This window comes from Barbus barbus (genome assembly GCF_936440315.1).
Source record: "Barbus barbus genome assembly, chromosome: 18".
Lineage (NCBI taxonomy): Eukaryota > Metazoa > Chordata > Actinopteri > Cypriniformes > Cyprinidae > Barbus > Barbus barbus.
The window spans coordinates 1,186,889-1,331,067 of NC_136746.1; the positions used below are offsets into that span (position 1 = coordinate 1,186,889).

At 42.6% G+C, this 144,179-nt stretch overlaps 3 protein-coding genes across 5 annotated transcripts; 1 reads left to right on the forward strand and 2 right to left on the reverse strand.

Moving 5' to 3' along the window:
- The first annotated feature begins 346 nt into the window (after positions 1-346).
- efemp1 (EGF containing fibulin extracellular matrix protein 1) lies at positions 347-62,208 on the forward strand. 3 transcript variants are annotated; one of them, XM_079439569.1, is made up of 12 exons: positions 347-480; positions 792-819; positions 943-1,030; positions 1,167-1,215; positions 1,329-1,616; positions 25,871-25,993; positions 28,759-28,878; positions 34,388-34,507; positions 39,218-39,337; positions 39,905-40,028; positions 40,162-40,354; positions 60,191-62,208. In XM_079439569.1, the coding sequence occupies exons 3-12, from the start codon at positions 950-952 to the stop codon at positions 60,350-60,352; spliced, it is 1,380 nt and encodes a 459-aa protein (XP_079295695.1). In that variant the 5' UTR covers positions 347-480; positions 792-819; positions 943-949; the 3' UTR covers positions 60,353-62,208. The 3 variants fall into 3 exon arrangements, with proteins under 3 accessions (XP_079295695.1, XP_079295697.1, XP_079295696.1); XM_079439571.1 differs by having other exon boundaries at positions 361-480; positions 1,170-1,215; XM_079439570.1 differs by having other exon boundaries at positions 385-480; positions 795-819.
- A 3,315-nt stretch (positions 62,209-65,523) lies between these two features.
- Positions 65,524-71,279, reverse strand: lgi1a (leucine-rich, glioma inactivated 1a). Its single transcript, XM_079439379.1, has 8 exons — positions 70,740-71,279; positions 70,574-70,645; positions 68,604-68,675; positions 68,383-68,454; positions 68,056-68,127; positions 67,775-67,944; positions 67,530-67,694; positions 65,524-66,447 (listed from the first exon to the last, which is right to left on the reverse strand). Exons 1-8 carry the CDS (start codon positions 70,913-70,915, stop codon positions 65,630-65,632), a joined length of 1,617 nt encoding a protein of 538 aa, XP_079295505.1. The 5' UTR covers positions 70,916-71,279; the 3' UTR covers positions 65,524-65,629.
- A 10,098-nt stretch (positions 71,280-81,377) lies between these two features.
- LOC306883825 (trace amine-associated receptor 6-like) lies at positions 81,378-82,379 on the reverse strand (the record flags this gene model as incomplete). Its single annotated transcript, XM_079439316.1, has 1 exon — positions 81,378-82,379. The coding sequence occupies one exon, from the start codon at positions 82,377-82,379 to the stop codon at positions 81,378-81,380; it is 1,002 nt and encodes a 333-aa protein (XP_079295442.1).
- Positions 82,380-144,179: the final 61,800 nt, after the last annotated feature.

Genomic DNA, 144,179 nt, shown 5'->3' on the forward strand with positions numbered 1-144,179 from the left:
ACATTCAATCACTTTGTCCAATAATAATAATAATAATAATATCAATATAGTTAAAGCACCTTTCCCACAGCTCAAAGTACAGATACAGAAAATGAGGAAATGCTACGAAGGGAGTGTTCCAGAATTTTGCTAAAGTATACTGCTCAGATAGAGGATGTTTATGACTAATGCATAAAAAATGTAAAACAATATGAAATTGACATTGACAATCTGGCCTATTATATTATAAGCACAATGCCTGGCATCAATGACTTTATTAAACAGCCTGTGGAGGGAGCCACATCCTGCCCTTCCTCGAACCCACAAAACAAACACATCAAACTCCTGCAGCGGGGAACAACCTGTTCACCGCTCCCACATTCCTGCAGCGATGATGGCGTCATGAAGAGTTCCTCAAACATCTCTGACATTCTGATACAGACATCAAACCCTCATCATCCACAGGACTGAGCTCCAAACTCCCGAAGTTTCTTACAGCAGGTGAGAGGAGTTTTATAGCATGCTGTCTAGTATATCATACTCTACAGTACAAGAATATTAGCTATTTGATACTGTAGGCTGTTATAAAATTTTGTTTGTTCATTTTATTTTGCACAAACATTGTGATTTATAAGAACATCATATTTATAAAAATGAGTGTTAAACCATGAAATCATGTTGCAAACAGATCACACATTATATTTCAGTGCTTGTTACTGTGTATTAACCTGAAGTATGTGGGCTGCTGGTTTGAACTAAACGCATTGTTTGATGGCTGCTTGTAATTGCATTTTAAATGTTTATATTTTCAGTAGCACTTTAAAAGACACTTCTAGAGAGGTATGTGAACTGCATGAGCTCTGACTGGATCTGAGCCAGTGAAAGCAGAATGAAATGTTCTCACATGTTCAGTAGTGATGTAACTACAGGTGTTATGTTGTTTTGATTTGTTAACCCATGTAGAACCATCATGATGTTGGAAATCTACCTGGTAATGACAATTGCTGCCAGTGCTGTTTCTCAAGAGGCAGAAGAGCCTGTATCATATACAGCAAGTGTATTTACATAAAACTATAAATAAGGCATATTATTGAGCAGGCTATGTAGTTTTGTTGTTGCAGGTCATATATATTTTAAATTGACAGGCAAAATGTTCTTATACAGTGTTTTTTTTTTTTTTCTCACAGCAGTGCACAGAAGGCTATGAATATGATCCCATTAAAGAGGTATGCAAAGGTAATAAAATAACATCTCTCTCTGACCAACAGTTGTCCCTTTGCCTATTTTCATGTCTCTGAGAAAGTGATTCTAAAGCATAATGCCAGTTTTCTCTCCATGTTCATGAACAGATATTGATGAGTGTGCCCTTGTCTCTGATGCCTGCAAAGGAGGCATGAAGTGCATAAACCACTATGGTGGCTACCTCTGCCTCCCTCAGAATGCCCAGATATTTGTCACTAAAGGAGACGAATCATCCCAGCCCACAGACCCTAATCCCCAAACCCCCCTTAACCCTCTGAGCCCCACCAACCCACAGACCCCACAAACACGCACCCAGTCAAACCACCGAGGTGTAGCAGCTGGAGCCTCACAGTGCTTGCCGGGTTTTACACTGGATGAGCAAAACTACTGCCAAGGTAAGGTCTTGGTCTTAACACAACAGTATTTGTGGCAGCGTTAGTCTCATTTATGGGCTTTGTAAGAGAACTCTTTTTTTTTTTTCTTCCATCATTGAGTTTCAGCAAACAGTGCAGTTGGTGCTAAATTTTCAGATTTTATTTTTCAGTTTCTGAACTGAAAAGTTATTTTGAATCAGTAAACAGGAAACACACATTTCAGAAAAATGTATTTTCACAGCATTAAAAATAAAAAAAACATATTATCATTTCAGTAAAGACAAAATATATTTTTTTTCTATATGCAAACTGATATTTAGGACCTTGCACTGACATTTTGGGTGGCATGTACTCAACTGAAAAAAGGGTACCCCTTTTATTTATAAAAATTTAGTAGGTCTGTCCCCTAATAGTTGACTAACCATCAAAATTTTATTAGTCGTTTGATTGTGGAATAAAAATCCACAGGAAGTGGTGAAGTCACGAAGTCTGTGACGGACAGATCATTAACAGCTGGTCTTTGTGGTAATTACAGTACATCGGTCAGGACATCCAAGTGTTCATTTCGATCATCGACCTCAAATGTGGCTTATCATCTGAAACATGGAAGTAGTAGCAACATTACATGGCTACTCGCTTTAACGTTAACCTAGAAAATGTGCGCTATTGAAGTGTTTGTGCGGAGTGTGGAAGCTGAACAGTAGCGCACTAACTACATGACAGTTAACTTGGAGGCACCGGTGCGATCATTTGCATTTAACTTAAAATACAACATTTTTGCTCATACAGATAAAAGTATCTAATCTTTCAAATCTGTTGTGACGAGTCGGCTGCCTCCCCCCTGTCCATCATCACCACCCCGTCCTGTATTCGCCGCCCTTCACCAGGCTCCCGACAGGAGTGGGTGTGTGAGAGAGGAGGGGCGCTGAAACAGCCAGGGCTGGCGGCGTGTGATGAGGCGCACCTGACGTGAATAGAGCCTCATCACCGCCGCCGTTTAAACGCCGAGCGCGCCTCTCCTCGAGAGACCGGTCTCTCCCCCGTGCATGCACACTGGTGTCCTCGTGGGTCCAGGAAGGGAGCGTCGAGGAGGACTGCCGCACCCGTTAGGCGGCTGACGGGCCAGGATGCCGGGCCGCCGAATCCCCCAGAAGCGCCGGGATTTCCGCAGATGGACGAAGCCGCGCCAGAGACGCCGCCGCCACTCGCTCCCGGCCCCGAGAGGGGAGCGCGTGCGGCCACCGGACTCCGCCCCTTCCCTGGACCCTTCCCTCCTGAACACTGCCCTCCTACACAGCCCCGCAGCACGACGAGGTCACCAGATCCCTGTTTATTTTGGACACTTTTCCCCCTTTGGACACTTTATTTTAATATATTGTTTAATAAAAACCTCTCCGAGGCTTGACGCCACGCCCACTGTGTCTGTCGTTGGCTCCTCCCGCCACACTGTGAATCGGTCTACTTTTGTGTGCACTCAATAACAACAAAACATTGTGCCATATACGTTTCTGTGAACTTCAGCACGTAAAAAAAATAAAAATTTAACCAAAACTCCATGTTTGCTAGTTTCAAGTTTGTTTTATTTATATAGCACATTTAAAAACAGCAAGCATGGCTGACCAAAGTGCTGAACAAACAAAGACATAGAAACACAGGGCAACCCATATAATCATACCATAAACTCACAATGAATTAAAAGCCAAAGAAAAGAAATAGGTTTTTAGGCACTCCACAGGAAAGTTTAGCAGGCAATGAAGAAAAATTACCCAATCTGACGGAGAAAATTCTATTTGTTAAATATGATTGAAGCAGTCAAGTCAAGTCACCTTTATTTGTATAGCGCTTTTAACGATACAGATTGTGTCAAAGCACTTAACAGAATCAAATTGGAGGATAGCGTGTCAGTAATGTACAGTATAATAATAAGATTAATCACTAAATTTTCAGTTAAAGGCATTTCATTATTGAATTCAGTGATGTCATTGTCTAGCTCAGTTTAGTTTAAATAGTATCTGTGAAATCAAATTGATGATAATCGCATAAATCAAGTGTCCCCAACTAAGCAAGCCAGAGGCGACAGCAGCAAGGAACCAAAACTCCCTCTGTGACAGAATGGAGAAAAAAAACCTTGGGAGAAACCAGGCTCAGTCGGGGGGCAGTTCTCCTCTGGCCAGGATATTATTGTTTATTTATTGTTTAATTATTGATTTAATAAAAATTTTAAATGTATAGATGTATTATATTTCTATGTTTATATTGTTGCAATTTCTAACAATAATAGTATTATGTAGTTATGCATTTTATTATATTTTTAGTTATTTAGTTTTATTGTATTTTTAGTCGAGGCCTTCACTGGGGATATGTCCCTGGGGCTAATCCAGGTGTCCGGCCTCCGCCGACGATCAAGGCCGCAGACATCATCTCCCGGTGCCGATCCACCATCTGATCCGGACACAGTGTAACGGGGTTGACCAAATGTGAGACGTGCGGATCCATTTGCAAAGCTTTATTATAAAACGTGGTCAAGACAGGCAGGGTCAATAAACAGCAGACAGGTATGGCAGAGGCAAGACACAGAGCAATCCGAAGGGCAGCGTGGGTCGACGATCAGCAAACAGTATCCAGAGGGCTAGGAAAAGAGAATAATCCAGGAGAACGAGCAATAATCCAAATGAGCAGTACACAGTCCAAACAGGGCAAGGCAGAGAGAATAATAATCCAGGAGAATGGGCAGGAATCAGAACACAGGAAATCAACATGGAAAACAAGGAACTTGGTAAGATAGCTGGGCTAATCAATACTCGGCGATGAGCCAGAAGTCCCAAGCTTAAATAGTGTGTGTGTGTGTGAGATTGTGAGGTGGTACTCAGGTGTGGGCGTGATCAGTGTGAACAGCTGTGAGTGATTAAGTGAAGTGAAGTGACATTCAGCCAAGTATGGTGACCCATACTCGGAATTCGTGCTCTGCATTTAACCCATCCAACGTGCACACACACAGCAGTGAACACACACACACTATGAACACACACCCGGAGCAGTGGGCAGCCATTTTATGCTGCAGCACCCGGGGAGCAGTTGGGGGTTCGCTGCCTTGCTCAAGGGCACCTCAGTCGTGGTATTGAGGGTGGAGAGAGCGCTGGACATTCACTCCCCCCACCTACAATTCCTGCCGGCCGGAGACTCGAACCCGCAACCTTCGGATTACAAGTCCGACTCTCTAACCATTAGGCCACGACTTCCCCGCAGTGAATGAAGTCAATGAGTGCAATGGATGGTGGGAAATGGAGTCCAATGTGCTGTGTAGTGTGAAAGTCCATGTGGTGAGCGGGTGACCTCTGGTGGTGAATAAACGGAAGTGCATGGCCAGGATTCGTAACATAGCCCCCCCCCAAGGAGCGGCTTCTAGACGCTCCTATACAATCAAGGAAGGCGGTGGAGCGGAGGCGGAACAGGGGAAGGGATGGAGGGCCAGATCCCTGCGGAAGTGGAGTGGCCGGGGATCGAGGCAGAGCCGGCGGGGCAGGAAACCAGGGTGGAGCCAGATGGCACGGGAGACCACCAGGGCGGAGCGGATGGAACAGGGGCCCACCAGGGCGGAGCAGACGGAACAGGGGCCCACCAGGGCGGAGCAGGCGAGACCAGAGCCCACCAGGGCGGAGCAGGCAAGACCAGAGCCCTCCAGGGCGGAGCCCTCCGGACTTGAGCAGCAGACCACCACAGGGAAGCAGCAGACCACCAGACCGAAGCGGAAGAACACCGCAGGGAGGCAGAAAGGGGAGGAAACCATGACAGAGTCTGGGATCTGGGGAGAACAAGGACAGACACCACAGGGAGAGCAGAGACCGACAGCACAGGGAGAGCAGAGATCGACAACACAGGGAGAGCAGAGACCGACAACACAGGGAGAGCATCCATGGTCTCAAGAGACTTGGCAGGGCAGAGCCCACCTGGGCGGAACAGGAGACCCCCAGAGCCAGACAGCTGACCACCACGGCGGAGCAGACAGAGCCGGAGTCCACCAGTGTGGAGTAGACAGTGCAGAGGATCTCCACGGTAGAGCAGACTGGTCAGGAAACCATGGCAGAATCAGGGATCTGGGGAGAACAGAGACGGACAACACAGGGAGAGCAGAGACAGACAACACTGGGAGAGCCCTCATGGTCTCAGGAGCCGTGGCAGGGCAGGTCGAGGGTTCATAGGTGGCCTCCATAGCCATGACAGGGCAGGACAAGGATTCACAGACGCCCTCCATAGCCGTGACTGGGCAGGACGTGGATTCACTGACGGCCTCCATAGTCGTGACTGGGCAGGACGTGGATTCACTGACGGCCTCCATAGTCGTGACTGGGCAGGTCGAGGATTGACGGGAGGACACCACTGACACCCACCTCCGGAGGTTCTGCAGCAAACGCCGCCACCTCTGGAGGTTCTACAGTGGTAACCTCAGGTTGTTGGTGGAGTTCAGTGACGGTCTCTCTGACCGCAACATGACAGGCTGAGAGTACATTGCTGGGCGCCACCACCTTGCAAAGGGCTGAAGCGTGCACCACCGCTTGGGGAGGTTCTGCAGCATTTGCCGCCACCTCTGGAGGAGCTGCAGCGGGTGCCATCGCCTGGGGCAGTTCAGAAGTGGTGTATGCGGCCCAAACGCAACACAAAGCGATCCCTAACATGGGAAGCGCTTCAGACAGGGAAATAAATTCAGTGACAGATGGGTTAACATGGGTGGACTTGGGGATACCAGCTGTACGTGCAGACGCCATCGGTGCATCCCTCAGGCTGGAGATCAGACAGGGAACTCGAAGGACTGACCTTAAATCTCTGGGTGTGGCACTGAGACGTGGCGTGGCTCTGGCTGGGGCGCTGAGACGTGGCGTGGCTCTGGCTGGGGCGCTGAGACGTGGCGTGGCTCTGGCTGGGGCGCTGAGACGTGGCGTGGCTCTGGCTGGGGCGCTGAGACGTAGCGTGACTCGTGACGATCAACTGTGGCTTGGCTTGACTCGTGACGATCAACTGTGGCTTGGCTTGACTCGTGACGATCAACTGTGGCTTGGCTTGACTCGTGACGATCAACTGTGGCTTGGCTTGACTCGTGACGATCAACTGTGGCTTGGCTTGACTCGTGACGATCAACTGTGGCGTGGCTTGACTTTTTAACATTGGCTGTGACTTGACTTGGCTCTTGTCTAGCGGCAATGACGCTACAGGGTGGTGTTGTGGCCACCATTTTGTGAGCGTGCTCTAGTGCGGTTGATAGAACACTATTGGGTGTGGTATCTCGTTCCTCCGCGACCCCCACAGTGAACGTTGAGCCAACAATCAATAAAGCATATTCCATGAACTGACTAAGAGATGAACGGGGACCCTCGCGGATTAACTGTGACTTGAGCGACTGATTAATGCCCTCACAAAAAAAATCTATGAGTGCATAGTCCGGCAGATCAGAAAAATAGGCGAGGTCTAAGTACTCCTGTACATAAACCTCGAGCGGTCGCGAGCCCTGCTCGAGGGTTAACAGCATCCATGCAATGTCCATACCTGGCCAATATCCACAAGAAAAGCCGCTGGATCCTTTGTGGGCCGAGTATTCTGTTACGGGGTTGACGAGACGTGAGACGTGCGGATCCATTTGCAAAGCTTTATTATAAAACGTGGTCAAGACAGGCAGGGTCAATAAACAGCAGACAGGTATGGCAGAGGCAAGACACAGAGCAATCCGAAGGGCAGCGTGGGTCGATGATCAACAAACAGTATCCAGAGGACAGTATCCAGAGGGCTAGGCAAAGAGAATAATCCAAGAGAACGAGCAGTAATCCAAACGAGCAGTAAACAGTCCAAACAGGGCAAGGCAGAGAGAATAATCCAGGAGAACGGGCAGGAATCAGAGCACAGGAAATCAACATGGAAAACAAGGAACGCTTGGTAAGATAGCTGGGCTAATCAATACTCGGCGATGAGCCAGAGGAAGTCCCAAGCTTAAATAGTGTGTGTGTGTGATTGTGAGATGGTACTCAGGTGTGGGCGTGATCAGTGTGAACAGCTGTGAGTGATTAGTGAGTGCAATGGATGGTGGGAAATGTGTCCAATGTGCTGTGTAGTGTGAAAGTCCATGTGGTGAGCGGGTGACCACTGGTGGTGAATAAACGGAAGTGCATGGCCAGGATTCGTAACATACAGACTGAGAAACAGAATAAGAAAGAAACAGACAAATATTAGCGTAGATGCCATTTGGTCCCTTGCTCAACGGAGAACCAAACTCCAAACATATCTCAGGTGCATCCTTCTGACATAGCATCAAATATACATGTTGAATTTAGTAAGTAAAGTAAAGAGTATTAATAAAATTATTATGGGATGAATAAAAATGTTGAGAAGATGTCATGCTTGTGGGGACCAACCTTCAAAAATGGACCACCAACTATCATGAGTTGTATTCTCAATTAATTTGCCTAAATAAGCAATTTGATCAGATGTGATTACAGTGTTAATCACCAACTTAGTCACATTATGAAGATGTTGCTTTGCCATGTCCTCTAATTTAGTTGAGGCCCTCAACAATTTTGGTTGTTTCTACAAAGAGATGCCTAAATTAGAATGCAGAATTTCCCATTGAACTTGAGTCAAACCGTGTGTGCTAGTCTGATTGGTTAACCAATACATCCTATTCTGCCAGGTCCAAATATATACATTATGGAGGCATCCAGAAAATGGAAAGTAAGGTAATTTAGGATGTGGATTCATGGTGGTAACACACAAAGTATGTGGTCCTACTTCAAACAAGATATCAGTTGGTATAGAATGGTCCCACTGGCAGACACCAACTCCCTCTGTCAAACATGGATTGGAATACCGAATGCAGAGAACAGATTATTCCTTGATCAGTGTTTTCACAATCAGAAACATCATAAGTTTGATTACTATAAGGATTCAACCAATCACCCTGCAAACGCATAGTCCAATAAGATCCCTTGATTATAACAGGTAATACATGATATTTACATAGTGTGTGCATTTCAGTTATGTTAAATTGTTCCCACTTCCCATAACACACAGTATCGTTACAAACGGTACTGTGGGCACTTAACTTAAGCCAATTTCCCCTATCAATTTTCCATAATTCCCTCCAAGCATTATAATTGGGGGACATTACAGTTTGTTGTACATTACGAAGTTGCATCTTCGCTGAAAGCATATTGAGGTTGCATTCTGTCCAATTCAACCATTCTGACACATTATTCCAGTGGAAATCATTAATAGAATGTTTCACTATATGCGCAGAAACTACATCCCAATAAGCTTGATATTTCTGAGAATATATACTATATGGCATCCATCGCCCTATCTTTTGTAAGGCATCATGTGAATATCTCCCTACATTCGACAGTTTGTTAGCAATCACTTGTTTGTCAATAGTGTTAAGCACTCCTAAACCTGTACCTGTCATTCCCAGTAATGTATCATACCATGCTCGTTTGTTTCTACATTTGGGTAAAGGAGGGAAAAGAATGGTCCAAAATACAGTTATGTGTTCAACAGCATTAGCAACGGGTGTGCAAGTGTGTGGTACCAGTACAACATGTTGATCTAAGTGCTGTGGTTTACGAACCCATGGTATTACCGTCCCATATGTAGACCTGTTATGGATTCTAGTAGAATTAAACAGTGTCAATGGTCTTGGATTGTTGGTAACCACACTTTGTAACCCAGTAATGTTTTGACCATCACATTTCCGTGTAGTATAGTTCCCTATACACAATGATACACTGGTGTGTATTTCTACTGATAGATTTGTTGGACAATCTAATATCGGAAGATTACAATGACCCCGAAAACAGAGATTAGTCTTATATATCACACAACCTCCGGATGGCCTTATTATGCCTACCGAACATGCACCCCCGTATCGATCAAGGCCCTGACATTTTGAACATTTTTAGTTTTCCAATGAATTTCCAGCGGTACATAGGGTCTAATATCCTCGTGCGACCAAGAAGCTGCACGAATTTCGGGGCTCGACCTGATTCCTAGTAGTGATATTGTTGGGCCATTTCATCCAATTGTTTACGCGGGTAAAGACTACCCTTCTTATGTTTCCCCTTCTTACCTGATTTGGTTTCAGAGGCCTTTGCCTTTTCTTCTGGTTCTTCCTCTGACTCATCCTCTGAGGAAGATGACTCCGAGAAAGAAGAAGATACAGCTTTCTTTTTGTTCTTTGACCTGTGCACAGAGTGATTACATTTGCAAGTTGATTCATTGAATGTCATACGCTCACAACACTGCACCATGTTTATCTGTTTCACTAGCTGCGGTGGATCGCCCTTCACGACTCCTTTTTTCCTAGCCAGTTTGATTAACTCACTAGTAGGTTTCCCATCCATATCTTCTCTCTTCACCCCTGCCTGTCGCAACAGAGCACATAACTGCTTTCTGGAAACCCCCTCCTGATTGGTATTATCATTGCTCGGAGTGAATCGTGGTTTCTCAATTTTGTCCCATTCCCCCAAATCACCTAACTCCCACAATTTGGTAACTGTACCCCCAATCGTCCAATCCTCTGCCCCCAAAAGGACAACCATCATGGGTCCTTAGTACTGAGAGGGGGCATTTTTAATAATGGCATTTCTCATGGATAAAGTTAGTGGGGTGTCATCTAACTCTCCTGTATGCCCTGTGACTGCAGCTACCCTCATAGCTAATTCTCTTAAACGTGAGACAGCCTCATTCAAAGTGTGCCATTGCCCCTCTTTAGAGGGCCAACTACCCTCTTCTGGAAAGCGTTGATACACTGCATTAGCAATAAGGGTTAACAGGCTACTTTCATTTCCATCAAGAGCTTCTACTTCATTTTTCATTCCGGCTCGAACAACCAGATCATTACACAGATCTAAAAAGTGCATAATATCAACAGCATCCACTCTGATCTGACTCGCTCCCTGATCATAAAGATGCACTAACCAACGATCAAGAGGCTCTCCAGATTTTTGTTTCATTCGCTCTCTGATGTCTGAAATTTCATGATGAGTATAATCTTCCATTACATCTTGTCTGTTATTACCCAATGCTCCCTGCACTAATCTCCTTCTCTGAATTGGTTTTACCTGAACAGAAGGAGGATCTATTTCAGATCCCTCGTCTGGACCGACATCATCGTCCAGTCCAGTATTATAATCATCAGAATCCCAAATATTCCCATCCCAAGCGGATGGATCCCACCCGTCGGCATTTGCGGTATCTACAAACACCCGTACCTTACGTACATTTGGTTTTCCCTTCCTTTTAGCATTAATTTTGGCTACCTGGAGAGCAGCTTTTGCTGCCACACCAGTCATCTGATTAAGACACTGGCGCAACATTTCAGCTTGACCTTGCGCTAATGAAGCGCGCCACAAGCGACTCTGTAAGCCCTTCAATGGATGCTTTTCCGAGACAACAACCTTTTTCAAGCATGATTCTACTTGATGCGGCTCTGCGTCCCTCAGTGCACCAGACCAGAACTGAGGTAACCCTCCGCCCTTTCTGAGTTGTCTTGCAACTGACTCATACAAAGTGTCTACCCACTCTGGAAGCACATCAGGCTCAGGCTCCTTCCCTTTCTTATGAAACACTGCATCAATATACCTTCAAAACACCCTTGAGACCTTCTCTGCCTCGCACCAAAATCACTTTAAATGTCTCACGAATCCTGTTTGTGATGCCAATAATGTTTTAGTATGGTTTCTGTTTTGGTTTACAAAACTGATGTGAGACCAGTGAGGTGCTAATTCGGTGAGAGAAGGTGTCAATAAAAGGTCCGTACACCATACTAATCAAGCAATTACAACTGTTTATTGTTGATACACACAGCTGATATCAATAATACTGATATTGATCATAAGTAAATGCATAAAATGATGATAATCAAATCATAAACACATTCAAGAAAGATAATCATAAACCAGTGCATAATACAAGAATGATCATGAGTAAATGGATAAATGATAATATTCGTAAATGAATAATACACTAACTCGAGCATACACTAAAACTAAAATCCCAAGCAAAGTATTATAACCAATATACAACCTCAGAACTGTGCCATCATCTTCACTCTTCAAAAGACTGGGGAGCCCGTTTCAGTCACAGTGGAAGACCAACACCTGTCCGAGAAATGCCGGGCGACGTGTACTTATCCCACTTAGTCCTTTTTTTTATACTTCAAAATTAGGTGCGAGTTAAAAAAAACCCTCCAAGTGAGAGAGAAAGCAAGTTGCCCAGACTCGCTTCCCCTCCCAGTTGGGTGCACTTGTTTTAGTTACCAAAAGATGAAATCCTTACTCAGCAACATCTCTGAGGTTTCGCAATAAGTGTATTGTGCCAGAATTCTGCACCTAGATGATCAAATGACAACAGTTTCCAACCTTATCTTGAAGGTCAATGTAACCCCTCTCTTGTACTTTCCCAGGAGATTTTGATGTTGTTTTGCACCAGTTGCAACCTTGCCCATAGCATTTCAGTCTCTAAATGTTCATCCGTTGAGCGTATCACAAAAAACAACCCATCTCTTACACCATTCTTCTTACGATGTAACGAGTACATTGTGTGTTATGAGGAGTGTTCCCGGTTCCGGTTGATCTAATTAATGCAGCCTAAAAATCCTTTAACAGATTTGAATAATAGAAGTGTAGTAGTGTGTTATGTGTAAGCCAGGTTAAAGAAATGTCTCTTTAATCTAGATTTAAACTGACAGAGTGTGTCTACCTCCCGAACAGTGTTAGGTAGATTGTTCCAGAGTTTGGGTGATAAATAGGAAAAGGATCTGCCGCCCACAGTCAATTTTGATATTCTAGGTATTATGAAACGCCCAGAGTTTTGAGAACGCAGCGGACGTGGAGGACTATAATGTGATAAGAGCTCGCTCAAGTACTGAGGAGCTAAGCCATTCAGGGCTTTATAAGTAATTAACAAGATTTTAAAAAGAACAGTTCCCTGGATGCCCACAAAATATTCTAGTCAAGATAAAATAATTTTGTGATCAACTGTATCAAAAACCGAGGTTAAGTCTAACAGAATTAGGATAACAGAGTCACCAGAGTCGGTTGCCAACAAAGTATCATTAAGGACCCGTAATAAAGCAGACCCTGTGCTATGCAGAGGCTTAAAACCAGACTGGAATGTTTCAAAAATATGATTTGCACTAAGGAAAGACTGAAGCTGAATAAACTGTTTTCTCCAGTGCTTTAGTAATAAACGGAAGATTCCAGATGGGTCGAAAAGTATAAAAATTACAAGAGAAGGTTTATTAAGAAGAGGTGTCACAGTAGCTTCTTTGAGGCTATCAGGTATAGTCCCTGAAACTAGACATTTATTCAGAAAAGACACCAAACTAGGTCCAAACGAGTCAAAAATTTGTTTTAAAATACGTGGAAAGAGAACATTATGAGAGCAGAAAGAAGGTTTCAAATTGTCGATAATTTCTTTGAGAGACTGGAGAGAAACTGGATCAAAAGAACTCAATATGGCTGAAGAGCAGCAAAATTCAGGTGAAACATTAGCAAGTGGTTGCAACTGAGATCTTAGAGTTGTAATCCTATCACAGAAAAACCTTGAGAAACAATAACATAATGACACTGAGGGATTTGAAATCACATTTACAGGAGGATTTAAAACAGAATTTATAACAGAAAATACGGCTTTAGAACTATGATGATTCTTTGCAATTAAATTAGAAAAATACTTAGACTTTGCGGATATGCAACATATAATTGCGGACCTTAATTATATGTTGTCTGCACTATGTTTGTACTTTCTGTACTGGTAGCTCATAACACCAAGACAAATTCCTTGTGTGTGCAAACACACTTGGCAATAAAGCTCTTTCTGATTCTGATTCTGATTCTGATATCACTGCTTTCTGAAAAGTGTCACGGTCTTGCTGGTGTGCCCTGGTTGGCCACCAGATGTCACTGTGTGTTTGTTTGAGCACATGGCTTGTTGTTTGTGGTTTGTGCCATGTGCTCTCCTGTCTATTGTCTGACCCTGCCCTCCTTGTTATCTCATTATTGTTTCAGTGACTTCATCTGTGTCCTCCTCGTTTGTCTCCCCATTTATTCTCCTGGTGTCTGCAGTCCTGTGCTGTTTCGTTGTTTAAATGTCAGATGTTTTACGTTGTGTGTGTAGATCATGTCTGCCTGTACTACAGTTATCTGCCTGCCTACCTGTTTTTGTTCATTTTTGTTAAAAGAAAGACCATTCGGCCAGCATTTTAGTCTTCGTCTCTCCCCACCAGAGGTGGGTAGAGAACCCAAAAACTGTACTAAAGTAAAAGTACTTCTAGAAATATTTACTCAAGTAAAAGTAAAAGTAATAGTCTGAATAGTTACTTGAGTAAGAGTAAAAAAGTATCGGATAAAAAAACTACTCAAGTAGTTAGTTACTAGTTACTTTGGATCATGTACTGAATATAGTCTATTTTTATTTAGATATATAGATTATGTGTCTGTGTATACACACACACACACACACACTGCCGTTCAAAAAAAATAAAAAATAAATATATATATATATATATATATATATATACGGTATATATATATTTTAATGTAATTTATTTCAGTGATGCAAATCAGAATTTTCATCAGCCTTTACCGCAGTCTTCAGAGTCACATAATCCTTCAGAAATCATGTTGATTTATTATCAGTGCTGCTCTTTTTAGCTTTCTATTCATCAAAGAATACTGAACAAAATGTCACAGGTTCCAAAAAATATTAAGCAGCAAAACTGTTTCCAACACTGGTAATAAATCGATATATTATAATGATTTCTGAAGGATCATATGACTCCGAAAATTGGAGAAAATTCTGATTTGCATCACTGAATTAAATTATATTTTAAAGTAAATTAATTATGTATTATCCTATAACCTCTGACACTGAAACCTCTGAAAACGCCTCACATGACTGCTCTGAACATAACGAAACAAATGCATATTGACGGATCTTCTGTTCTGCAAAATGTAAACAAATGTAGCCTATATTTTTGCAAGCGTAAATATTGTAAAAATATGAATATTAATTGTGTCTAGAACAGGCCGCGCGCCGCTGCGCAGAGCTAACGCGGGTTCCGCGGGTGTTCATTTCATACTCTGTGACAGCTTATTTAATGTATAAATTATACATTGTATTTAATGTAAGGTACATGTACAACACACTGGTAATGTCATAGTGGTATCGTGGCCTGTACCTGTGGAACAGTAGACAGCACACGCGGTGTTCATCTAATAAAAGATCTTCATATAGCTCTAGAAAACAAGCCTTTGCATATTTGCTTTCAACTGACTGTAGATCCAAAGCCACGTCTTCTTCGCTCTTGATGTTCTTAAACTCTCTGTTATCTGAGAGAGAACCGCTTCAGAGACTCAGCGCGTGCGGCAGGGAACTGAACAAATCATTCAAACTGATTCGCTAACCGATTCACTGGTTTGCCAACTGGTTTGATAAAGCCTTTAAACAGAATCGACTCAAAAGAATGAATCATTTGCGAATGGGCTTCGTTCATTGCCCAGAGAAAAGTAGACGGCGCGTTTGGAATAAACCAAATGATTTTTAACTTGTATTGCATTAAGATACAGTAACGAGAAGAGAGTCGCCCACAGTAATGAACTAAAAGTACCATTTTTTCTCTAAAAATATACTTGAGTAAGAGTAAAAGTACCCATTTTAAAATATACTCTAAAAGTATTAGTTACCCAAAAAATTTACTCAAGTAAATGTAACGAAGTAAATGTAACTCGTTACTACCCACCTCTGCTCCCCACCCGTGACAAACAGTCTTTAAGCATTTCATATGAAACTTGCAATTTGTCCTTTTTCCATTTTCGTTGAGCTCTTCTACAAGTTTGCCTCAGAGAGCAGATGTTATCATTGAGCCATGATTCAGTTCTAGGTTTTGACTTCTTAGCTTTGAGAGGAGCCATGGTATTCAAAACCTCTGAGCAGGCAGTATTAAACAGACTAAGATGCTGTTCAGCATTCAAGTCAGGTAAAGATGACTCCAAGGACAGCGACAAGCACACCTCGTTAAATGTGTTTGTGAAGTCATCACAAAAGTGGGAAGAAAAGGTACGAGTCAATTGTATAGTAGGAGTAATGCTTGAATTTAGCTGAGAAAAAGGCAACGTAAATAATACAGGCATATGATCTGAGAGCAAAGTATCAAAAACCTAAACATCAGTAATAGAGAGAGAACCAAGTCTAGTGTATGTCCGTAAGTATGTGTAGGATCTTTCACCCACTGAACCATATTGAATGAATCAATGAGACTGAGAAACTCCATTTCCAGAAGTGTAGACTGACAGCACACATGTATATTAAAATCACCTAGCAGAATAATATTGTTATGCTTTGTTATACAATCACCCATAAAAGCAGTAAATTCAGTTATAAAGTCCTAGGTGAGGGGGCCGATACACCAGCGCTAATAAAACAGGATCATTCCAATCCAGTCGCAACAACTGTACTTCAAAGGTACTGTAAACAGAAGACAGAACAGGACGACAGTGGATACTGAAACTGTTTTTTAAAATTACTGCTAGACCGCCCCCAAGTCAGAGAAAGGACTCACATCACCAACCATCCTCCAAGTTTCTGAGATGAACATAAAATCCAAGGCATGAGTAGTGAAAAAGTAATTTAATAAAAACGTCTTATTGACTAGCGACCGAGCATTAATCAGAGCCATCCTGGAAGGTGGTGGACAGGAGTAGAGGTATCTATAGAAAATGTTTACTTTTAAACGAACCAGTTCAAATGGAAAACAAATATTTTCAGATTATGTCATCTTTATGAAACATGCACGTCAACCAAAAGACGATGAGTCAGTGTCATCAACTTCATCACTGAAGCCGAAAATACAAAAAACATCAAAGAATTATTATAATGTTAAGGCAGTCTTCTTGCTGTTTTTTGTTTTCATAATCATTACTTCTGTCTTTGCAATGTTGCAAGCTTTATGCGTACTCTTGAGTGCTTATGAGCGCTTAAAGGCTCATTATTAAGTATATGGTTTTAATATAAACATGCAATTAGTCAACTAATCGATTAAAATGAACGACTTACTGGTTGACCAGAAAAATCTTCCGTCGAGGGCAGCCCTAAAAATTAGTTAAATACTTGTCACGGTGTCACCTGACTCCACTGTCACTCCCTCACAATCACCCAAATACTGATCACTTGCACCTCATCAGCTCCTGTATAAAAGTACACACGTCTTCCCAGTTCATTGTCTGGTCTACTCATTGGTACAACACCGAATTCCAGAAATGTTGGGACGTTTTTTAAATTTGAATAAAATGAAAACTAAAAGAATTTCAAATCACATTTTATTCACAATAGAACATAGATAACATAACAAATGTTTAAACAGAGAAATTGTACAATTTTATGCACAAAATGTGCTCATTTCAAATTTGATGCCTGCTACAGGTTTCTAAATAGTTGGGACGGGGGCATGTTTATTATGGTGTAGCATCTCCTCTTCTTTTCAAAACAGTTTGAAGACATCTGGGCATCGAGGTTATGAGTTTCTGGAGTTTTGGTACTGGAATTTGGTCCAATTCTTGCCTGACTTAGGTTTCCAGCTGCGTGGTTGTCTTTGATGTATTTTTCATTTAATGATGTGTCAAATGTTCTCTATAGCTGAAAGATCTGGACTGCAGGCAGGCCAATTCAGCACCCGGACTCTTCTACTACAAAGCAATGCTGTTGTAATAGCTGCAGTATGTGGTTTAACATTGTCCTGCTGAAATACACAAGGCCTTCCCTGAAACAGACGTCGTCTGGAGGGGAGCATAAAACCTGTGTTGCTCTAAAACCTTTTATACTGTACATTTCAGCATTCATAGTGCCTTCCAAAACATGCAAGCTGCCCATACCATATGCACTTATGCACCCCCATACTATCAGAGAGGCTGGCTTTTGAATTGAACGCTGATAACACACGGGAAGGTCTCCCTCCTTTTTAGCCCGGAGGACACGGCGTCTGTGATTTCCAACAATAATGCCAAATTTGGACTCCTCTGACCATAGAACAATTTTTTCACTTTGAAACTGTCCATTTGAAATGAGCCTTGGCCCAGAGGACACGATGGCGCTTCTCGACCATGTTCACACATGCCTTCCTTTTTGCATGATAGAGCTTTAGTTGGCATCTGCTGATGGCACGGCGGATTGTTTTTACCGACAGTGGAAGTATTTTCTGGAAGGTTTCTGGAAGTATTCCTGGGCCCATTTCATTCATCATGCTGATGAATGAATGATGCAGTGTCATCTGAGAGTCCAAAGACCACAGGCATCCAACTAAGGTCTCCGGCGCTTGTCCCTTACGCACAGAGATTTCTCCAGTTTCTCTGAATCTTTTGATGATGTTATGCACTGTAGATGATGAGGTTTGCAAAGCTTTTTGGAGCGTCTCTGCCCATCTTTACTTCTGAGAGACTCTGTCTCTCTATGACATCCCTTTTATAGCAATTCATGTTACAGACCTGATGTCAATTAACTTAATTAGTTGCTAGATGTTCTCCCAGCTGAATCTTTTCAAAATTTCTTGCTTTTTCAGCCCTTTGTTTCCCCCGTGCCAACTTATTTGAGACCTGTAGCAGGCATCAAATTTGAAATGAGCACATTTAGTGGATAAAAGTGTATAATTTCTCAGTTTAAACATTTGTTATGTTATCTATATTTGTTTAACATTAGTTTTAATTTTATTAAAATTTAAAAAACTTCCCAACATTTCCGGAATTCGGGTTGTATATGGACCATGTAAGGGACCAAGCAGCCCAAGGCAAGAAACGCGGGATTTCCACAAAAATTTTTTTTTTATTAAATACAAACAAAGTCACAAATTAAATCACTTAAAAACTAAATAGAAATCAAGAAAATAAAGACAAGTCTGGATCCATAAAAATGGCCAACTGAACAAAATCAAACTTAATGATCAAAAGATAACCAAACAAACAGACAAAGAAAAACGTGACCTCTCAAGCGACAGACGGAGGGAACTTTTATACACACAGGACTAGTCCATTACACACACACATACCTACACAAAGGATATTACCAACATCACTAAACCCCATCAAATAGTTAACTTAAACTAGATCATAAACAGCAAAATTAACATACACAAATTATAGTAAACGAAAATGGGTAAATAAACAAATAGTCCTACACCCCCCAGCTAGTTTACAGGATGGATTGATCCAGCGGAACAAAATGACGGCAACTGCCGCCAGCCGGTCCTTTATGAGCACGGACCACCACCAGAAGACAGCGCAGCGCCCAATCTCCGCACGTAGGTAACTTAAACTCAAAGAAAATAAATGTTAACACAATATACCATCGATAACTAGAAAGTGTGCACCCAAACTAGTCACCTCTGGTCAGAAATGAATACAAATTGAAAATAAACCCGTAAAGATGAACCAAATCGGTGTCTGTCGTCATTATGAAATGTAAATTAGGTGATCTGTAACCAAAGTTAAATCCCATACTAATAAGCAAGTTAAATTAACAAGTACACAACCAAAAAGAGAACAAGTGTTATACATATATACATGTGCATGGATGCGTGTCAAATACCAGTTTACTGTGTGGCTGCTCCATCGGCCATCACACTCCCCCCCTCTTCAGGAACCTCGCTGACACAGCGGGAAAGGAAGTCGGCAGTAGCATTGGCCTTCCCTGGAACATACCGGACCACAAATCGAAAGGGCTGCATAGCCAAGTACCATCGAGTGATTCGGCTATTGGTGTCCTTCATCCTCTCCAACCATTGTAGGGCCTTATGGTCCGTTTCCACAATGAACTCTCTCCCCAATAAATAATACTTTAGGGAGTCTAGAGCCCACTTCACAGCCAAGCATTCCTTTTCGATTGTGGAGTAGCGGACCTCTCTAGGGAAGAGTTTTCGGCTGATGCATGCCACAAGTCGTTGTTCACGGGGTGACCCCTGCAACAACACTGCTCCAATCCCTCGTTCAGAAGCATCTGTTTGCACAATAAACGGCCGATTAAAGTCAGGATTATGCAAAATTGGGTCCTTACTCAGGGCATTCTGGATGTCATGGAAAGCAGACTTTGCTTGCTCGGTCCACTGAAGTTGATTAGGAGATCTTGAACCCACCATGTCCGTTAAGGCTGCTGCTCTGCCTGAGAAATTGGGAATGAATCGGTTATAAAAACCTGCCATTCCAAGAAATGACCTTAATTCTTTACGTGTTTGAGGTGGAGGACACTGTTGAATAACTTGGACCTTCTTCATCTGGGGTCTAACCACCCCTTTACCAATGATATAGCCCAGATATTCAATTTCAGTTCGAGCCACAGCACACTTAAGCGGGTTGATGGTGAGACCAGCTTGTTGGAGTCGCTGCAGTACTTCTTGTAGATGTTGCAGGTGCTGTTGCCAAGTATCACTGTAGATAACAATGTCATCCAAATAAGCAGCCGCGAAAGACAAACCATGCAAGATCTGGTCTATGAGCCTCTGAAATGTAGCTGGAGCCCTGTGCAGGCCAAAAGGAAGGACCCTAAAATGAAATAGCCCCCACGGAGTCCTAAAGGCAGTCAACTCTCTTGACTGAAGAGTGAGAGGAATTTGCCAGTAGCCTTTGGCTAGGTCGATGGTGGTCAGATATTTACTTTGACCCACGCGGTCAATCAGGTCACTAATACGGGGAGTCGGGTAAGAATCAAACTTCGAAACAGAATTAAGGTAACGAAAGTCAATGCAAAACCTTAAGGTTCCATCTGTTTTAGGAACTAAAACCACGGGATGGCACCACTCACTCTTAGATGGTTCAATGATTTTCAATGTCAGCATCAGATCAATCTCTTTCCTCAAGGAGGCCTGTAAACGCTCAGGTATTCGATAACTCATCCTTTTAACAACAGCATCACTTTTCAACACAATCTCATGTTCAACCAGTGTAGTAGCTCCTGGGTACTCTGAAAAAATATCAGGATGGCATAGTGCTCTCACCTGTGCCTGACGATCCTTTGGCAAATGATTCAAATCCACACATGCAGAAATGGGCTGAGGCAAATATTGTTCCTCCAGTTCCTCTTCCTCTGCCACCTGTTGAATCATCAGGGCTTGTTTAATTTAAGCAAATTAATATGCAATACTTTACTACGCCGCTCTAGGCCTGGCATTGCAATTTCATAAGTGGTGGGTCCAAGATTCCGCTTGATCTCATATGGACCATGCCATTTCGCCAACAGTTTGCTTTCTTGGCTTTGTAACATCACCAACACTTTCTGGCCCGGGCTAAAGCTCCTTTCACCAGCCGACCGATCGTACCATGACTTCTGGTATCTCTGTGCTTCAGCCATGTGAGTTTGAGCAAGGGTTGTCATTGCCTCCAACCGCTCCCTCATCTGCAAAACATAAGAGATTACATTTACAGAGTCCTCACTCCCAGAGTTTCCATCCCAAAGTTCTCGAAGCAGGGTCAAAGGACCTCTCACATCACGTCCATATAATAACTCAAAAGGAGAGAACCCCGTCGAGGCCTGCGGGACCTCCCTGTAAGCAAACAGGAGATAAGGCAACCACTGATCCCAATCCTTGCCCGACCCACTGATAAACTTGCGAAGCATTTGCTTAAATGTTTGATTAAACCGCTCTGTGAGACCATCAGTTTGTGGGTGATATGGAGTTGTCCGCAAGCTCTCAATACCAGAAGCTTATACACCTGCTTTAAAAGAGTGGACATAAAATTAGTGCCTTGGTCTGTAAGAATCTGGCAGGGGAACCCAACTCTAGAAAAGAGCTGTATAAGACATGTTGCTACGTACTTGGCTTTAATGGACTTCATTGGAAACACTTCGGGATATCTAGTTGCATAATCAGTTATGACCAGCATAAATCGATTTCCAGCTCGACTCCTTTCCACAGGTCCAATAACATCCATGCCCAATCTCACAAATGGTGTACCAATGACAGGTAGAGGTTGTAGTGGTGCTTTGGCAGGGCTTTTCAGGGAGACTTTCTGACACTCAGGGCAACTCTTGCAGTATTGAGTCACATCTTTCTTTAATCCAGGCCAATAAAAGTGTCTTTTTATTCGAGCTATGGTCTTACATCTCCCTAGGTGGCCAGCCCAGGGGATCGAGTGGCTCAACTCACTTTCCTTCCTACTTACCACCTGCAATTCTCTCCTTCAATTACCTCCAGCTTTCCCCTGTGTCTCTAACATCCTCTATCATGTGTCTACTCATCCAGCGAATCCACAATCTCCCTCTCTATCTGCAAAGACAGTAAACCTCTTCATTCTCCAGTATTGCATTGCTCAATTACTGCTTACCCATTGCTACTCTCTGTTAATAAAATCACTGTGTGTATTGCCTGCTAATCCTGTCTCTGAGTATGGTATTTCCATAACAGTAGACCAGTACAAACACCACCACATTATTTCCACAAACCCGTTTCAGGAGATTGTTGATTCACTGCGGCGGGCCTTCGCATCCATAACATCGATCACCACATCAGTCACTCCTTCAGCACCTGTTTGTGTGGTTAGTCCCATGGCCAACCTGGCGCCCTACTCTAGCTAGGAGGAGGGTTGCAATAGATTTTTCTCTACAGTGCTCACTGGCCTCAAGATGCAGTTGCACCAATTTCCCATGGAGAAATCCAAGATCTCCTTCGTAATGACTCTGTTTTCAAGGTGAGCACTGCAGCGCGTGGAAACCATTTGGAACCAGGATGGCCCAGGCATTCAGTAGCTTTGTAGCTCATTTTTGAGAAGTGTTTGGAAGACCACTTGGTGATTCATCTGTGGGTGATCAATTGTATCACTTAAATGAGCTAAAATGTCAATAACAGATTATACGTTTTGTTTTTTCGCACTCTGGACGCCACTAGTATGTGGAATGAGTGCTTGCTCCTCACCTCCCTACTGAGAGGGTTTGGAACCCAAGTTGCAGCTGTATCTCACTGCCTACAATGATTCCATCTGTCTGGAATACTTCATTCAACTCTCCATCCATGTTTCTCACAATATGCAGACCTGTATGGAGGACCAATAGGGCCAACGGTCTTCTTCCTACCATCAACAGCCAAAGTATGCCAGCTCTCCAAAACCAGGTACGGAGCCCATGGTTGTGCACAATTCTCACTGCCCAGGGACTTTGTACTGCAGAGTACAAGGGCATATAATCTCTTTATGCCCTGCCCATCCTCCTCGACCTGTGGTGAGTTGCATTCATACTCCTAGTTCTCATGCATCTCCACTCACTACTTAAGTCACCCTTATTGCTTGTGATGTCTCACTTTCAGTACTTGCCTTCCTCATTCTGCCATCAACTCCAGATCAAAAGAAGACCCATCGAAGTCAAGTCCAGTCAGCAACAGGAAGACCACTCAGCTGGACCCATCTAGCTTGGCCAACTCTATCAAGAATCTCTGGATTTTCTGGTTCTGGAGGAATCCACCACTGGTATCATCCTGGGGCATTCATAGTTAAATAAACACAACCCAGCGCTATCCTGGAAAATAGTAGAAGTCTTGAAGTGGGGCGAAGGCTGTTACCCTGAATGTTTCCCTCTCCTTCCACATATTCATAAGTGATCTATGAAAGTTCTCCAGGTTACTCTGTGTCCATCAAGAGTCCGGTAAATCAACAATCAGTGGATATACCTCCCTACTACGCCCCCTTCAGTGACATATTATCTAAGAGAGCTTCCCAACTGCCTGCCCACAGGCCATGGGGCAGTGCCATAGACCTATTTCTGGGTGAACCAGTGCTTCGTAGCAAGATCTATCCATTATCCATCCCAACCCAGATAAGCCCTTCTTTGTTGAAGGGCAGAAAGTGTGGCTCTCGACGAGTGACATCAGGCTGTGTTTATGTCTCCCGACGCTGTGGTGGCCTCTTGAAATATCTAGTGAACTAGGAAGGATATGGTCCTGAAGAAAGATCCTAGGTCCCCAGATATGATATCCTTGATCCTGATCTCCTTACTACTTCCATGTGTCCCACCCTGACTGTCCTGAACCCAGGAACAGAGGTCGGCCACAACAACATTGGAGTCCTTGGCCCTCAGGAACGGGCCATGGAGGGGGGTGCTGTCACGGTGTCACCAGGCTCCACCGTCACTCCCTCACCCAGTTCACAGTTACCTGAATACTGGTCACCAGCATCTCATCAGCACCCTCATCAGCTCCTGTATAAAAGCACACAGTTCTCCCAAGCTCATTGATTGGTCTACCAGTTGCTGTACGGACCACTTACCTGCAGACTTACCTTGTGTGATTCTCTCCTGCAATTACTTACAGTATTCTCCCTGTGTCTCCAATGTCCTCCATCGTATATCTATTCATCCAAGTCTTCATCCTGGATGACTGTGTACACTCCAGCAAATCCACAATCTCCCTCTCTATCTGCAAAAACGGTAAACCTCTTCATTCGCCAATATTGCATTGCTTCATTTATACTTAACATTTCTACTCACCCATTTTCTCAGTTAATAAAATCAGAGGTTGCAGAGAAGCTGCATCTTAAGTGCCATTTATTGTTGATGCATTTAAACAAACTGTTTAATGCAGCTCAGAGGTGGCATGAATGTATTTACATTGCAGTTACAATTGAATACATGTTATAAGATGTTTAATGTTTTAAATATGTATTTCTGAATACATAGATTTTGACCTTGCACGACTTTTATGCCAACACCAGACCAGCTTCTTGCTGTTAAGCTATAGCTAATTAGGCTGGTTGCATTCAGATTCAGATTTGGATTACTCACAAAATAGATCAGATAATGTACATTAAGTTCAGTTTGCTGTCATATCAGTGGTAAGTTATGTACAAACACATAAGTACAAATAGCATGAAAATGACCCAAACAAGATTAAATGGATGGAAATTTCAGGTGATTTTCCCTTCAGATTCACAGTTGTCCTGACCGAGTTGATTGGGTGGGTGGCGTTCCAAGAGTGTTGATGTCACGTATAACAGCATTGAGATTAGGGATGTCAATAATTGATTGTTGATCAATAGATTGCTTTTAATCATTTAATAATTATCAATGTCATCTGTTCCTCTTTGTAATTGCCAAATTGTTCTCACCTGTTTCTTGAAAATATAAAAATACTGTAATTACTCACCCTCAAGGTGTTCCAACCCTTTATGAATTTCTTTCTTCTGTTGGACACAAAAGAACATTTTTAAAAAATTTCCATAACCAAACAGTTGATGGTCCCCATTGATTGCTATAGTATTTTTTCCCAAACTATAGAAGTCATTGGGGACCAGTACCTGTTTGGTTACCCACATTCTTCAAAATATCTTTAACACAAGAGTGTGAGAGAACGTTTCAGTTTACAGACTTAACCATGGTTCCCTGAGAGGGGAACGAGACTTTATGGGGAATGCTTTTACATGATTGTGTCTGAAGCATGTGTGTGTGAGAGAGAGGGAATGAGAGAGAGAGAGAAACAGGATCACAGTGGAGTCAGCTGTCTTAATCGCGGTTGTTACCCTTTCGGGCTTGAACTGATGGTAAAACTAAGGTTCGGCCAATCACAACGCACTGTGCCAGTTGGCCAATCAGAGCAGACTGCGCTTGTTGGAAGGAGGGACTTTGTAGAAAACGACGCGTTTGAGAGAGGTGGGCCATAGAGGACCTACAATAATGTACAGTAATTTAAAAATAATGTGTTTTTTAAACATTAAAGCATGTCAACATATTCTGTTACACCAAATACACAAAATAATGATCTTTAAAAAAGCATCACATGACCCCTTTAAGGGCCCTGACAGGGCACAGTAAGTTAAGCCTCTCTTGGTCTGCAAACACACCAGGAGAAGGATGGAAGGCCTGCAGAATCGTAGACCATGCTGTATTCAATGGTACCTTAGGCATGTATCCAAGTCCAAGCTATAGAGTTTATGATGGTCTCTGCCACCTCAGCCTAGAGACCAGAGTTCAGGAGCTGATCCCCCTTAGAGGCCAGACCTACAGTTTCCACATCTCTGGCAGGGGGTCATATATTGTGCCCACGGCTTGGAATAGAAGCTCTCTCTGGATGGGGATCTCTCACAAAGGACTATTCAGATTTAACCAGATTCAGTAAATCTGGTTAAATCGAGCAGTCTGTAACTACACTTTGGGCTACGGGTTCCATGTGTAGGGATTACCAATTGATTGTTCCTCTTTTTGTGTTAATTAACTTCATGATGCTTATCAATGGTCCATGCATTGATCAGTCTGTGTGATTGTGTATGTTTTGGCAGATGTAGATGAATGCTCTCAAGGCCTACACACCTGCAATGCAGACCAGATCTGCTACAACACAAGAGGTTCCTACACCTGTCAGTGTCATCCTGGATACCAGAAACATGGAGAACAGTGTGTGGGTAAGTTCACACTGAACTCTAGTCATCAAAGCAGCCTGCTGAATAATTATAATCCTATAATAAGTATATATAATCATGCTGGTAAGTGCTGCTTAGCACTATTTTCAGAATGGGAATCAGCTTTATTCGCCAAGTGTGCGCAAACACACAAGGAATTTGTTGTGCTTTTTAAGAAGCTCTTGGTACATACATGCATACATACATACATACATATCTGACATGAGAACAGAAACATTTAAGTAAGACTTAACAATAATAATAATAATAATAATAATGTATAAGAATCTGGAACAGAAGATTTATGTACAGATTTGTGCCTCATACAGATGTTTAGAAAAATATGCATATATATTTACAAAATACTAGGGAGAGAGCCAATAATTAGAGATGGGGAATTAATTACAGGCATGAATTACAGGACACAGGTAATAATTCCTGTGTTAGTTGTTTAGGCTGGAGATGGCATGGGGGAAAAAACAGTTTTTATGCCTAGATGTTCTAGTGCACAGAGATCTGTAAGGCTGGGCAGGTGGACACCAATGATCCTTTCTGCTGACCTAACAGTCCGCTGGAGTCTTCTTATATCTGATTTGTTGGCTGACCCAAACCATACAGTTATAGAAGAGCACAGGAACAACTCTATAACAGCAGAGTAGAACTGTGTCATGTGCGCCTGTGGCAGGTTGAACGTTTTCAGTTGATGAAGAAAGTACAATCTCTGCTGAGCCTTTTTCACGATGGAGTCGATGTGAGTATCCCACTTCAGGTCCTGGGAGATGGTGGCACCCAGGAACCTGAATGACTCCACTGCAGTCACAGTGCTGTTCATGATGGTGAGTGGGTGGGAGAGCGGGGGGGGGGGGGGTTCCTGAAGTTCACTATCATCTCTACACTTTTTGAGCGTGTTGAGCTCCAGGTTGTTGTGACTGCACCAGACAGCTAGCTGATCAACCTCCTGTCTGTAAGCAGACTCGTCACCGCCCTGAATGAGGCCGATGACTGTAGTGTCATCTGAAAACTTCAGAAGTTTGACAGAGGGGTCTTTAGAGGTGCAGTCGTTCCTGTAGAGGGAGAAGAGCAGTGGGGAGAGAACGCAGCCTTGAGGAGCACCAGTGCTGATGGTGCAGGTGTTGGATGTGAGTTTTCCCAGCCTCACTAGCTGCTGCCTGTCTGTCAGGAAGCTGGTGATCCACTGACAGATGGAGGTGGGGACAGAGAGCTTTGTCAGTTTATTCTGAAGGGTGTCCGGGATGATGGTGTTGAAGGCGGAGCTGAAGTCCACAAACAGGATCCTTGCATAAGTCCCTGGTTTGTCCAGATGTTGGAGGATGAAGTGCAGTCCCATGTTGACTGCATCATCCACAGACCTGTTTGCTCGGTAAGCAAACTGCAGGGGGTCCAGCAAGGGACCAGTAAAGTCCTTCAGGTGAGCCAACACAGCCTCTCAAATGACTTCATCACCACAGACATTAAAGCAACAGGACTGTAGTTATTAAGTCCTGTGATTTTTGGGTTGTTCTAGAAAACAAAACTTATCTGGTGAAACACTGGTCAGCCTGTGTGATCTGTCGAGTCATTGTGTGTGGTTGCTGATTAAGCTAGAGGGTCAACAGGTTTCAGTTGAACTGGTCTAGAGGGAACTCTAGGTGGGAGGGGCCTTCTCTAGGTCTATTATGTCATTAGCAAAAAATATAAATACTTTTTTTTCTTATAAAAAAAACACATATTGTTTGTAAATAATATGCTTATAATAGTGAAATAAATAAAGATGATAATTGGCTTTAAATCTAAATAATCTCAGTGAGGCATGGAAATTAAAATTATTGGTCAAAACTGAAAAGCTGAATTTTTCTTAAATAATAAACACATTTACTAGATATTTTTCTTACCCGTAATTAATACAGTAAGTGTTGGGTAACAAAAGTTCTCAGCATTTCTGTCATGCTTGCCCAGCATATGACGAAGCCCTCATTGCATTCAAAATAAACGTTCTCATTTGCATTTGTGACCCTGGACCACAAAACCAGTCATAAGTAGCACAGGTATATTTGTAGCAAAAGCCAAAAATACATTGTATGGTTCAAAATTATCAATTTTTCTTTTATGCCAAAATTAATTTGAATATTAAGTAAAGATCATGTTCCATGAAGATATTTTGTAACTTTCCTACCATAATATATCAAAACTTAATTTTTGATTATTAATATGCATTGCTAGATTTTCTCAATATTTAGGTTTTTCTGCACCCTCAGATTCCATATTTTCAAATAGTTGCGTCTCAGACAAATATTGTCTTATCCTAACAAACCATACACCAATCTTATTTATTCAGCTTTCAGATGATGTATAAATCTCATAAAGAAAGACCCTAATGACTGGTTTTGTGGTCCATGGTCACATTTATGCATTTAGCAGACACTTTTATCCAAAGCAACTTACAAAAGCAATGTCAGGTTTATTAGACAGCTTTTCTGTGTATCGCTTAGACTCTAAATTAAGTAAGGGAGTAGGTAAGTAAGAAAGTCAACTTAATTAGGTTCTCGGTCTGAGGTCTCCCCGCCCCCCTTCAATTCCCTGAACTCCCTACAATGATTTTATTTAATAAAATCTGAAACACATTAATACGTGTCTCCACTACATTAGACTTGGTCAATTAAGGGAATAATCTTAATCTGTGAAAAAAAAGGTTTTTCTATTACTGTGTAAATGTGTTAAGAATACTATATTAAATTATTCAGGCATTGTATGTGTGAACCTCTTTGCAGATAAAAATGAGTGTATGCTATCACACTACTGCATGCACAGATGTGTGAACACTGCTGGCTCTTATTACTGTGAGTGTAAAGATGGTTACCAGCTCGCCAGCAACAACCACAGCTGTGTAGGTGAGTCAAAGACCTAACCTTCCTTTCTATCTGCATAGCTTTGCTCAAGAATGTGTGTGTTCAATGGAATTCAAAATATCCTTCAGTATCTCTCTAAACATCTGTTTTGCATTTGCTCTCACCCTCTGGTGGTCTAGGCCTGTACATAGCAACATATACTGCATTTTTAATTTACATCTCTCTCTTTGTAAACAGAATATCACATTGAGACAATTAATAAAAAAAATTGCAAGGTGTTGAAGGGGATTGTTTGAGTTAACAACCACAAAAATTTTTTGAAACATATCATAGGGTGGACAGGAGTAAGAGGAGCTTCAAATTAAAGGTGAATCTGTTAGCAAAACATATTTCAAAAGGAGAGAGACCAGTTGGAATTGATCCCAGGGTTTAGCAAAACCGGCAAATGCAGTGCCAACCCTCTATGTTGATGTAAGGGGTCTTTCAAATGTGTAGTTTGCAACTCCACATTGTTCAGCTGTTTTGAGGATAGTAAGGGATGTGAAACTTTAGCCTAATACCTAACTTCTGAATCAAAGCTTGAAGATCTTTGCCAATAAAATATTATCAACAACATGATAAGGAATTCCTCAGCGAGGAAAGGTTTCCTGCAAAAGTACACATGCACTCATTGGAAATTGAGGAACATACTGATAAGAATGGCTCTTCGGACCAGTACAAGCACACCAAATATGTTTCCAAGTTTCTGTAGGTCTGTCTGCAGGGAAGGATTTTAGTAAGCCTCATGATGAACAGAAGAATGTTTCTTTTACTGGCAGCTCAACTGATGCATGTGAGTTGTGATGCAACTATAACTAAAAGATGGAAATTAGAAGTACGCTCAAGAATGACTGCATATTTACAGCATATGTGGATATCCACTTCTATTTAAAAATACAATCATTTCAGTAATTCAAATTTCAACCATTTCAATTTCTCTTCTTTCATCTTCTTTCATCCGTTTGTAGTAGTGTCCCTTTATTTTCCAAAATGACAGTGCTTTTGAGCTCAAAGCAGGGTCCATACAGAAATAGTTTAGTGAGTTGGATTAACTTTACTAGCCTGCACACCCATACCCAGCATTAGTGCCTGGCCTCATGCTAATACTGCTTTGATTTAGAAACACTGGCTTCAGTGCTACGGTTTGAGTATCATACCTCAGCTTGTGATGTTCCTAATCTGTAAACTGCTTTGCATAAACTATAGAAGAGATCAAATCTTTAAACTGAGAAATTTAAAAATTTTATGCACAAAATGAGCTCATTTCAAATTTGTTGCCTGCTACAGGTCTCAAAAAGTTGGCACGGGGGCAACAAAGGGCTGAAAAAGCAAGAAATTTTGAAAAGATTCAGCTGGGAGAATATCTAGCAACTAATAAAGTTAATTGACATCAGGTCTGTAACATGATTATCTACAAAAGGGATGTCTTAGCGAGGCAGAGTCTTTCAGAAATAAAGATGGGCAGAGGCTCTCCAATCTGTGGAGTGCCTGCTACAGGTCTCAAAATAGTTGGGACGGGGGCATGTTTACCATGGTGTAGCATCTCCTCTTCTTTTCAAAACAATTTGAAGACGTCTGGGCATCGAGGTTATGAGTTTTTTGAGTTTTGGTGTTGGAATTTGGTCCCATTCTTGCCTGATACAGGTTTCTAGCTGCTGAAGAGTTCGTGGTATTCTTTGACGTATTTTTCGTTTAACGATGTGCCAAATGTTCTCTATGGGTGAAAGATCTGGACTGAAGGCAGGCCAATTCAGCACCCGGACTCTTCTACTACGAAGCCATGCTGTTGTAATAGCTGCAGTATGTGGTTTTACATTGTCCTGCTGAAATACACAAGGCCTTTTCTGAAACAGACGTCGTCTGGAGGGGAGCATATGTTGCCCTAAAACCTTTATATACCTTTCAGCATTCATAGTGCCTTCCAAAACATGCAAGCTGCCCATACCGTATGCACTTATGCACCCCATACCATCAGAGATGCTGGCTTTTGAACTGAACGCTGATAACACACTGGAAGGTCTCCCTCCTTTTCAGGCCAGGGAGGACACGGCGTCCGTGATCTCCAACAAGATTGTCAAATTTGGACTCGTCTGGCCGTAGAATACTTTTCCACTTTGAAACAGTCCATTTTAAATGAGCCTTGTCCCACAGGACACGACGGGGCTTCTGGACCATGTTCACATATGGCTTCCTTTGTGCATGATAGAGCTTTAGTTGGCATCTTCTGATGACACGGCGGATTGTGTTTACCGACAGTGGTTTTTGGAAGTATTCCTGGGCCCATTTAGTAATGTCAATGACAGAAGCATGCTGATGAATGATGCAGTGTCATCTGAGGGCCCGAAGACCACAGGCGTCCAACAAATTCTTCTCAATTCTTCTTCAAAAGATTTCTCCAGTTTCTCTGAATCTTTTGAAGATGTTATGCACTGTAGTTGATGAGACTTGCAATTTGAGGAATGTTGTTTTTAAAGTATTCCACAATCTTTTTACACACTCTTTCACAGATTGGAGAGCCTCTGCCCATCTTTACTTCTGAGAGACTCTGCCTCTCTAAGACATCCCTTTTATAGCTAATCATGTTACAGACCTGATGTCTATTAACTTAATTAGTTGCTAGATGTTCTCCCAGCTGAATCTTTTCAAAATTTCTTGCTTTTTCAGCCCTTTGTTTCAACTTTTTTGAGACCTATAGCAGGCATCAAATTTTAAATGAGCTCATTTAGTGGATAAAAGTGTAAAACTTCTCTGTTTAAACATTGGTTATATTCTCTGTGCGACTTTCCTGCCCTATCTTTAACATAGCAAAACAAGAACTTGCACAGGACAACAAGTTTCATTGATTAATTCCATGTACCTGTGTTTCCCTGATTGTCCTGTGTTTATAAGCCCCAGTCCGTTCAGTTAGTGTTTGTTGGGTCTACTTGTTTCTACAGGTGTTTGTTCAAGCTCCTGTTGTGATTATTCCCAGTGTTTCCTTGATTAAAGACTGTTAAACGTTTCCTCGTGCCTTCAACGTGTTCCGTGAACAGTGTAACGTGACAGAAGACCCGACCGAATACAGTTACCTCCGTGTGTCTACCCTCCGTTTTTGTTTCCCGTTTTCTCTCAGTGTTTATGTTTCTGTTGTGTGTTCCTGTATGGATGCACTTCTTCGGCTCGAATTCCTCCTCCTCTCGAGGACGACACTAGACTATTTCTGCTCCTAACTAACACCACCAGCTACCCGGACAATGTGCTCTGTGCATTCTACGACACCAGTTTAAACATTGCATGCAGAGCGCCGTTGTCCGAAGATGATCCTCGCAAGGACTTCGTCACCTTTGTGAAGTGGAAACTGATGAGACACGGATCCCCATTCACCATCAGTTCTTAGGGGGATCTAACCAGTGCCACTCCGGACCCAGTGCCCAGCCCACCATCTCCCCACAAGCCATCACCGCACGGAATGACAGAGCCATGGATTGCCGCGGAGCCGGAGCTGCTAGTGACCTCAGTCCAGGTGTGTGAGCTGGCAACAACGCCCGCCTCGAGGGAGAATTCCGCGGACAGGGAGAGTGCGGAGAGGAGCTCCGCCCACTGCTCCACGGCTGAGGGTGAGCTGAGTATGGCACGGCGACTGTGCCACACTGAAGAGGAGAGGGCTCCTGTTCCAGAGTTAAGCCCAGAGAGGGCTCCAGTTCCAGAGTTAAGCCCAGTGAGGGCTCCCGTGCCAGAGTTAAGCCCAGAGAGGGCTCTCATTCCAGAGTTAAGCCCTGAGAGGGCTTTCGTTCCTGAGTTCAGGCCTGAAAGCCCAGAGGCTCACAAATACCCGCCCTCCCACCTGTTCCTGCCTCCTCCTCCACTGTCGTCTGGCAGCCCCTCTGCTCGCCCTCAGCCCACCATTTATTCGGTGTGAGCTTCCGTGGACTGCCATCCTCCAGCGTCGCCGTGGTCGGAGTATCCCTTGACTCCGCCTCCAGCCTCTAAGCTCCGGACTCCGCCTCGGCTCATTGACCCGTCGGCTCCACCATGGCTCCTAGCTCCCTCCTCTCTGCCGTGGCCCATCTGTCCACTGGCTCCGCCGGGCTCCCTCGTTCCTCCGGCTCCACCTTGGTCTGTCATTGGCTATCCTGCGCCTCTGGACTCTACTCCTCCAGCTGTGCCTTGTCCTTCTGGCTCCGTCAGGCTCCTCCATCCCTTCGGCTCCTCCTCACTTCTCTGTTGCTCCGGCTCCACCGTGGCCATCTGGATCCCAGTCTCCACCTCGGTCGCCGGCACCATCTGCTCCGCCTTGGTCCCCCAGATCCTTCCCATCGCCCTGGCTCATCGGCTCTCTGTCTCCACCTCGGGCTCCTCCTCCACCTGCCCTGCCGCTGTTGGTCGGCCCCCTGGAGGGGGGCGCGAGGACTGGAATTGAGAACCGCTGAGTTAGTCTTTGACAGGTCTACTTGTATCTACGTGTGTTTGCTCAAGCTCCTGTTGTGATTATTCCCAGTATTTCCTTCATTAAAGACTGTTAAACATTTCCTAATGCCTCCGGCGTGTTCCGTGAACAGCGTAATGTGACAACTAGACACAGATTAACAAAGTCAGCGGCTATGGAAACAACACAAGATGGATCAAACACAAGTAAACTGTGCAACCCAACACGAACTGTGAAAATTCAGGAACAGTTCAATATACAATAGAATAAAATACAAGCTAATAGTTCTTGGACTATCACTCAGTATTAACTTTTTGTTTATTAAACTGTTTTATAAAATGTCACATTTGCAATCAGTAATCTGTCACGGTGCACACACGAGGATGAACACGAGACGAGGATGAAACTCAAAATAACAGTCTTTAATGAAGACATCAAGGCAGGGCAAGACAAGGCAAGGCTGACACAGACAGGAACACCGGGAGTAACGTGTAGACTAGACAAAATCTAACAGAACAGACAGGACTTAAATACAAGGGATAATAATAGATAATGAGACAAACACAGCTGGACAAGAATAAACTAATAATCACATTAAACAAGGACAGGAAACAAACCAAATATGGACACAAGAGGCGGGAACACATGACACACTACAGAGGACTGACATAATCAGGAAAAACTCTTGCTTGGATGATATTTCTTAACTATATTTTATGATATAAATATACTTTTGTTTGCCCCCATATATTGATTTTTGTTTGCATTTTGAAATGCACGTCATAGTGAAAGCATGCACTATAAAGGCATGTTTTTGTTTGGGTTTTGTAACGTGAATGACATCTTCCATAATCAGCTCACACATTAAAATAACAATTTTTGGAATTGTAGACAGTTGATATTGCACACCCCTACTTGATGCTTTGACTTGTTTTGGACCGTTTTTTGATGTTAGAGAAGAAGTATATGAACTGTCCATATAAATATTGTTACTATTAACTAACGTATGAAAACATTGTAAAAAGCAATATTATACGTGGAATTGTGCTGAACATAACTGATTAGATATATAATTGTATTCAGTAACTGTGTATGGATTTGTTTCAGATGTGGATGAGTGTGATCTGACTCAGCCATGCCAACATCAGTGTTTCAACCTCCTGGGCTCATATATCTGTCAGTGTGATCAGGGTTATAAACTCACGCCGGATTCAGTCTCTTGTGTTGGTAAGTGCTAATGCTGGATGTTCCTGTGCTTGTTTCGAGTGCACTTTCTACTTGGAAAGTGTATTAGTTTGTGCAGGTTCAGTGCTTAACATGTAATAATGACAGCTGTCAAAAGGGGTTCAAAACCCATTTGATTTTAAAATATTTTTTAATTTAATATTACAAAAATCTGAATGACATTCAGATTTTAAAGAAGTTGTTTCAGTAAAAAAAAAGATAAGTGAACACCAAGAGGGCACAACGACTAAATACAAACATGTAAAAATGGTCCTTGTGAAAAAAGTATTGTTTATTATTACCTTTATTTATATAGTGCTTTTAACAATACAGATTGTGTCAAAGCACTTAACAGTATCAAATTGGAGGATAGCGTGTCAGTAATGTATAATAATAAGATTAAACACTCAATTTTCAGTTAAAGACATTTCATTATTGAATTCAGTGATGTCATTGTCTAAGCTCAGTTTAGTTTATAGTACCTGTGAAATCAAATTGACGATAATCGCTAGAAATCAAGTGTCCCCAACTGAGCAAGCCAGAGGCGACAGTGGCAAGGAACCAAAACTCCCTCTGTGACAGAATGGAGAAAAAAACCTTGGGAGAAACCAGGCTCAGTCGGGGGGCCAGTTCTCCTCTGGCCAGGATATTATTATTTATTTATTGTTTAATTATTGATTGAATTAAAATTTTAAATGTATAAATGTATTATATTTCTATTTTTATATTGTTGCAATTTCTAACAATAATAGTATTATGTAGTTAGATATTTTATTATATTTTTAGTTATTTAGTTTTATTTTTAGTTTTATTGTATTTTTAGTCGTGGTCTTCACTGGGGATATGTCCCCAGGGCTAATCCAGGTGTCCGGCCTCCGCCGACGATCAAGGCCGCAGACATCATCTCCCGGCGCTGATCCACCATCTGATCCGGACATGGACTGAGAAACAGAATAAGAAAGAAACAGACAAATATTAGCGTAGATGCCATTCTTCTTACAATGTAAAGAGTACATCGTGTGTTATGAGGAGTGTTCCCAGTTCATCTAATTAATGCTGCCTAACAATCCTTTAACGGATTTGAATAATAGAAGCGTATTAGTGTGTTATGTGTAAAACCAGGTTAAACAAATGTGCCTTTAATCTAGATTTAAACTGACATTTAAATAACAGTGCGTCTGCCTCCCGAACAGTATTAGGTAGATTGTTCCAGAGTTTGGGTGCTAAATAGGGATCTGTTTGGATCTGCCGCCCGCAGTCGATTTTGATATTCTAGATATTATCAAACGGCCAGAGTTTTGAGAACGCAGCGGACGTGGAGGACTATAATGTGATAAGAGCTCGCTCAAGTACTGAGGAGCTAAGCCATTCAGGGCTTTATAAGTAATTAACAATTTTTTTTTTAATTAGCATTTCTGCATTTGACGTTGAGAGCATAGGTCGCAATTTAGATATATTTTTGAGGTGGAAAAATGCAGTTTTACAGATGCTAGAAACGTGGCTTTCAAATGAAAGATTGCTATCAAACAGCACACCTAGGTTCCTAACTGATGAAGAAGAATTGACAGAGCAGCCGTCGAGTGTTAGATAGTGTTCTAGGTTATTATATGTGGGGTTTTTAGGTCCGATAATTAACACCTCTGTTTTTTCAGAATTTAGCAGTAAGAAGTTACTCGTCATCCAGTTTTTTATATCGACTATGTATTCCATTTAGTTTCTCAATTTTGTGTTTCACCAGGCCGTGAAGAAATATAGAGCTGTGTATCATCAGCATAACAGTGAAAGCTAACACCATGTCTCCTGATAATATCTCCCAAGGGTAAAATGTAAAGCGTGAAAAGTAACGGCCCTAGTACTGAGCCTTGAGGTACTCCGTACTGCACTTGTGATCGATATGATACCTCTTCATTCACTGCTACGAACTGATGGCGGTCAGATAAGTATGATTTGAACCATGCTAAGGCACTTCCACTAATGCCAACAAAGTGTTCTAGTCTATTTAAAAGAACGTTGTGGTCGATAGTGTTGAACGCAGTGCTAAGATCCAGTAGAACTAATAAAGAGATACAACCATGATCAGATGATAGAAGCAGGTCATTTGTAACTCTAATGAGAGCAGTCTCAGTATTATGATACGGTCTAAATTCTGACTGGAATTCCTCACAGAAACCATTTTTCTCCAAGAACAAATATAATTATGAGGATACTACCTTTTCTAGTATCTTTGACAGAAAACGGAGATGTGAAGTGACATTCAGCCAAGTATGGTGACCCATACTCGGAATTCGTGCTCTGCATTTAACCCATCCAACGTGCACACACACAGCAGTGAACACACACACACCGTGAACATACACCCGGAGCAATGGGCAGCCATTTTATGCTGCAGCGCCCGGGGGTTCGGTGCCTTGCTCAAGGGCACCTCAGTCGTGGTATTGAGGGTGGAGAGAGCGCTGTACATTCACTCCCCCCACCTACAATTCCTGCCGGCCTGTAGACTCGAACCCGCAACCTTTGGATTACAAGTCCGACTCTCTAACCATTAGGCCACGACTTCCCCTAAGAGTTTCCTACAGGCAGACACACTGTTATTTAAATGTCAGTTTAAATCTAGATTAAAGGCACATTTGTTTAACCTGGTTTACACATAACACACTAATACGCTTCTATTAGGGGAAGATTTGAGATCGGTCTGTTATTAACTAGATCCTTGGGGTCATGTTGTGTTTTTTTAATGAGATGCTTAATAACAGCCAATTTGAAGGTTTTGGGGACATATCCTAATGACAGTGATGAATTAATAATAGACAAAAGAGGATCTATGACTTCTGGAAGTAGCTCTTTTAGTAGTTTAGATGGAACAGGGTCTTAACACACGTTGTTGGTTTAGATGATTTAACAAGTTTATACAATTCTTCCTCTCCTGTAGTAGAGAATGAGTGAAATTGTTCCTCAGGGGATCTATAGTGCACTATCTGATGCGATACTGTAGCTGACGGCTGCATGGTTACAATTGTATCTCTGATAGTATAGATCTTGGAAGTAAAGTAGTTCATAAAGTCATTACTGCTGTGCTCTTGGGAAATGCCAACACCTGTTGATGCTTTATGTTTTGTTAATTTAGTGACTGTATTGAATAAATACCGGGTTTTATGTTTGTTTTCTTCTAGAAGAGACGGAAAGTAATCAGATCTAGCAGTTTTTAATGCTTTTCTGTAGGATAGGGTATTTTTCCGCCAAGCTATACAAAATACCTATAGTTTTGTTTTCCTCCATCTGCGCTCCATTTTCCAGGCTGCTCTCTTTAGGGAGCGAGTGTGCTCATTATACCACGGAGTCAGACTGTTTTCTTTGAACTTCCTTAAGCGTAAAGGAGCAACTGTATCTAAAGTGCTAGAAAAGAGAGAGTCCATAGGTTCTGTTACATCATCAAGTTTTTCTGCGCTGTTGGATATGCTGAGGAATTGAGATAAATCAGGAAGATTACTTACAAAGCAGTCTTTTGTGGTAGAAGTGATGGTTCTACCATACTTGTAACAAGGAGTAGAATTTACAGTTTTAGCTATATGGAGTTTACAGAAGACTAGATAATGATCTGAGATATCATCACTTTGCTGAAGAATTTCAACACCACTAACATCAATTCCATGTGACAGTATTAAATCTAGAGTATGATTTCGACAATGAGTAGGTCCTGAAATGTGTTGTCTAACCCCAATAGAGTTCAGAATGTCTATGAATGCTGATTCATTATCGACATGGATATTAAAATCGCCAACAATTAAGACTTTATCTGCAGCCAGGTACTAACTCAGATAGAAAATCAACAAATTCTTTAGTAAAGTCTGCATGGTGCCCTGGTGGCCTGTATACAGTAGCCAGTACAAACATCACAGGGGATTTATCAATAACAAGTGTTTCTCTAGAAAATGTTATACGCAGCACCATAACTATTGTAATAAAGTGTTTGTGAATTCTTTGTTAGTTGTTTAATATCCCATGTTTCATTGCGCTCTTACGGAAAGAGCACATTCATTACTTGACTTGTGATTCATTTTTTAGATATATGTGATGTGTTTGGGTGTGTTATTTCACCTGCTACTAAACACTTAACATTACTGGTGCTCATTCACAAACATTCCAAATGTCACAAATCTGGTCTATGAACTTCCGTTCACTCACCACCAGAGGTCATCCGCTCACCACATGGACTCTTGCACTATATTACTGTTGCACTTCACCATCGGACTACAATTCCTATCATCCATTGCACTGATGCCACACAGCTGTCAGCAATCTCACATTGCTCTGATTACACAGCTGATCACACACTCTTTATAAGCCTTGGACTTCCTCTCTGTCATCGCCGAGTATTGTATAGCGTATATCACTCTCCTAGCTATAGCTAGTTTGACCCTGCCTGTGATTTGACTATGTTTATTAATAAAAGCTTGCACTTAGATCTGCTTGCCTCACGGCTCATTCGCCCTGTTACACCAAACATGAAACAAATTGAAATGCAGTTATTACATTTTGTGCATTTTCTTCTAAAATTCAATTGTTTGAGTTAAAAATTTGGATTGCCCTAAAAGTAATTCTTTATCACTAGCTAGATTATTTTCAGCCTAGTTTTAGACAAAGATGATGGATGTGTCTCAGTGTGGTTTAATTGTCACTGTTTGTTGAGTTTGTGTTGTTCTGCTTTGTGTTTAGACATCGATGAGTGCGCATTCTCCAGCTACATGTGCCAGTATGTGTGTATTAACAACCCGGGTGGATATTCCTGCATCTGCCCAGAGGGATATCAGCTGCAGAGAACAAGAATGTGTCAAGGTATCAGCCTCCTCCTTCATAAAATATAACACTCGTCATTGCCTGGCCTCCTTTCTATCCATCCACACCCAGATATTTCACAACAGAGCAAGATGGGCCAGGAATTCCCAACCACTTGCTAACGGAAACAATGCAAAGCTCAAATAGGTTACACGTTATTTTAAGGTGTCCTGGTTACAACGTAATTATACATTTAAGCACTGAGTAAAATTAATTAAGAGCATTAATTATGGATAATTTATTGTTATTACTAAAGCACATGTAACAAGAATACTTTAAAAATACTGTTACCTTCCTACTTGAAACAAAAAGGCTGTTTATCTGTTGTGAACACAGGGAAAGATGTTAGAGGAAGTTGTGTATCTTGCCAATTGAATTTCCAGTAGCAATATTACTTCTGTAATTTGACATACTTCCAACTGAAATGGGATATTCAACATGAAAAACTTTGTGTGCTTTTTGCCTGGAGCGTGGATCAAGTTGTTTGGCCTATTGGAAGGCCTGCATGTTCCCTTATATGATAGCTATAACTTATTGCTAATCACAGTCTTTTCTCTGGTGTCATAGACATCAATGAGTGTGACACAGGCCACGAGTGTAGGGAAGATGAGATGTGCTGGAACTATTACGGAGGTCATCGCTGTTACCCTCAGAACCCATGTCAGGAGCCATACGCGCTGACGTCGGAAAAGTAAGTCGGTCTGTGTTTATATCCTACTTCTAGAGCTAGAAATAAAGATCACAGAAATCACCAGAGATACAAGTTTTGATTTAACACTTAAGCATTGAATAAAGGGGAGTAATATTCTTGCTTTTATTCCTAGCCGGTGTTCGTGCCAGTCTATGGGTGTGTGTCGAGGCCTGCCACAGTCTATCGTTTACAAATACATGAGCATTCATTCAGAGCGCACCGTACCAGCAGATATCTTCCAGATTCAAGCCACAAATATCTTGTCTGGTGCACACTACACCTTCAGGATTAAAGCTGGCAGTGATGGAGGAGAGTTCTTCCTTAGGGTGAGTAACCAAACCTTGTGTTTTTGAATTTAACAGTTACATGAAACTAAACTGTTAAAGCCATTTGATTTTTCTTTGACAGTTTATATTTTTGGCAATGGTCAACATGTTTAAATGATGGCTTATTTTTTTTTAGTGGTTTTGAAGTACAAAGAAAACATCAGACTACTGTGGTTTGACCACTGAGTGGTGCTGTAAGCCAACTGCATTAGTAGATTTAGGGCGTAGTGACTATGGTAGATGTAAAGTCATTTGGTGACAAATTAGATATTACTGGTCACACTGTGCATTCATTCTTTATCTCTTCTCATATTCAGTTTTAACACCGTTTCTTGTTAGGCAAGGTAAGGCCTGATTTGTGAGGCCTCAATGCACACATGCAGGTATTTAAGTTTTGCTTTCCCTGGTATCCTATAATAAAATATAAATGTCTTGATCTTGCTGAATGTAAACATTTGTCTCTGTATCGGTATCAGGAAAAAGTAGGAAAACATTAGTCAAGAGATGTGCTCCACCCTGATTGTTTCCCCAAGTTCTCTACAAAGCACAGAGCGGGATATTTGACAGCACTTTTATCATTGTGGGGAAATATAATTATTTTCTTTCTTTTTGTTTACTGCATTTTTTATCCTTTTTTGCCATTGCTGTGATTTAAATAAACTTAAAAACTGTGTCACTGTCACCTTTTATATAATTTCTGGCAGAGGATGGGGAACCAGTGGGAGGAGGATGGGAGAAAGTGTGTTTGGATAGTGTTTAATTGCAAAGGCTTCATCTTTATATATTGAAATTAAAAGCATAATACTTCTAGGGAAATAAAATAACTCATATTGTGTTGTACGGTTTTGGTCATATCACTCACCCCTAGCCTGTAGCTTATCCAAAATGTTGCAGTGAGGCTTTTAACAAATAACAAATAGACCACATCTCACGTTCACCTGCATCATTACACTGGTTGCTGATTAAGTTTTGAATCCAGTATAAGCTGCTTTCATACTTTATGCTGACTTGTCAGTTGCAAAGTTCTTAGCTGTGTTATTTGCCAATAACTACTGTCATCAATAGCAATACTTAATAACATAATGTTCATGGATATCATGGATTTGTTTTCTCTGGTTTCATACACACACAGATGCTGCAATCTTGCATCTTTGTTATAGGATTGAAAATAAATGGAAAGACTTCAGTATTAATGTTGACTTCTGTACTGTCCTTACGATGCGTTACTCTGCAAGGCTAGACAGTCAGCTAACACAATGGCTGAAAGTTCAGTAATGACTCAAGATGTAACTTTTCCTGGGTTTAATTGAACGTTTCTCTTCCCTTTTTTATACTGTAAAACTGAAAATACAGAACAAAATAGACATCAGTATACAAATATACTAATAAAAACCTATACACAAAGTATAAACTACTGGCAGGTAAATGATACATTACTGAAAGCAACAATGACACTTTCTTTATGTGAAACAATATCTTTCAGTCACTTACAGACAAATAGTGTCCCAAGAACAGCGTAAAGAGAGAACTTAGATGCACCATCTATCAAGCCGTGTGCTCTAGCTGCTTCTTGCTTCTTAACTAGCAAAATGGCAGAACAGCCACTAGATGGCAGTTTTACTCAAACAATAATTTCAAAATAAAAGTCTTGATAGTCAAAGAAGGCAGCACAACTTCAGTAATGACTTCTTTTTCATGACTTCAGTTTTAATTAATTGTGGGGCAGTTGTGGCCTAATGGTTAGAGAGTCGGACTTGTAACCCGAAGGTTGCAGGTTTGAGTCTCAGGCCCGGCGGGAGTGAATAACCAGTGCTCTCTTTCACCTTCAATACCATGAGTGGAGTGAGACCCTTGAGGAAGAATCACTGCTCTGGGTGTGTGTTCTCTACTGTGTGTGTGTGTGTGCACTTGGATGGGTTAAATGCAGAGCCCAAATTCCGAGTATGGGTCATCATACTTGGCCACAAATCACTTAACTTCACTTCAGTTGTTCACGTCATGGCTGCTATCCCAAGGCCTGATAACATCATGTCTGCTACTCCAGGGCCGGTTTCATAAACTGCTTAGACTAGTCTTAAAATTTAGACACCTAATTTTTTCCTGCAAGACTGGTCATAACTTTTTAAAGTCAGTTACATAAAAATGTAGATTGATCTAATTTGCATATGAGAAATAAGACTGATAGCCACATTGTTACCTGCCAATTAGTCAAACTAGTTCTTAAGGCACAGTTTTAACATGGTGACTATTTTTATGCAACTGGCTCCTAACGTCATGCCTGCCAAGCCAGAGCCTGCTCACGTCAGGCCTGCTACTCCAGAGCCTGCTCACATCATGCCTGCTACTCCAGGGTCTGCTCACATCATGCCTGCGACTCCAGGGTCTGCTCACATCATGCCTGCTACTCCAGGGCCTGCTCACATCATGCCTGCTACTCCAGGGCCTGCTCACATCATGCCCGCTACTCCAGGGCCAGTGTGATGGACCCACCTCTGTTAGTGAGAGCAGCTGGAATCCCCAGAGCCTCAGCACTGGCTATCACATGGACTGTTCCCCTATCCTCAGTGCTTCCTGTTATGGCGGTCCACAAGCCTTCCTCAGAGGCTTCTCCTATCCACGAGTCTGCCCCGGAGTCCTCTCTTGTTCATGAGTCTGCTGCAGAACCTCCATGACCTCCAGAACCTTCCACTGCAGAACCTCATGAGGTGGCGGCTTCCGCTCATGAACTCTCTGCTTGTCCTGTCACGCTCATGGAGGCCGTTCATGAACTCTTTGCCATCCTGTCACTGCCAAGGAGTCCATCCATGAACTCTCTGCTTGTCCTATTATGGCCGTAGAGGCTGTTATTAACCTGCTATTCTAGTCCCGCCTGATCTGCTGTGGTGTTTATCTGCACCATCGGCTCCACTGAAGTGGTCATCTGCTCCATTGTGGGGAACTTCTGTCCTTGATTTTTGGCCATCACGGGGTTAAAATGTTGGAAGCTGTGGTATAGTGGTACATAGAGATCTCCCCATGAGGAGTTGTGCTGGGGAGTAACACGATATGTCAGCAAAGCTTTTGTTTTCTCTCCGGCCCCTTTCCAGAGTCCTTTCACTGTTGCCACAGCACGCTCTGCCTCACCATTTGCTTGCGGGTATCTCGGACTGCTAGTAATGTGTGTAAACCCATAATCACTAACAAAGTTATTAAAGAGTGCACAACTGCACTGTGGTCCATTGTCTGACATAATAGTGTCTGGAATTCCGTGGCAGCTAAACACATCCTTCAGTGCTGATAAGTGTATTGGCTGTGGGTGGTCAGCAAGGGTTCTCTGTGTTCTTCCCTATGCTGTGAGCATGTGCTGCAGTTCCCTTCCAGGAACTTCGAGCTGCGTCGGAAACGCATATGGGAACGCCTTCAGCGTGACCAGGCTCTGAATATGATGTGTAATCAGTCAAACAAGGGCGAGGCGTCACGGGCGGGGTGACGTCACGACCAGGAAGTATAAAAGCACGTGCGGCGGAGCCGGCGTCAGCTTTTTGTCATTCAGCGAAGCGCTCTGTGTGTCAGTCTTATTATGCCCATACTGGATTTGAGTCTTCTGAACCGCTCAGCCAGAAAGCTGAAGTTCAAGATGCTCACTGTCAGACAGATCGTGTCTCAAATCAGGTCCGAGGACTGATTTGTCCCGACAGACCTCAAAGATGTCTATTTCCATGTACCCATCCTTCCCTCTCACAGGGAGTTCCTGAGGTTCTCTTTCGGGGGCAAAGCATATCAGTATCGGGTTCTTCCCCTTGGCCTAGCACTCTCACCCCGCACTTTCACCAAGTGTGTGGATGCAGCACTGGTCCCATTGCGACTGCAGGGCATCCGGATACTCAATTATATCGACGATTGGTCGATCCTCGCTCAATTAGAGCGGGCGGCAATTCGGCATCGAGGTGTCGTTCTCGCCCACATGAAAGATTTGGGGGGTTAAGACTAAACGCCAAGGAAAGTGTGCTTTCTCCAGCTCAGAGAACCACTTATCCATGTGTAGTGTGGGATTCTACCACGATGCAGGCTCGTTTGACCCCTGCTCGGATCGAGTCGATCCTCACGGCAGTCGAGAGAGTGTGAAAAGGCCAGCCATTCACTGTCAAGCAGTTTCAGAGACTGCTTGGGCTCATGGCAGCTGCGTCCAGCGTGATTCCTTCTGGCCTGCTGTACATGAGGCCCCTACAGTGGTGGCTCAAGACCAAGGGGGTCTCCCTGAGGGGAGACTCGCTCCACGCTGTCAAAGTGTCACGCCGCTGTCCGTGCCTTAGACATGTGGAGGAATCCTTGGTTCTTGTCCCGGGGCCCGGTGCTGGGAGCTCCTTGTCGCCGCGTCTCGCTAGCGAGGGGTGAAGCAGATGTGGAAGGTTTTGGCCAGGCACAGGTGGACCTCTTCGCCACTCGAGAGTCAGCGCAATGTCCCCTCTGGTTCCTCCAGCTCCTCCGGGATTGGACGCTATGGTACAGACGTGGCCGAGGCTCCGTCTGTACGCCTTCCCCCCGATCGCTCTGCTCCCGGGAGTTCTGGCGAGAGTGTGCCGGGACGAGGTCAGTCTACCGTTGGTAGCGCCGTTCTGGCCGGGTCGAGTATGGTTCTCGGACCTGATATCTCTCCTCGACGGCACTCCGTGGGAAGTGCCCGTCAGGAGGGACCTCCTCTCACAGGCCGGGGGCACCGAGGTGCACCCTCACCCGGAGTTATGGAAGCTGTGGGTGTGGCCCCTGAGGGGGCACAACTCATAGCTTCCGTTCTGTCAACCGAGGTTGTCGAGACCATCCTCCAATCCAGAGCTCCCTCAATGAGGAAACTGTACGCCTTGAAGTGGAGGCTCTTCACTTCTTGGTGCGGGGACCGCCATGCTCGACCCAGTCAACTGCCCCGTTGGTGCAGTACTGGAGTTCCTGCAGGCCCGTTTCTCCGCAGGGGTAACCCATTCCACTGTTAAGGTCTACGTGGCAGCTATTTCGTCATACCACGCCCTTATTGGTGGCCAGTCAGTGGGTAGACACCCCCTAGTTACACGTTTCCTCCGCGGTGCGCTGAGGTTGAGGCCTCCGGTACGATCTCGCGTCCCTACGTGGGACCTGGCTGTGGTTCTGGAGGCTCTGTGCATTGCACCTTTTCGAGCCCATTCAGGAGATAACTGAGAGACTCCTCACTATCAAGACCGTTTTCTTATTGGCTATCACCTCTCTGAGTAGGGTGGGTGACCTTCAGGCCCTGACTACGGCCTCTATTCACTTTGCGCCCGGTTCGGCGAAAGTATTCCTCTACTCCCGCGTGGGGTATGTTCCGAAGGTCCCATCGGTCGTTCCACAGCCGGTCGTACTGCAGGCCTTCTGTCCTCCTCCCTTCGGGGAGCCAGACCAGGAGAAGCACAACCGTATGTGTCCAGTGCGAGCACTAGACGCATACATCCACAGGTCCTCCCTGTGGAGAAAGTCGGACCAGCTGCCCGTGTGCTATGGTCCGCCTAGGAGGGGTCTTCCTGCTACGAAGCCCTCTCTTAGTAGGTGGATTGTGGCTTTGGCATACGAGGCCTCTGATCTCCCCCCGCCGGTGGGAGTCAGAGCGCACTCAACCCGAGGTGTGGCGGCCTCCAAGGCCTTCTGGGCAGGTGTTCCATGCAGGACATCTGCAACGCAGCTGGGTGGTCCACGTCCCTGTCTTTCATTAGGTTCTATGACCTCCACATCCGAGCCACTCCTGGCTCCTCTGTCCTTTTGTCCTGACACCAGGCAGGGACTTGTCAGTCAGGCGGCGTTGGTATCTCGTTCCCATATGCGTTTCCGACGCAGCTCGAAGTTCCTGGAAGGGAACGTCTCAGGTTACGTATGTAACCATGGTTCCCTGAAGGGAACGAGACGCTGCGTCAAGTAGCCACACTTCCGGCATCCCTGCCAGCGCTTGCTTCATGACTTGAAGCTGACGCCGGCTCCGCCGCACATGCTTTTATACTTCCTGGTTGTGACGTCACCCCGCCCGTGACGCCTCGCCCTTGTTTGACTGATTACACATCATATTCAGAGCCTGGTCACACTGAAGGCGTTCCCATATGCGTTTCCGACGCAGCGTCTCGTTCCCTTCAGGGTACCATGGTTACATACGTAACCTGAGACGTTTTCCACTAGTTGACTTATGTGTACTGACAATCCTGGCCACCAGGTGGCCTGGCAAGTCCTAGCTCAGCACTTGACTATACCCCTGGTGACCATCGTCACCCGCACACCATGGGGTGGGTGGGGTCACTTTGGAAATAACCCCCATGTCCTCCATGTGTTTTAGCTCAGCACGCACCTTATCTCTCAGGAAGGGGTACCCGGCGTGGGGATGATAGGGCATATGTCACTGCACTCGGTTCCAACTCAGTTGTGTAAGGCTCCTTTTCATTTACATTTAGTCATTTAGCAGACGATTTTATCCAAAGCGACTTACAAATTAAATGTAATTTTAGTTTAATTTAATTAAGTAAATTTTCTTCCCCAAGCCCGAGAAAACTGAGGGGTATTTGGCTCTGTTGTCATCCTGTTGCTCATGTACTGTGTAGAGATGCTGTATTAATGTGAGGGCTTCTATTGTGGGAAGTCCCAGTAGACAGCCCAGCAACTACATATAGTAAATGTCTTGTTCAGTAGTTTTATCTTTAACACTTAACTGGCCTTTAAATCGCCCCTTTACATCAAGCTTATGATTACCTGGACCAAACAGCACTTTTCCTGTGGGCTGCAAAGCACCATGTTTCCACGTGGAGAAGCTGCAGCTTGGAATTGCTGTAACAGCAGCTCCCGTGTCCAACTTGAAACCATTCAGTCTAATAAGTTCATTCCGCCCTTCGGGGGCGTAGCACCAAATTCTGGGCCCTATGCACAAGCAGTGGCCATGGGCCCCCCGTAAGCTCGAGGTTGACAACTACCTACAACTACCCTTACTACTAATCTAAGAACTCTTATAACAAAAAAAGCCTTATTACACAACTTCTCTGAATTTCTGTTTTATTTGCAGAATGATTAAAAGCTAACAGTAGATGCCACCAAAGGTAGCCTAACATTATAGGCATGCATGAAAATTGAAACACTTTTTCATTTGGCTGAAGAGAACAGCTTTTTAATGCTTAATTTACAAAGTGCTTAATTTAGTGAAAGATAAAAAAAACTTAACTCGCTTGTCAATTTCCATTAATAAGGGGCAAAAAAAACTTCCACAAAGTGCTAAACACTGAAATTTATACCCCAGTTAGTGCCCAGTGACGGGTCTTCTTGGTGGCAAAATCCTTGATGAGGTCCTTAAAGTCCAGTTTTCTTGCCAACTGACTTTCAATGGAGAGAAGGGCAAGGCTGTTCAATCTATCCTGACTCATTGTTGATCTCAGGTAGTTTTTAACCAGTTTCATCTTACTGAAAGTCCAGTGTAGCCTGGGGTGACCAGAAGTCCCGAAAAATTCGGGACAGTCCCGAAATCTAAGCTGCTGTCCCGAATCCCGAATCCCGCTCTAATTGTCCCGAAAATTATACTGAAGCAAAATCTTAAATAGTTATTGTCTGATAAAACATAAAAAACTGTCCGTGGAGCGAGGTTGAGTCATCCTGCAGCCTGGCAACCAGCCCCCGCCGGCTGCTCATTGGCTGCAGCATCTTGTTTTTTTTTTTTTTGGTTCATTAACTTCAGTTTGAAGTATAAAAATAGCCTAACGTTACTTCTATATTATATAAAATTATATGTATATGTAGGCTACTTATATTAATAAAAACATGATTGGTTCAGTCACTTTCGTTTGAAATTCATTATCTTTATTATTCATAATAAAGATAATGAATTATCATTATCTTGATAATGATAATTCATTATCATTATCACCCCCCCCCCCCCCCCCCCCCCCGTCCCGAATTTCAACCAATCTCATCTGGTCACCCTAGTGTAGCCTAATGGATGTGATTGAACTTGCTTAACATTTAAATATTTTGTATAACACTTAATAAAAACTAAGTGCCATTTTATTTTTCTTATGGATGTGTCAAAAAATAGTCTCTTAATTAGGATAGCCAAACAGCTAGACTACAGTAAAAGGCAGAGCATGACATAGTGTTGCTAAACACATTATAGTATAAACAGCTAAAATTATGTGCTTTCATTTTAAACTACAGTATAGGCTCACCTTGTCTTAATCCACAGTATCAGATGATGAGGGGTCTGTTGCTGCTGCATCACCCTCTGTGACAGTTTCTGAAACTGAGTGCCATGCGTTTCACAAGTTAGCTTTGCTACTAATATGACAGATATCCTCGTGAACCTATATGACATTGAGCCTACAAAGTTAGACTATTATAGTCCAATAACAAATATTAATTTAGTTTTCGAATTAGTATACTATTGAAATGGTGTAGGCTATGCAAACAAGGCATCATGTAATTTCTAATTTTGTGTTATGCCGTTGTGTTATATTAGCACTGATAATCGCGGGGGTATTGAAGTGTTTTGTAACCACAGCAGGAGTTCATTTGTAGACTATTTGCTCTCACGTTTTGGGCTCACCTTTCTTGGAAAAGAAGTCCGTTAGCAGTTGCTTTCCCTCATTTCTTTTTCTATCTCTTTCCTGCCTCTCTTTTCTTTTCTGAGAACCGAATTTTGCTTTGTTTAATATCATCTTCCGTTGCACAGTTCGGCACTGCCGTCTGCCGCTTCAGCAGAATGAACGCCGCTTCAAATGCGCCTAGTCATAAAGCCCGGTGAAGGTGGACTAAACCATTTCATGCAAGGGAGAGGGTGCCTGTCCTCAGACACTATATGTACTTGGACACCATTTAATACATCAATCAACTGATGCATTTACCCAAAATATTAGTATTTACATTAGTTAACAACATTTATTGTGATCTTAAAATTATATTTAAAGGAAAATAAAATTTCACTCCTCAGGGGCCCTCCCCCCACTTGGGGCCCTGGTAATTTAGTCCCATTTTTCACCCAACTACGACGCCCCTGCCGCCCTTCATTCTCCTGTGGATACACCTCTCCCAAAAAAAATCTAAATCTCCCCCCTCTTTGGTCTCCAGTTGCCTCTCTGTAATGTCGTTAACACCCCTTGTTGACTTAATTTTTTTTGGCAAAATGTTCTTTACAGTGATATTTCCTACAGTCAACATCTCAAACTGGGCAGTCTTTCCAGTGATGTTTCTTTAAGTTCCTGCATCTGCCACATCCCGATGAGTGGTTCTCTGTTTACTTTTTAAATGTTGTCTGCATTTTTCTGTCATTTCTGTGTATAGATTCCACTTGTGTTATTGGCTGCTCTGCTCTGCCTAATATTGAGTGCTGCTTTTTCACCGCTGTGCTTTGTCTTACCCTTGTTATAGCTTTCTCTTGCGTCAGGTATGCATCTAACAGTAAACTTTCTGACAGTTTGGTGTCGCGTATGCCGATGATGATCTGGGCCCGTATTCACAAAACCTCTTAAGGCTAAAAGTAGCTCTTAACTACCAATTTAAGAGAAAATCTTATTAAAAATAGTGGGTGTGTCAGTCCTAAATTTATTATTTTGTATTTCATAAAGCATTTTAGCACTAAAACTAGTTCCTAAATCTCTGAAACGTTAGGAGTACTGAAGAGGATTCCTAAGTCACTAAAACCAACCCACAACTATCCTAAAATGGCTGTTGCCGGCAATCTGCCTCAGAATATAAACATTTTATAAACATTTGACGATAATGAGCTTTTAAAAAGGTTTTTTTTTTTTGCATATAAATAGCACACCAAATAGAAACAGAAAATTGTGCCATTGAAACGCACTTGCATGAGACTGTCATTCACTTTCGCGTCCTCTCGAGCAAATAAGCAAATATACAAAATATTGTCACAATGGCTGTCTTGACGAGTATCCAAATAAACGCAGTCGGCTACATCATAAACAAGAACCGTTAAGAAAATATTGGATGTTTGGGAGTATGCATTTCTTACATTAGACTAATAATGTTAATCAAACAACAAAAGAAAAACATGAGAATCACTCTCTAAGTAACTGTAACTTTAATAGGTAATTGTAATAGTTTTCATAAGCACAGTAAAATACTGTTCATTTAGGTAATTTGTATCTCTAAGGGCTAACCCCCCCTAAAGATGAAATCCTAGAACTGCCCCTGCAAATTAGCTGAACATATATTTGTTTAATTAGTGACACTTAGCCTGCATGTTAAAATCTTTATTTGAATGTGGCAATTAACATTATTTTTTTAAACCTTTATTTGGATATGGCAACATAATATCTTGCTCTACAATATTTCTATGAATAAATCTCTGTCAGTGACCCCTATCAGCTAATCACTGTGTGCATAGTTAGTAAGCATGCTGATGTCATCCATATAGCAACAAGGTCAACCCCGCCACTTACTCTTAGATTAAGACTTCTCTCTATTCCTTAGTAAAAGTTTGTCTCAGCAGCTTTGTGAATAGGTTTTAAGAGAAAACTCTTAGCTGAAAATTTTTACTGCTATTTAGGAGAACTCTTAGTGGTAAAATAAAATGTTTTGTGAATACGGGCCCTGGTCTCTTATCAAACCTTCTTTTAGTGCTCTGAAATCACACAGCTCATGAACGAGTCTACACTTTCCCCTGGCTCTTGATTTTGCTTGTTGAATCTCGCTCTTTCAAAAATGATATTCCATTTGCTAAGACAGTGTTTATTAAAACCTTCTGTAACGGCAGCATACAATTTCTTTTGATCCTCAGTCAAGGGTAACACATACAAAATCTCTTCACCATCTTCGCTGGCAACGTACATGAACATATTTACCTTGTATTTTTGTGATTGTTTATCTAATTCCAATGCAATTCTGTAGCACTCAAACCGCTTCATCCATCTTGGCCATTCAGTTGTATTGGTAAAGTCGAACTTGCTTGGTGGTTCTAGCTGTGAGTCTAACATTGGTGGGGTTGGCACCTCTCTCTCAATTTTCCCCTTAGACACTCCTTATATGAGTGGTCTTCAGGTTTAGTTCGTTGTTACCCTACTACTCCGTCACTTCTGACACCATGTAACAATGTAACCATTCTGACAGCACTGTAACAACAGTGGAGTCATTCAGATTCTTGAACAACACCATCTCTCAGGACCTTAGGTGGGGCATTCACATTGACTCCATTGTCAAAAAGGCCCAGCAGAGGTTGTACTTTCCTTCGCCAGCTGAGGAAGTTCAACCTGCCACACGAGCTGCTAAAACAGCTCAACTCTGCCATCATTGAATCCGTCCTCTGCACTTCAATAACTGTCTGGTTCAGCTCAGCCACCAAATCTGACCTCAGAAGACAACGTTGGATAGTCTGGACTGCTGAGTGAATCACTGGTACAACCCTCCCCACTCTACAAGAACTGTACTTATCCAGAGAGAGCAAAAGGGCTGGCAAAATAACTCTGGACCCCTCGCATCCAGCACACTCCCTCTTTGAACTGTTGCTGTCTGGTCAACGCTACAGGAACAGGAATAGTTTCTTCCCTCAGGGAATCCATCTCATGAACACTTTTTTTTTTTCTTTCAATTTTCAAATTTTATTTGTCACATACATATACATACATAGTACGACATGTAGTGAAATGTATTGTACGACTGTCCAACAAATTGTCCAACAAAATTAAGAAAACCTCAAGTTTACAAAAATACAAATAGAAAATAAGTACAGTAAACATATATGGAAATAAACTAGCAATAAAATAAAATAGAATAAAATAAAAATAGATATATCAAAATAGAATATGAGAATAAAAATAGAATATGAAAAATAGAATATAGATTCTATAAAAATAAAGTAATGTGTATGTCAGTGATAAAGTGTCCGTGTGCTGTGCAGTGCAGTAAAGTGTATAGTGAGTAAAAGGAATACTAGTGAAATGACATTCAGCCAAGTATGGTGACCCATACTCGGAATTCGTGCTCTGCATTTAACCCATCCAACGTGCACACACACACACACACAGCAGTGAACACACACACACACCGTGAACATACACCCAGAGCAGTGGGCAGCCATTTTATGCTGCAGCGCCCGGGGAGCAGTTGGGGGTTCGGTGCCTTGCTCAAGGACACCTCAGTCGTGGTATTGAGGGTGGAGAGAGCGCTGGACATTCACTCCCCCCACCTACAATTCCTGCCGGCCCGAGACTCGAACCCACAACCTTTGGATTATGAGTCTGACTCTCTAACCATTAGGCCACGACTTCCCCTACTAAAGACAAATGGTATGTTGTATAGGTAACCTTCTACAACTGAGACTGACATTAGTGCAGATTGTAGTTGAAATTGTGCAAGTGAAAGTGTGGGGTGATGTGATTAGAGTGGAGAGTGGTTAAGACTCCGAATGGCCTGCGGGAAGAAGCTCCTCCTCATTCTCTCTGTGTTTGCCTTCATGGAGCGGAAGCGCCTCCCTGAACGCAGCAGAGAAAAGAGTCCATTGTTGGGATGGCTGAGGTCCTTCACTATCTTCCTGGCCCTGGTCAGGCACCGCTTGCTGTAAATCTCCTGCAGGTCAGGGAGCTCGGTGTGGATGGTACGTTCCGCTGAATGCACCACCCTCTGGAGGGCTCGCCTGTCCTGCATAGTGCAGTTCCCGAACCAGGAAGTGATGCTGCCCGTCAGGACGCTCTCGATGGTGCAGGTGTAAAAAGTCTTAAGCACCCGAGAGGGAAGTCTAAAGTCCCTTAAGCGTCTCAGATGGTACAGACGCTGCCTGGCCTTCTTCACCAGGGTGCTGGTATGACAGGACCAAGTCAAGTCCTGCGTGATGTGAACACCCAGGTATCTGAAGCTGTCCACTCACTCCACTGGAGTCCCGCTGATCGTGATCAGCTGGTATGACCGCTCCTGCTTTGTACTGAAGTCCACTATCAGCTCCTTAGTTTTGCTGATGTTCAGGTGTAGACTATTCATCTGGCACCAACTCTCCAGGTTCTTAATCTCCTGTATGTAGGCCGTCTCGTCGTTGTCTGAGATCAGGCCCAACACAACAGTGTCATCAGCAAACTTGATGATGGTGGTGGAGTTGGAAGTGGCCACACAGTCATAAGTGTACAGTGAGTACAGCAGGGGGCTCAGAACACAACCTTGAGGGGCTCCAGTGCTTAGGGTGGTGGAGGATGAGGTGTGTTTACCCATCCGTACGGCTTGCAGTCTGTCCTTCAGGAAGCTGGAGATCCATTGGCACAAGTATGTACTGAGACCAAGGACCTCCAACTTGGAGGTGAGTGTGGAGGGAATTATGGTGTTAAACGCTGAACTGTATTCCACAAACAGCATTTTTACATAATTCCCTTTTCTGCAGTCCAGGTGACTTGTTGTGGTATGGAGGAGGTGTGAGATGGCATCCTCCGTGGAGCAGTTATGTCTGTACGCACACCTGTGATGCCATCTGGTCCTGCTGCCTTCCTGATGTTCACTCTCCTGAATAAGAACACGTTGTCCTCACTGGCTTTCTCAGCGTGCATGTGGTTAGCACTGCTAGCGCCGCTAGCGTGATTAGCTGCAGCCTCGAAGCGAGCATAAAAAGAGTTCAGCTCGTCAGCCAGAGAAGCGTCCGCATTCCCCGATCTGGAGGGTGGTGTTTTATAGTCCGTGATGGTTCTGAGTCCCTGCCACAGGCTCCTAGAGCCGCCATGTTGGAATTGCGACTCTAGTTTCCTCCCGTAGCGCTGCTTCGCCTCCTTCACCGCTCTGCGCACGCTGTAAGATGCAGCCTTGTAGTCATCCATGTTCCCGGTGATGAGCCCTGTGTTGTAGGCAGCGGAGCGGGATCTCAGGGCGTCGCGGATGGTTTTATCCACCCACGGCTTCTGGTTGGGAAACGTCCTGATGATGGTTTTCTGCACCGTATCATCCATTAGTTTCTCTATAAATCCCACAACCGCTTCCGTAAACAAGCTGACGTCATCAGAGCTGCGCCGGAACATGTCCCAGTCTGCGTCATCTAGCGCATCCTGCAGAGCGGCAACCGATTGGTCCGTCCAGCGTAGGACCTCCCTCTGCACCGGGGCTTCCTGTTTCAGCCTCTGTTTGTAAACAGGCATGAGGAAGATGGCGGCATGGTCCGATTTCCCAAACGGTGGTTGTGACTGTGCCTTGTAGCTGTTCTTGTATGGGGTGTAACAGTGATCTAATGTCCTTTCGCCCCTGGTGGGGCAGCCGATGTGCTGATGGAAGTTCGGCAGTGCACGCTTGAGGTTGGCACTGTTGAAATCTCCCAAAACAATGAGTGCGGCGTCCCGGTGCTGTGTCTGGTGAAGGTGTAGTGTCTCATGTAAATCCCATATTGCAGTGTCCGTGTCTGCTTGAGGTGACCGAGCTAAATTCCAGAGGGAGATAAAAAGGGCGACATTTGATGGTCAGAAGTTCAAGATTCAGTGTGCAGGAGCGTGAGAGGGGAACAATGCTCGCGCTGTCGCACCAGTGTTTGTTCACCATCAGACATACTCCACCTCCCCTATTCTTCCCCGAGTCCAGCGTTCTGTCCATGCGGTAAATCGAGAAGAACTCGGCCGGCTGGATGGCGTGGTCCGGTACCGCTGGGTTCAGCCATGTCTCGGTGAAGCAGAGAAGGTTGCAGTCTCGAATGTCCCTCTGGAACTTGACTCTTGCCCTGAGGTCATCGAGCTTGTTATCCAGCGACTGGACATTGGCGAGCAGGACACTCGGTAAGGGAGCGCGGTGTGCGCGTGCCCTCAGCCTGTTCCTGACGCCGGCTCGTTTCCCTCGAGGACGCCGGTACGGGTCGCGTCCTTTGTTCCTCCTCAGGATCTCGCTCGGCCAAGATGGGTCCGGGTTCAAAGACGGCGAAAGCTGAGTGCATTGTGCACCAATAGAAATAAGAGTGGCCCTGTCGTATGCAAAGATGGCCATCTTACAAAAGAAACCGGTGTTTATAGCTTACAATACGAAAAAATAGCAAAAAAATACAAAACAAATAGCAAAAGAAGACAAGGTTTTGTCGGAGCAGTCGTGACGGCAGCCGACCTCACCGGCGCCATCTTATATCTTACATCTTACTTGACACTAAACGTGGAACACACAAAACTATCATACATTTATTTATTTACAACCCGAATTCCGGAAATGTTGAGATGTTTTTTTTTTATTATTTGAATAAAATTTAAAACTAAAAGACTTTCAAATCACATGAGCCAATATTTTATTCACAATAGAACATAGAGAACATAACAAATGCTTGAACAGAGAAATTTTACACTTTTAGCCACTAAATGAGCTCATTTCAAATTTGATGCCTGCTCAGGGCCCGTATTCATGAAAAATCTTAGTGGTAAGAGTTGCTCCTAGTAACAAAATTCTAAGAAAATTCTTCTTAAATTTCCTCTTAAAATGAAAGAAAAGATCCTAGTAAAGAAAAAAGTAATTCAGAAAGCATCTTAACCCTCAAAAGCGGTCTTAAGGTCCAAAATTGTTAGGAGTACGGACGAGGACTTTTAAGGGGCTTAAGAGTTTCTTTAGCAGAGGAGAAAATGTACGAAACATGAAGAGGGAGAAGAAATGTGTTGCACACAATGCATGACAGTGAGTTAATAAGACGCTACACATTAGATCGTGCAGGGATCATGTTTGTGACCAATCTTATTAAAGACATGCTAACAACTCCGACACCACGCAGAAATGCCATAGCGCCAGAAATGGACGTAATCACTACATTAAAATTTTTGGCAACTGGAAAAATGCCACTATGCAGCAGTGATGATTTGGGTCTGTTACAGCACTTATTAGGCTATGTCTCTGTTCATTTCCTATAAAACACGGTAAGTATGACAGCATGGTAAATAAAAAAGAAAGAATATATATACATATATAGTGTGTATGTGTGTGTGTGTGTGTGTGTGTGTAAGAAAGAGAGAAAGAGCGAGAGGAAAAATTACGCCTGTAATTTCAAAGTGAAGGCTTATAATAAACCCTAATCTTAAAAGCGCTCTTTTATTTCCTTCTTGACAACCAACCAATCACAGTCTTCAAAAGACTGTGTCATAGCTAGCAACGGGGTCAGCCCTGCCTCCTCACTAAGATAAATGTTTTTGTCTTTTCCTCACTCAAAGTTGCTCTCAGACTGGTCCTGAATCACTTTTAAGCTAAGACTCTTAATAAGAAATTTTTAAGCTAAATTAGGAGCTCTCTAAAAGTATTCTTAGAATCTTTAGGAATACAGGCCCAGGTCTGTAACATGATTAGCTATAAAAGGGATGTCTTAGAGAGACAGTCTGTCAGAAGTAAAGATGGGCAGAGGCTCTCCAATCTGTGAAAGAGTGCGTAAAAAAAATTGTGGAATACTTTAAAAACAACGTTCCTCAATGTCAAATTGCAAAGGCTTTGCAAATTTCATGATCTACAGTGCATAACATCATCAAAAGATTCAGAGAAACTGGAGAAATCTTGGTGTGTAAGGGGCAAGGCCGAAGACCTTTGTTGGATGCCTGTGGTTTTCAGACCCTCAGACGACACTGCATCATTCATCGGCATGATTCTGTCATTGACATTACTAAATGGGCCCAGGAATACTTCCAGAAACCACTGTCGGTAAACACAATCCGCCGTGCCATCTGCAGATGCCAACTAAAGCTCTATCATGCAAAAAGGAAGCCATATGTGAAGGAAGCCAAAACGGAAGCTGATTTTGTGGTTTATGTGAACATGATCCAGCAGCGCTATCGTGTCCTGTGGGACAAGACTCATTTAAAAAGGACTGGTTCAAAGTGGAAAAGTGTTCTATGGTCAGATGAGTCCAAATTTGACATTCTTGTTGGAAATCGCGGACGCCGTGTCCTCCGGGCTAAAGAGGAGGGAGACCTTCCAACGTGTTATCAGCGTTCAGTTCAAAAGCCAGCATCTCTGATGGGGGTGCATAAGTGCATGCGGTAAGGGCGGCTTTCATGTTTTGGAAGGCACTATGAATGCTGAAAGGTATATAAAGGTTTTAGAGCAACATATGCTCCCCTCCAGACGACTTCTATTTCAGGGAAGGCCTTGTCTATTTCAGCAGGACTATGCAAAACCACATACTGCAGATATTACAACAGCATGGGACCAATGGGACCAAATTCCAACACCAAAACTCCAGAAACTCATAACCTCGATGCCTAGACATCTTCAAACTGTTTTGAAGACGTCTTCAAACTGTTTTGAAAAGAAGAGGAGATTCTACACCATGGTAAACATGCCCCCGTCCAATGTTCCCTCTAAGCTCCCTACTGTGCACACGCAAAGATGAGTTGGGAAAGCCATTTGATTGTATTCTAGTAAAAACAAAAGAATTGCAATGGTCGGGCAAACTGCTATAGAGCTGTTGCCGCTGTAGAGTTAGAACCGGCGAATGTGGTTTACAGGTTTCATAGAAAGAGAATAATGTGCGCCAAATGAGTCGCTGTAGAAACCGAATACTTCAATGGTTGTGGACGAAATGGCTCAAATCGAGAGCCAAAGCAAACGCAATGACATGTGAAATACAACATTTTCATGTATTAAAGAAGACTGGCTTGATTAAGTGCTGGAAATAGCGGATGATGGGCACAGAACGGTAACAAAATTCTGAGACATTTAGAGTCACTCACAGGTGTATTGTGCAAACTGTACTTCATAGCGATGTTCAGATAGCTATATAAGAATTCCCATTCCCATTTTTTTTATTTTTATATTTCATCTCAGTTTAAATGCTTCAGTTTGTTTTCTATTCTCTTCTATCAGTTTAAAAGCTTCAGTTGTTTTGATATTATATTATATTATATTATATTATATTATATTATATTATGTTGGGCCTATATTATAAACCTAATAAATATTTGACCTTTTTTTTTTAATGGAGTCACTTATGGTCATCAAGGCTGTATTTATTTGATCAAAATACAGAAGAATAAAAAACAGTAATATTTTGAACTCTTAGGTTATTGCAATTTCAAATATTGGTTTTCTATGTTAATATATTTTAAAATATTGTGTATTCCTGTAAAGCAAAGCTGTTTTCTGCAGTCATTACTCCAGTCTTCAGTGTCACATGATCCTTCAGAAATCATTCTAATATTCTATATAATATTGTTGAAACTGTTGTGCTGCTTAATATTTTTTGGAACCTTTTTTCTTTGATTAGGCTTATAAAAAGTTAAAAAGAACAGCATTAATTAATAAAAGTATTAATAAAAAAAGAAAAAAATTTACTGACCACAAACTTTTTAATAGTAGTATATGTTGTAACACAAAATTTCTATTTTGAATATACGCTGTTCTTTTGAACTTTTTATTTCTCAAAGAATCCTGAAAAATATCACAGGTCCCAAAAAATATTAAACAGTACAACTTTTTCCAGCATATTAGAATGATTTCTGAAGGATCATGTGACACTGAAAATTTGGCTTTGCTTCACAGGAATAAATTATATTTTAAAGTATATTAAAATCAAAATTTTTTAGTTTAAATTGCAAAAATATTTCACAATATTATTTTGTGAAATAATATTCAGTATTTTTTTATCAAATAGATACAGCCTTGATGAGCCTAAGAAAGTTATTTGAAAAATTTACCGATCCCAAACTTTTGAATAGCAATGTATTGTACAGTTGTTTTAGTATGGTTTCTGTTTTGGTTTTCAAAACTAATGTGAGACCAGTGAGGTGCTAATTCGGCGAGAGAAGGTGCCAATAAAAGGTCCGTACACCATACTAATCAAGCAATTACTACTGTTTATTGTTGGTACACACAGCTGATATCAATAATACTGATACTGATTATAAGTAAATGCATAAAATGATGATAATCAAACCATAAACACATTCAAGAAAGATAATCATAAAACCATTGCATAATACAAGAATGATCATGAGTAAATGGATTAAAGATAATATTGGTGAATTAATAATACACTAATTTGAGCATACACTAAAAACTAAAACCCCAAGCAAAATATTATAAACGATATACAACCTCAGAACTGTGGTGTCATCTTCACTCTTCGGTGGACTGGGGAGCCCGTTTCAGTCACAGTAGAAGACCAACACCTCTTCGAGAATGCTGGGCGACGTCTTTTTAACCCACGGCTGAGCTTCCACTGAAACTGAAAGGAACCCCATGTTTTATACTTCAAAATTAGGTGCGGGTTAAGAACAACCCTCCAAGTGAGAGAGAAAGCAAGTTGATCAGACTCGATCCTCCTCCCAGTTGGGTGCACTTTGTATCAATTACAAAAGATGAACCATTACTCAGCAATATTTCTGAGGTTTCACAATAACTATATTGTGCCAGAAGTCTGCACCCAGTGCATATCAACGTCGAGATGTAACCAAGTCCTAAACGCGTTGTTCTTTCTCAGGAGATAATGATGTTGTTTTGCACCATTTGCAACCTTGAATGTATCCCCCAATAGACTTCCAGTCTCTAAATGTTCATCCGTTGAGCGTACCACAAAAAACAACCCATCTCTTATAACAGTAAAAATGTTTTGTCAGGTAACCTAAAATGTACATCATTTAGTTACATTAAAGGTCAAATCAAATATAAATAGCACATTAAAGTTAAAAGTTACACACGTTTTTGTGTGTGTGCTGTACAGGTCTGGCTTTTTCTCAGGTGGCCGAAATATCCGCCCAATAGAGAAAATTTTGCTCAGCAAGAAAAAAATAAATAAAATAGAGGGAACATTGCCCCCGTCCCAACTATTTTGAGACCTGTAGTTTTTTCATTAAAAATGTATAACTGCATTTATTTCTTATCACCATCAAAATAATTTGATATTTTGGGGAGTATTTCTCCATTCAGCAGTATATCTGATGTCCATGTATTTGTCGTTAATTGCTTTAGCGGTTCAGCAGCGTTGGTGCGATGCTGGTCTTGACCAAGTCCCTGGAGGGCCCACAGGAGCTGATCGTTGATCTGGAGATGATCACTCAACACACAGCACTGACCTATCGCTCAAGCGCTTTACTACGGCTCACCATCATCGTGGGACCCTACCCTTTCTAACAATGCTGCTTCACACATTTATACACATCCAGACTGCTTGCATTAAAATTACACGCAGCAACGGTGAGATGTTATGAACTGTTCTATTGTGTCTTTATCTTGCAGTCATCATAAAATAATCTGACTCATTCAGGGCTCCAGACTGCCTCTAAAATGTTTGCTAATGTGACAAAAAAATTTTTTTTATGATGATAGTTTAAAATCTAAACAATTTATTGTTTTGTCATATTTCATCATTGTCTGAGGCCGAGTCACAGAGGGGTCATGAGCAGGGCAGATGGTGTAGAGAGGATATTTAGTTTGATGGATCTCCTTGAATGGATGCTTTTGAATGAACATCTACTGTATATGATGGATGGGTGATTGTTAGTCACACAGATAATACAGTACATTTACAAAAAGTGTCATCTAATCATGAGTTTATTTACATTTGAAAGTACAACTGCTTGCTTTCAGAATTAGTCAGTTAAAAAATTGGGAGAACTGGGTTAAAACACAATAGGTTTGAGAACAAACATCTCAAACAGTTAGACAGCCTCTGCATTATAAACTAATGTGACGGGAGTAACACGACTGGTGCCATACTTCAATATATTTTCCTTTACTAAACTATAACCATTACTAAAAATGACCAGTGCTTTGTTGTGCAGCTGTTTCTTATCAAATATAAATTGGGAGTATATTAGAATGAATTTAATCAGAAATTTGACAACTTCCTCCAAAACTCAGCCTCTTTTACTTCCATTGTAATCTTTCATTTGTAATCAAAATGAATAAAATTCAACATTATGCTGCAGTTGCTTAAATTTGCTATTTCAAATTTTGCCTGACTGACAGGCTTTTTAAAAATTTTTTATCAGAAGCATGTTAGTAATAATGGTGTGTTTGGTATGTTTAGAGTGAAATAACATCAGATAGTTTACTCCAGCTACTGTTTTCACCAAAAGTCAAGAGAGACAACATTTAATTGCAAGTTTGTAGAGCAGCTCTTAAATGGGAGTGTATTAGCGGTTTTGCATGAGTAATAATGATCTTAAGAGTGTGACAGAAAACCAAGTCTGATTCTGCAGTTTACTAAACAAATATATAAATATATTCCAATTCTTCAGTCATTTTTTAAGTCTGGAGCCCTGCTAATGTATGAAAAAACATTTACTCAGTGCCATGTCTGTATTAAATGTTCCTGCACATGCACATGCAGCACTTACAATTCATTGATGTGAAGGTGTAGATGACTGAACAACTCTACTGTATAACAGCTTTCTTTTGCTGACTATTGTTTAACTCTTGTCAGCAGACAGTAGTGTTTTGGCAAAGGAATCTTGAGTTACATATACTTTTTTTTTTTGGAAGGGGCACAATTTTTGGGGTCCTTTCTTTCTAACCTGCAAAGTTTGGTCACTAATAGATATAAACGAGTGGTCATATGTTGGAGCACAATTTTTAGATCTTTCAAATGATGCATATTTTGTAAACATAGAAAGTGAAAGTGGTGACCTCTGGCATGTTAAAAGTTTGCCAACCCCCAGTATAGGTATCGTATGTTGGTTTAATTATATTGCTAACCTATGTTTTGCACTGATGACATGAACGTAACCTGATTCTGGCTTTGCATTTCCACATAATTCACCTGCTTTCAAATAAATGGGCTTCAGCCTGACATTATTCACTAGCTGAAACACAGATATACATATCAACAGCTCAGAGCCTTTAACAAGGATGAAAAATACAACATTAATGTCCTGTTATGGAACTTTTGAACTTTAATAAAAATAAGATTTTTAATAGTTGACCATGATTATTTGTACGCTGAACAAAAACTTAAAAATAAAGGAAAATACATTAATTATCATCTTAATTTTTTTTCTTCCTCATGATTTATTTATTTTTTCATATGATTCATATAGTCATGCTATAATCACTTCCTGTTTATCTAAAAACCAGGATGGGGGCTCAACAGACCTTCCTGAAGTTTCTAATATTCCTGAAGACATTGATTAGCTGGGTTAGTTGCATTGAATTACAATTAGCAGAAGAGTGGCCCTCCAGTAGCAGGTTTAGACACAAATGACCTAATGGAATGCCAAATGAGTCTAACGACAGTGACACACATTATTGGATGGCAATGACCTTTTTACAGAACGAGAGCCCACATAATTTCTCTTTCCAAGCAGAAAGAAAAACTAATTTCGCCATGAATCACTGAAAAATTACCTCTTGCAATTTGACAATATAAAACATTTAACATTCTGGAAAGTCTTTATTTAAAGTTAGTGTCAGTGTCTCAAAAACTGCATGCATAAACGTATCCAATAGAACAACATCACAGTTTAATCATGTTGTTATAGAATCTCTTCATCTCTTTACAAATATTTTCATCTTGTTGAAAAAAGTACTGACATTGGTTGTACTGTTAGTAGTTAATAGGATTCAAACAAACAGGCAAATAAAAAAAAAAAACAACGGTAACACTACACACTACTCAGGGTCAAACTGTCTGTGTATTTCAAATTTCCAATCTACATATCAAATATGTCACCCAGCTGCCACACAAAAATACATTGTTTACAAGTTGAGAAAGCAGTAAACAAGTCAGATTCATTTGAGATAAACATTAAGAAATAGAATAGCAAGTTTTTCAATGAAAGTACAGTAGTCACAGAGTAAAAACAACAGAAATGAATGAGTGCAATGAGAAGATCATGTAAAAAAAAAAACCTTGGATAATTTCAATGGCAGTACCTAATTAACGGCACCATCATGCAAAGAGTCTTCATGCTGAGAAGAGGCGAAACGAAAACTTCCTAGTCATATTTCACTCCAAAATCAAAAGGAGAAAAAACAAAAAAATGGTGTTTTGCATAAAGAAAATGAAGCCTATTTAGGATTGTTACGAGTTTTAGGCATGGTGACAATATTTCACCTTAACACTAAGCAATTATTACTGTTTTACAGTATATATATATATATATATATTGTGGTGGGAGGAGCAAACGACAGACACAGTGGGTGTGGCGTCAGGCCTCTGAGAGGTTTTTATTAAACAATAATCAAAATAAAGTGTCCAAAGGGGGTAAAAAGTGTCCAAAATAAAACAGTGAATCGTGTCCTCGTCATGCTACGGGCTTGTGAAGGAGGGCAGTGTTCGGGAAGGAAGGGTCCAGGTAAGGGGCGGAGTCTGGTGACCGCACGCGCTCCCCTCTCGGGACCGGGGCGCGTGGGTCGGCGGCATCATCCATCCTTCGCCCGCGGTGCTTCCAGGGGATAGAACGGCCCGGCATCCTAGCCCGTCAGCCGACAAACGGGTGTGGAAATCCATCCAAACTCTACGGGTCCAGCAGCTCACGTCTCCGGTGGTGCGGGAATCCCTCAACGCTCCCTTCCTGGACCCATGAGGACACCAGCGTGCATGCACGGGGAAGAGACCGGTCTCCTGAGGAGAGGCGCGCTCGGCATTTAAACAGCGGCGGTGATGAGGCTCTATTCTGATCAGGTGCGCCTCATCACACGCCACCAGCACTGGCTGTTTTTTTCCTCATTAATGTACACACAGCACCCCATATTGACAGAAAAACACAGAATTGTTGACATTTTTGCAGATTTATTAAAAAAGAAAAACTGAAATATCACATGGTCCTAATTATTCAGACCCTTTGCTGTGACACTCATATATTTAACTCAGGTGCTGTCCATTTCTTCTGATCATCCTTGAGATGGTTCTACACCTTCATTTGAGTCCAGTTGTGTTTGATTATACTGACTGGACTTGATTAGGAAAGCCACACACCTGTCTATATAAGACCTTACAGCTCACAGTGCATGTCAGAGCAAATGAGAATCATGAGGTCAAAGGAACTGCCTGAAGAGCTCAGAGACAGAATTGTGGCAAGGCACAGATCTGGCCAAGGTTACAAAAAAAAATTCTGCTGCACTTAAGGTTCCTAAGAGCACAGTGGCCTCCAGAATCCTTAAATGGATGACGTTTGGGACGACCAGAACCCTTCTTAGAGCTGGCCGTCCTGCCAAACTGAGCTATCGGGGGAGAAGAGCCTTGGTGAGCCATCACTGTGGCTGACCTCCAGAGATGCAGTCGGGAGATGGGAGAAAGTTGTAGAAAGTCAACCATCACTGCAGCCCTCCACCAGTCGGGGCTTTATGGCAGAGTGGCCCGACGGAAGCCTCTCCTCAGTGCAAGACACAAAAAAACACCTGAAGGACCACAAGATGGTGAGAAATAAGATTCTCTGGTCTGATGAGACCAAGATAGAACTTTTTGGCCTTAATTCTAATTCTTAATTCTAAGCGGTATGTGTGGAGAAAACCAGGCACTGCTCATCACCTGTCCAATACAGTCCCAACAGTGAAGCATGGTGGTGGCAGCATCATGCTGTGGGGGTGTTTTTCAGCTGCAGGGACAGGACGACTGGTTGCAATCGAGGGAAAGATGAATGCAGCCAAGTACAGGGATATCCTGGACGAAAACCTTCTCCAGAGTGCTCAGGACCTCAGACTGGGCCGAAGGTTTACCTTCTAACAAGACAATGACCCTAAGCACACAGCTAAAATAACGAAGGAGTGGCTTCACAACAACTCCGTGACTGTTCTTGAATGGCCCAGCCAGAGCCCTGACTTAAACCCAATTGAGCATCTCTGGAGAGACCTAAAAATGGCTGTCCACCAACGTTTACCATCCAACATGACAGAACTGGAGAGGATCTACAAGGAGGAATGGCAGAGGATCCCCAAATCCAGGTGTGAAAAACTTGTTGCATCTTTCCCAAAAAGACTCATGGCTGTATTAGATCAAAAGTCTGCTTCTACTAAATACTGAGCAAAGGGTCTGAATACTTAGGACCATGTGATATTTCAGTTTTTCTTTTTTAATAAATCTGTAAAAATGTCAACAATTCTGTGTTTTTCTGTCAATATGGGGTGCTGTGTGTACATTAATGAGGAAAAAAAACTTGCAAATGGCTGCAATATAAAAAAAGAGTGAAAAATTTAAGGGGGTCTGAATAGTTTCCGTACCCACTGTATATATATATATGTATGTATGTATGTATGTATGTATGTATGTATGTATATATATATATATATATAAACACTATAGAGAACTGAGTCCTAAAACAGGCTTCATTTAGTTTAAACAAAAATTTTTTTTTTCTTTCTTTGGATTTTAGAATTAAACCATGACCTGGACTTGTTTTGGACAGGTTCTTCGCGAGATACATGGAGACACGCATTTATCAGTATCCTCAACTGTCCCAGTGAAGTGAATCAGCTACTCAAGTCAAGGACCAGGTGTTCATATATACGTGTTTGCCCCTTAAAACTAGAGCCAAGAAGGAACTCCCTGTTGTCAATAAACACCAGAGAAAAAGCCCTGGGTGCTTGAATGTTCAGTTCCTGGAAGTGAATGAACTGTCTTTTCTTTGCATCCCAGCGATAGACCCGAGTAAAGGCATAGTCACTGCCCAGGATAGCATACTGCCAGTTGGCTATCGAGAACGGCTGGAAGACCATGGAGCCACGAGAGGCCATGGTCTGGATCTCAGTGAACATGCTACCGTCCCATTTCATCACCTTGGAGTCACCGATGAAGCGGGTCAGACATATGTAGAGCTCGCTCTTCACGGTGAAGTGTTTGACAGAGTACACGTCCTCCATCTCTGGGATATCCGTACGCCGTTCGAACTGCTTGGTGCTCTTGCTCCACTGGTAAATAACCGGCCTCTGAGAGCTGCTGGACAAGATCAGATGAGGCTTCCCAGAAATCTCTAGATACTCCACATCTGTGTCACGGTGCCAGGAGTGCAAAGACTGATGGGAGTAGAAGCCGTTGCCGTTCCATTTATAAATAGTTGTCGAGCCGGCTTTGGAGCTGTCGGCTATGATGAAGAAAGACTCTTCATCGACGTGGAAGATTTCCACATCATTTGGCTTTCGGACTTTCAGAATATCGATGTCTTGGATTTTGATAAATTTGTTTGCAGAGACATCCCGCTTGAAGATGTGCGAGCCGCCGAACAGTTGGGCTACTATAATGAAGAGTTGACTATCAATGACTAGAGGTTTGCAGATGACAGTGGAAGTGCCTACGGAGGAAAGATTTGAGGAAAGTTGTATGAAACAAAGACTTGAAAACCACAAAAACTATGGAGTACCATTTTATTATGCCATGCATTTTTATTATGCCTTAAAAAAATTAGGGCTGCCCCCTAATAGTCAACTAACCATTGGTTGACGAGAAGAGGCTTAGTTGATCAAATTTTATTAGTCACTTTGTTGAAGAAAAAAAAAATCCACAGGAAGTGGAAAAGTCACGCAGTCCGTGACGGACAGATTATTAAAAGCTGGTCTATGTGTTAATTACAGTACATCAGTCAGGACATGCAAATGTTCATTTTGATCATCGATCTCAAATGTGGCTTATCATCTGAAACATGTAAGTTGCATCATCATTGCTCGCTCTAACATTAACCTAGAAAAATGTGCGCTACTGAAGTGTTTGTGTGAAATCTAAACAGTAGCGCGGTGCGATCATATGCATTTAACTTAAAACATTTTTTTTGTCATTTTTGGCTCATACAGATCAAATACGTGCCAAATACGCTCATACGCATCAACAAAAAAAGAACCGAAACTCTATATGAAAGATATGCCTATAGAAAGTGCAATGTCTACATTTAAATTAAAATGGAAAAAAAATATTTTCAGATTATGTAATCTGTATGATACATGCACGTCAACTGTGGAGATGTCGACATCATCACTGCAGCCGAAAATACAAAAAACATCAATCAATGAATTATTATAATGTTAAGGCAGTCTTCTTGCTGTTTTTCCCTGATGTATTCATAATCATTACTTCTGCCGGTGCGCTGTGGCAAGCTTTATGTGTGCGCTTGAGCGCTGATAGGCTATAGGCAATTAAAGGCTCATTATTATGAACTATATGGTTTATTAATATAAATGTGCAATTAGTCGACTAATTATTAGTCGATCAGAAAAATCTTTATTCGAGGGCAGCCCTAAAAAAATATTTTGCTGAACAACAGTTTGAGTTATAAATGAAAGCGAAACAACTATAAGAGCTGAAACTGTCCGGAAACAGTATTGTGTGTATTGTTATACGATTTAGATTTAGACGTACACATTTCCACTGCTGTTTGCTTACTTGTGATATTATCAAAGTTCCTGAACTCCATTTGCACATGATCCCATTCCATGAAACTACACCTGCCAATGAAAGGCTGGCCGAATACAACAAACTGGTCACCACCAAACCCAAAAGCCTCGACTGAAATGGACTGAAAGTCAAGAGACTTCAACAAAGAAAAATCTGTAGAACAAAAACAAATGTTAAGCCTTTTTTTCCATTTAAAGTCAAGAAAACACAAAGCGGTCTGTAATATTACCAACCTGTTGTTATGCAATCAAATGACTGTGCCACAAGATCGTTGATCTTCTTGCCCTGGTAAGCTTCAGGGCCACTGCAGTAGATCTGATCCACAGTTGCATTTGTGTGAAACATCCAGTCCACTAACCACTTTAACTTACAGTCACAGTTGAAAAGATTTCCTCTCAGATCCCTGGACAAACGCAAAGAGTTTCCGTCTAGACAATGCCATCATGATCTTATATCACTGACAATTATTTAAATTATGTCGTACTGCTAAAACATCATACACTTGCATACATACACTTTAGTCAAAGCTTCCATCCCTTTGAAAAGATCTTTCGGTAGTGTCTCCAAATTATTGTACGCCAAACTTCTGCAATAACATTCGTAAAGAACCAAATGCTTTCATCAGTAAAGAGAAATGACCAATTTTTATGTTGTGCAAAGGTCTTATGAAGAATGCAACCTGGATTGCTGACTACTTCTATTATTAGTGAAACAACATGAATAATCCACTAAGAAAATGTTCCTATTATGACTGCAATGTTTCACTTGCAAACAACAGATAACGTGGCTGAACAGAGAACTGATCAACAACATGCCAACGGTATTATGCAGAAATACTCACAAATGTATTAAGGACTTGAGTCCTCTGAAGACAAACGGCGATATGGACTTGATTTGGTTATTTTCAATGAAACTGGAAGAAAGACAAACAGCAAAGTCAACTTGATGCACAATGCAAACAATTCCAGTCGTTATACATGAGAAAATATGGAATCATCAGATCAACTGTTTCCTCGTGCAGTGTTGATTACTCATAAAAATCACATTCCGTGAGGCACTTACAGATACTCCAGATGAGGAAGACCAAGAAACGCATCTTCATTTATAGAATCAAAGTTGTTTGCTGTGAAAAGTCTAGGAGATATAATATAGGGTTAATACAGGTAAGTGGGAGAACTCATACAGTGGCACATTGAGGGGTATTTGTCTTTATATATTTCTGATTGCAGTACTAAAAATCAGCATTACATTCTGTGTGCATTACACACACACAGAAGGTTTCTACAGTTCTGACATAATTTCAGGAGGTGTCACACCACATTTGGACAGCTGTGGTTTCAAACATGTAGGATGACAAAGGTAAAGAGTCAAATAATACGATTTTAATGATTTTGAGTAGATTATTGTGAAATCCTTTGATACAGCATATAACAGTGAATCAGATTTTTTGAAAATCACTCATTTAAAACTTTTGCAGCAGTGTTTATTGGCAAACTTGAGATAATGTACAGCATTCTTGGCAAACTGGGACAGCAATGCCATTTTAATGGAGGGGTATAAATTCTCAAGTAGTGAAGATATATAATATAACATTTATCCCATTATATACTTTACAGATTATATTTTCAATTATATTTTCCAAGAACTAGCTGTTCTATTTGATCAATAAAGGTGTCCCAGTGAAAGTTTCCCAGTAACATTTCATGTGCTTGAGTAAGATTTTTTCCCCCCTAGTTTTTTTTATAGCTGTTTAGCTTAGCGAAGGTCTTTCTTTGTTTTTAAATAACATTGTGTGAGGAATATATGCTAATTATTAAAATTGCCCCACTTTCCTTGTATTCCCTATGAAGTGACTGCTCCATGAAGAGATGCAGCTCTATATCAGTGAGGACACTCACTGACTGCATTGAAGTAATTACCCTTACAAAATGTACCATGGTAACCACAGCCTCTGACAAAATACCATAGTATGTAGCTAATATCATAGTATGCAGTAAAACTGTTTAAATTTGTGGTAACACTTTATTTTAAGGTGTCCTTGTTAAAAGTTGCATGTACTTACTATTATAATAACACTTAATTATGAATAATTACATGCAAGTAAACCTAAACCAAACCCTAACCATATAGTTAGTACATGTAGTAATTAATATTACTCAGTACTTAAATGTATAATTACACTGTAACAAGGACACCTTAAAATAAAGTGTAACCAAATTTGGTTATAAACTGAAAAGAGATTTCATATTTATTTTGATTTAAGAATGATTTAAAAATATATATTGTTTGTCTTGTCATATTTTATGTATTTTGATTTCTTTTAAGTGATACTGTTCAGCACAATGGTCAACCATTGTTGTTTTATGTGCTTTATAAATAAAATGAACTGAACTTTATAGACTACAATAATAGTAGAATGGTGGAAAATGCTTGAATGTGACAAAAATGTGTATGAATATTTAATTGGAATTTAAAAAAAATGATCTGAATCGATCTGACTACACAGTAAAAAAATCAGTTTGAAAGTTTTTAAGGTAACAACTGCACTCACTTTTTACAGTATAGGGAATACATTTCACAATGAAATGTAAGTGTTAACTGGGTTTTGCTTTACAAATATATTTATATGTAATGCACACTTCACTGCATTTTAATAAATTATTTTAACCATGCACAGTTATAAGCTTACCTATTGTTTGGTGATTAGGTATAACGCATATAATACTGTTATAACCGATATTGATTATTTTTATAATGCATTTTACTCATGAAAGGTGTAAGCAAGTCTGACTACATTTATGATAAGCTGTAATGTGTATCATGAGGTATTTTGAACACCATTATAATGCATTATACATGCATGCAAACTGTATTGATTAGACAATGGGTTGATATCTATAAAAACATGCTCTCCTTCTCTCTCTTTGTGTGTGTGTGTGTGTGAGAGTGTGTGTGAGTGTGTGTGTGTGTGTGTGTGAGTGTGTATGTGTGTGTGTGTGTGAGTCATGTAGATGTGTTGTGATGAGTCTTACAGAAGATGGAGGGCTGGCGTGTGAATGAAACTCTCTTTAGGGATTTCATTAAAGCCGGACTTGACGAATGATCTGTAAAAAAATAAAAAGATAAATAAACCAGCCAACCTCTGAACACAAACTGAAGCCGGACGATACTATTGCTCGTGATTACTGCTGCGCTTACAGTGAGATGACATCAGGTGGGAAGCTCCTCGGTATTGATCCGGAATTGGCACACAAGGCGTTATCTTTGCTGCAGGTGCATGAAGCGGGGCAGCGCGCGTGTCTCCTGCGGCTGCCGTGAAGAACCAGCATCAGCGAGCACAAGAGACAGAAGAGCACGCTCCTTCTGAGACCCATCTTCACCGATACAGTCCTGCTGCGAGCCGCGAGCTCATCACGGAAACAAATCAACCAAATAATAATGTATTGTTATTGTTGCCTTTGTCCAGATTTATGTTAACTGCACAAGCGGGTAGAATCTATAGAAATACAATCAGCGCAGAGAAAGACGGTCAGCATCACAGTCGGAGAATGGGCGGGGCTTAGCCGATCCACTCTGGTCAGATACGACGGATTTACACAATTTTTCTATTTTTATTTCTTCACTGTGTACCTTAAATTATATTGCCTATTAAAATTAACTAGTGACATCAAATGATTTTTCATGGCTACTGCTGAAACAGCACGCGTCCAGAGTCACGTGGTTCCTGTGACTTTCCTCAGAGCTGGTCAGAATGAACCAATAACAGTCACTTGATTACTGGCGACAGTATGAAGGTAAATTGATGTAAAAAAGATTTGCATGTGCAGGGTAAGATTTGTGAAAGTGTACATAAGATAGCAAGCGTAAATTAATTTTGCAGGCGCAAGAAAAGATTTGTGAAAGTGTAAATCACATTTCAAGTGTAAGAAAAAAAAAAAGATCTGCAGCCTTTTATTGATTTGTGTAAGTGTAATTCATGTATTGTGAAACTGCAACTTAAATATGATCTGTGTTCTTCTGAATTCCATTTTTCCGCGCTTACACTTTTTGCACTGTTGTTTTGCCCAAATACAGCCAAAAGTATTGCAAGCCTGTGCACAGCATTTTACAAGCGAAAACAGCCGTATCAAGAGCTGCAATACGGATTACGCATTTATAGTTTCAGAGCTCAAGACAGACAGTTCCGGGTTAGATTCCTTGACAGAGACAGGCAAGACAGACAGTTCGAAATCAGACATATTAGTTGAGATGAGACGGACAGACAGTTCACAATCAGCCACTATGGAGTCAGAGTTCAGAGATAGCCTCCTCGGCCGGTTCAGAGCAGGACAAATGTTCAAAAGCGGCTTCCATGACCGTGACAGAACAGGATGAGGATTCACAGACGGCCTCCATAGCAGTGACAGGGCAAGACGAGAGTTTGTATGTGAGTACCACTGACACCTCTAGAGGGTCTGCAGCGGATGCCGCCACCTCTGGAGGTTCTACAGTAGTACCATCAGGATACAGGGAGAGTTCAGCAACGGTTTCTTCGACCATGACATGACAGGCTGAAAGTGCGTTGCTGGGCGCCACCACCACGCAAGGAGCTGAAGCGAGCACCGCCGCTTCGGGAGGTTCTGCAGCATGCGCCGCCACATCTGGAGAAACTGCAGTGGGCACCATTGTTTCGGGGAACACAGCAGTGAGCGACACTACTACAGGAGGTTCTGCAGCATCAGCCGCCACCTCTGGATATATCACAGTGGATGCTGCCGCTTCTGGGAGTTCTGTGGTGGTGTACGCAGCCCAAACAAACCAAAATGCGATCCCTACCCTGCATCCTTCACACTGGATACAGACTAGGATTTCGAAGGACTGACCTTGAATATCCAGGTGTAAAAGACAGGGACTGACAGGACTCTGGATGAACAGACGAGACGTGATGAGACTCTGGATGATGAGCTGTGATGTAACTGGACTCATGACGATCGACTGTGGTTGGACTTTATTCATGACGATCGACTGTGACTTGACTTGGCTCACGAAGATCAGGTGTGACTTGACTTGGCCGCCATTTTATGAGTGCGCTCTGGTACAGCCACCATCTCAGTCATAGATGTGGTGTCGCGATCCTCATCCACGACACCCACAGTGAACAAAGTGCCAGCACACAGCAAAGCATAGTCCATAAAATCCTTTAAACTACACTTAAACTTCCCCTCAGTTAACCATGACTTTATGGGCTCACTTAGTCCAAAACGGAAAATGTCCTTTAATACAACCTCATCAAAAGGTACCCAATGAGATAACTCACAGAATTGAGTGACGTACTCCTCAATTGATAAACTTCTTTGTCGCAGGTCGAACAGCTGGTCGAATGGGTCCATACCTGGCCAGGGTTCTTTAGAAAAGCCGCTGGATCCTCATGTGGCCGAGTATTCTGTTACGGAGCCGACGAGATGTGAGACGTACGGATCCATGTGCAAAGCTTTATTAAGAGACGTGATCATGAAACAGGCATGGATTCAATAATGGCAAACAGGTACAACACAGGCAAGACAAAGAGTAATCCTAGGACAATAGTGGGTCGTCGACCAGCGAACAATATCCAACAGGGCAAGGCAATGAGATAATCCAGGTACACGAGCAACAGTCCAAGCGAGGTGCAGAGTCCGAAACAGCAGGCAAAGGGTTAATCCAAGATACACAGGCAGGAGATCAACAAACAACAAGGCAACACGAAATGACTAGACTTAGACTAGAACTAGAATCTAGGACTGGAAACATGAAATGACTCCGTAGTGTAGCTATCGTTAGAAGAATGATATACGCTAGACAATACTCGGCAACTAGATCAGGATCTAAGTGTGCTTTATGTAGTGTGTGTAATATCTCTTAGGTGAGCGTGTGATTGGTGACAGCTGTGCAATCAGTGCAATCAGCTGTGTGTGTGTGATCAGTGCAATGAATGATGGGAAATGCAGTCCAGTGTGATGTGTGAGTCAATATGATGGAGAGGCGACCTCTTGTGGCAGACCACGAACCAGATTTGTGACACCGCCTTCCACTTTCGCTTGCAAACCTGAAATCAGTGAGAGAATCGTGCCAAAACTGCAAGCGCAAAGACGCAGATGTAAATAGCGGATTATTTGGGGAACATTGTGCCCTACACACACAAGAAGTCATTTAGAAAGTTGCAACGATTTTTTTTCTCCACACACATATTGGCTTTACGCGGTCAATACGTATTGCAGCTCTTGATACGGTTGTTTTCACTTGAAAAGCTCTTTTCCAAAATGCGATAAACGCCAAATAAAAAAAAAATTTGTTTGTCATGCCATTTTGCTGTGTACTGAACCTATTCACTGCTCCATCAATGTTTCACGCCAAATCGCTATATTTTCTTGTTTAAAAATGTATTGCAAGATGCCGTTCCTTTCCGAACCTGTTTTTATCCTAAATGCGATATGACCAATCAGAATTCGTTCGATGCAATCCAACATGGCGACGCTTTGAAGCGTTTGTTTGCGCTCAGTCTTCAGAATGAGTGCTCTAATAACACTTTTGATGGCCTGGATGAGCCAGTGAGACCTACACCTGGAGGTAGAAAACGCTGACTGGACAAAGAAAACACACAAAAAAAAAAAAATCACGAAAAAAAAGAAAAAAAAAGAAGGTTCGTCACTCAGGTGGCGCGTTAATACCCACTGTTGGTGTTACGGGGCTGATGAGACGTGAGACGTGCGGATCCATTTGCAAAGCTTTATTGTGAAACATGGTCAGAAAACAGGCAGGGTCAGAGATCGGCAAACAGGTATGGCAAGGACAAGACAGAGCAATCCGTGGAGCAAGCGTGGGTCAACGATCAGCATCCAAAGGGGCAAGGCAGAGAGATAATCCAGAGTCGAGAGCAATAATCCAAACGGGGAGCGAACACAGTCCAAACGGCAAGGCAAAGGGGTAAATCCAGGAAACACGGGCAGGGTCAGACACGGCAAGATAAACAAGGCAAGACAAGACTATAAGAATGGCTCTGTAAAGTTGCTATCGCTGAATGAGTGATAAACGCTAACAATTACAGAAACTGAACAGAAACACGGAAGGCACGGTAAAGCAGCTAGCGCTAGGAGAGCACTAAATGCAGACAATACTCGGCCCAGAGCAAGAGGAAGTCCCAGGTTAAATAGTGAGTGCGTGATTGTGAAATGAGCATCAGGTGTGTGTGATGAGTGAATGGTGACCCCTGTGATCTGTGCAATGCATTGTGGGAACTGTAGTCCAGTGTGCTGTGTAGTGTGAGAGTCAATGTGGTGAACGGGTGACCTCTGGTGGTGGTAAACCAGGAGAGCATGGACCAGATTCGTGACATAGCCCCCCCCCAAGGAGCGGCTTCCAGACGCTCCTAAATAATCCAGGAGGGCGGTGGAGCGGAGGCGGAACAGGGGGAGGGACGGAGGGCCAGGTCCTTGAGGAAGTGGGAAGACCGGGGATCGGGGCAGAGCAGGACATCCAGCCGGAACCGGAGACCAGGACAGAGCAAGAGCCCACCAGGGCGGAGCAGACGGAGCAGGAACCCACCAGGGCGGAGCAGATGACCACCAGACCCGAGCAGAAGACCACCACGGAGGAGCAGACAACCACCAGACCCGAGCAGAAGACCACCACGGCGGAGCAGAAGACCACCACGGCGGGGCAGACGACCAACAGACCCGGGCAGAAGACCACCACGGCGGGGCAGAGGACCACCAGACCTGAGCAGAAAACCCTAGCCAGGAAGCAGACTGGGCAGGAAACCATGGCAGAGTCTGAGATCTGGGGGAAACAGAGACAGACAACACAGGGAGAGCAGAGACAGACAATACAGGGAGAGCATTCATGATCACAGAGGGCGTGGCAGGGCAGGACGAGGATTCATAGACGGTGTTTTTAGCCGTGACAGGACAGGGCGAGGGTACACAGATGGCTTCTTTAGCCGTGACAGGACAGGGCGAGAGCTCACAGACGGCCTCTTTAGCCGTGACAGGACAGGGCGAGAGCTCACAGACGGCCTCTTTAGCCGTGACAGGACAGGGCGTGAGCTCAGGAGCGGCCTCCATGGCCGTGACAGGGCAGACAGTGAGTTCAGGAACAGCCTCCATGGCCGTGACAGGGTAAACAGGGAGTTCGGGAACGGCCTCCATGGCCGTGACAGGGCAGACCATGAGGTCAGGAACGGCCTCCGTGGCCATGACAAGGCAGACCGTGAGTTCAGGAACAGCCTCCGTGGCCGTAACAGGGCAGACAGTGAGTTCAGGGACGGCCTCCGTGGCCATGACAGGGTAGACAGTGAGTTCAGGAACGGCCTCCATGGCCGTGACGGGGCAGACAGTGAGTTCAAGAACGGCCTCCGTGGCCATGACAGGGCAGACCGTGAGTTCAGGAACGGCCTCCGTGGCCGTGACGGGGCAGAACATGAGGTCAGGAACGGCCTCCGTGGCCGTGACAAGGCAGACAGCGAGTTCAGGGACGGCCTCTGTGGCCGTGACAGGGCAGACAGCGAGTTCATGAGTGGGCACCACCACCTCGGGAGGTTCTGCAGCGGAAGCTGCCACCTCTGGTGGTTCTGCAGTGGACGCCGCCTCCTCTGGAGGTTCTGGGGAAGACTCGTGGACTGAAGAGGCCTCAGGAGCAGACTCGTGGACAGGAGAGGCCTCAGGAGCACAGTGTGCAGCCCACACACTCAAAATGGCGACCGCCATAACGGGAAGCACTGAGGTGAGGGGAACAGTCTCTGTAACAGCCAGGGTTGAGGCCCTGGGAATGCCAGCTGCTCGCACCGATATCAGTGGTGGATCCCTTATGCTGGAAACCAGACAGGGAACTCGAAGGACTGACCTTAAATCCTTGGGTGTGACAGACTCTGGCTGGAGCACTGAGACGTGGTGTGACTCTGGCTTGACAGCGGAGACGTGAGCAGACTCTGGTTTGACAGCGGAGACGTGGTGTGACTCTGGTTTGACAGCGGAGACGTGGTGTGACTCTGGCTTGACAGCGGAGACGTGAGCAGACTCTGGCTTGGCAGCGGAGACGTGAGCAGACTCTGGCTTGGCAGCGGAGACGTGAGCAGACTCTGGCTTGACAGCGGAGACGTGAGCAGACTCTGGCTTGACAGCGATGACTTGAAGGGGTGTTGTTGTTGCCGCCATTTTGCGAGTGAGTGCGGTGTTGGGTTCCTCCGCGACACCCACAGTGAACGGAGAGCCCACACACAGCAAGGCATAATCCATGAATTGCACGAGTGACGAACGCGGACCCTCTTTAAAAAGTTTTACTCTGAGAGGTTGGTTAAGGCCATCACCAAACAGATCAATTAAAAAACAGTCCGGCAGATCAGAGTCATTGGCTAAATTTAAAAACTCCTCGATACACTCCTCCAGCGATCGGGTACCCTGCTTGAAACGCAACAGAAGAAAAGCTGTGTCCATACCATTCTCCTGATCCTCTGAAAAGCTGCTGGATCCTTGTGTGGCCGAGTATTCTGTTACGGGGCTGATGAGACGTGAGACGTGCGGATCCATTTGCAAAGCTTTATTGTGAAACATGGTCAGAAAACAGGCAGGGTCAGAGATCGGCAAACAGGTATGGCAAGGACAAGACAGAGCAATCCGTGGAGCAAGCGTGGGTCAACGATCAGCATCCAAAGGGGCAAGGCAGAGAGATAATCCAGAGTCGAGAGCAATAATCCAAACGGGGAGCGAACACAGTCCAAACGGCAAGGCAAAGGGGTAAATCCAGGAAACACGGGCAGGGTCAGACACGGCAAGATAAACAAGGCAAGACAAGACTATAAGAATGGCTCTGTAAAGTTGCTATCGCTGAATGAGTGATAAACGCTAACAATTACAGAAACTGAACAGAAACACGGAAGGCACGGTAAAGCAGCTAGCGCTAGGAGAGCACTAAATGCAGACAATACTCGGCCCAGAGCAAGAGGAAGTCCCAGGTTAAATAGTGAGTGCGTGATTGTGAAATGAGCATCAGGTGTGTGTGATGAGTGAATGGTGACAGCTGTGATCTGTGCAATGCATTGTGGGAACTGTAGTCCAGTGTGCTGTGTAGTGTGAGAGTCAATGTGGTGAACGGGTGACCTCTGGTGGTAGTAAACCAGGAGAGCATGGACCAGATTCGTGACAGTTGGATGTCAACACAAGTCTGGTGCGACCGGATTCTGTCAGGCCGAGAAGCTGTCACCGGACGACCTATCTCTTTCTCACACACACACACACACACACACACACACACACACACACACACACACACACACGTACGTTGGTTTTTGTGGTTTATGGGGACTCTCCATAGGCGTAATGGTTTTTATACTGAACGAACTGTGTGTGCTATTGCCCTACACCAACCCTACACCTAAACTTAGCCCTCACAGGAGACTTTGTGCATTTTTAGATTTTCAAAAAAACACCATTTAGTATGTTTTGTAAGCCTTTTGAATTACGGGGACATAGGCAGTGTCCTCATAAACCACCTTCATATTGTAATACCTCTGTCATACCCATGTCATTATACAAATTTGTGTCCTCATAAACCACATAAACATGCACACACACACACACACACACACACACACTCACTCACTCTCTTTCTCTGTCCTCTCACACACTCAAAGCACATCTCTCACACACACACACACACACACACACACACACACACACTATGTGATTTGTTTTATGTATAGCGGACAATGGTCCTAATGTTTATGGGTTTGACACTTTACTGAATGCCAATGTATTACTGAATCACTTGCCTATTGAATATCATTATCATTATTGAATATTTTTAATAATTCGCTTTTTTTCATGCATATGTAGTGGACAAATTGGTCCTACTTGTTACAGGTTTGACACTTTACTAAAAAAAAAGACTTTGAATGTATTTCCAAATAACTTGCCTATTGAATATTGTTATCATTACTATCATTACTTTTTACAGGTTCGGCACTGAATGACTATTAGCCTAAATGTGTTACTAAATGATTTGAATGTAATGTTAAGATTGTTGTATATTATGAAATTAAAAATATTTATTTTATTTTACTATTTAGTTTGTTACTATTTATTTTATTTGGCTGTTATTTATTTCATGCATTCGCATTTATTTGATTTATATTAATTTATAGTATGAGTCCCTGATGTCATATGTTCTCTTGTTTTGTTTTGTTTTGTTTTAAAAAAAGACATAAACCAAAATTTTTTGGAAAAAAAAGGATGGATTTGTAGCGTTTATGTCACAAACTCAGCCTCTGTGGCTCCCTCCGATCACCACCAGAGGGAACCCTCACCTGATTATTAACTCTGTCATTCGGACTTCATTTCCCATCACACCCCGTACCTGAGACTGATTACCTGCACAGGTGTTCCCCATTGACTGGTCTATTTAATCTGCTCCACCCTTGCTCTCTTTGCGAAGTCTTGTTCTTGCCATGCAGACATTTCTGAGCGTTTATCCCGTGTTTGATTTCCTGCTGCCGACCTGGACTGTTTATCCATTTATGAAAAAACTCTGCCTGCCTAATCTGACTCTGCCTGCCTTGCTGATCTGTTTTGTTATCTGTCTGCCGCCTGCCCAGACCTCTAGCCCGAACTCTGTTTATGATTCTGCTCTGCCTACGTGGTACCTGACGCCTGTGATTGACTTATGCTTGTATGACCACTCTTGTGTGATAATAAAGCTGCACATGTGTCTTAAAGACACTGCCTCCTCGTTACAGTTTTGAAAAAAAATTTGAATTTATAATCTACAATATTGTTGTTTCATTTGAGGTATGATGCTAAAATCACACTTGAGGCTGTATCTCTACAATGCTTTGGCATATTGATACCAAATGATGTTGTGTGTGTCATTGTCACATCACACAGAACACATCACATCGATTTGTTGATGGTGCCACCTTTAACAGGCATTGTTAAACATGTAAAACATATAAGCACATGTTCAGACTGAGCCAACAGACCATTTTAACAGGATAAATTGAATATTAACAAAATGTATGGGTCTATGTAAAAAAATGTAATTTTCATGAAAACTATTAAAATGGATTTATAGCGTTTTGGAAAAGAACTCTTCACTTGCAAAACGCTGTGCACAAGCTTGCAATACTTTTGGCTGTATTTGGGCGGAACAGAAGAACACAGATCATATTTATTTTGCCTTAGCATGAAGTTGCAGTTTCACAATACATGAATTACACTTACAAAAATCAGTAAAAGGCTGCAAATCTTTTTTTCTTACACTTGAAACGTGATTTACACTTTCACAAATCTTTTCTTGCGCCTGCAAAATTAATTTATGCTTGCTATCTTATGTACACTTTCACAAATCTTACCCTGCACATGCAAATCTTTTTTTTTACGTCATTTTACCTTCATACGAAAGTCTTTTATTTAATAATTAAATAGAGGACTGCGACGCGGATTTCCATTTGTTTGTCTAGGGAAACGTTTTAAGTTTTAATCTACTGTTTGTACTCGCAAAAATGAAAGATTTTGTGAATCGGTGAAGGATTTGCTTCGTGACAGTGCGTTCACACCAGACGTGCGTAGTTGGACGCTTGAACATTTTGAGTTTACTCGCTTCATTCATGCTTCAGGGAAAATGTCGAATATCAGAAATTGTACAAGTTTACTGCAACAATGGCATCTATGGCATGAACTTCACATACTTCTGATAATCCAGCATTTAGTTGATCCTGATAAGTCATCATAATTGTAAATCGTGGCATCACGACAGCTTCGTTTCCAAGCAGACCGGTAGAGAATGTGATATGGTCATGTATTATTTGGTCATGATATAGCCTGTATTATTGTTTTTCTTTTTGTGGTAAATGCCTTTTTTCATATTGGTAATTTTGAATGATAGTTTTTAAAAGTAAACATCTTTTTAAAAAAATCCTCTATTTATCGAGTAAACATAAACAAACATTGTGAACAAATTGTGCTATATATAAATAAACTTGCCTTGCTTTTCCTACCACTATGAAATATGAAAACATGCAATTTTAAAAACTTGCACAATGCAGAAATTCAGACAAGGGGCCATACTTTCACACTGTATAATTTTTGACTCCAAGACATCACACAAACACTTATCTGAACACATGAAGCCCATTTCATTACAACAGAAAAAAAAAATGTTTCTAGCTAGATATGTTCCTCAAATCAGCATATTTTAAACATAATTCTTACAACTGACAGTTTTCAAAATGGTTTGTCATTTGTTCCGTTACAGATAACTCAGATATTATCTCATCAGTTCCCACGGCCTGTGCATTTCAAGTAATTCAAATGAAAGAGGGCTCAACATTAAATAAAAATACTTTTTTGTGAACATAGCTCTATTTCTCTCTATGTCCTTGTCTATGTGATGACTCTGTGCTTGTTTAAACAGGCACTGCTCGGGAGACAGTAGACATAAACAGCTTGTTAACTGTAATAATAATTATATATCACAAATCTTAGTAATCATTTACCAGCTGCTGTTTTACTGTAAATTTTCCATTATCTTGTTTTCCTCCGGCAAAAAAACGTTTTAGAGATATTGTTGTAGTTGATTTTAGCCATTTAAGGCCTTCAAAAGAGCAAATAGAGACAGATAGTGTCACTCACACAAATACAGTACATGTTCACAAAAAACATACATACTAGGCAGTACATTTAAACATTTTACATACACAATTGTTGCACTGGTGTCATCCAAAGTTTTTTTGAGAGAGTGCTTAACACAAGAACCCTAACTATTCCATTTGAAGACAGATGATCTTATTTACATTTGTTCTTCATGCTACTCATGCAAGCATTTAAATGGTCATTTCTCTTCTGGGAACAGATTGAAGTACTCTGATGAATGTTCAAATATTTTCAGTGTCAAAATGTATTTTGCTGACACTCTAAACCATTGATAAAACATTGCATAGATAAGTGGATTCATGCAGGAATTCATGCATAACATCCAATACATAACGTTAATTATAAGAACATCATTTTCATCATGCCCAAAAGAAAGAGTAACTATGTAGTATGGCATCCAAAAAAGAAGATAAACCAGTACTACAATCCCTAAGGTTCTTGCAGCCTTTTTTTCTGATTTGGCCTTTTTTTCTGTGACTGAATTTAAATGCTTAGCTTGTCGTTTTGCTACAAAGCAGATTTTCATATACAAAGGAATAATTATACAGCAAGGTGCCACTAAACAAACTAAAGTATCTATTATTAGATTTTCCAGTGTAACAACAAGGACACATTCTCCAATACATGAGTGGTTTCTCTCTGGATGGAGTAAAAAGTCATACAATAGATAAAATGAATATACAAAGGAGAATAACCAGTTTACAACAATAGAAACAACAACTCTGTTAATATTGACTTTCAGTGGATAACGCAAAGGGTCAGTCACAGCAATAAACCGATCCACAGATATAATAATCATATTACCAAGAGATGCTACGACAATCACATAGAGAATAAGAGGAAATATTGAACAAAATATTTCTCCAAAGTACCAGCATGGTTCAATGAGTTTCATTCCCTGTACTGGCATGAGAATCAGTCCTGCGATCAGATCAGCCACGGCCAGAGAGAGGATCAGCACATTGGTCGGAGTGTGGAGCTGCTTGAAGTGTGAGATGGAGACAATCACCAACAAGTTCAGAAACACGGTGAACACTGATGTTACAGAAACGAAAACATACACAACAATGTCCTCCGCTACTGGTCTGATACTTTTGGTACAAGACAAATTGTTGTCTGGAAAGCAGTATTGGACTGTTTGATTGTCCACGTTTGTCACTCCCCAATCAGACCTGTCCATGATGGATGGATATTAAAGAGTAGACTCTGAGGATGCTCGTCAGTTTAGATCCTTGTCACTAACATGACTCAGCTTTATACTTATGAAAAGCACAGCGACCAGCCCATTCAACATGAGGTTTCATTTTTCAGCTCTCAAACCCACCCACTAGTAAATATTCATAGACCTGCTCAATCTGATCTATACATTATAGAGGATTAGTGAATCCAACGATGCTTATTTACTCTTATAGTTTGCCCAAGGTTACAGCATCTAACACATATTAATGCTATTAGAACAATTAGTCCAATCCACATTAACACACAATTAATCAATCAATTAATCAATAATGTGGATATTTTTAAATTATGTATAGAGTCAATTCCAGTACAGAGCTAGCCTTTAAACAGTACACAACTTTATCAAAACTGAATTATGACAAATTCTGCCAATTACACAGTTTGTGAGAAGCAGCAGTGGGAAGGTGCTGATTTTAATTTGGGAGGTGTTCACAATGAGTCTGGCTGCTTGCAGGAGGAAACATTTCTTGAGTCTGAAGGTTCTAGTCTGAAAAATTATGGTGTGTTCACACCAAATGCGAAAGTAATTATTCCCCCGAGTAGATTACATACCAACTTAATACAAAGACGCAAATATTGGTGAATTCGCCCCAGGCGAAGTGAATGATGCGCCTCAATCGTGTCTTCCTTGCAAGTTCAAAAATTTCAACTCGAGCGAAAATTCGCATGAAGCGTTCTCACACAAGCCAATCAGCTAAGAGCATATAGAGTCTGGGAATCTACGTCACGCCGTGTCAGATTCCGCCATGTTTTAGGTCTCACTCAGGAGCACACAGTGTAAACACACACAAATCACCACAGAAAAAAAGCCAACCATTTACTATTACTTTTTTTTGAAAACCATCTTACATACTCTTAGAATAAAATGGACTAATATCTAAATCTCTTTATAAAAAAATAAATAAATAAAAATCGCTCGGTGGTTTGTCTGAGAGGCTGCAAATATTCATTATTCGGGCTCCTTCACTGCAGTGGTACTGATACAGAGTAACTGTTAAAACACTTTGGTTAGAGTAGCAAAACCATGGCTATTTTTTTAAAGGGGAGAATACATAGCTACATCTTAAATAGTGGATCGTTTAGCATTGTTATATATCACAATATTGCCCAGTAAATCTGCTCAGTGTAAAGAATTAAGCCAGGTAACAGGACTTACTGTAAGCTGCTTTGAATCTATGTGTATTGTGGATGCTATTGTAATGAGGTCGCCCAAGGTGGGACTTGAACCCGGGTCCCTGGTGTTCAAAGTGGGTTGTGTTTCCTACTGAGCTAACTTCCAAGTGTTGAAACCCGAGAGCAGAGGAGTAACGAGTCTTCCAAAAATAAAAGTATAATCTTTACTTGAGAAACCAAGGTAGCAAAGTACAAATAAACTAGGATAGCCGAGCTTCCACAAAAACAGGTAAAGAATAATAGACACAAGGGTCAAAAAAAGGTCCAATAAGGCATAGACTTAACTTGAGAGCTGATGACTGGAGTACATAGGCTCAAGACTGAACACAGTAGCAAGGAACAAGCACACTTATGAAGGGTAAAACACAGGTGAAGGGAATCAGGGGTAGTGAGGAGAGTACTGAGCAAGATTAGGTACGATCATGCCATCTGCAGGAGTGGAGGGAACCGAGCTTGGTGTACTAGTGTCATCTGGAGGCCTGGAGGGAGCATAGCCGATAAGCTTAAGGAGGGTATCCCCTGCAGGTCAGGAGTGGAACAGCAGTGAGGAGGTGAGATCTTTACAGGAGCCCTTCCCCTAGGAACGGCCCCTGATGTTCTTCCGACTGTTCCCTTGGGCTCGGCGAAACTCTGAGATGAGAGTCGGATCTAAAATGTCTCGAGCAGGAACCCAAGACCGTTCCTCTGGGCCAAAACCCTCCCAGTCCACAAGATATTGAACCCTGCCACGGACCCGTCGAGAGTTCAGCAGTCTTCGGACAGTGTAAGCTGGCTGACCATCAACGATGCGAGATACTGTGGGGGGCTTCTTAGATGAAAACAGAGTAGAGCAAACAAGAGGTTTTAAACAGGAAACATGAAAAGTGGGATGAATTTCGAAGGAAGATGGCGGCGCGATCGATCGCTGCGGCTGCTCCGGGTCCCAAAGACGGTGCTTTTATGTCGTTTAATGTCGTCTGATTATACTTCTTCAAATAGTGTCAGTTTACCGCTAACTCTTAAGGAAATCACCCCAGAATTCATCTATGATCGCCAAAGTCTTTTGGATATCGGCAACGCATACGAACATCAACTCTCGCCGGTGGCTACTGAGAAGCTACGAGGCCTTTGTTTACTGCTGGAGCCGGACCTCGAGACCGCGACCTCGCCTACTGACGCTACCCGCACAAGGCAGCGTCGCAAGCGGTGTGAGAGAGGACGGAAGCGCGGTAAGCGCGGAGGTATACGAGCTAGGCTAAGAGCTAACCCCTCAAGACCGGCTCTTCCAACACTCATGCTCTCAAACGTTCGCTCTCTGGAAAACAAACTGGACTTAATCCAACTCAGTCGATCTACACAGCATGAGGCAAGGGACTGTTGCGTGTTTGTTTTCACCGAAACATGGCTAAACGACAACATCCCAGACTCCGCCATTCAATTGCACGGGCTAACCAACTTCCGAGCGGACAGAGATTTATCACTGTCTGGTAAGACACGCAGAGGTGGCTTGTGTGTATATATCAACAAAGACTGGTGTAACAATTAGATTAGATTAGATTAGATTAGATTAGATTCAACTTTATTGTCATTTATGCAGAGTACAAGTACAGAGCTAATGAAATGCAGTTAGCATCTAACCAGAAGTGCAAGAATATAGTGTTTTATATACATATAAGTGCAGAGTAAATGAAGATATGATTTACAGAATGTACAGTGGAATTGCTATATACAGTATTGAGCAGAGTATATACAGAATATAAATAGGAATGCAATGTAGGGATTGTATGTACATTATGAACAGCAATGTGGGATTATATATACATATTATGAACAGCAGAGACATGAGAACAGTGGTAATAAATAAATAAATACAGCTGGATGAGTGTGTGCAAGTATTGATAGAACAATGTATTCTATGCAAAATAACAGTAGTGCAATATTATAGAAATAGTTTACTGTGCTTTGTACAGTAACAACTTTAGACAGTTTATATTGTAATGACTTTGACAATGTGCAGTCTGTGCAAAATATGAATAGTGCAAATGCATGTGTGTAAAGTACTGTGACCAGTGCAGTAATAAGCAGGTGCAGGTTAGATTAGTGGTGTGGCGTTCAGAAGTGTCACAGCCTCGGGGAAGAAGCTCTTCCTGAGCCTACTAGTGCGAGAGCGTAGGCACCTGTAACGCCTGCCGGATGGAAGGAGGGTGAAAAGTCCATGGTTAGGGTGAGAGGCATCCTTGATGATGTTTCTTGCCCTGCCCAGACAGCGCTTATGATAAATGTTCTCAATGGAAGTTAACTGGGTGCCGGTGATCCGTTGAGCAGTTTTCACCACCCGCTGGAGTGCTTTGCGGTCAGATGCGGAGCAATTGCTGTACCATACTGGGATGCAGTTCGTGAGTATGCTCTCAATGGTACAACGGTAGAATTCCACAAGGATCCTGGGATTCAGGTGAACTTTCTTAAGGCTCCTTAAGAAGTAAAGGCGCTGCTGTGCCTTTTTGACCAGAGTGGAGGTGTTATGGGACCAGGTGAGGTCATCAGAGATGTGGATGCCAAGGAACTTGAAACTCGACACACGCTCCACTACAGCTCCGTTGATGTAGATGGGTGTGTGTGCATGACTCCTAGTCCGCCTGAAGTCCACAATGATCTCCTTTGTCTTCTGGGTGTTTAGCTGTAGATTGTTGGTGGCACACCACACAGCCAGGTGCTGCACCTCATCCCTGTAGGCTGATTCATCGTCATCCTTGATCAGACCTACCACCGTGGTGTCATCTGCAAATTTGATTATGGTGTTGGAGCCATAAACAGGAACACAGTCATGGGTGAAGAGGGAGTACAGGAGAGGGCTCAGTACGCAGCCCTGTGGCACGCCGGTGTTCAGGGTGATGATGGAGGAGGAGAGGTTATCTAACTTAACGGACTGAGGTCTGTTAGTCAGAAAATCTAGAATCCAATTGCAGATGGGTGTGCTGATTCCAAGCTGGCTGAGCTTGGAGATCAGCTTGGAGGGGATTACTGTATTAAATGCAGAACTGAAGTCTATGAACAGCATTCTCACATGTGTGTTTTGACTGTCCAGGTGGGTGAGGGCAGAGTGAAGCGCTGTTGAGATGGCGTCCTCTGTTGACCTATTGTGGCGATAGGCAAATTGGAATGGGTCTAGTGTAGCAGGGAGACAGGATTTTAAGTGGGATGCAACCAGTTTCTCAAAACACTTGGCAATGATGGGGGTGAGTGCAACAGGACGGAAGTCGTTAGGGACCGAGGCAGTGGAGTGTTTCGGTACTGGTACGATGGTGGAGGTTTTGAAGATAGTGGGGACAGATGTTTGGGCCAGGGACAGATTGAAAATGTCCGTGAAGACCTCAGCTAGCTGCTCCGCACAGGCTTTAAGCACACGACCAGGTATTCCGTCAGGGCCAGCTGCCTTCCGTGCATTCACCTTACGCAGAGTGGAGTAGACATCTGATGTGGAGAGAGTGAGAGGCAGTTCACTGGGTTGATGCTCAGCTTTGAGTGAGATCTCCTTATTATTTTGATCAAAACGAGCATAAAAGTGGTTGAGCTCGTCTGGGAGGGAGGCAGAGCTGGAGGGGGGCACAGAGTTAGGTGGTTTGTAATCCGTGATAGATTGTATGCCTTGCCACATACGCCGGGGGTCTGAAGAATTGAAGTGATCTTCAATCTTCTGTTTGTGTGTGAGTTTGGCCTGGCAAATACCCTTCCTCAGGTTGGCTCTGGCTGAGCTGTAAGCCTCCTGGTCTCCAGACCTGAAGGCTGCATCTCTTGCTTTGAGCAGGAGGCGGACCTCTCTGTTCATCCAGGGCTTCTGATTGGGGAAAATTTTTATTTTTTTGTGTGTGGTCACTCTGCTCACACAGCTGTTGATGTGCTCCATGACAGAGTTGGTATAAATGTCAATGTTAATCTGAGAGTTTGTGGTGGCCTGGACAGCAAACTCATTCCAGTCTGTGTGCTGGAATTGATGTTGAAGAGTGGAGTCAGCACCTTCCAGCCAGATTTTAACAGTCCTTATTGTAGGTTTCACACGTTTGATGACTGGGGTATACTTGGGGAGCAGGAACAAAGAGAGGTGATCAGACTGACCCAGGTGGGGGAGGGGTGTGACTTTGTAGGCATCACTCACATTAGTGTAAACGTGGTCCAATGTTTTATGTCCCCTTGTAGTGCAGGAGACATTTTGATGAAATTTAGGTAGAACAGATCTAAAAGTGCAGTGATTGAAGTCCCCAGCAACAATAAAGGCTCCATCCGGGTGCAGGGTTTGTAGTTTGCTAATAGCAGCACAAAGTTCTTTCATAGCCACGTTAGCATTAGCGTCCGGAGGTACATAAACTGCAGCAGCAACAATGCAAGTGAACTCACGTGGTAGATAGAATGGCCTGCACTTGATAATCAGGAACTCCAGCTCAGCAGAGCAGTAGGTATCAACAATGACAGAGTCTTTACACCATGATTTATTTACATAAATGCATACTCCACCGCCCTTGTTTTTACCAGAGGTTGCTGCTACTCTGTCAGCCCTGAAGAGAGAGCGTCCGTCCATATGCACCACGCTGTTTGGGACATCGTTGCAGAGCCATGTTTCAGTGAAGAACATAACATTACAGTCCATAAGCCATTTCTGTGTGAGGGTCCAGATTTTTAGTTCGTCCATCTTGTTCATCAGAGACCGTACATTGGCAAGGAAGACGCTGGGCAGAGCTGGTCGATGTGGGTTTAGCCTTAGCTTAGCACGCAGCCCTCCACGCTTTCCCCGTCTTTGTTTACGGTCTCGACGCCGACGCCGAGCACTTCCGGCCGGTACGAGTGATCCGCCTGTCCGCGGTGATCTCAGTAGCTCCGGCGGGAGTTCGCTGAAGTCGAAAGGATGATCTAAAACTATGTTGGAACATTGTTTGTTGATGTCCAAAAGTGACTGTTTAGTATAGCTGTAGTTCGCATAACTGAATCGCGCGAACACGAGTGAAATAACCAGGTAAATTAACACTATTTTCCTAAATCTGGTAAGACGCTGAGCCTCGCGATGTGTTCGCGCCGCCATCTTGGATCTAGCAACTGTAACAATGTTGCGGTATTATCAAAACACTGTTCATCGCTGGTGGAGTTTATGGTTGTGAAGTGTCGACCGTTCTATCTGCCGCGGGAGTTCACGGCCATTGTTATCGTTGCAGTTTACATCCCCCCGTGTGCAAACGCTAAGGACGCGCTTCGTGAACTGTATAGCGCCATCAGTGAACAACAAACAAAAAACCCCGATGGCTTTTTCATCATAGCCGGTGACTTCAACCACGCAAACTTAAAGACAGTTTTGCCAAAGTTCTGCCAACATGTGAACTTTGCAACAAGGGGAAACAACACACTGGACTTTGTTTACACAACAGTTAAGAATGCTTACAAGGCTGAACCCCGCCCCCACCTCGGGTACTCCGACCACATCACTGTTATGCTAATCCCAGCGTATAGACCACTTCTCAAACTCACCAAACCGGTTGAAAAGCAGATCACAGTATGGCCAGACAATGCCACCTCAGCACTGTAGGACTGCTTCCAGGACACAGACTGGAACATGTTTAAAGAGGCAGCCACCTACAACAACCACACAGACCTGAATGAGTACACTGAAACTGTGACTGCTTACATCAAAAAGTGCACTGATGATGTGACAGTCACCAAGACCATCACCACACGTGCAAACCAGAAGCCATGGATGACAGCAGAGGTTCGTGGGCTGCTAAAGACCAGATATGAAGCATTCAGATCAGGAGATAAAGCAGCCCTTAAAACAGCAAGAGCCAGTCTGTCCTGTGGCATCAAAAAAGCAAAACGGTCATATGCCCAAAAAATCAACAACCACTTCAGAGACAGCAGAGACACACGGAGCCTGTGGCAAGCCATTCAGACCATCACTGACTACAAGCCCCCGCCACAGGCCTGTGATGAGGACACATCCCTCCCCGATGCACTCAACCACTTTTATTCACGGTTTGAAATGCAGAATGACACACCTGCACAAAAACTGCCCACACCTCCCAACGACCGGGCGCTCTGTCTGTCTCCAGCCGACGTAAGGAAGACCCTATCTAGGATTAACCCACGCAAGGCTGTGGGTCCTGACAACATACCTGGCCGTGTTCTGAGAGACTGTGCTGCACAGCTGACAGATGTCCTAACAGATATCTTCAACACCTCGCTGAGCCAGACAGTCGTCCCCACATGTCTCAAATCCACAACAATCATACCGGTACCAAAGAAATCACCTGTGTCCTGTCTCAATGACTACCGTCCCATAGCACTGACTCCAATCATGATGAAGTGCTTTGAGAGGCTAGTCATGCATAACATCAAAACCAGCCTCCCCAACACACTCGACCCGCTCCAGTTTGCATACCGTCCAAACCGCTCTACGGACGATGCAATTTCCTCCACCCTCCGCCTGGCTCTTACCCACCTAGAAAATAAAGACTCCTATGTTAGAATGCTGTTCATTGACTTCAGCTCGGCATTCAACACAATAATCCCACAACAGCTCATAAATAAGCTAAACCTGCTGGGCCTTAACAATTCCCTTTGTAACTGGATCCTGGACTTTCTAACTGGAAGACCTCAGTCAGTCCGTGTCGGCAACAACACCTCGAGCACTACAACACTGAGCACAGGTGCCCCACAAGGCTGTGTGCTTAGCCCGCTGCTCTTCACACTGCTGACCCACGACTGCACTGCCAAGTTCAGCTCCAACCACATCATCAAGTTTGCTGATGACACAACAGTGGTAGGTCTCATCAGCAACAATGATGAAACGCACTACAGAGAGGAAGTGGCACAGCTGGCTGAATGGTGTTGCACAAACAATCTGTCCCTCAATGTGGAGAAGACAAAGGAGGTTGTGATGGACTTCAGAAGAAACTCCGTTGACCACCCCCCACTGACCATCGACAGCTCGACTGTGGAGAGAGTCAGCAGCACTAAATTCCTGGGGGTGCACATCACAGAGGATCTCACCTGGACCACCAACACCATGTCACTCTCCAAAAAGGAACAACAGAGCCTACATTTTCTCCGCCGGCTGAAAAGAGCAAGTCTCCCTCCACCCATCCTCACCACATTCTACAGAGGCACCATTGAGAGTGTGCTGACCAGCTGCATCACTGTCTGGTACGGGAACTGCAGTGCTGCTGACCGCAAGACCCTCCAGCGGACAGTGAACACAGCTGCAAAGATCATCGGTGCCCCTCTCCCCTCCATCCTGGACATCTTCCTTACACGATGCTCCAGCAAAACCAACAGCATCGTGAAGGACTCCACCCATCCCTCCCACAGACTCTTCCAGCTCCTACTATCAGGAAGACGGTACCGGAGCATAAGAGCCTGCTCCGCCAGACTGCTCAACAGCTTTTCACTATGGACACTTTACACTATGTGCACTATGGACACTTTACACTATGGACACTTACACTTTACACTATGTGCACTATGGACACTTACACACACTGCTGCGAGTGCACAATCTCACAAAAGACTCAGCAATATATGTATGTTTACATGCTCATGCACTACAAATCATCCTGCACTGTTCCCCAACCAGCTGCTGACTCAAATGTCTCTCTTTGCACATGTACAGTATTTGTGAAGCATTCGTATAGTTTGTATTTTTTAACTTCTATTTTTTAGTTTGTATAGGGTAATATTTATGTGAAGCATTCGTATAGTTGTATTTTTTATCCTTTATTCTTTTAGTTTGTATAGGGTAAATACTTATATATAGTATACTTATAGTTAAATCTGTCAGTAGGTTAGTAGTGTATAGGTTTATAGTGTTTTTTACTTCATTGTTGTATGTCTGTATTTATGTAGCACCGTGGTCCTGCGAGACATGGCATTTCGTTCCACTGTATGACCTGGGCAGGAGGAGTCGATAAGAAACTGGATTAATTCTTTTGAGGATCTTGAAAGGACCAATGTATCGAGGAGCCAGCTTGCGGGATTCCACCCGCAAAGGAAGGTTTCTAGTTGAGAGCCATACCCTTTGTCCCGGACGAAGCGTGGGTCCTGCCCTCCGGTGATGGTTTGCTTGCCTTCGCTGTTGTCGGACAGCCTTCAATAAGGCAACACAAGCTCTTTGCCAGGAACGTCGGCACCGTCAGAACAGCTTAGTGGCAGCTGGAACATCCGCCTCTGACTCTTGTCCAGGAAATACAGGGGGAGGGAAACCATATTGACACTCAAAAGGGGACATGCCTATGGATGAATGGTAAAGGGTGTTATGAGCAAATTCAGCCCATATTAAATGAGAGCTCCATGTTGATTGGTTGTCTGCAACCAGGCACCTTAGTGTCTTTTCAATCTCTTGATTTACCTTCTCGGTTTGGCCATTTGACTGGGGGTGGAAGCCGGAGAACAGGCTGATGGAGGATCCAATGAGTCTGCCAAATGCCTTCCAGAACCGGGAAGTAAATTGTGGGCCCCGATCCGAAACCATATCCTGTGGAAAGCAGTGGATCCGGAACACATGCCTCATCAACAGTTCTGCAGTCTGGTTGGTTGTGGGGAGCTTGGACAAAAGGTAGGAGGTGACAAGCCTTTGAAAATCTGTCTACCACTACTAGGATTACCGTATTTCCTTGAGACTGTGGCAAACCTGTGATGAAGTCCATAGAAATGTGGGACCAAGGGCGTCTTGGAATAGGCAGTGGGTGTAGCAGACCATGAGGGTGGGTCCTTGGTTCTTGGTTCTGGGCACAGACCGAGCAAGCGGCAACAAAGTCCCGGATGTCTCTCTGCAATTCAGGCCACCAGAACTTCCTTTGGATGAGCTTACATGTTTTCGTAGTCCCAGGGTGTCCAGATGGGAGAGAAGCATGAGCCCACTGCAAAACCTCAGAACATAGAGAGTTAGGAACAAAGAGGCGCCCTGGAGGGCCATTACCTGGACCTGGCTGCTGCAGTTGGGCCCTTTTAACAGCCGTTTCAACGTCCCATTGAATGGGAGCTACCACTCTAGAAGTGGGGAGAATGGGTTCTGGACAGGACTCCACCTCTGGTGGCTCAAACTGCCTTGAGAGTGCATCTAGCTTGAGATTCTTAGAACCGGGCCGATAAGAGAGAGTAAAGTTGAACTGGTTAAAAAAAGAGGGCCCAGCGGGCTTGTCGGGCATTCAGTCTCTTTGCCTCCTGGATGTAAGTGAGATTCTTGTGGTCAGTCCAGATGAGGAATGGGTGTTTGGCCCCCTCTAGCCAGTGCCTCCACTCCTCCAAAGCCATCTTAACAGCCAGCAGCTCCCGGTTTCCAATATCATAATTTCTCTGCGTTGGGGTAAGCTGACAAGAGAAGAAAGCACATGGGTGAAGCTTGTTATCGCTCTTACTTCTCTGTGACAAGACAGCTCCTACTCCCATGTCTGAGGCATCCACCTCCAACACAAAAGGCAGCTCTGAATCAGGGAGGGTTAGGATTGGGGTAGACGTAAAGAGTCGCTTTAGTTTGTTGAAGGCTTGATCTGCTTGGCAGGTCCACACAAATGGCTTAGCTGACCTCCTGGTCAATGCAGAAAGAGGCTCGGCAACAGAACTGAAGTTTCTTATGAATCTTCTATAAAAATTGGAGAAGACCAGAAAGCGCTGTACCTGTTTAACTGAAGTTGGTTGAGGCCAGTTCAAGACAGCTTGTATCTTGCCAGGATCCATCTGAAGGCTGCCCTTTGATACCCTGAACCCAAGGAAGGAAACTTCTGAAACATGAAACTCGCTCTTTTCCAATTTCACATAAAGTCTATGTTTCAATAGCTGGGTCAGGACTTGCCGGACATGCTGAACATGCTCTGGATAATTGCGAGAGAATATCAAAATGTCGTCCAGATAAACAAACACAAATGTATTTAACATTTTTCTGAGAACATCATTAATAAAGGCTTGGAAGACAGCTGGGGCATTGACTAGGCCAAATGGCATTACCTGGTATTCGTAGTGGCCTGTTGGAGTGTTGAAGGCCGTCTTCCACTCATCCCCCTCACAGATTCTAACTAAATAGTAAGCATTCCGCAAATCAAGTTTAGTGAAGATAGTAGCCCCCTGCAGAATCTCGAAAGCTGTGGTCATAAGAGGGAGAGGGTATCGGTTCTTGATGGTAATACGGTTTAAACCTCGATCACTGTTCACTAACAATATCACACGAAGACGTTTTTTCTTAAAAATTCAGCATGGTTACAAATGTGATATTGATTTTATACAACGGTTCAATAAAAAAAAAAAAAAAAAGTTAATATCAACAGACTTACGTTTTAGACACAATATTGGCTGTTTTTGCTCTATTTTTGCCAAAAAAAAAAAACAAACAAAAAAACAAACACAGGATCAGCACTGTTTTGTGTCTCTGAGCAACATGACGGTGTTTCGTTCCTGAATGAATCAACCGTTTAAATGATTCGGTTCAATCACAATGACTCACTTAACAGTGACTTGCTGCCACCTATTGGTGGTTTTAATTTTACACTTAAAGTGTCTTTTAATTTTAAAATAATTTCAAATATCAGTTTTCAACATTTCATGTTTAAAATATCAAAACATTATTTATGCATTTGTAACTGCAGGTTAAAGCATTCCATGTCCCTGTAAGCTGCATTAACATGTGTAAATACATCTAAATGCCTCTTCATATGCAACTTCTGCAAAGATGAATTTTCTTGATACATTACATTGATTTAATTTGTTTAGTAACAGCCTAAATGTATTATTATTATTATAATTGACTGATCAAATGTAAGAATTTGACTCAAAAGATGATGCACACTTTTAGAAAAAAATAGCTTTATAAAGGTAAAAATGCCCATAAAAGGTAAAACTCAATTTAATGTTATTGGAAAAGATTAATTTCTATCAGTGCTGTGAACTGACCACACAGAATATGAAGAATATCAAAAACTTTAGGAGTCAGCTGTCCACAGTAGTCCTTAAGATATAAGCACAATAACACACTCAGCAAAATATTGTCTAATTATCTTTATTGATAAAATCCCAGAAAATATTGAGATACTATTTTTTGTCAATATCGCACAAGCCTAAGTAGCCTGGAACGTCCAATGTAGACAGCCTCAAGCTGTTGGTTTATTTCTGATTTTTTTTTTTTTTTTGGCTAGTAGAAGTTATGAATGGCTGGTAACTTAAAAATCTAGTAGCCAAATTGGCTGGTGAGTGAAAAAGTTAATTTCAATCCCTGCATCTACCCTTTCAGCCAGAGCTGGGCCATGTGTGGCAATGATGGCACAGTGGGGATCACGGCAAACAATATATGAGGGCCGATTGTTGGTGGGAGGAGTGTGGCCCAAATCAGGCTTGTGACCTGACAGCATATTATAAGACCCATGGTAAACAAGATAAATAAAATTTTGCATGATAATGGTTAAATGATCACATTCATTTAATGATGTGTAGTATTGTTTAAATTTAATCTTTGAAATGGCAAGTCAAAACGGAATTAAACATTATTGTTCAAAATTAAGCAAATCAGTAAATTAGTCAACTGCATTAAACTGCATTTAATTATAATTATATTATATGTTATATTATTGTTCTCAGTACAAATAATCTTAGAATCTTTAAATAAAGAGAGATCATTTAACCATTATCATGTAATATTTATTTGGTTTACCATGGGGCACATCATTTTATTAATATTGTAATGTCTGAAGAATGACAACAAAAAGACGCTCCGTGTATGCTCGTTTAATTATAACGCAGAACAACTGTTTACAGACGCATCAACCTAACTAACTCGCTCGTCTCTCTCTTCTGGGTCCTGAACTCCCCGCATTAACACTATCATTGCCAGTGGAAAACAAATAACAGCAATTTCCCCATGATTATAAAGTATGTCGTACTACCGTAGCAGGTGGACTAGTCGGGAATAGGCTTTATTTGGTACTGTGCTTGCCTGCAGTCCCTACTCCTCCTCTGTCATTGTCCTGCCAGCTTGACACGGTACACAACATCAGAAATCTTGGCCAGCACTTCACATGGCCTGTGCTAGTGACTGTAGAGCTTCAGAGAGCAGCACTTTTTCTTTTTAAACCCAAACTCTGTCCCCAGCAGCAAAGTCTCTGTTGTTACTGTGTGGACATTGTACACCCTTTTCTGCTTGGCTTACGCAGCTCCCTGTCGGTCCCGGGCTGCCTCATGCACTACATGGAGTCTCTTCCGCAGCTTTTGCAAATACTCCAACCCCGGTACCCCAGAAATCTCTGGTTCAGGTGGGGGGCCAAAAACCAATTCCACCGGTGTTCGTAGTTTCCAGCCGAACATAAGGGCAGCCGGTGTGCACCACGTAGACTCTTGAACTGCCGTTCAGTAGGCCCAGAGTACCAGGGGTATGTGTCGGTCCCAGTCACACTGGTGCTCACTGGTTAAGATGGCTAGCTGGGTGCTCAGGGTATGGTTGAAGCATTCCACCAATCCATCACTCTGTGGATGGAGGGGAGTTGTGCATGTCTTGCGTATCCTCAGGAGCTGACACACTTCTTGGAACACTTCAGCATCAAAATTGCATCCCTGATCACTGTGGCTCTCATCCGGGGCTCCGAATCTGCAGAACATCTCCAACATCTTTCTTTGCTGTGGTCAGGTCAGGTATTTCTTATGCCTCCGGCCACTTAGTGAAGTAGTCCATGGCAATTAGGACGTAACGGTTCCCAGCCTCTGAGACTGGGAAGGACTGCCCATGCGAGGAGGTCGACTGCCAAAATTGTCAAAAGCAGGAAAAGGTCACAGACGAAGAGATAGTGTGGCAGGTAGATGGAAGGGAGGGGGCCTGTGACCCTCTGTGACCCACTCCGGAGGTCAAGGGAGCTAAACCAATTAGACCCTGTGATATAGTCCAAGGTGTCGTCGATTCATGGTAATGGCTAAGAGTCTTTTCTCGTGACCACATTTAAGCGACGATAGTCCACACAAAACCACCAGGAGTCCTTCTTTTTGACGAGCACAGCTGGGGCTGCCCACGGGTTGTTAGATGGCTAAATTACTCCAGTCTTTTTCATCTGCTGGATGTTTTGCTCTGCTGCAGTCTGTTTGGCCAATGCTAACTAGTGTGGACGCAATCAGATGGGAGGAGCTGTGCCGGTATCAATGTCATGCTGTATTGGCCTCGTTCATCCACAGTTCTCATTGTGTGTGGCAAAGATGTCCTGTTGCAGGCAAGCACTTCCCGCAACTGTTGACACTGAGTGGGGGCAAGTCCTTCACTGCTCCATTGCCACAACTCCTGAACGAACTGTACAGTCTCTTTTGACGGGGAGGGTAATGGTACGGTGAACTGGGTCGGCGTGGTGCTGACATTCCTGGGGTTAGCTTTCAATGTGAGTGCTGGACTATTCTGCCGAGTTGCTTGCCCCCTTGCTGGGCCCAAGGGCACATCATCCGCCCTTTGTCCTTTCTTTAGGGGAATGATTTCCTGACCAATTTGCAGGTCCCAGCCACATTTATACAGGCCCCACTCAGCATCAAAAAGTCTAGTCCCATAATACAAGCATCTTCTATGTCTGCCAACCAAAACTCATGGATGAAAACACACGTGCCCACCATCAACTGCAGACGCCTTCCTCCTTTAAGGGCCACCCATTCCCCAGTTACCATTCTCATCTGCATCGTAGTGACTCTTCCATTCTAGGCATGGTTCTTGGATGGACAATGGAAATAGTGGACCCCGTATCAATGGGGGCTCTGCTGGTATGCCTGTTTAAAACACAGTACCCATACAAACCCTGGGTGTGACCTACTATTGAACATTTCCCATGGAGGGGTGTAGACTGTGATAAGGGAGCAGCCGTCCCTCCACCTGAGCTTTCTCCACTCCTAGTTTTCTGGAACCGCAGACTTGCAGGGCAAGGATGCAGGGGAGGGACAATCACAGGCCACATGCCCCACCTCCCCACAACGGAAACATGGGTCCCATCAAGTAGAGCGCCTTTGCAGGTTCAGGGGCTGCTCCCTGCCCTCGTCTTGATGCATAAGATCAACCATACGGCATATCCCATCAGAATATTTGACATCAGCATGCTCAGCTTGGCGTACTCGGGCCGGGTGATAAAAGGAGGCCACTGCTCAGGCTGTCAGCAATACAAACTCCACTCGCTCTGATTCTGTCAGTGCTTGAGTTAGTGTTCAGGGAGAAGATAAACAAACATGCTGTCTCAGCTTCTCCGGAAGCAGGGCTTGCAGAAATGCATGGAGAGCCAGCTCCTCCTGTGCAGCTGCAGCGCACTGTGGGTATCCTCACCGCACATTGGCGGCCAAAACACCCAGACTCTCCCCTTCTGTCCTCCGTCTACTCGCCAGCTGTTCCCGTCTTTGCTCTGCAGTCGGCCGTGCACCAAACCGCTGTTCAAGTGCCCCTGTAAGAATGTCATAGTCTCTTTGCTCTGCTGGGGTGAGAGCAAGCAGCACTTGTAATATTGGTCCTTTCAGTGCAAGTACCAGCTGAGCCGCTGAATCTTCCTTACGCCATCTAGGCCTCCAGGCTGCCAGCTGCACTTGTGCAAAATAGGGATCAGCTGGCACAGATCCGTCATATCTGGGCAGCTTAACATTCACCTGCGCTGGGCCAGACTCAACCCTATTCACCTCCCTTACCTGTATGGGAGGATGGAACTTCCTCAACAACTCAAAAACAGCATGTGTATTTCCACCGGCTGAAGCATCGTAATCATCCTGGCTCACATCCAGCCCATGCGGCTCTCGCGTTTTTGCCTCTAAAGAGGCGATTGGGCCATCATGGAAAAGATTGTGGCATTCCCGCGAGTGGGTAGCTCGTGCACTGACTTCAGCCACATCTTGCTCCCAATGTGAGTGTCCACATCGTGGCAGGTTTTCCTCGCTATGGCTCCGCACGAGACCACTCAGATCACGCAGGATGCGTTCCAATTCATGCTCCTAGATATCCCACTTCTGACACCAGTGTAATGTCTGAAGAACGACAGACAAAATACACTCGGTGTATGCTCGTTTAATTAAAATGCAGAACAACTGTTTACAGATGCACCAGCCTAACTAACTCTTTCGTCTCTCTCTTCTGGGTCCTGAACTCCCCGCATTGACACTATCATTGCCGGTGCAAAACAAATAACAGCAATTTCCTCATGATTATAAAGTCTGTGCGCTACAATATGCTGTCATGCATAAGCATTAAATAAAATGATCTTAAAAGTATTTTATTTTTATTCAAATCCCGGTATCCATGTGATGCCTTGTATGAGGAACAGATCCAAATTCAAACCATTCATCGGCGGTATGTACTGTATGTCCTTCCTCTGTAGCTATTGTAACAATTTAAATATTTGCCGTTAAGAAGTTTTACAACCAGTTTTATGGCAATGATATCAAATGCTCATTGGCTCTCACCGATTTGTCATAGATTGTGACATGCCATGTTTCAGGTGATGCGTATTTTGAATAAGAAACATGCGCCCTCACGGAGTGGATCGGGACAGTATTTTCAGTGTTTAACAACTTAAATTATGCCCTGCTCCTCACACTAAACAATTATATCCTGCCAGAGAGAACTGCGATTGCAATGTATATTCATTTGGACCACTGTGGTACTGCTCTTTGACATTTCTGCAATAAATTCTTGTGATTACATGTGTCTGTCTGTTATGTTTCTCTTATAGACTGTATACTTTATACACTCACTCTTTATTGGTTGAAATGTTCTTTATAAAAATAAAACATTTTCAATGCTATACTTTTTTATTGCACAGTTACATGATTTGTGGATTTTAAGGCTGCTTTTATATTCAGTTTAATGTACTTTATTGGCATAGTTTATTTGTACATTACCAAAGCATTTCACAAAATGAATAATAAATAATCTATTTATTATGTAAGTGGTTAAATGTTAAAGTAGTGGTTAAAAATGTTAATTTACCCTGCATTAATAATTGATTAGTTTCACTGATTTAATTGATTAGGTTTATCATGTAGCAGACTGCAATTCTGATGTTTATGCAATGTAAACTACTGAAAATTATCAACATTATAAGGATTTAAGTCTGTCAGGTAAAATATTACTGATTCAGATCAGTCAATCTGTTGTATCATTTCAACCATTACTACGGGTCGGAAGCCAGTTATGTTTCGATAAACCTTAATGTTGTGGTCCAAAAAAACAAATAGCTGGTGCAACAGGCCGCAGATTCCAGTTATAATGGCATCTGTATTCCAGGGGAGCCAGACCACTGCAGATTTTATTTGTCTCCCCTATCTAACAGATCATGTTTACTTCATGCAGCTCTCTTGTTCAGTTCAGGTGTGTAAATGGGGAATACATCTGATATATAGACATATGAACAAAGATGGAACCAAGATGAAGTCAACGAAGAGCAACAGCCTCAGTGTTGAGTGTGCTGTTTCTCAGCACTGGTCTATGTGTTAATTTGTGATAAAATGCTAAGCATTTATTTGATAATTTTAGAGAAATGACAGGGTGGAGTTGCATTTCTTTTTTATTTTTGAACTTAATTTATTGCAATTTCGGTAACATTCCACTGAATCGTTCATCTACCTTAAAACAAACAATATATTTGCACATTCATACTCTGGTCATTTCCATTTGGTACGTTGTATAACCTAACCATCACATTTTGTATTGCACAAAGCAAAAGCATTAATCTAGTGCATGTTTTCTACAAAAGCATGACAATGGTTTAGGGCAGGGGTCAAACTCAGTTCCTGGAGGGCCGGAGCCCTGCAGAGTTTAGATGCAACGCTAAATAAGAACATCTGATCCAGCTAATCTAGTCCTTCAGGCTTATTTGAAAACTACATGGTTTGTGTGTTAGAGCAGGGTTGGAACAAAACAGGGTTGGAGTTTGACACCCCTGTTTTAGGGTAATGATGAGTAACCTGAATGTAATGAATGTAACCTACAATAGCTCTGGTTGCATCATCACAAGTTTATTTCTTATCTGTGCATTTAACACCTTTAATTGCTAGGCTTCAACCATATGTTTAATGAGACATCATTACTGATGACAGATTTTTTTTCTTCCAAGTGCTACTAGACTCTATGGAGAGTTTTAACAGCTTGGTCCAGTTAAAGGTGTTGATTGGTCTCAAAAGAGCCTAACACAGAATAATGACATCAGAAGAAAGCAAAAAGGTTACTGCAGTTTAGGGGCGATATTTATTTTTAAAATAGTTTTTAACTAAACGTTTTGAATTTTAAAGCTATTCACAAAACTCATAAGATCAAGTTTTACTGAGGAATGTGGGAAATGTTGTGTAACTGTTTCATCCATGGAAAGATGTAAATGAAAGAACGTGTCACATTACAGTTACCTTGGGACAGATTTTACATTTACTGTCTGTACAAAACGGATCCTGGAGCCTTTCCAACAGTACACTATTGTCTCTCTCTTATTGAACACACCTTATTTTGGTGACTTGATTCAGGCCATAAGCTCAATAGTAGAGACCATATCACAAAAATGAATGAATTAGTTAGTTAGTTAATTATATATTTTATTTAAGCATTGCAACTCCTCCCTATCACATTTAAAGAGGATGTCCTGGCAACTCAAATGGGCTCAGAGTGAAGTTCAGGGTGAACTGATATTTCACACTAGACAGAATCTGAATGGGAAATAAAAAAAAACCAAAACATTTGTGATTAAGCATGAATTACTATGCAGGGAATTCAAGAGGAATACTTAGACTGTTTATCAGCTTTAGCTTCATGCACCACAACCAGACAATGAAGTACCTGTACTTTAAAGCTAAACTAGTGCTAAAAGAACTGACAGTTTTTTTTTTAATACGTTTGATTTACCTAATGACCAAATATACATTAAATGTGGTCGGGCAAATGTTGAAAGTGTTATGTGTACCCCTCAAGCTCTCTACCACTTATCACACCTATAGTCTCAGGATAAGATCAGTGGGATCAATAAGAGCAGTTTCACCAAACTGAAAGAGAGAGTGTAGGCATAGAATAAGTTCCGGTGAGAAGTGACGCAGTGGAAGCGCAGAGAAGAGAGCAAAACAAAACACACCGGTCACAAATTATAAATGAGGATTTGTAAAGAATTTTTTTTTGGAGGATTTCTGTATAAACGTTTTCCTTTTCTGTAAAAAAATTTGGTAATTACAAGACTAGCATATTCTCACTGGAGCTTAAGATATGCATGGTACTACTACTGTACGTGGTACTCTGGAGTGAAGGAGACCTGAGAAGATCTTGTCCTGGGTGCATGGTGTAATGTTGTGGGAGAAGCAGAAAACAAGCAGGAGCGTAAGTGCAAGGATGTTATAATGAAAAGGCAAAGTAATCTAACAACAAGGAACACTGAGAACAAGAAAGGGACACATTGGCAGAACGGCAACATGACATTTAAAAACTGACACTTAAAGTAACAAGGATGCTAGAGGACGGAGGGACGGCTGCAGTCCAAGAGGGAATGGAGGAGTCGTTCTATTCACCAGAGGCCAAGACCTGCTGCTGTCCACCATGATGGGGAGCAGAAGGTAGATCTGTGATGAGTGGGGCAGGGTCGAGAGCTGTGGGAGTGGGCACGGCCAGTGGAGAAAATAATAATGAGCAACACCTGTGTTTTCAGTCCCGCAGATGAGCTCCGGAAGGTTAAAAGAAGAAGTGCAACAGTAAAGGATAAGAGAGGACCAGCCCTGGGACATTTTACTTGTACTTTTGTTTATGTTTATATGGCAGTCGCAGTGAGGGGCTGGCGCTTACTTTTGTTTTGTTGTTTGTTTGTAATTAAAGTTTTGTTAAATGTCTGCCAGTTTCTGTCTCCTTCTTTCCTGAACTATGAACTGCTTTACAGAAAATAACAAGGGTAGCCATAACAACAAGAACAAGGTACACAGGCACAGAGCACAGGAAGTGAACATATAACTATAAAATAAAAGTCCAAAACAAAACAGAGTAGCAAGCCCAGAAACGAACTCCGTGGCCAAATCAGGAAGAATGGGTGCTGTAGCCATTTCAGGGGGAGCTGCTCAGACCACCTGGTTGTGGAGTGCCACTGGCGTTGCGTGACTGGGGAATGCTAAGGCTGCCTAGCTACAGAGTGCTAGAAAGCACAGAGCCCACAGAGCTGGGGCCCGTTTCAATAAGGAGGTTCAACCAACTCTGAGTTTAAACATGAACTCAGAGTTGACTTACTCTGAGACAGGAAACTCTGAGTTTTCGGTTACAAAACAGCTGAACTGAGTTAGTTTACTCAACTCTGAGTAGGTTGACTCTGAGTTAAGCTCGTGCACCATGACTATGAAAAGTCATGATCAGCGGAGCGCCGAAATTACGATTCACCATTACGATTCACAGCTCCCGCCAAAAAGACATCAGCGTGCATACTTCCGTCAATGCATAACTTTAATTCTTAATAACTGCCAATAACTTAATAACTTTTATAATATCAGAGGTGAAAACTATAAATTATTGAACTAAAATTAATTTTAATGGTATCTCATGATCACAAAAAAAACAAACAAAAAAACAAGAACGTGGCAGCAGCTAAAAAAACGATATAAAAGTATAAAAACACAATTAAATCAAGGTAAAGCTTTAAACATGAAAGGTTCATGGGTGTTGGCTACATGACTTTTGACATTAAATATAATTCAGTGTCTATTTCAATGCGCTGCAGCTTTTTTCACATAATTAAATATTCTCTAATCCAACCTGTTACATTTCTTAATTACAGTAATAAAATTAACTACTGACTTGTCGACAGCAAGAAGGCAGAGGCTCCCAAAAAGGGGGGAAAACCTGCACCTGCACCACTGATAGATGAAGAGGAGATGGTCAAGTATTGGAAGATTTCTAAAATCCAAAAGTAAAAAAAATAACTTTTTCTTTTGTATTAAGAAATAAAGATGACCAAAAAATCGTGACTAATTTGTTTATTTAACAGTTGTGGTGGTGGTTATGGCTTATACCACCCTTCCATCTGGCATCCTTCCATTCCATAAAGTAATCGGTTTCATTTTCAGAAGGGGCGATGGTGGGGATATGCTTGTCATCAGTGCATCCAAGCTTCCACACTGGAAGTCCTGAAGGAAATTCGGATTATTGGGTTACTTCCAGACGTCACAGAATGATGTTATCAAGTGAACATCATTTATCAGATCAGCCTCATTTAAACCAATTTTTATACCACTGACCTACAGTCCTGTGAAACCCCTCTTTGACGGATTTGTGCCCAGGAAAAAATTCTCAAAATGGGTGTGAGAGGGATGCACACTTTCCTTAGAATCTGCATACAGTGGACTTATAATGTGCTCTGCATCTCCGATGTTTTAAAGTGCATTTTTCTTATTTTGCAAATTATCTTCCAATAGGGTAAGAAATTAAAATTATTCTTGTTTCCGTTTGCATTAAGATTATTTTTCTTACCCTATGGCGGACAATTTTACTTGTTTTATGTAAAAGGCACTTAAAAGGAAAATCCCCCAGGAAAAAAGACTAAATATAGACAATTATATAAGATGCATATTAAGAATTTTTTTATATTTGTACTTGAAATAAGACAAAAATACTTGGTAAGAAAATCTATTTTGCAGCGTGAATGAATGAATAAGGTATTTAAACTTCGCTAACACTATAAAAAGGGGGAGGAGACCGAAAGAAACTCTGGGTTTACCGAAGAAAACTTGCTCCCGACCAGGTTAGGTTCACAGAGTAAGTTACTACGGTAACTGACTCGGAATATAAGTTACCTCTCTTTCAGAAACGGGCTTGACTTACCCTGCTTTCTCGGGTTTGACAAACCTCCCATTTTGAAACCGAAAACCCAGAGTTTCCCTGATTTCAGGGTTAACATACTCAGAGTTTTCACTTAACCTCCTTTCTGAAACGGGCCCCTGGAGAGGCCACACTGGATGCCAGTGTCCTCCCCTGAGACGGCTCCAGTGGTTGAGATGGTGCAGGCTGATAGTGTAAGCGGGGACCCAAGCTCTGCAGCCACAGGAGCACCCAACCCCAAACCCCTCAAGAATCTAATTGCAGGGATATTTTAATGAAAAGACAAAGTAATCTAACAACAAGGAACACTGACAACAAGACAAAGTAACAAGAGAAACAGTAGAAGCTATTTATGCATAGGAAAATAAGAGGCTGCAAGCAACAGGTGAGAGAGGGGTCACTGAAAAGTTGAAATGGCTGGGAGTTGTTGTGATGGAAACCTCTATGGGACAGTGTATCAGCAATCTGGTAATCATTCTGAAGAAGAAAGGGATGGGTCTACATAGATTTCTGTAAGCAAAGTGTGAGAGGGTGCAACAGCAGACCAGCTATTTGGGGTACCATCTGGACAATGGTAAACTACAACAGCAAGTGAAACAAAGTGGAAGTTATCTGGTGAAATCTTCAACCTAGGACAAAGAAAGTGGTACAGTCTTTTCTTTTTTAGAGGGCCAATACCTCCAATTCATCCAGACTTTTTAAACAATAGCAACATAATTGATGAATTTGCTATACAGGACAGAGAAGAACCCTGTAAGGTGGACAGAGGACTGTAAGATTACATTTAAGATGATATAGGAAAAGATGTGCTCCAGCTCAATGCAAATTAATGAGACATGGTAACTATTGATTAAGAAGGAATGTCTTGCCATGTGGTGCATGGAAGACCTTCTGAAGCCCTTTGTGTCATGTATATCAGAATAAAAGATATAAAAATATATATAGACCACACTTTTAGTATTTAAATATTATAGGCTTATGTTTAGCTCTATTATTTTACATACAAGTGATGCATTAAGCTGTGCATAACATATTTGATAAATATTGCATCTACTCTACTTAATCTGTGATAAATCACTGCAGGAAGCAGAAAGTGTCTGACTTCATGTCTCCTTTCTCAACTCCTCCCCCAACTGCAAGTGTCAAAACATAAAGCAAGTTGCAGTTGAAGTCTGAGATGACCGAAAGATAATGCCAACCCCTCAGATGACCTCAGAGGATGCCAACGCTCAGACAACAACTTAATTTCCTGTGAAGCTGCTTTGCAACGATTTGTATTGTAAAAAGTGCTATACAAATAAACTTGAACTTGTCACATCTGGGAACTGCAACCTTGGTATTTTGTAATTGTACATTTGTATCAAGGCTGCAACCATGTCTTGATCATTGGGTGAGATCAAACCAATTTTGGGATTTAAAGAGATTTAGTCTCTTAGTTAAAGTGAATAAATAAAGAAATAAAATAACTACAATTTTTTGTCAATTTGTTACCTCATCTTGCTGATCTTGTCACATTCAATTATGAATTAGCCTACTTGAATCATACAATCATTGCACTTTAACTCTTCTTTTTGCGAGGACCTGGCACATCATGATGTTTTATTAACAAGATTCGGGAGGAGTGCGTCAGATACTTTGCCTAATTAACACAGGAGGTTCGCACTCAAGTTAATCAATGTATGGCTATAAATACAGCTGACATACCTCTGTCCATTTGATTGATAATCAGCAATCGGTTTGCACCTTTTTACCATTATATCTCAGACTCAACACGTCCCGTCCAAACAACGAGACCTATACTGAGTATTTTTCGGATCCTCCGGCCAATCTGCCAGCCTCATGATCGGTCTTTCTCCGCCAGACACGGCCGCCGAGCTCCAGTGCTTGCCGTGGCCGCCGCTCTCTGCCCGATGCCGAGGCTACCTCGCCTCCACTGGCGTCGCTTCCATCCTCTTATCATTCAGACGCAAATATCCGTGCCAACAATCCCTCCGATCGGAAAGTGGTTCGTATTTAAGCCTGAGGCAAACGCTGATTAATTCCGACGCAACGTCCTTGCAGAGAGTAAACAAAGCGGATTTACACGATCTACTCTTCACCGTGCAAACCTGCTTCACTCGTAAATCCACTCCAGCCGCCAAAGCGGCCTATAGATCGAGAAAAGCTCCGAACTCGCCTTGCTCGACACCACCGTCTTCTCCACGAGCGTCGGGTCGCAGCAGCAGGCCTTCAACAAGCCTGGGCCTTGCCCCAGTTCTCACCGCAACAAAGCCTCACTCGCTTCCCGCTTTGGCTCAGCCTTCACCGCGCTCTCCCGGCCGCAGCGCTGTATGCAGCCGGGCCTCTAGCTTCTGTTTCCAGATGCTAACGCGAGGTGGCCTCCACTAGCGGCGCAACCACCAGTGTTGCCAAATAATTCTCAGGTAAAATCGCTAATGGCAGGTAATTTGTTGATCTAAGTTGTTAAAGGACGTCGCGACATCATTGGATGTTAATGTCACTATGCAACCATGACGCAAGTGCTCAGGATACACACTGGAATTACTCAAACTTAACTTATTTTCACCAGCATTTTTACCTATCATTAATTTACACATTGCATTTCAATAAATGGACATATGATGGATAAGATTAATTTCGTTTTATGGTTAAAACCAACAGTGGAAGAGAAAAATTTCACAGTTGATCACAGTGGACCAACAGTAAATGATTAACAATCATAGTACAAACCAAAAAATTAAGGCAACAAGCGAAAACTGCAACTTAATTCATATGTGAAGTGTGTACTGCTAGGCACCTCTCCCAAGTGTGTAACGTTACCAGCCGATGTGCCACTTGGCTGGCTAGCGGTTCCAATATTTTTCTTCCATGTGTGATTTAAAAAAAAAAAAAAAAAAAGTATTGCTTTCCCAAATAATTCTTAAATCACCACATTTGTTGCTAGTTGCTTGAAAAACAAGTTACTAGGGTAGTGCAACAAAATGGCTAAATCGGCAACACTGCAGGCTACCTGGACATTCCAGCATGTCCAGCTAAAAGTCTCAAACCATTTTTCCATGGCCTACAGCTACAGCAGCAGAAGCAAGCATGAGGCTGCCTATGCTTGCAACACAGGCCCACACATCTCAGTCTTTTTCCTCCCGTTACTAATAACCCCCTTTTCTTTTATTTTTCAGTGGCCTCCAGCTCCCGAAGCAGACACTAGCGCGAGGCTACCTCCGCTAGCAGAGCAGGCTTCGCAAATTATTCAGGACTCCCTTCCTGTGGCTTATAGCTACGGCAGACGAAGCAAGCGCGAGGCTGCCTCCACTCGCAACAGACCCACACATCTTTCTTTTACTCCCTTTTCTCTTTTGCTTCCATCAGTTTCCCACCTCAAGCCCCAGAGGCCGATATTACGCATTAGGCTGCCTCTAATGGAAATTTGGGCCCCTACTCCTCTCCCTCTCAGCTCTCTACTTCATTTAAGGCCACAATATCCTCTTTTACAGCAACATCACTGCCCGCCCCACCAAATGCTGTTGCCTCGGAGCCACCGCTAGTGACTTACAACATCCGAGTAAGGATCTCGGCAGGTGCGGGCATAGACCCCTCATCCAAGGCCATCACTAACGAGCAATTGGGTAACAGATGCATTGCAGGCCACAATAGGCCATAATAATCATTTTGACTAAAGTATCAAAAGTAACTAACTTATGGTTCCGTTGAACTAACTTAATAAAATGTATCAAACAATATAACATGCATACACATTACATCAAAGCCTACAGAGGACTCAAATAGCCCGACAATCGTTTACTTGTCACTGTGCGATCTAATCCCCATTTGGCTAAACAACTATTAATTCAAATGTCCACTTAATCTTTAATATTTGGCCATTTCTTTATGATAGAAATGCTGCAACAATCGTAAATCATTGAACGTGGACATCAAAAGTTGCCATTTTTCTGAGTTTTTCATTACATTCAGCTGTTTCACCGTTATAATCTGTTCAGCTTTTCCCCTATAGGTGGCGCAATTAAACAAGGGTTCATGATCAGCCTTTTCAGTGACCATCTTCTCAGCATTAGCCCATTGGAGTGGCTGCTAGGAAAATTTCCGGGGTAAGAAATGCATTCTAATCGATCTATCAGCTCTGCATAACTCCCCGTCTCAAGCATAAACGCCTCCATTTCCTCTCGATGATTCTCTCACAATAGTAGGACATCGATCAGGCAATCCATTTGATAAAATCATGGGTCTCAGCGCCTGGCTGTCAAAAGTCGACATCACCTCCGCTTCCAAAGTCATGCCTATCCATCCAGATTCATGGCATTTATTTGGGCTACGCTAGCACAGGAAATCCTATTTTGTCGCATGCTTAACTTTCAAACGCAAGTAGCACCAAGATTTTTGACGTGTTATCAGAAGCAGCTTATTGGATTTGTCTACATTTGCGTAAGTAACCCTCATAGCGTCTCCCCTTTTAGTCGACTCAAATTATCCTGAGCATTGAACTCCCGTCGAACGTGGGAAGAACCTTCCGAATGTGTTTCACATATAAAGAAACAATGGTGACACTAAACAAAGGAATCTAATATTAGATATTCCAACTTAACAAAGTATACATTCTCCAATACATGAGTGGTTTCTTTCTGGATAGATTAAAGGGTCATAGAAAATATAAAATGAATATACGAAGGAGAATAAGCAGTTTACAACAATAGAAACAACAACTCTGTTGGAATTGACTTTCAGAGGATATCGCAAAGGGTCGTTCACAGCAATGTACCGATCCACGGATATTATAAATAAATTACCAAGAGATGCTGTGACAACCACATAGAGAATAAGAGGAAATATTGAACAAAGTATTTCTCCATGCTTCACATAAATATTTACCCTATACAAACTAAAAAATAAAAGATAAAAAATACAAACTATACGAATGCTTCACAAATACTGTACATGTACAAGGATAAACATTTTGAGTCAAGCAGCTGGTTGGGGAACAGTGCAGGATGATTTGTAGTGCATGAGCATGTAAACATACATATATTGCTGAGTCTTTTGTGGGATTGTGTACATGCAGCAGTGTGTATGTAAAGTGTCTAGTGCACATAGAGGAGAGTGTGTTACTGCAGGTGGTTTGTACAGGCCCACTCACCTGTGTGTAGCACACTTCGAATTGCACAACAAAGTTCTATACAGTTTTTTTCTTTGGTGTGGTAAGGTTGGGGGGGGGGGGGGGGGGGGGGTGTTTGGGGTGGGGGGTGGTCCATGTTTCCATGTTTCAGGAGGTAGGGGTTTGCATGGGGTTTCAGAGGGGGGTGGGGTGGTTTGAGTTCAGGGCCCTCACAGCCTGGGGGAAAAAGCTGTTGAGCAGTCTGGTGGAGCGGGCTCTGATGCTCCAGTACCGTCTTCCTGATGGTTGGAGCTGGAAGAGACTGTGGGAGGGATGGGTGGAGTCCTTCACGATGCTGTTGGTTTTGTAAAAAAACTAGGCGCGGTTGTGCCTTTTTGGAGAGTGACATGGTGTTGGTGGTCCAGGTGAGATCCTCTGTGATGTGCACCCCCAGGAATTTAGTGCTGCTGACTCTCTCCACAGTCGAGTTGTCAATGGTCAGTGGGGGGTGGTCAACGGAGTTTCTTCTGAAGTCCATCACAACCCCCTTTTTTGCTGAGAACTTTTCTACATTTGAATCACAATGTGTACTGATAGAATCTCCCACCACTCCGTTGCTTTGTGTCTTGGTTTATAGACCTCCAAAGCCAGATAAAGATTTTATAAAGGAGTTTTCTGATTTCATATCTCATATCATTACATTATATGATCATCTGTTAATTTTGGGTGATTTTAATATTCACGTCTGCTGTCCTGGAAAGCCTATGGTCACTGAGTTTACTCATGTTTTGGACTCTTTTGGTTTTATTCAGCATGTTGATAAAGCTACACATGTACTTGGGCATACTCTTGACTTGGTTATGTCATATGGGTTTCCCATTGATAATATTAGTATTGAAGATGCTTCTTTCTCAGATCATAAGCCTATTGTTTTCAATATCACATTATCAAGTCCTACACATGCTGCTAAGAATACAGGTGTTTATTCTCGTTGTATTAATTCTCTCACTGCAAATCAATTTTCTGATTTGTATAAAACAAATGATGTTTCAACTGCAATTTTAGCTGCTGCTGAGCAATCTTCGAGCCCAGAAAATTTAATTTCTCTCTTTAACTCTTCTTCTTCAGCTATTTTGGACTCTGTAGCCCCTTTTAAATACAAATACCCAAAATTTAAATCACAACCATGGTTAGATGATACCACCCGTTCATTTAGACAGATCTGTCGGAAAGCAGAGAGGAGATGGAAAAAAGATCATCTTACTGTCTCTTTTGAAATATTTAAGAATTCTCTGGTGAACTTTCAGAAAGCAGCCAGAAAGGCAAGAGCTAAATTATTTTCTGATATTATCAGTAAATACTCTCATACCCCTAAAATACTGTTCAGTACTATAAATTCAATAATTAATCCCCGTACATCCAATGAAGCAGAACCATCTGCTGACATATGTGAGAGATTTTTGAGGTTTTTTGTTGAAAAGATGTCCCTTATTCCTTCTTACTCTAATACTCTGCTTGAATGTCCAGTTAATACAGCCAAATTTAATAGCTTTCAGCCAGTGTCTTTGTTTGATCTGAGGAACTTAGTGATGCAGGTGAAATCTACAACCTCGCCCCAGGATGTTGTTCCTTCTGATATCATTAAAGGTTCTTTTGATATAATTGGTTCTAGCATCCAAACAACTATCAATTCCTGCTTAGTCTCTGGCACTGTCCCTGCATTTTTACTTAGGCTACTGTAATTCCTTATACCTAGGTCTTCCCCAATCTTTACTGGCTCGTTTGCAGATGGTCCAGAATGCAGCAGCCAGATTGTTAACTGGTGCAAAAAAACATGATCACATCACTCCAATTTTAGCGTCGCTCCACTGGCTTCCTCTCTCTTTTAGAATTCAATTCAAAATTTTGTTGATTGTTTTTAAGGCACTTAATGGACAAGCCCCATCTTACATTTCGGATCTTATCTCGTTTAAATCTACTCCCAAGCCCCTCAGATCTGCTAATATAGCTCTTTTGTATGTCCCACGGTCACGACTTAAGTTTAAAGGTGACAGAGCCTTTGCAGTAGCTGCTCCAAGGCTATGGAATCAGTTGCCACCTGACATTAAGTCTATTTCTGTTTTTAAGTCTAGACTTAAAACTCATCTTTATTCTATGGCCTTTCCTGAATTTTAATTTATGGATTAGCATTGTTTTTGGATTTTAATTTGTATTTTATTTTATACTTTACTGTATTTTATGATTGTTTTGTACAGCACTTTGGTCAGTGTAAGCTGAATTTAAATGTGCTCTATAAATTAAATTTACTTACTTACTCCTTTGTCTTCTCCACATTGAGGGACAGATTGTTAGTGCCACTATTGTGTTGAATGCCGAGCTGAAGTTAATGAACAGCATTCTAACATAGGAGTCTTTATTTTCTAGGTGGGTAAGAGCCAGGTGGAGGTTTGGACGGTATGCAAACTGGAGCGGGTCGAGTGTGTTGGGGAGGCTGGTTTTGATGTTGTGCATGACTAGCCTCTCAAAGCATTTCATCATGATTGGAGTCAGTGCTATGAGACGGTAGTCATTTAGACAGGATACAGGTGATTTATTTGGTACCGGTATGATTGTTGTGGATTTGAGACACGTGGGGACGACTGCCTTGTTCAGCGAGGTGTTGAAGATATCTGTTAGGAGCTGGACAGCACAGTCTCTCAGAACACGGCCAGGTATGTTGTCAGGACCCGCAGCCTTGCGTGGGTTAATCCTAGATAGGGTCTTCCTTACGTCAGCTGGAGACAGACAGAGCGCCCGGTCGTTGGGAGGTATAGGCAGTTTTTGTGCAGGTGTGTCATTCTGCATTTCAAACCGTGAATAAAAGTGGTTGAGTGCATCGGGGAGGGATGTGTCATCATCACAGGCCTGTGGTGGGGGCTTGTAGTCAGTGATGGTCTGAATGGCTTGCCACAGGCTCCGTGTGTCTCTGCTGTCTGTGAAGTGGTTGTTGATTTTTTGAGCGTATGGCCGTTTTGCATTTTTGATGCCACAGGACAGATTGGCTCTTGCTGTTTTGAGGGCTGCTTTATCTCCTGATCTGAATGCTTCATCTCTGGTCTTTAGCAGCCCACGAACCTCTGCTGTCATCCATGGCTTCTGGTTTGCACGTGTGGTGATGGTCTTGGTGACTGTCACATCATCAGTGAACTTTTTGATGTAAGCAGTCACAGTTTCAGTGTACTCATTCAGGTCTGTGTGGTTGTTGTAGGTAGCTGCCTCTTTAAACATGTTCCAGTCTGTGTCCTGGAAGCAGTCCTGCAGTGCTGAGGTGGCATTGTCTGGCCATACTGTGATCTGCTTCTGAACCGGTTTGATGAGTTTGAGAAGTGGTCTATATGCTGGGATTAGCATAACAGTGATGTGGTCTGAGTACCCGAGGTGGGGGCGGGGTACAGCCTTGTAAGCGTTTTGTAAATTACTGTTGTGTAAATAAAGTCCAATGTGTTGTTTCCCCTTGTTGCAAAGATCAACATGTTGGTAGAACTTTGGCAAAACTGTCTTTAAGTTTGCGTGGTTGAATTCACAGGCTATGATGAAAAAAAAAGTCAGGATTATTTGTTTGTTGTTCACTGATGGCGCTGTACAGTTCACGAAGCGCATCCTTAGCGTTTGCACACGGGGGTATGTAGACCGCAATAATAAAAACGGCTCCAGCAGTAAACAAAGGCCTCGTAGCTGCTCAGTAGCCGCCGTGAGAGTTGTTGTTCGTACGCATTGCTGATATCCAAAAGGCTTTGGCGATCATAGATGTGTTTTGGATTGATTTCCTTGCGAGTTAGCGGTAATTTTACACTATTTGGAGACGAATAGACATTAAAAGACATAAAAGCACCGTCCTTGGGACCCAGAGCAGCTGCTGCGTCTGATCGCGCCGCCATCTTGAGTCGAAAAGATTCCCTGCATTGGCATGAGAATCAGTCCTGTGATCAGATCAGCCACGGCCAGAGAGAGGATCAGCACATTGGTCGGAGTGTGGAGCTGCTTGAAGTGTGAGATGGAGACAATCACCAACAAGTTCAGAAACACGGTGAACACTGATGTTACAGAAACGAAAACATACACAACAATGTCCTCCGCTTCTGGTCTGATACTTTTGGTACAAGACAAATTGTTGTCTGGAAAGCAGTATCGGATTGTTAGATTTTCTGTTTGTCACTCCCCAGTTGGACATTTCCATGATGGATCTATCTTGAAGAGTAGCCTCTGTGTGAGGATGCTACCACTAATATGACTCAGTTTTATATTTTTGGAAACTCAGTGACCATCTTACTTACTGTGAGGTTTGAATATTCAGCTATCAACCCACCCTCTAATTTAATATTCATAGTACTAAATGGAGATACTTATAAACCTATCAGACCTTATCTGATCTATTTTCCAGTATTTTATTACATTTTTTTGTATGTTAATACACAATTCAAATTATCACAGTTTTTTACTCTGGAAATACAATCAAATGTGCCACACACACGAAGCAATATGCACTGTAAAAAAAAATAAAAAAAAATAAAAGTTGAGCCAACTTAAAAGTTTAAGGCAAACCAGCTTCAGCAGATTTTTGAGTTTTCGCAACTTCTTGTTTTAAGTTTATACAACAAAAAGTTGAGAAATTTCCTAAATAAATTGAGAAAACTTAAAAATCTGCTGAAGCTGGTTGCCTTAAACTTTTAAGTTGGCTCCACTTTTCTTTTTCTTTTTTTTCTGTTGTGCATCCAAGCTGAACAAAGTGTTTTTTTGTTTGTTTTTTCAATCTTGAAAGAATATGGGTTTTGGACATATTGTTGTAGACATAACGTCCCAGAATGCTGTAGATCTGTCCCCATTTAACAAACCCATTAGTTTCAGATCAGGTTGAATCACAAATTAAGATGGCTGAAGGTCTGAAGACTAGTAAAGGATGCCAGTTCTCTAACAGTCACCATTAAGATACTGTCAATTTTATTTAATTTATTTATTTTCTTAAATATGTGGGTAGATAGTATTTATAGAGTTGTAACTTTTAGTTTTAGTTACTTTTTCTTATAAGTCGCTTTGGACAAAAGCGCCTGCTAAATGACAAAAGTAAAGTAAGTAAAGTAAGATACTGCATACATATTATACAACCCCAAATCCCAAAAAAAGTTGGGACATTTTGTTAAATGCAATAAAAATCAAGAATCTGTAATATGCTAATCCTCTTTAACCTTTATTTAATTGACAAAAATACAAAAAAAATTTCCAATGTTTTCACTGACCAACTTATTTTGTAAATATAAATACTCCAAAAAATTTGCGACAGAGGCATGTTTAACACTCTTTCACATCAATTGTCCTTTTAATTGCAATGTTTAATTGTTTGAGAATTGAGGATACTAATTGTTAACGTTTTGCATGCAAAATTTTTGTTTAATCTTGCTTGATACAAGACTTAAGGTGTTCATCAGTACGTAGTAGATTCTCCTTTTCATGATGGACCATACATTTTCAATAGAAGACAGATCTGCTGGCCAGTCAGTCACATCCACATGAGACTACGAAACCACTATATTGTAGCACATGCAGAACAAGACCTGGCATTGTCTTGATCTAATAACCATGGACATGAAAGACGTTATCTTAATGGCAGTATATGTCTCTTTACAACATATGCCTCCATGACAATGGTACATTTGCACATATGCCAGTCACCCATGTTGTTTGCTCTGCTGGACCCTCATATCATGACAGGTGTTTGCTTTTGCATCTGTCACTGGTGAAAGTCTTGATGGTTCTTTTGATCTTTTGGACTGAGTGTCACGAGTCCGAGCCCTGCGCTTCTCCCTGTTGCCACCAGAGGTCACCATCTCCCTTCCTCCCGGTCTCACCTCACGTAATAACATACACCTGCCACATCACATACACCAGGGGCCCGTTTCAGAAAGGAGGTTAAGTGAAAACTCTGAGTATGTTAACCCTGAAATCAGGGAAACTCTGGGTTTTCGGTTTCAGAATGGAAGGTATGTTAAACCTGAGAAAGCAGAGTAAGTCAAGCCCGTTTCTGAAAGAGAGGTAACTTATACTCAGAGTCAGTTACCATGGCAACTTACTCTGTGAACCTAACCTGGTCGGGAGCAGGTTTTCTTCGGGAAACCCAGAGTTTCTTTCGGTCTCCTCCCATTTTTTAAAGAGGAAGTGGTATTTAAACACCCCATTCATTATTTCGGTACATTCATTCATTGCGCACATTTCAGTCACGCAGAGCGCATCAAATTAAGTGAATGAAATGGCATGTCCTTTTATGGACGATCCTGTGGATGAAGAGGCTGCATTAATCCGTAGGGAGTTACATTTATGTCGGGAGAGGATTTTGAGGCCCAGAGTGGATTTTTTGTCATATCCATATTCTCAAGCGCTTTCTGAGAATTTTTGTGCTGTTTCCTGGGCACAAACCCGTGAGAGCCATCAAAGAGGAGTTTCACAGGATTGCAGGTCAGTTATGTATAAATCGGTTTAAATAAGGCTAACCTGATAAATGACGTTCAGTTAAGAGCATCTTGCTGCGACCCCTGGAAGTAAACTAATAGGCTAATTAGAATTACTTTTAGGATTTCCGAATGTGGTTGGATGCATTGATGGCACACATATTCCCATCATTGCACCTTCTGAAAATGAAGTTGACTATGTCAACAGGAGGTCCATCCACAGTATTAATGTGCAGGTACACTGACAGCCTATTGTTTCTAATGGTCAAAGACTACATCACAATACTATAACATGTCTCATTCTTTGCACTGTCAAGATCATATGTGATGCTGCACATCTCATTACAAATGTGGAGGCCAAGTGGCCCGGTTATGTTCATGACTCACGAATGTATCGTGAGTCGACCCTGAGCAACAGACTGGAAAGGGGTAAGTAAATGCACGTATTTCAATGTATGCACTACACACTTACAGGGGAACTTCTATGCAGCCCTAAACCAATGTGAACTTTCTTACAGGAGTGATTGATGGCTTTCTGCTGGGAGATAGGGGTTACCCATGCCGACCAACACTGATTACCCCTTACCCAGAACCTGAACCAGGCCCCCAGCACCGCTTCAATGTGGCACACTGCAGGACGAGAGCCCGTGTGGAGATGACCATAGGCCTGTTGAAAGCACGTTTCCAGTGCCTACGTTACCTCAGGGTAACCCCTGAAAGGGCCTGCGACATTATTGTGGCATGTGTTGTTCTCCATAATATTGCCATAATTAGAGGGGAGCAACACCCTGCCCTACAAATACAAGACCCAGAGGAAGACCCCATCAACCCGGCAGATTTCCAGGATGGAAGGGTAGTCCGGGATATGATATGCCGCAATATCTTCTCAGATTAATATACATTATATCCACCACCACAGCTAACCACAAAATAAAATAAAAATTAATAAACACAAATTCACAGCAATTTATATGGTGTTCTTTATTTCCTACACATTCAAGAAAAAAAGAAAAAGATGTTAATTTTTTTCAATACTTCTTAGAATTCACCTGTGTGACCATGCACTCACCTCTAGCTTTTGCTTCAGAATCTCGATTTCTAGATCTGCCTTTTGGATCTGGCGGTCCAAGTATACAAGTTCTTTGCTGTTTTTTTCTATCTTTTTAATAAGAAGAAGTCTATATAACTCCTTAACTGGCAACTGAAAATACAGTAGATTACAGTTACATCATGTAGTTCTAAAATTCTACAGAATTAAACTGTGGCATTTACTGAAAATCACTGAACTGTGTTCATCTGTGCACCAGAAGTTGATGGACCCTCCTCCTGCTGTTCTTCCACACTCTGGGGGAGAGAGATAAGAATGTAATTTTATACTTGGATATAAAACTTAGATTCTATAGGCTACTCCACAAATAATAAGGTGAAGAAATGTGAATGTGTAGATTGTTTGATAGACACATACTATTAACATTACCTCTGTAGGCCTCTCTGTGGCAGCAGAAACTGTTTCTTCATCTCCATCGTCCTGTGAAGATGAGCATTTGAGTACACTTTATAACACTATTTGTCATAATTTCTGGTGTATTGAATAGGCTGCTTACAACTGCCTGTGGTTCTGTTGGGACAGGAGGCTCCAAAAGACAGATTTTACCGTCAGAATCTATTGGGACCAACGAAAAATAAATCCCAAAGTAAAAAAAGTGGAAATATGACAAATAGTCTATATAAAAATACAACCTCTTACATTTTATGAAGGCACTTAAATCTTCTGGAGTGACTGGCTCTGATGAAGTCCCTCAGCCATTGGCCTTCCAGCATTCAGGCTCAGGGCCATCTCCTCTGCATTTGTCAGAGGTGGTGGTGCAGGTCCTCCCCCCGTTTTGCGAGCCTCTGCCTTCTTTCTGTTGGCTGAGTAGTCAAATGAGAAAGAACATTTAGACCTATGTCAAAAATGCTGATGCACTGCTAGACACTGGATGCTATTTAGTTATTTAATATGTCAAATGTTTGTAAAGTCAGGTAGACTACAACCATGATATGCTCAAGCCTTACCTGATTGAATTTTGTTTTTATATTTCATTTTCAGCTGCTGCCATGTTCTTTTAACACCTGCAGGATTGCACCTGCATGAAAATTTAAATTAGGTTGAATAACATACTGTTCTTCCAGTGTCACCTCTGATATTATAACAGTTGTGCAAGTTACTTGTATTACTAACTACAAATGACATCTTCAACAGTGTAATTAGATTAATGTAATAATTACTATCTCTAGAAAGTATTGGTCTACTTATTACTAATTACTTTCTAAAGCCCATATCAACCTCAACCACTTGAAAAATACAAGGAGAGACAAGAAACTGCACTTTTATTGCTTTCAAATAAACATTATACAATTACATGAATTATTCTTGAAAAAATATATCCTTTAAAATTTGATGTTAAAGCCACTATTTGTTTTATAGAGAATTGCTTTATAGTCTATGCAGCATTTAATGCAATTACATCAGATTTTACTTTAAATTACGGAGTAATCCCTTTAATTAAATTACAGTTTTTAGATTACTTAATAATAATTACACACAACACTGTATAACACTAATTCAAATGTAAACTTACGCATTGACTCGAGCAGCTATTTTCTCCCAAGCTAACTCTCTGTCCTTTGCCGCTGCAGCCGTGTTGCTTTTTTTTTTTAAATATATGTTCGTACTCTCCATATGCTTGCATAAGCACATCCAGTTCTGCTGGTGAAAAATATGAAGACCTCTTTTTGTCTGGCGCCGTTGCCATGGTGACTCATAATATCTGCGCTCCATTGATAATGGCTTTTTATAGTTGCGGTGCACGCGCTTAACTCAGAGTTGATTGAACTAACTCATTACAGCTGGGGTGTATTCCAGAAAGCACGGTTAACTTACCTACAGCTGAACCCTGAACTTTGGGTTGATTAACCCCAAACCTTGCTTACTCGAGGTATGTGGTTCCAAAAACGCATCCAGGAGTAAGTTAATTAAACTCAGAGTATGTTCCTGGTTAAGACTCAAGACATTCTCAACAGAGCGACGAATCGACGAGTCACTATGGAAACGGACGCTAAGAAAAAGCGTAAATATAAAATGTAATAAGTATATATAATATAATAAATTAAACATTGCCTTGTCATAGTGTTTTATAATTTATACAAATAACTGTTATATATGCAAAGAAAAAAAATTAAATAACCATATTACAATAATATATTACCTTATTTATTAGCGCTTTATATATATATATATATATATATATATATATATAAGGCTATATTATATAATCTAATATGTGCCACGCGTGCTCTGATAGCGTTGAAGTGAACTAACCCTGAACATAAGCTGCTCTGGGGCAGGTTATCTTCAGAAGGCAAGTTACTATGGTTACTTACATACCCCGAAAGTGACCTCCGATTTTGGAACCGAAAGCTGAGTTTATCCGCTCGCTTATCCTCAAACTTACCCGGGTATGTCACATAACCTGCTTTCTGGAATACACCCCTGTTCTGTAACCGAAAACTCAGAGTTTCCCATCTCAGGGTAAGTCAACTCAGAGTTCAAGTTTTAACTCAGAGTTGGTTGAACCTCCTTATTGAAACAGGCCCCTGCTTAACCACACAAACCTGTACACTGTACACCCGCAGCTGTTCCCCATTGCCACGGACTATATAGTCTCCCCTCTCCCACCACTCTGCCTGGGTTCGTTAATTGATGTTTGTATATGTATGGTAAAAGTGAGTTTCTAGTGTTGGTTTTTGGTCTGGGATACATGCACTGCGTTGCCGTTTGTATCCCAGTCCTTTTCTGTTTTGCTTTTTTGTGCCGTGTTGGCCTTTTTGTTTATTATTAAACGCACCTTACCTGCATCTGGACCCTGACCAGCAGCGGCTCACCCATAGAGGGCGCTGGGGCGCCGACCTCCCTGCCAGTTTTTTATTTTTATTTATTTTTTTTATTTAATAATAAGAAGTTTTTAATAATCTCTCATTTTGAAAAATGATCTGTGTTAATGACATGCTATTAATGGTTTTACTTTAGAATGTGTTTAGAACTCTCCAGAATGATATTTGCATTCACTTCATGTTGGTGTAGTAGTAGCCAATAGGCTGTCTTCCCTGGGCGCCAGTTCGCTCAGCCCTACAGTGCTGGAATTTAAGCCAATGGTTCCCCTGTTGCTACGCAAAAAAGTTTATATTTTGCCAATCATCGTCGTCGAATTTTATGGTTTGGGGGCTCTGAAAATATCGCTCGTAGTACCAAGATTAGAGCAGTGCACCTGCTGCGCGGGACATTTACCTCAGAGGAGTGCGAGTGCAGTATGACAGCGCCGGCGACGTCGAGTAGCATTAATGTAAATAAAAAAAGAAAGAATTCTTAATACAAAAACATTTTTTGTAAATTTTACTCATTTTAAATGGTTAACTTTTAAGGAATTAATTAGATTAATTATTACTCAATTCTAATTTGTTAAATGTATTTAATAATATTGCTTGTAATCTGTTGCCACAATTTTGAGTGAATATAGCGTATTCATTTTTATGCTGTCATTCTCTTACTCACTCAGTCTCTCTCTCTCACTCACAGTCACACACCACGTTTCACACACATTTGCCATTAAAATAGTGATCTCAATAGGAATGTAACTGTATGTTTGCTTTGCTTTTTTTGTTTCGAAGTTCTGAGCTGGATTACTGTGTTTCATACTAGTTAAAATGTTAAAATAATTTTTCTTCTCATACTTGGTGTTCTTCAAGAATGTTGTCCCACGCTTTCTTTGAGAGCCTTCTCTCTTTCTCTAGTATCAACACAGACTGTTATCCATTATCCAATTTGTCTACAGTGAACTTTAAAGATATGTAGTCTACAGCTGGGGATTGATTAAAGAACTAGATTGTTGTATTTCCTATAATAATTTATCGTTATGCGTTTGCACTTTTTCTATCTGGACACGGAGCATAATAAACATGCAACTTGTTCATTATCATTACCTGTGAAACTGTTGATTTCTACATGGCAGTTCAAATAATATTGTCTTTTTAGACCATTGGTATTGACTGGTTTGAGTTATTTTATTGGTATAAGCAAGGGACATGGGTGGCCTAAAATGCACCAGAATGCAGGAAATCACATCTATGAAATTAAAATTTTTATGGGGGAGGAGCCCCCAGACCCCCCGCACAAACAGTCCCACCTAAAATATTTTTCACTAGCCGCCACTGACCCTGACCTCGTCTTTTCACGGCGTCCCGTGACACTGAGAATTTGATGTCCGTTGTTCATGAGATTTGATTTGTTTGACATTTATCTCATGAAGTGTGGCACAAATTAGCTTTGCTGGCAAAGACTGAGATGCTTATACCCAAAAATGATCCTCTCACCTATTACCAATTCACCTGCTTATTGTGAACTGTTTCAAAAGAGTTTAACATGGATAAGCTTTGCACTTTAATTTTGCTTTTGTTCCAACTTTTTGGAGTGTGTTGCAGCCTTCAACATAAAAATTTGTTCACATTTACAAAATAAATTTAAGCTGGGGTGTATTCCAGAAAGCAGGTTATGTGACATACCCAGGTAAGTTTGAGGATAAGCGAGCGGATAAACTTGGCTTTCGGTTAAAAAATCGGAGGTTACTTTTAGAGTATTTTACTAACCATAGTAACTTGCTCTCTGAAGATAACCTGCTCTGGAGTTATGTTCAGGGTTAGTTCACTTCAGTGCTATCAGTGCACGCGTGACATACTGACCAGCCTTCAGTGGGCCTGACAGATAATGCACAACATGATATAATATTAGATTATATAATATAGCCTTATTTATATATATATTGTAAGAATTACAGAAACTCAGACACTTTGAACTCCTGAGATGGACAACACACACACACAGTGCATTAACATACAGACATCTGTCTCCACATCCCACTGAGAGAGAATACAAGAAAATGCCTCTCCTTTTCATCCCCTTCCTTCCCCCATCCTTCACTCACTCAACTCACTCAGAATGGTCAATAGCAGAAATGTAATGTTCTGCATTAATGCAAGTGTTATTTACAGTCATGTTTGGTATCATTTGAATTGTCTCAGGGCGACTGGTACAATGGTCTCATTCTTATAAGAAGTAAACTAAAAGGGAATACAGATCCTAAGAGTTCAGAGATAGTTTGCATACTGTAGAGGGCGGATCAACACCTAGTGGTTTTCATGCAAATTACCTTCTGTCCCAAAAGGTGCCAACTTGGCTTGATCAAAGCAAATCCAAATTGTTAGTTCCTGTCTCGAGTTTGGGGGATGTTTATTCTGGTCTGAAGTACTTAAAGAAATTTGGCAAAAGGATCAGGGCGATTCTGTAACCAGAAGCCCGTAGTGTGGGTCTCAATGCTCACACTATGTATTACTATAAAGTCAGGTATGCATCCTTTAGTCATAGATTTATCTTTGAGAATTCGATGTTTTGTATTGATATGATTTGATCTCTTTGAATTGCTGTGGAATTGACATAATACATACAGTATTTACCTGACTGATAATAAATTGTTACATTTGACCTTATTCTGTTTTACTCTGTAATTATTGACTCTAGTAGATTATGTTGCATCCTTGTTAAAGACATGAGCAACCGAATGAACGAGTAAATATAAAGTCAAGAGTTAACTAGAATAATCAAATATCAGAAGAATAATAAATTAGAAATGGACAAGCAATCAATTTGTATTTCAAGCTAAATACGAGGTCAAGCTAAAATGGAGTCAGATTAAATGATAAAATGGAGTCAGATTAGAGTTTAATTTAAATTGAAGAACTTTGCACACTGGAAAGACCGAACACGCAGGAAACCTTCATCCACCACCGGAAACCTTCTTTGGGCCGGATGGGTGGACCCTTACAAAGTGGTGACCAGCCTCCGTGATCTCGCAACAGACGAGCAACGTCTTTCCAGCGCGAATTTCGCTTTGATTCTCACTGACTGAGAACATGAGGTTTGAGCTTCTTCTTCCCTGTCTGCAACTGCTGCGGTAAGTTCCTTCATTTTATTTTTGTGTTGAGTGTTGAGGGAAAGCTTTTTGCATCTCACATATAGACACATTTTTAGAACGGGTCGGAATACCCTCTGTTTAGATCGGAGCCGAAAAATCCGGTGGGCAAAAGAATTAGCTGGAAAACATGGCTTTTCAGGGACAGTACAGCAGCAGTGCAGATCAGGAGATCATGGAAATTCACGATGCGCATATAAAAAATATCCTTCTTCATTTAAGTGGTAAAGGAAACATTAGCCGAAAATGAGCGCACAATATCTCGAGTATCAAAGAAATCGAGAAAGCGCGTTCGGATGAATTGCAAAAGCTTAGAGCACAGGTCGAAGCGTTTACCTACGAACAACAGAGGTGGGCTAGACAGCGCGAAGAAATGGCGACAACAATTGATCAAATTCAAAGAAAACTTGGTCAATAAATTGTAAACGTTTGATTGTATTCTGACCGACTCTGAGATTTGTTTTCCCAAGTAGATTATCGGATTCGTATATTTCCACAAGTTTGCGTCAGAGATTAGTGACGACTAATAACCGATACCTGGATTCACGTGTGCTTGGATGAGGAGATGAGTAAGTTTCTGTCTAGAATCAGCAGATGCTGTTTGATCAGCCTAGATCTGAATGCGTCGATGACCTCTGTTCTAATTTAATGTTACTTTAGATAAGTTTATGTGGAAGAAGCCACGAGCTTGGCCAAAACAAAGCCATTTTGAAGGAAGGTAAAGTTGATCGACTAACGTTCTTAAATGGTGGTCAAAGGAAGACTCTACTAAAGTAAACGATTGAATTAAGTTCCTGAGGGACATCCAAGGGGGCTAAGTATTACATATCTTTGATTATGCACGTGGGAATACGGCAAATCTCAGATATTTAGCCAAATACCTCTGTTTTGGGTCATCGGAACTGACGAAATTGTGCCGGAGACCTGGTGAGGAACTCGAAGCGATATAGTTTCCTGATCTAAGCGGGTAAAATATAATCAGAGTTTAACAGAATAATCAAATATTCGAACACAGCAGACAGCCGTATGGTGAAGACAGCAGGTTCACTTTCTAAATGTAAAGACCAATTGTTTACATGTAACAAGTCATCCTCATGTAAAACCCTTTGTGAGGTAACTGCATTGCTGATGCAAGGCCTCCAGATGTTGACTTCACTTGCTAGTGGGCTAGCAGCTTAATAGTGATGACTTTAATATGTAAACATCCCAGTTTCAATGATCTTGTTTGAATTTTCAAATTTGTAATTGTGCTAAACACAATGTGCACATGTTACACACATTATAGTTGTTTGTGCTACTACATGTGCACATAGGCTAGTTGAGTTTATTCTTTATGAAACACATGACTGCTTCACTGTAAGTGTACGAAACACTTAGGTTTAAGGTTGTAGATGCTACATACATGCTAGACCGTGTCTCTTGTGTGAAATTAGAATAACTGTAATACTGGAATTGCATTGCAATTTAAGTTACATGTGTGTGTTTATGTTGAATTTGTTTGTCTCTTGGGTGATACACTGTGCTATTTTCCATATAGCTGCAGTTAAACCAGATACAGGAGCATAGAATTGCCATGTGGCCACAGAGTGATTTCACAATTGTCTTAATGAAAATGATCAGCAAGACTAAATGAAATAAATAGTCCTTTTAAACATAAAAACAGTGATTGTGCATTGCATCAGCTCTGAACCTGCCTTTCCATATTTAAATGAATTAACACGTGAATTCTATTTGTGACAACTTAGATCTTGTTGCAGATTGATATGCTACCCAGTGCCAAGAGGGAGGAGTTGGGTTTTCATTTTAATAGTGTGGCACAAGCAAATGCAAACCAATTCACTCGTCGCTGGGTAGCACCAACCAAAATTTTAATCTGATCAGAAGGACTGATTAAGATTAATATTCCACAGTTAAATGCAGCCACATAACACCACATGATCTTCTAAATTTGCTAGAAGAATAATGAAAGGGAGGTGAAAAATACTCAAAAATTAACTGTGGTTCTCTCAGTATTTGGCTCTGTTTCAGGTTGACCACTGCAATTCCTTGAAAGCGAGATACCAGGAAGGCACCTGATGCCAGCTGCATCAAGCCAGGACGGCGGAATTGTTAGAAATAACCTGAAATTGCGGGAGATGGGTGCGATAACACTTCAAGAGGCCATTCACACATCACAATAGTACACTACCACACAAATATCTACATGGCCTTCCGGATTAGCACCGGAACTAAATTTTTGCAACACAGATTGTTATAGATTAGACTTCACCCATCTCCCAGACACGAGCACAGAACACAAACCTCCACCATCGCATCATCACCTCATCTAGACTGTCCAGTCTGAACACTACACATCACAGAAAACAATGATGGCTTAGATTCCAAATGTGGTACCCCACTAAAGATCTATTGTCCATCTTCACACTGACAGAAACACATAGATTCTCACACATAGGACTTAGTTAATCCCATGATGGCAGTCTCAGAAAGACACACACAATAGTTATGATTTACAACCATCTGCCAACTCATGGAAAACATAATACATCTGTATGGCTACTGTCACAAATCGATGATGTATAATTCTGAATGCAGAGTCAAATCTGCCATGAAAATTCAAAAGATTTAAACTTTCTGATTGTTATTGGGATGTTTTGGCAAACCAGAGGGCCCGCTGGTTTCCCAACACATCACTAATAACAGAAACATTATCAAAATGATTAAATATGAAGTGTGGGCACTTCTGTTCATCAACTACAAAATGTACAACTTGACTATGCCATCGAATGTGACGTAGCTTGCATAACACACACATACACATACACACACACACACACACACACACACATATACACACACACACACACACACACACACAATTACAAAGGATCCAGGATCTCCATTCTCGTACCTAAGCACACTTCAGATCACTACCTTGAAATCTTAGGTGACTTTGCATTGGAGAATTATATGTATGTCTACACCTTTGTAATTGGGATTGAATATTTATTATTATTGTCATATGTTTTAATGATGCATACCATTTTTATAAACATGTAAGTTACACTGACTTTTTGCTACTTTTCATATAAGCCACTCAGACCAAGCATTCTGTAATTCCACTACCATTAAAAATCCATCAGAGCGGTAGTGAGGAATTAGCTGTTTTAAGATGGGATCACCTTATGATATTGTGGCGGGAGGAGCCAACGACAGACACAGTGGGCGTGGCGTCAAGCCTCGGAGAGGTTTTTATTAAACAATATTTAATATAAAGTGTCCAAAGGGGGAAAAGTGTCCAAAATAAACAGGGATCTAGTGTCCTCGTTGTGCTGCGGGGCTCGTGAAGGAGGGCAGTGATCAGGAGGGAAGGGTCCAGGTAAGGGGCGGAGTCCGGCGGCCGCACGCGCTCCCGTCTGGAGGTCCCGGGGCGCGGGTGACGGCGGCTTCTGTGGCGGCTTCGTCCAACTCCTTCATCCCCGGGTGCTCGACGGGATTCCACGGCCCGGTGTCCTTGCCCGACGGCCGTATCGCGGGTGCAGTGTCGGCCGGACTGCGGGTCCGGCCGCTCGCGTCTCTGGCGGCGGCAGATAGTTCCCTCTACGCTCCCTTTCCTGGACCCACGAGGACACCAGCGTGCATGCACGGGGAAGAGACCGGTCTCCCGAGGAGAGGCGCGCTCGGAGTTTAAACGGCGGCGGTGATGAGGCTCCATTCACGTCAGGTGCGCCTCATCACACGCCGCCAGCCCTGGCTGTTTCAGCGCCCCTCCTCTCTCTCACACACCCACTCCCGTCGGGAGCCTGGTGAAGGGCGGCGAATAAGGGACGGGGTGGTGATGATGGACAGGGGGGAGGCAGCCGACTCGTCACAATATGAGACCTCAAAAGATACCAGAGACCCAATGTACCATTCGCACTTGTTGACATGATATTATGTTTTTTGCTTTGTTATATGTTTCTTGTGCCAAATCTCACAGCTTTCTACATCGAGTTCATCATTGTTCCATTAAGATGCTGTTTAAGTGTCTCACACAAAGCAGTATGTAACCAGCGAGAACCCTTCACCTATTGAAGTCTGCCCAGAAATCTGCACAATTGAAGGTGACGAGATTCAACAAAAGAGGCAAGGAAGTCCTAGGGAAGGTGTCACTAGAGACAGAGATTTCTCCATGATGGAACGACTCAAGAAATGAAAGGATGCACACGTGTTGTTCTCAACCAGACAGGTGAAACCCTGAACCCGTTCATCTACCTGCTGAGTTCAAGCTACATGCACCTGCTGAGACTGGCGTACACAAAGGCCTTTCTAAAGGCATCCACAGCTGCAAATACTACATCACAAGGACCACAACAAGTGTCTGACAAGTGACCTCTTCGGGAATCATTTGGAATTGACCCACGTGGTCAGAGGGAGGAATCTGTTAGGATTACAGAAACTCAGACACTTTGAACTCCTGAGATGGACAACACACACACACAGTGCATTAACATACAGACATCTGTCTCCACATGCCACTGAGAGAGAATACAAGAAAATGCCTCTCCTTTTCATCCCCTTCCTTCCCCCATCCTTCACTCACTCAACTCACTCAGAATGGTCAATAGCAGAAATGTAATGTTCTGCATTAATGCAAGTGTTATTTACAGTCATGTTTGGTATCATTTGAATTGTCTCAGGGCGACTGGTACAATGGTCTCATTCTTATAAGAAGTAAACTAAAAGGGAATACAGATCCTAAGAGTTCAGAGATAGTTTGCATATTGTAGAGGGCGGATCAACACCTAGTGGTTTTCATGCAAATTACCTTCTGTCCCAAAAGGTGCCAACTTGGCTTGATCAAAGCAAATCCAAATTGTTAGTTCCTGTCTCGAGTTTGGGGGATGTTTATTCTGGTCTGAAGTACTTAAAGAAATTTGGCAAAAGGATCAGGGCGATTCTGTAACCAGAAGCCCGTAGTGTGGGTCTCAATGCTCACACTATGTATTACTATAAAGTCAGGTATGCATCCTTTAGTCATAGATTTATCTTTGAGAATTCGATGTTTTGTATTGATATGATTTGATCTCTTTGAATTGCTGTGGAATTGACATAATACATACAGTATTTACCTGACTGATAATAAATTGTTACATTTGACCTTATTCTGTTTTACTCTGTAATTATTGACTCTAGTAGATTATGTTGCATCCTTGTTAAAGACATGAGCAACCGAATGAACGAGTAAATATAAAGTCAAGAGTTAACTAGAATAATCAAATATCAGAAGAATAATAAATTAGAAATGGACAAGCAATCAATTTGTATTTCAAGCTAAATACGAGGTCAAGCTAAAATGGAGTCAGATTAAATGATAAAATGGAGTCAGATTAGAGTTTAATTTAAATTGAAGAACTTTGCACACTGGAAAGACCGAACACGCAGGAAACCTTCATCCACCACCGGAAACCTTCTTTGGGCCGGATGGGTGGACCCTTACAATATATATATATATATATATATATATATATATATATATATATATATATATATAAGCGCTAATATAAGTAATAAATAATAATAATAAATAAGGTAAAATATTATTCTAATATGGTTATTTTATTTATTTTATTGGCATATATAACACTTATCTGTATAAATTATAAAACACTATGACCAGGTAATGTTTAATTTATTATATTATACACACTTATTACATTTTATATTATCATCTCACACATGGACTGGTATTTTCTATGATGTATTTCTATAATAAAAATACATATCTGATATGACTTAATATATAATTAGCATCAAACTAAAAATATAAGTCATATTCTCAAGGATTAAAGATTAAACGGGCACAAAAAGTGATTACACAACCATCAATTAGGTGGCGATATGCACTAAGCATATAAACGACCATTGAATAAAAGAAGAAGAAAGAAACAGCATGGTGCGCTTTTTCTTAGCGTCCGTTTCCCTAGTGACTCGTCGATTCGTCGCTCTGTTGAGAATGTCTTGAGTCTTAACCAGGAACATACTCTGTGTTGAATGAACTTACTCCCGGACGCGTTTTTGGAACCACATACCTCGAGTAAGCAAGGTTTTGGGTTAATCAACCCGAAGTTCAGGGGTTAGCTGAAGGTAAGTTAACCGTGCTGTCTGGAATACACCCCTGGTCAGTGAAAATATTGGAAATCTTTTCTTTTTACTTTTGGCAATAAATAAAAGTTAAAGGGTGTAGAACTGGTCGGAACAAGAACACACACGCTAATTTCAAGACGACACATTCCTGAACAGGAATCAAAGCCCACTCCCAGCATATGACTGGCTGGTCGATCTCCTGCCCTGAACCTTCTTATCTCAGAAGAACATCTGGATATCTTTAAAGGACAGCACCGTCAAGCGGTTTACTATAAATAAAGTCAACCAAAGACCTTGTCAGTTTGAGAAACTCCAGCACAAACCCTCCCTGATTCCCTGACCATTAACGCAGTAATTCAATGATGTTAACCGCAATGAAGGCGGTTTTACAGCCGACGTCCGAACTAAGCAAAACACCAGATTTCCACGAAAAAGTGACCTTCCCGCGACCTCGCGCTTCTCCCCAAGAGAGGAAAGCACCTTTTTTGCTCTCTGACAGACAAAGAGACGCAATGTTTTCGCTCAAGTATTTTAAAAGGGACAAATTATACTACTTTCTGCTATTGAAGCAATATCCTCGAAAACAATATATACAATATATTTACAACATATATTAAGGTTGTTTTCATGTCATTTATAAGCTTGCTGTGTTATGGGAACTTATGGTATTGTTGTAATCCTGTGATGTATGATTTTCCTGATCAATAGTTGTTCAGTTTCACATCCGTGATGTGATTTATTTAGAATTTAGGGTCGTTTAATCGAGGCATTAACCCATGTAGTACATAAAATTACGATATGTATTTTGTGTGGATGCCAAATACCTAATGTTTGATTTGTAATGAAAGCACTGCAATAATCTGGTGTGGATAAAAATTGTCTGTTCTCATCAATGTATGATTACAATACGAATAGGAATCCGCTGTCAATAATTTCTGCATGTGATTAAATAACTAAACAAGATAACGTATGCACAGAAAGAAGCTGTGCAGGGTGGGGCAGGAAGAATCCGATTGGGTCAGCCGCCCGTGGGTGGATCCCAAATCGGCCCGTTAAAGACAGATACCCAACTGTATGTCTCAGTTGGTTGGTTGTTGAAAAGAAAAGTTTTAAGCTCAAGCTTAAGCTCAGCTCGCTCGGCGCTCTCAGTCATTTAACATCATGATCGAGCAGTGAACAGAGATCAAGACTCAAACTTCCAAAGAAACTAACATCTAAAGCCTCAGAAACTGAAACCAACCTCCTGGGAGCGTCATCAAGTCAGAACGAAGCCAACCAACCACTGAAGAGTATTCTCGTGACAACAACCGACCAAGCCGCCAATCCGTGCACGATCTTTCCTTAACCGGGAAGGAACTCAACTCGAGTGAAAGCAAAGAAAGACAATATTTCCTACATCTGCTGGAAACTGGTTGTATTCATCGCTAAGAGTAAAGACAGAAGAGTTCCATGTGTGTGTGATTTCCCTCAAGTTGAAAACGAGCATTAGAACCTAAAACTCTCTTCAGATCAAAACAATTCATTGCAACGAATGTGTGTGTGTTTGTTTACGTTTTCTGTTTGTGTCATTTAGCTTAGTATTGTGTTAGAGTAGTGAAATAAACTTTGATTCTATTAAGAAATCTCATGTCTGTGCTATGTGATCTTGCAAGTCTGAAATTATTTGCCAAAGATCGCGTTTACCTACGCTCATGAATTTGATAACTAACTATTTGTTTTGTTTTATCGTTGGCCACGAATAAGATAAACAAAATTGTTAAGAAATAACGTGCTGATTTTAATGCTTGCTGGACAAGTCGTTAATAAGGTATCGTTAACAAGGTATAAGTTGTACATTTTGATTAATATCAATTAATCATATAAATATCGAATCTTAAAGTAAAGTAAAGTAAAGTAAAGTAAAGTCGTGACGTATTGTCAAGTATGGTGACCCATACTCGAAATTGGTGCTCTGCGTTTAACCCATCCAAGTGCACACACACAGCAGTGAGTAGTGAACAAATGCACACACACACACACACACACCGTGAACACACACCCGGAGCAGTGGGCAGCCATGCTGCAGCGCCCGGGGAGCAATTGGGGGTTCGGTGCCTTGCTCAAGGGCACCTCAGTCGTGGTATTGAGGGTGGAGAGAGCGCTGGACATTTCCTCCCCCCACCTACAATCCCTGCCGGCCGGGGGCTCGAACTCGCAACCTTTCGATTACGAGTCCAATTCTCTAACCATTAGGCCACGACTTCCCCACTGTATATACTGTATATACTGTAGGTCAGTATTTTGAAATGAATAATTTACAGTATTTCAAAAATAATGTAATAATTACTACAGTTTGTGTTACAACACTAAATGTTAGGCATTTGGAAAAGTTTTGCTTAAACATTCATTGGAGAGTACTTGTTGTAGAACATGTATAATGTATTTATCAAACAGCAGTCATCATGATATATTATTAAAGTGACACTTTTGTTCAGAAAAATTCAGTACAGTTCTATGTGCTTTAGTGTAAGTGTTTTAATGATGAGTAACCCAGTCCTATGGGAATAGGTCTAGACTACCATCTCTACAACAGCACTAATTGCATCAGCACAAGTCTGTTTATCTAACACTTTTATAGGCATCAAACACATGTAATGAGACATCACTACTAATGGCAAATACGTGATAATAGACTCTCTGGGGAGTTCAATATTTTGTCGGATAAATAACATTGTTCAGTAAACATGCTGACTGGTTAAAAAAATAGAAAGTTGTTCAATGCAGAGAACACGGAATTTGAACTCTTTCTATGTCTTTTTTTTATAAACACCTTGACATTGAAATAAAAGATGGGTCATTTCAAACAGTGCTGTTTTCCCTTTGCCTTAGGTGAATCTGCAGATTACTTGCATATACTGTATTCTGTCAAATTACTTTATTAATATAGCACTCTTCAACCTATTGCAGAAACTTTCCTGCTTTTTGAGGGTTTGTCGAATTGAGGGTTTATACATGTTTTATTTTTTTTACATTCTGGTTTTCTGAGAACAAATAAAAATCACACAAAAACCGTTGCACAGGTATCCAGGAAAATACACATATTAATAAAGGATAATATGCAAAACACAAAACTAAAATGAAAGACATGCAATGTAGCCAGATCCTCATACCATAATAAAATGATAAGTGACTGGGCTTGAGAAAAACATGCCTAAAATAGGAGTAGTGATATTCATATAGGCATAAGTTATGCAATGATTTACCATTTGAAGTTACACAAGGTCTCAGCCATATCAACCTGCAGCCCAAGACCGGTTGCCCACTGAAGCTAAGCAGGGTTGAGCCTGGTCAGTACCTGGATAGGAGACCTCCGGTGAAAACTAGGTTGCTGTTGGAAGAGGTGTTAGTGAGGCCAGCAGGGGGTGCTCACCCTGTGGTCTGTGTGGGTCCTAACACCCCGGTATAGTGACGGGGACACTATACTGTCAAAAAGCACTGTCTTTCGGATGAGACGTTAAACCGAGGTCCTGTCTCTCTGTGGTCATTAAAAATCCCATGGCACTTTTCGTAAAGAGTAGGGGTGTAAGCCCGGTGTCCTGGCCAAATTCCCTCTACTGGCCCTTGTCTATCATGGCCTCCTAATAATCCCCATCCACTTGATTGGCTCTATCACTCTCTCCTCTCCACCTGTAGCTGTAGCTCCACCTGAGAGTGATAGTAGCTGGAGGACTACATTGACCTGGCTCTGCAGGTGAGCGGCTCAGCCTTCAGGGTGGAGTTAGCTGCGGAGCCCATTCACAGTTCTCCCGACGCGGCGATCCGGGGGGCGGCGGAGGCGTCGGCGGCCGCGCCCAGTGCCTCGTGCCTCCTTCCGGACCATCCTGGGCTGATGCGCAGCATGTGGGAACCCCCGCTGATGTCGTTGCGAGCGGCATTGACAGCTCACGTTCCTCCCGAGACAGCGGTGCCTGCTCACAAAGCTCCCGAGAGTGCGGTGTTCGCTCACGAAGCTCACAAGACAGCGGTGCCCGCCCACGTTCCTCCAGAGAGAGCGGTGTTCGCTCACGAAGCTCCCGAGAGAGCGGTTTTTGCTCACGAAGCTCCCGAGGCGATGGTCACCGCCCACGTTCCTCCCGAGAGAGCGGTGTTCGCTCACGAAGCTCCCGAGGCGATGGTGACCGCCCACGTTCCTGCCGAGAGAGTGGTGTTCGCTCACGAAGCTCCCAGGACAGCGGTGCCCGCCCACGTTCCTCCCGAGAGAGCGGTGTTTGCTCACGAAGCCCCCAAGACAGCGGTGCCCGCCCACGTTCCTCCTGAGAGAGCGGTGTTCGCTCACGAAGCTCCCGAGGCGATGGTGACCGCTCACATTCCTCCCGAGACAGCGGTGCCCGCTCACGAAGCTCCCGAGGCGATGGTGACCACTCACATTCCTCCCGAGAGAGCGGTGTTTGCTCACGAAGCCCCTAAGACAGCGGTGCCCGCCCACGTTCCTCCCGAGATAGCGGTGTTCGCTCATGAAGCTCCCGAGACAGCGGTGCCAACTCACGTTCCCTCCGGGGCAGCGGAGCGGCGGTGCCCGCTTACAAGCCTCCCAAAGCGGCTGCGTCCGCTCACAGTTCCCTCGAGGCGGCGGTGTCCGCTGATGTGCCCCCCGAAGCGGTGGAGCCCACCATTGCCCGCTCCAGGGTGGCTGCTCCACACATACCGCTGTGGTGGCCTCTGGTTCTGCCCTGGGTCTCCATCCCGCCGGCGCTGCCTCAGGTCCCCCTCCGCTACACGGGCCTGGCCCACCATCCCTCCCCCGGTTCCACCTCCCTCCGGACTTTTGGGGGTTTTGGTGGAACGTCTGGAAGCCGTTCCCTAAGGGAGGGGTCATGTCATGAGTCCGGGCTCGGCAGTTCTTCCCGTTTCCACCAGAGGTCACCATCTCCCTTCCTCCCGGACTCATCTCCGTAATCACATACACCTGCCACATCACATACACCTGCTTAACCACACACACCTGTACACTTCACACTCCCAGCTGTTCTCCATTTGCCACAGACTATATAGTCTGCCCTCTCCCACCACTCTGCCTGGGTTTGTTAATTGTTATTTCATGTGAGTGTAATTCTAGTGTTTGCTCGGATATGGGATACATGCACTGTGTTGCCGTTTTGTATCCCAGTCCGTTTCTGTTTTGTTTTTGTGCCGTGTTGGGCTTTTTGTTTCAATTAAAGAGCACCTTCCCTGCACTTGGACCCTGACTCCGTCTTTTCGCGGCGCCTCTTCGCCGTTCCGTGACAGACAGTAGATTGTCAGAGCATCACCCCAGCTTTCTGGAAGTTGTTGGTGATTTTACAGACACGTCTTTTAGGGTTCATTTTCACAGCTTTTATGATTTGTCTGTCATCAACTACTGTTGTTTACTCAACCGATCAAATTCAAGTTCAAGTTTCAAGTTCAAGTTTATTTGTATAGCGCTTTTTACGATACAAATCGTTGAAAAGCAGCTCTACAGGAAATTAAGTTTCCACAATATATTTACATATTGCAGAACCTTAATATATTTAACTTATGGCAAAATTTGGTAATTCTGTACGTTGTCTGAGTGTTGGCATCCTCTGAGGTCCTCTGAGGGGTTGGCATTATCTTTTCTCAGGTGTTCGGTCATCTCAGATCATTTAAGGGTTGGATCCAGACTGAAGCTTCTGTAATTCCTAGTTACCACGGGATGTTAGTTTTGTCTCATATTAAACTTTTAATCATATTTGTAAATGTCTTGACTCCACACCCAACAGAGCAATTTTGTCTTCACTGTTCCAATACTTTTGGAGGGCACTATATATATATATATATATATATATATATATATATATATACAGGTCCTTTTCAAAAAATTAGCATATTGTGATAAAGTTCATTATTTTCTGTAATGTACTGATAAACATTAGACTTTCATATATTTTAGATTCATTACAACACAACTGAAGTAGTTCAAGCCTTTTATTGTTTTAATATTGATGATTTTGGCATACAGCTCATGAAAACCTAAAATTCCTATCTCAAAAAATTAGCATATCATGAAAAGGTTCTCTAAACGAGCTATTAACCTAATCATCTGAATCAACTAATTAACTCTAAACACCTGCAAAAGATTCCTGAGGCTTTTAAAAACTCCCAGCCTGGTTCATTACTCAAAACTGCAATCATGGGTAAGACTGCCGACCTGACTGCTGTCCAGAAGGCCATCATTGACACCCTCAAGCAAGAGGGTAAGACACAGAAAGAAATTTCTGAACGAATAGGCTGTTCCCAGGGTGCTGTATCAAGGCACCTCAGTGGGAAGTCTGTGGGAAGGAAAAAGTGTGGCAGAAAACGCAGCACAACGAGAAGAGGTGACCGGACCCTGAGGAAGATTGTGGAGAAGGACCGATTCCAGACCTTGGGGGACCTGCGGAAGCAGTGGACTGAGTCTGGAGTAGAAACATCCAGAGCCACCGTGTACAGGCGTGTGCAGGAAATGGGCTACAGGTGCCGCATTCCCCAGGTCAAGCCACTTTTGAACCAGAAACAGCGGCAGAAGCGCCTGACCTGGGCTACAGAGAAGCAGCACTGGACTGTTGCTCAGTGGTCCAAAGTACTTTTTTCGGATGAAAGCAAATTTTGCATGTCATTCGGAAATCTGGAGGAAGACTGGGGAGAGGGAAATGCCAAAATGCCTGAAGTCCAGTGTCAAGTACCCACAGTCAGTGATGCTGGTGTTGGTCCACTGTGTTTATCAAGGGCAGGGTCAATGCAGCTAGCTATCAGGAGATTTTGGAGCACTTCATGCTTCCATCTGCTGAAAAGCTTTATGGAGATGAAGATTTCATTTTTCAGCACGACCTGGCACCTGCTCACAGTGCCAAAATCACTGGTAAATGGTTTACTGACCATGGTATTACTGTGCTCAATTGGCCTGCCAACTCTCCTGACCTGAACCCCATAGAGAATCTGTGGGATATTGTGAAGTGAAAGTTGAGAGACGCAAGACCCAACACTCTGGATGAGCTTAAGGCCGCTATCGAAGCATCCTGGGCCTCCATAACACCGCAGCAGTGCCACAGGCTGATTGCCTCCATGCCACGCCGCATTGAAGCAGTCATTTCTGCAAAAGGATTCCCGACCAAGTATTGAGTGCATAACTGAACATAATTATTTGAAGGTTGGCCTTTTTTTGTATTAAAAACACTTTTCTTTTATTGGTCGGATGAAATATGCTAATTTTTTGAGATAGGAATTTTGGGTTTTCATGAGCTGTATGCCAAAATCATCAATATTAAAACAATAAAAGGCTTGAACTACTTCAGTTGTGTTGTAATGAATCTAAAATATATGAAAGTCTAATGTTTATCAGTACATTACAGAAAATAATGAACTTTATCACAATATGCTAATTTTTTGAAAAGGACCTGTATATATATATTTATATGTAACGTAGCCACCGAGACGTGAGGCGAGCGGATCCAAGTGCAAGCTTTTATTAATAAACATAGTCAAATCACTGGCAGGGTCAAACAACAGCAAACGGGTATGGCACAGGCAAGACACAAGAGTAATATTAAGGCAAGCGTGGGTCTTTGATTGGCGAACAATATCCAGAGGGCTTGACAAGAGGGGTAATCCGATAACGTGAGCAGTAGTCCAAGCAGGTACAAACAGAGTACAAAATGACAAGATTAAAGAGAGATAGATTGGCGGGTAGTGGTATTATGTTTTAAATTAAAGACAGTATTAGGTGTAAGACAATACAGTTTAGCGTACAATTTTGTCATTGAATGTATTGTATTAGATGATTTCCTCTCACCATAAATGTTTTAGAATATTATTAGTGTTTATTGGACACCTTCGTCAAATGAATTATATGATAAATTACATATTCTTCTTAAAGCGTGTGATTTTACTTGTTGTGACCCTGAAGAATGTCTACAAATAAGGAGAAGATGAGTGCATTTACTTCGAAAAAACATTTGAACTTTACTTAACAACCATGTCTAAAATGTAATAACACTGATGAGATGACAAATGTAATATGAGATGAAAGATGTATCTCATACCAGATGATTTGGATATAGACAATTACAGGAGCACTGAATTGTCACATCCCCTAGATGTCACCATTGCCCCACTACAGAACTAGGCATATTTTATATATATATATATATATATATATATATATATATATATATATATATATATATTATACATATACAGTATGAAACAAACAAGATCTAGATGTGTAAATGAGGGAATGACTAAATTGCTCTTTGAATCCTTACCCAATGCAAAGTTTAAGCCATAGTATCACATATATTTATATATATATCACATTTCATACCTTTGAATCTCACATGTGTCAGTATGTAAATGCATGTCTTTCGTTTCCTGGTTAGGGCCAACAGCAGATCAGGCCCATTTAAATATGATCAAAGTGCTCTCAACAGCTTTACTTGCCTTAAACTACCTGTAATGTTATGCAACTGCTAATGCATTCCAGCAGTCAGAGTGTATTAAGCCCACTATGTTTTGCTTCAGCGGACGTGGGGCATTGTATAAAAGCATTGTATATATATTATTTATTTTTTATTTATTTTTTTTATAAAGGGATGTAGAATCACTTTAGACTTCTGACTTTAAAAGTAAGACATCACCACAGTGGAAAATGAGGCTCTGCGCACCTTGAGTAGAAATTCAGTTTTGAATTCTTGGGTCTGGCGTATTGCATCTTCCTCTTCACAACACCAAAATCAACTTTTTCATGATATTCTAATTTTATGACCAGCACCTGTACTTACTTGCCAGCAACCCACCAAAATAAAAGCTTGCTGATATTAGGTTTGGAAATGTAGTAAATTAATATAAAACTACAGTACAAAAAAAAATAAATGAAAATGTAAATATTAAAATTGTTGTCTCAAACTGCACAGGGACACGACGGTTAAGGATCCAAACACAGTATTTATTGAAGGGGTAATCCACAATCAAAGCCAAAAACAGGCAAGAGGTCAAACACAATAAACAGTCCAAACAATGACAGAGCTTGGGGCTGAGGCAGAGAAAACCAGAGTAACAGACAGAATATCAAGAACCAGGATACTAGGCTTAGAAATGCAGTGACGATACATGCAAGTCCTAGCCCTGAATTACTGAATGAACCGGGCTAATAAACTAATAAACCAATAAACCAGGCCAAATAAACTAAATAAAAAAGTGAAATAATATAATTATTACTATGATTAATGTTGTATTAATATATATTTTTTTACTATTATAACTTTAATATTTGATTTTTTTATATTAATATATAATGGGTCATACTGTGAGCATTATGAACACCAAACCAAATCTCCAGGTGCTCTCAGGAGCACCAGACCCAAAAACTTCTGATTATAATACACACGTTTTTAATAACATTTTTAAATAACATATGTTTTAATAACATAATAAAAGAAGATCAACTCAGAGAATATGTACTGCACCAACACATTATTCATTTTTTAAAACACTATTGATTTTACATTTTCTCTTTCATCATGGAAATAATTTCTTATATAATTTTTGGCTAAATATCTTATCAACATAATGGCTTTATATTTATACAAGGCGTCCTTTGGGATAGTCATAATTTTTCCTCATATTTGAGCACTACTTACATAAGTTACCAAGTTAAACAAACCATAAAGGCCTACAGATGAAACTGCCTCCTGAATGGAGCGGTCTACTATAATATTTATACACGTCTCAGGGTCAAAAATCTGAAGCTCCTGAGCAAATATATGCTGCTTCATTAGTTTTGAGCACAACACAAGTACTGAAAGATATTATTACACGTCATATAATCCACATGAAAAATTATCTTATGGTGCAAGTGTAAAAAAAGATTATTTTGTAAATAATTGTACACTTCTTTCAAGCATAGCTCAAGTATTGTACAAAAGTAATATTGTTCAATTACAGTGTTACGGAAGTATACCCAGGACACAGAGATGACGGTTAAAGATTTATTTAACAGCACAGCAGAATGAGCAGGAGATCAGGTGAGTATTTAGAGCAATGGTACTATGGGTATCTAGATGAGGAATATGATGGCAGGCTTGTCTTACAGGACCGAGAGATCGTGGATGGATGGAATGAAGAGAAACAAGGAGAACACGCTGGAGAGAACACAGGATGTAAGTACAGGAAAATCACACTTGAAGTAATATACATCTTGCGTATAGATGGAGTCCAATGCGTGTAAACGAGACCGGACACTGGAGTGAGGTGCTGTGAGTGCTTATGAAGTCAGCGTGATGAGTGAACAGATGAGCGACAGGTGTGGGTGATTAGTATTCGGGTGATGAGGTGTGCTGAGTTTGGCTGGGATGTGGATCAGGCTGTTCTGTGTCGTACAGCATAAATGCTGTTCATTTTAATTTATATCTGAGGGTTGGGGAAGAAAATTAAAAATAGCTCTTAACTACTGTCTCAAACAGTAACAACAACACCAGTATGCAATACAATTAAGCAGTCCGAGCAGCTCAGCACTTGATGTTCAGGATTGGCATCTGGTATCCAAAAAAATCTGATTTAAGTAATGAAAGAGAGAGCACAAGAAACAAGAAAAACAACAGAGAACACAAAAACACTGCACAATTGTAAATGTCAGCTACATCAAAAGTTAATAGACAAATACATACATACATAAAAACGTCTTAGGTTACTTGTGTAACCCTAGTTCCTCGAGGGAACGAGACGCTGCGTCGACGACGCTTTGGGGAACGCCAGCAGCGTAACCGGCTCTGAATACCAATCAAATCTGTCCAGAAATGGGAAGGGACGTCACGGGCGAGGTGACGTAATGACCAGCTGGTATAAAAGCACGTGCGGGGAAACCGGCATCAGCTTCTAGAATGAAGCAAGCGCTGGCAGGGATGCCGGAAGTGTGGCTCCGTGACGCAGCGTCTCGTTCCTTCGAGGAACTAGGGTTACACAAGTAACCTAAGACGTTCCTCTTCAGGAACTCGAGCTGCGTCGACGACGCTTTGGGGAACGAGATACCAACGGCTCCAGACTTCCGCACCCCTGCCCTGTGTGTCCAAAAAAGGCGCACAGCTAGGGCAAGAGAACGGAAGAACCTGGAGTGGCTCGCATGTCTAGGCCATAGAAGCTGACGAAGGTCAGAGGCGTGGACCAACCCGCAGCATCGCAGATGTCCTGGAAGGGACACCTGCGAGAAAGGCCTTGGAGGCCACCACACTACTAGTGGAATGAGCCCTGACTCCCATCGGCGAGGGGAGGTCAGAGGACTCATAAGCCATGTGAATGGCATCCACAATCCACCGACTGAGGGTCTGCTTGGAAGCAGGCAGACCCCTCTTAGGAGGACCGTAGCACACTAGCAACTGGTCCGTCCTTCTCCACATGGCAGCTCTGTGGACGTACGCGTTCAGTGCTCGCACTGGACACATACGGTTTAGCTTCAGCTGGTCAGGCTCCCGAAAGGGAGGAGGACTAAGGGCCTGCAGTACGACAGGCTGTGGTGTGACAGCCAAGTCCAAAGGTGGGACCCGGGACCGTACCGGAGGCCTTAGCCTCAGTGCACCACGGAGGAAACGTGTAACTAGGGGTTGTGCGCCTACTGTCGATCCACCCAGAGGGGTGTGGTAAGCAGAAATTGCCGCCACATAGACCTTCAAGGTGGAGTGGGCTAACCCTGCGGAGAGTCGAGCCTGCAGGAACTCCAGCACTGTACCTACTGGGCAGTTAACTGGGTCGAGCTGGCGATCTCCGCACTATGAAGTGAAGAGTCTCCACTTCAGGGCGTACAGTTTCCTCGTAGAGGGAGCTCTGGACTGGAGAATGGTCTCCACAACCTCGGTTGAGAGACCGGAAGCTATCAGCTGTGCCCCCTCAGGGGCCACACCCACAGCTTCCACAACTCCGGGCAGGGGTGCACAAGGGTGCCTCCTGCCTGTGAGAGGAGATCCCTCCTGACTGAAATCTCCCAAGGGGAGCCGTCGAGGAGGAAAATCAGGTCCGAGAACCATACTCGGCCCGGCCAGAACGGGGCTACCAATAGCAGCCGGTGTCCGTCCCGGCGCACTCGCTCCAGAACTCCAGGGAGCAGAGCGATCGGGGGAAAGGCGTACAGACGCAGCCTCGGCCACGTCTGTACCATGGCATCCAGCCCCAGGGGAGCTGGACGACGTAGAGAGTACCAGAGGGGACATTGCGCTGTCAGTAGCGAAGAGGTCCACCTGAGCCTGGCCAAATACTCTCCAGATCTGCTCCACCACCTCGGTGTGAAGCATCCCTTCCCCGGATTACAGCCCCTGCCTCAACAGGGTGTCTGCTCCGACATTGAGATGCCCAGGGATGTAAACAGCTCTCAATGAGAGGAGTTTGCCCTGGGCCCACACAAGGATCTGGTGTGCCAACCTGTACAGGGGGCGCGACCGCAGACCTACTTGGTGGTTGATGTAGGAGACCACTGATGTGTTGTCGGTGCGAACTAACACATGGTGACCTCTCAGGTCTAGGAGAAAGTGTTTCAAAGCCTGAAACACGGCCAACATCTCGAGCCTGTTGATGTGCCAGGCGAGATGACGACCTCTCCACCGACCGTGGGCAGGGTGGCCACTCATGGCCGCTCCCCAACCGGTGAGGGATGCGTCCGTCGCTAGCGTTACGCGGCGACAAGGAGCTCCCAACACCAGGCCCTGGGACAAGAACCAAGGTTGTCTCCACATGTCCAAGGCACTGCCGCGTGAACTTGATCATGCGAAGCGGGTTTCCCCTCGGGGAGAACCCCTTGGCCTTGAGCCACCACTGTAGGGGCCTCATGTACAGCAGGCCAATAGGTAAAACGTTGGACGCAGCCGCCATCAGACCCAGCAGTCTCTGAAGCTGCTTTACAGTGAGTGACTGGCCTTCTCTCACTCTCTCGACTTCTGTGAGGATCGACTCGATCCGAGCAGGGGACATACGTGCCTGCATCGTGGTCGAATCCCACACCACCCTCAGATAAGTGGTTCTCTGTACTGGAGAAAGAACACTTTTCTTGGCGTTTAGTCTTAACCCCAACACTTTCATGTGGGCGAGAACAGCACCTCGATGCTGAACCGCCCTCCGCTCTGACCGAGCGAGAATCAACCAATCGTCGATGTAATTGAGTATGCAGACGCCCCGAAGTCTCAACGGAGCTAACGCGGCGTCCACACACTTCGTGAAAGTGCGGGGTGAGAGTGCTAGGCCGAAAGGAAGTACCCGATACTGGTAAGCTTCGCCCCCAAAAGCAAACCTCAGGAACCTCCTGTGAGAGGGAAGAATGCGTCCTTCAGATCGATCGCGACAAACCAGTCCTCGGACTTGATTTGAGACGCGACCTGCCTGAGCGTGAGCATCTTGAACTTCAGTCTGCTGACTGAGCGGTTCAGATGCCTCAGATCTAAAATAGGACGCAACCCTCCATCCTTCCTTGGAACTATGAAGTACCGGCTGTAGAACCCGGACTCTCTCTCGAGAGAGAGGAGAAACCACCTCGATGGCCTCCTTCCTTAAGAGAGTATGTACCTCCTGTTCCATTACCAGAGCCTGCTCGGGGCCCACTGACGTGGAAATCACCCCGTGAAATTGAGGTGGACGAGAACCAAACTGGATCCTGTAGCCTCCTTCTACAGTGCGCAGGACCCATCGAGACATATTTGGCAGAAGTTTCCACGCTGCGAAATAGTCTACTAAGGGAACCAGTCTCTCGAGACTGGCCTCTGGTGTAATCAGAGCGGCTAGTTCGGTGCCCTGAAGCGGCGAACCGGCAGGGAACAACCGAACTAGCGGCTCCAGAGACCCCTGAAGGGGTGGCGTGCACCTCAGCTCCGCTACGGTCCCGGGCGGAAGAAACTGAGACACGCGCTCGCTGGAGACCGCTGCGCCCTGAAGCACCGTAGGTGGCAGGGTTGGCAGAACGATCTCCTGAGGGCGCTGGAGGGCGGCGATCGCTGTGTATTGCAGCGACCGTTGCTCTACCCCAGCGGGGGCTACCCTCATAGGCCCTGGCACACCACCATAAGGGCCTCTTGGCCGAAGACCTCCTCGCCTGAAGCATGGTCCTCAGATCCTGCTTAGGCTGAGAGGTCCCCGGCCGCACACCCTTCTTTCTACCCCGCTTATGAGGAGGCGCACGGGTGGCCACGCTCTCCTTCTGCGCCTCCCTATGTGAGGAGCCAGCACGCGGCAGGGGCTGCTCTCGCCCAGCAGCCCTGAGAACCGGAGCGCGGCGAGGGAGAAACCGCTGGAACGCCGCCGCCTGCCTCCTGGTGTCTGCTGACAACCGAGTCAACAGCATCACCAAATAGGCCAGCAGGCGACAGCGGGGCGTCCAAGAGGAAGACCCTGTCACGTTCTTTAATGTTGGACAGGGTCAACCACAAGTGCCTCTCCGCCGCCACCAAGGCTGCCATAGACCGCCCAATGGCACGGGCGGTCTCCTTGGTGGCGCGGAGAGACAAATCAGCGGTTCTGCGGAGTTTGCGAACGTCCTCCGCAGAAATTCCCTCGCCCTCGTCCAGATCTTTGAGCAGGTCCGCCTGGTATGCCTGCAACACCGCCATGGTGTGCAGGCAAGAACCAGCCAGACCTGCTGCCACGTACCCCTTGCCCACCAGCGCCGATGATATACGCAGCAGCTTGGTGGGCAAGGTCGGAGCCTTCAGGGTCAGGACACAGATAGCTCGCAAGCGTCTGCTCCACACGCGGCATGGCCCCGTAACCACGCTCCCTCGTCCCCATCACACTGCCGCAATAACCAGGTGAGGGGGCGAAGAGGCGGGCCGATAAGGGTTTTCCCCACGACCTCGACACCTCAGTGTGGAGGTCGGGGAAAAACGGCAGGCTCCGGTGTGGAGGTGAGATCTGGAACCGCAGGAAACGCTCCTCTAGTTTGCCTCTCTGCGGTTCAACCAAACGCTCGGCCAGCCAGTCAATACAGAGCTTGGCTACAGCACGAGTGATCACCTCCACAAGCTCCTCATACTGGGGTGAAAGAGGGGGTGCGACACGTTCG

Bases quoted from the DNA above. Each gene is read 5' to 3' on its own strand.
- lgi1a (XM_079439379.1), bottom strand. From the start codon at position 70,915: ATGGGTCTCAGAAGGAGCGTGCTCTTCTGTCTCTTGTGCTCGCTGATG. The intron at 68,676-70,573 runs GTAAGACTCATC...TATATCTCCTAG, and splicing joins ACGCCAGCCCTCCATCTTCT to ACTTTTCACAGCAAACAACT. The intron at 68,128-68,382 runs GTGAGTATTTCT...ATGTTATTGCAG, and splicing joins CTCAAGTCCTTAATACATTT to AAGTTTGGCGTACAATAATT.
- efemp1 (XM_079439569.1), top strand. From the start codon at position 950: ATGATGTTGGAAATCTACCTGGTAATGACAATTGCTGCCAGTGCTGTT. The intron at 1,617-25,870 runs GTAAGGTCTTGG...ATGTTTTGGCAG, and splicing joins TGAGCAAAACTACTGCCAAG to ATGTAGATGAATGCTCTCAA. The intron at 40,029-40,161 runs GTAAGTCGGTCT...TTTTATTCCTAG, and splicing joins TACGCGCTGACGTCGGAAAA to CCGGTGTTCGTGCCAGTCTA.